The sequence below is a fragment of the Caretta caretta genome, chromosome 11 (assembly GCF_965140235.1).
Source record: "Caretta caretta isolate rCarCar2 chromosome 11, rCarCar1.hap1, whole genome shotgun sequence".
Taxonomy (NCBI): domain Eukaryota; kingdom Metazoa; phylum Chordata; order Testudines; family Cheloniidae; genus Caretta; species Caretta caretta.
The window spans coordinates 51704292-51816274 of record NC_134216.1 but is presented as its reverse complement, the minus strand read 5'-3'; the positions used below and the strand labels follow the sequence as shown (position 1 = coordinate 51816274).

Below are 111983 nucleotides of genomic sequence, written 5' to 3'. Positions count from 1 at the left end.
GATGGGCAGGTCTGTAAGGAGGGCCATGTTCTGGGGGATGGGGGTGGGGGCTGGAAGAGGTCGCGGCGGTCAGTGCAATGGCAAGGTGAGTCCAGGACTGCATTCTGGGGCCCTGCTGCATGGCTGGGGGATGGAGGAGGCAGCAGGGACCAGGGATGATGGGGGACCAGGGGGAATGAGCTCAGGGGCTGAAATCCACCACTGCATGGCCAGAGCCTGCTGCCCACCACTCCAGGGCTGAAGCGCAAAGCCTAAGCCCCACCACCCCATGAAGGTGGAGAACTGACTCTCACTGGCGCCTGCTCCTACAATGTTTGTGGCACTAGAAAGGGTCAGGGACCAACCCCTGCTGGCAGCCCCATGGGAGGAGGGGCTACTTGCTGCCCTGCTCTCCCCTCCACCCATCATCACCCAGGAGGCTGTGGCTGTAAGAAAAGCTCCTGGTGGCCTGCCACTACACTGTATGAGGCTTCCCCCATGCACAGGGTCCATACATCTTCAGTTCCAAAAACACAGGTTCTGCCCTGGCAAGGAACCAGTCCCCTAGTTTATATTTTGATTCACTGTGACTGTACTACTTAATTCTTCTAGCTGGCCGGACCTGGTTCTATCTTCTTAGCACCATACTAGGAGTGAATATAGGCGCAGCAAGCAGACTGTAGTGATGACAAAGGCCAAGGGCATACTGACACCATTCTTGCCAGCCAGGTTCACAAGATTCCAGCTCTGAGATTAAGGCTCCAAAAACATATTCCTTCCCTATAGGCTAAGGCTACTAGGTTTGCACACTAGTGTTTTTGTGCTACTCCAATAGTATAATAAATGTAACGAAATGTTTCACAAATGACAAAAATCAGTCCAGCTTTCCTGAGATGACCTATATTTGCTATTAATCACAGGTACTACTATTTTTGCTTTTAGTGTTTTCCTTCTGTTCTGATGTGCCAATTATTGTTTGCTATATAGGGTGACAGGTACTGCTAGAAACTGAAATGATTTGAGTAGAGAACAATATATGCAGGGGTTACTCATTCAAAAAAGGTTACACTTTTAAAAACTATGAATTACACACCTTCAAAGCTATCCTATTTGGTTGTCTAATTGTTTTAATTCAAAATCGTCTTCCTTTTTGAATGGAATTGGTCACTTGTAGTTTCATAGGGACAAATGAGTATGCCAAATACATTTCTTATGTTAACCAACCATTTTTAACAGTAATAGTCCAAGTACGGCCATCAGTTATGCCAGTGCAACCCACTGAAGGAATTTCACAGAGCAGAAGTTGGTTCCCTTATAAGTGGTTTAATAGTTGCAGAAAATGTTAAAAGTACCCTATAAAGCAGGATTTTCAAAAGCACCCCGCATTGCCTCAGTTCTGTGGCCATTGAAATTAATGGCGCTATGTTAGGCTAATGCTCATCACTTTAGAAAATCCCACCCTTTAGGCGCAGCCCTGAGCAAAGGGAAGTGCACCAGGCACTACTGTGATGCAGAGACCTACTTATATGTCCCATTTCCTCCTTTGCGTTCTCTTTTACTAGTGATGGCTAGTAACTTACTGCTGACCTATACCAGAAGCCATATTACTATCCATCCTGTTCGGATGCACCCACTCAGTTGGTCTGCCTTGGGGAAGGTGGATCCCCCGCCATCACCTGCTCCAGGGAAGCAATAAAGCTGGTGAGTAGCCGCACTTATTCCCACACACACATGTAGAGGTATGGAAGGTGTTCTTATTCCCTTGCACAGGCACCTAATCCAAGTCACAGTCTACCAGACCATTTATTTTTGATGTTAAAAGGAATGGTAACTATCATATTAATAGGTTTCAGAGTAACAGCCGTGTTAGTCTGTATTTGCAAAAAGAAAAGGAGTACTTGTGTTAGTCTCTAAGGTGCCACAAGTACTCCTTTTCTTTTGTCATATTAATATGAATAGTTAAGAGTAGACAAAAGGAATATAATGTGCGACATCAATGTTGTTTCGTCCAGATTTCTAGACAGAAGTTCTCTTCAATAGCACAAAATATATAGATGTGTCAGATTATGACAGTCATTTTGCTGGCTTGTGTGCTATTCAAATGAGCATCATTGTTATCTGTACTATGCTGTGTGATAGTCAAAATTTTACTGTCACTCATGTACATTACCACCTCTACAGTTGCTTTCTGCACTCATTTCCTAACCCTTCCATTTCTACCTGGGTAAAATTCAGTATTGACCACTATAAAGCCTGTCCCCTGCTTATATTCCATGTATCTGCAGTAAAGGCATTATGCTGGCCCTCAGCATGAATTTCAACTGCACAGAATTTACAAGTTTCAGTGCAGCTTCCAAAGGATTTGTGACATGAACATTTTCCAAAGTACCAGACATTTCTGTCGGTCATGTGTGACAGGTTTTCAGTCCTGGAATGATAGTCCAAAAAGCTGATCACAGGTAGTTTTAACTTTAAGTTTCTAAGTAAAAAAATACTTTAGTGCAGCAGGTAGCATTTCTTAGTACTAAATTGTAAACTCTCTGGGTGAAATCCTGCCATTTTGCTTGAGGAAAGATCACTCAGTCCTTTTTCTGGACTCTGTTATAACTTTGCTTCCCTGTTAGTAAAGTTGGGAGGAAAGGATAAGAGTAGGGAAGTGGAAAAATGAGGAGTTTTATTAAGATATTTATTGTGTGTCTCTGTAAGGTAAAGACCAACAACAATATAAAAGCTTACAAAGATGGTTAACCTTCAACACTACAAATGTGTTAATGTGATGAAAGAAGCTCACAATTCTGCATCTTTGACTTTTACAGAGTGAGAAGGGAATGACCTCAGAAATAGTAGGCCAATCCTAATCTCTGACAGGAGACATTTACAATTGTTTTTAATCCTTTAATGGAAGTCAATAAACCTGTCTTGCAGATTTAGAAGTGAAAAATACATTAGCACCATCACATTAGTCTTTTACACTTCCCTAATTTTAGTGGTCTTGACCAGCAATGACAGGAAAGTATAGAAGCACCCTTGAAAACAGAATACCATAATTTTATTGTTGGATTGTAACATTAGGGTGTTCAAACTAATCAGTAAAGAAAAATACAATTGTATACCTAATAATTCCTTTGAATTAACCAATGGTTCCAATGTATTTTGATTTGGCTGTTTGGTTTTTTTTGCTGTAACTCATCAAACTCATCCCAGTTTCTGTCCATGTTGAGGTAGTTGAAACGGGGAAGTCTTTCTAGCTTTATGGACTGCGTCTTAGGGTAAACTTTGATGCTGGGAGCAATCAGTGCTGTGTAAATTGGCTTTCATTCAACTAATAGAAGACAGTATTGTTTTGTTGAGTGTTGAAGTTTTATTATAGCACCACGGAGACATGTTTTGAAGATGGAATTTGGTTAAAAAAAGCAAAAAGCATTTTTATTGTATTTTGTGTAATTAAAAACAATTCACCCTTTGTCAAATTACCTTTGTTTCCTCCAGAAAATTTGTAAATAAATAACTGGGATACAGTTGAGCACCTGTACCAGTTGACAAGGTTAAAACAAAAGGAGAGTGTGGATTTGCTTGCTGGGGTTTTAGAAAAAGCGATATCCTTGATTTTATAAGAAACAGACTGGGCCAATGTCCACACCAAATTCCTGATCAGGACCACCAATATCCATGGGAGCAATATCCACCACAGGCAACCTCATTGTCTTCCGTGTTCTGTATTCAAAGACTGTTTTACCCCATTCTCCAGTGTGCTTCTGCAAAAATTGAAGAGAAAATCAGTTTAGAGAAATCCAGTATAGTTCTACAGGGGGGTTATTTTACTTAATTTCACACCTCTTGTTCCTCACACCGATGTTCCATCCCCTGCCCCATTCAAAGTACTGCATTTCCCTAATCATTATCTTCTTGGAAAGGCATATGTTTAGAAGAGCTCTTAATTAGCGTTCGAAGGCTGGGCTAGGTAGGGGGCAAGCATCAGATGGTTACAGCTCCCTGAACAAATCTCTGGCACACGCTCTAGGCTACACAGACACCATGCGTTTTTTTGCATGCATGCTCCAGCCTTGCACTGAGAAATGCTTCCCCCTCCTTGTGCAGTGAGCATAGGAAAGGGAAACAGGAAAAAATAAGCTGCACTTCGCATTTGTCTCGTGCATGCAAAAAAACAGCAGCAAGAGGTTGCAGTGTAAACCAGGCTCATACTACTTTAAGTTGCACTTTCTGTGATGTGCATGTGTATCTTTTGTGCCATTGAGACCTCAGATCACTGCAGCAGCGACCAGCAATTATGGAAGCTGTTGTGCATTAGTTTCTGCTGTCTAGACAGACTGCTGTTATTCACATCAACTGGCATTCTTGATCATAACTGCCATTCATCACTTGCTGTTACAACAGGCTTAGACTAGCTGCCTGCATGTTGCTATCAGATGGTTCCCTGCCTGTTTCTGGTACCTGCCAGCGTTGAGCATACTGCCAAAGAGTAGGGGGAGTCCCCTCAGTTGTGGCTTTATCCTGGATGATGTCAGTCCTGCCTCAAGTGAACCCATCAATGAGTAGACTTCATGGCATCAGTACCCTCCAGCTATATATGGTCATGGAACAGTGCTACCTGGAAACATAGGCCAAAGCACCTACCTCAAAGGGAGATGAAATTGTCTATAGGCTACCTCTGTCTTAGTGCATAGCTTTTTCTCCCATGTGAATTTTTGCATGGTTGGGACAATCTAGCCCTTCATATTCAATTCCTGGTTCAACAAAAACTCCATTTTGGATTGAATAGAATTAGGTTTGGGGTGGAATCAGAATTTCAGCACCATGACTTGGATGAAAGGAGAAAGAAAAGGGGGCATCTAAAAGAAGACCTTTGTAAAGCACAGTTTCAAATAGCATCTTACTCCACAAACAGAGCTGTTGATTTCAAAGCTGTTTTTAGCATGTAGCCTGTAGCAAGGGCCAGTGCAGAGGGCACGGTCCCGGGAAGTGGCATAATGCCTGCCAGTGCCTGCTCCTTGGTTTGCTGGCAAAGCGTATGATATACCCGCAGTTGGCTCCACTTAAACCGGTGCACCAGCACTGATTCCACCTATTCCCTGTCCGACCTCACTCAAGCTTCTGGAGTGTATTGTCTGAGCATCACAGCTGCAACTGTGTCTAGCCCTTGCAACGGGTGAGTGAGTCTTTGCTCTTTCCAGTGTCCCTGCACGGCTAGGATCCCATCTAGCCCTATATGTGGTGCTATCTTACAAAAATTCTGTGTACTTACAGTACAGCCGTCTTCCAGAACGGCATATGTGAATTTGCTGTTTCCTTCAGCCTTGAACTCGCTCTCAGTGGAACTCATCAGTTTCAGGGCTTTCTTAACATTTCCACTGGCCTGATCCATATAAGCAATGCTGTTCTTGCAGTGATAAGTGATATTCTGAGAGGCGCGGCTAGAGAGCAATCTAAGGAATGCCATCTGCACATCTGAAACATCTTCTGGAAGCTCTGGATCTCCATAGCTGAACTGTGGTACAACACACAAAACAATCTTTTTTTTTTAACTGCTGATATATTTACTAGATTAAATTAATTCCATGGTATTACTTATCAGTGATGTGAATGAAATATAAGAATTGCTGCCTAGGTTATTAATTGAGAAGATCTAATATTTCTTACCTGGAAGCCACCATTCATAGACTCTCCAAACCAGATGTGTTTCTTTTCAGCTCCTGAACTGGTCCACCAGTTTTTACGTGGCACACTGCTGGGATTAGCATTGATGCATGTCTCACCAGTTTCCATATTACAGTATGCTTTTATTGCATCCATCTTGCAACCTTGGTTAGGATCAATCCAGTACTCTCCTAGAGGGACATAAAATAGCAGAAAATCAGGAGAGGAATTTGATTATTTTACCCATATGTTCTAAAGCGTATGTCTGTCTCAAATGCTTGCATTGAGTAAGAGGTATGAAAGTTTTGACTGAAGACAAGCCAGGAGAAGAATTAAGATGGCACAAAGAGACCATGTATGATCTCATTCAAATGCTCTAAGATGACTTGTCAGAGAAATTCTAGCTTTCTTTAAATTGTATTACATATGGTCCGCAGCCAGCAAAGGACTTAAGCAGATATTTAACTTTAAACATCTGAGAAGTCTTATTGAAGCCAATGGACCTACTTAAAAATCACACTTATACAAGTAGCAGCTATGTTAGTCTGTATCCGCAAAAAGAACAGGAGTACTTGTGGCACCTTAGAGACTAACAAATTTATTAGAGCATAAGCTTTCGTGGGCTACAGCTCACTTCATCGGATGCATAGAATGGAACATATAGTAAGAAGATATATATATATATATACATACAGAGAAGGTGTACTTATGCTCTAATAAATTTGTTAGTCTCTAAGGTGCCACAAGTCCTCCTGTTCTTTTAATTATACTAAGTACTTTGTTCTATCAGGGCCCAAATCATTTGGGGGCAAACTTGTTATTGGCCTAAGACTCCACCGACGACAGTGGGGTTGCTCTCTTTATATGCTGATGATGAATTTGATTTTAAAGTCAGCATTCAAATGTCAGTAGTTTCATTTCTCCATGAGTTTGTATTTAAGTTATTATAACAGAAGATACATTTACCATACTTTGTGCTCTTGGAATGGTATGCTGTAAGTTGATGACGACAATTATTTTTCAGCAGATTTCTGCATTTTGAAGAATGCTTATTTTTGTGTGTTTGGATTTCATGGAAAACAGATCATGATAAAAATTACAGCACCTCTAAAACTTTTGATTAAGTGTAATCTTTTTGTAATTAGATTTTATGTTACTGCTTTTACACCATTTGTTACTTATTTGGTTCTTTAATGGACAATAAATTAAAAAATAAAGTTTTGATTCAATTTGATAAACCTATTACAAAACAACTTTTCAGATATAAAGAGAAGCATTGCATGCAGGGGTCATATTTTGGTGTAAAACACCATGTTATTTTATCAGGAAAGTATTAATAATAAATCTATTTCAATGAGGCTTTCCCATTTTCCCCGCTCCCACCCCCAAAATTCAATTAAACTGCAAGTTCTACTAAAATAAAAAAAAGAAAATTCTGACACCTGTAGAGGAGCAACAAAGCGTCATGGGTGAAACCAAGGGTATATTCTAAAGAAAATATGGTTGCACAGTTCTCACTCAGGGCCTGCTTTGCCCTGCTGTGACTTTGGGTCTGAGCAAATTCCACTGAAACCAACAGGAATCTTTCCAGTGATATCACTGTGCTCTGGATCAGGCCCTCGGTTACTAATGATGATGTACAAAAAAGAGAACCAAAATGGACTTTCAGATTTCAGCTTTACTTTGTGGTGCTTGCCGTTAGAAAACAGTCTTTTATTGACATATGAGAAGCCCAGCCATGACCATGCAAATGGTTCATATTCGTTTTTCAGAGTACAGTCACACTGCAAACAGAACAATTCAAGATCCAGGTGGTATTACCAATATTGAAAAAAAAAAAAATCTAACATACCGCTGTTGAGTTCAGGATGGCAGAATTTCAGGTCTCTGCAGTTACGAGCTGGGTTCTTCCGGGAGCCATCAGGGCTAACGATGTTTTCAATTTGGCTGTTAATTGATTTCATTGAAGATAAGATGTCGTTCATATTGACCTTGTTTTCAGATGGCTGGTCTCCGTAGTAGTATGATGGTCCTTTTTCACCAGTTAAACCACCAATGCCATCACCTCCCCCACAGCATGGACCAGGAGCCCCAGGAGGTCCAGGGGGACCCGCGGGACCTGGGTGGCCAGGTGAACCCTAGGAAATAAAGAACATAATGTTGATTAAGGATTGCAGGCTCAGACCCAAGTCCATACAAGTACTATATGGACCATAAATATAAAGCTAAGGACAGTGCTAGTTACAGAAAAACCTTTATTGCTTTGTTTTCACTCAGCTCTACTGTTAGCCACTCTGGGACCAGTTTAGCCCATCCTCTTCCTAATTCAGTGTCAAATTGTGGGCCACCTTGTTCAAGTTGAGTTGTAGAGATGAAGAAGATGCTGGGAGCCCTTGTACTCATGCATGCAGAGCAGCCACAATATGGCTAAGGAACAAAGGCAATGAACTAAACTGAGAGTGCTAGCCTCCCCAGATGGGGAAAGTAGGCTGTAGTCCTGCCTCTACTTCACACTAGCCCGCAGAGTTGTCAAGGCTTTAAAGAGAAGAGGAGATTTTGCTCTCCCATATTAAATGGGAAATGTTGGTGCTTATCTGGGGCCTGAGCCAAAGCCTAATGAATTAAATGTCTTCATTGAATTCAGTGGACTTGGATCAAGCCCCTGGTGCTCAGTGGGTAGATACATTCTACATTAGCTGTCGTTCCAGCATGCACAGTGTTAGAAAGGTTCATCTTTTTAATGATAGATCGATCAATAAAAAGGAGTTGTTCATTTAATGAAAGTTGTGCTTGCTGTCCACTTACCGCAGACCCACTTTCACCTCGATTACCACGAGGGCCTGGAGGACCTATGGGACCTGGGTAACCACTCGTACCATCCTTTCCGGGAGGACCAGCTGGGCCAGGGGGACCCTAGAACAATGACAAACACGGTTAAATATAAAAGATCGCATATGTTATTTATGCATTATTTCAAATATTAAAAAGTATTTTAAAGCACTTCATTCTTATGAATTATCATGTGCTTCCTGGTTCTTTAGCTCTTGCCATTTGACAGTTGCCATATTTTTAGTTCAAAACATTTGTTCTAACACAGTTGGATTTGCTTAATCAGGAAATGTTACTTACTCTCGCTCCCATAGCTCCTGGACTTCCATTTGCACCTTGTGGACCCAGAGGACCCTGTTAAAAGAAGATGGGTCATAAATATTCTCTAACCTACTGGATGCAGCAGGAATCTTTGTGATGTTTCTTGTGTAATCATTTTAATAGATAACTTTAAAGATTTTTTATGTAAAGCAAATAATTGAAAAAAGATTTTTCAAGCTCAGATATGACAAATAAAACCTGGTCATTCTCTAAACAGAAAAGTATAAGGTCTCATCCAGTGCCCAATGGGAGTTTTCCCATTGACTTCTGTGGGCTCTGGCTAAAGCCCTAATTCTATTGGAATACACAAAACTATCACTGCAGCGCTGACTATGGTATTTGCAGGATTTCTTTTAAGGATTCTGCAAACATCAATTATTTTAAATAAATTAAGATTAAATGACCATTTACTTATTGATGAATTGCCAAGGAATAAATAGGGCTAATAGCTTCCTACTGAAAAATGTAAGTTAATGGAATTCTGTCAAGATTTTACTCTGTCCATGAGAGTAGTGAGCCGCAGATCAGATGCCACAGTATGGTAAATTTTGGTTAATGGCTTTTTAATCATGGCCTCTACTCATTTAGATTTTACATGCAATGCCATTACAGTTGTGGCATTGCTATGACATTACATAACCCATTCGTTTTTAGAGAATTGCATGGGATTTGGTCTGTAGATTCTCTTTAGAGTCAGTGGAAGCTTTACAGTTAAAATTCCTTTAAATACAAATCTTCTTCATGCAGAATTATATGACTGTGAAGACAATTATGTATACCTAGGGTTGGATTATTTGTTGCTCTGTGCCTTGTGTAGTCATTAATAGCTAAACAAAATGAGTGCACAGTGCATGTAAAACACTAGAGTTCTGATCTGATAGCATTTCACACTCACTTTGCCTGGTGTAAATGACTACACAAGTTGCAGGGCAACAAAAAATCCAGTCTTCAGACTCTAAGGGTAGTATATTTCAAAGCCAAATTAAGGATTTGGATATTCAGTTGCCATTAATTTCTAGCCAAAACTGGGCAGCCAAATCCCACAGGCACCTTTGAAAATCTCAAGAGAAAAACACTAGGATTCTGACAAAGTCACAGACCATAAACATGAATATTATTTACCCTAAACAAAACCAGAAGCCTCATTCAAAGTGGTTTTCTCAAACCCAGTTTTGTGTCTTAGGAACCTAATGAATCCATTGAGATCTTTATTCATCCTTGTCCCCCCTTGGTGTAACATCGGGATCAAGACTACTGATTGCCTTTAATGTTTAAAATACACAGATGCTTTAGTAAATTACATAACGCTGAATTCTTTTTCTCTGTTACCTGGCATTGAATCACTGTAATTGAAAGAAGAATTATAGTCTTAGTATAAAATTTCAACATAATACTTACAGGGGGACCAGGGGAACCTGGGTTACCAGGAAATCCTCTATGACCCTTAATGCCATTGCTGCCACGCTCACCAGTTTCACCTTTGTCACCACGAGGACCTTGGGCACCCTTTAAAAATAGATTAGTAATAAAAATGGATATAAAAATAAGTAGGAGAAATTGTCAAAAACAGAAAATGGCAGAACTGATAGTCCAAGTGCTTTAAAGGGGGACTTACTGGAGCACCACGAGCACCAGAAGGACCAGCAGGGCCAACGGGACCAGAAGAACCCTAGGGACAAAAAAGGAATGAGAGATATTCATGATCAAATGCAATTGCCATACTCTTTTCTCTAGAGAGACAGTACGTGCAGATACTAGAGCTGGTCAGAAACTAGGGAGAAAGTCCACAAACTTAGTAATTGAGCTTAGCTTTCTGTTGATAAGTTTCTTATATTATTTGGTAACAAAGACTACAAAATCTACTTGATAGCCAGCTCCACTTAAACAATCCCTTTGATACATTAGACCAGGCCTCATGTGCAAGTGAATTTGGCTCCTGTCGGGAGGCACTTGGTGTCCTATAGGATTAGACCCAACATTTGGTGAGAGGTTGGGCTTTTCCAAAGTGCACAACTCCCTCAGCTATTATAATATTACTAGTGCTGTACAGGCAAAGCATAGTTTGTAAAGGGAGACAGTCTGGTTGGCTTATTGACTATGTGGCATCAAAAAGTACTCTATGGGTTTGAGCTTAAACTGTGCATAGCTATTTATGATTTAGGAAGGTTCACACTTATGGCAGCATGTAGAATACACGGCATGCCCAGGTATAAACAGAAGTGTAGACAGTGAGGCACTGCTTAAGTGAATAGAGTGCCCTAGACCCCTGATGCCTGGGGTATATTCCCTATATGGCTCTCCATTTGTCCAAGCAGTGCCTCTCTGTGTCTACACTGATATTTTTAGCAATGTAGTATCTGCTGCTGGAACCTTTCCCCACCACAGTGACAGACTTTCCCTGCTGCCTCTCCCCAGCCAGAGCCTTTCACTGCTGCAGACAGACAGACAGACACACACAGTTTGACTCTTCCATACTCCTGTGCTCTCTGTTAGTGTATAAAACAGATTGCATCTGGTAAAACAATACAAAATGGACAGTAGGTGCTTTCTGTCGTGTTTGCACTCACCGGATGTCCTCTTTCACCTGTTTTTCCAGCTGGACCAACGTTCCCTGGGGGCCCAGGATGACCAGAGGCACCAGGTAAACCCGGGCCACCATTTTCACCACGATCGCCCTGCAGAGACATTCACAACAGCCAGCATCAGAAACACATCTATTTATTACAACATAGTGCATATGTAACCAACACCTCACTGATGCCGTAGAGACAGCAGGTGCAGTACAGATCAGTACCTAGATACCTCAGGGATTGGCAATCTATACATGCCATAGATACTTAATGCCTCCTACCTTGGGTCCTGGGGATCCATCACGACCTGGCAAGCCATCTGATCCAGGGTTACCCTGAAAAACACGGAGAGGTAAAAGTTTAAATATTCGCAGCATTACGGCATAGCCAACATGTTTTAGATTTAATCAGGATAATGCTCCTCAAAAGAAGAAGGGAGACAGAAATGATTTAAATACAGCCCTCACAGAAAGGACCAGGTTGTAGGCAGCCCTTCTGCAGATTTTCAGGAAGACAGCATGCCAGGAGATTCATATTACCCCCTTGTGTAGCCCTTATAAGGATCTGTCACAGCTGCAGCCCCTGCACTTGTAACAGTGAAGGGAGTGTTCCTTTGGTCGACACCAGTTAGGATAGGACCATGGCCTACAGAGAGGGTAGGCTGGACTAGGGGGAACTGGCTGCATCCTTTTAAATGAGAATGGTATTGGGCCAGTTCCCCTATGCACCAGGCTTTTCAGGGTGGGATTCTAAATCCACTGTAGTTCTCCCTTAGACGGGCCTGTGAATAATTCACAGTCTAGCATGAAAATCTGAAATATCTGCTTACATCTCTGCCAGATTCTCCAGATGAGCCACTTAGACCAGGAGGACCTTGTAGACCTGGAGCTCCACGTTCTCCTGGATTACCATTGCTGCCTGGTTTACCATCTTCACCCTGCATAGAAAAATGAAATGGGTTCATTACATATTGATTTTTTGTAATGTCATCAAATTATTCAGTTCTTGGTCTCTCCCTCTCTCTCTCCCTCTCCTCCCCTCCCCAATCAAGTGCAGCATCCTGTGCAAAAACACTGACCAGGAAGGAGTGGGTTAACTTCAGTAGAGCTACAAAGGTGAAAATCCAGTGCCACTCCACTGATTACTATGGAATAAATAAGAACAGAATCTGGCCCAACAGATGTGGGATGAACGTGATGTTCTGTTTGTCTTATATTTTTTGAGCAAGGTACATAATGAAAATTTAGCAAATGAATAGCTGGTAATGAGTGGCATTAACACTGAAGAACTACTCATGAATTGCATGGGCCTTTCCACTGAATAATGAGTTAAAGAGAACAGAGAAGTGTGGTACAACTGGAGACATGATGTGTCAGAATTTTGATACGTTTTATGAAGATTTACTAGTGAATTATTCTGTTTTTCAGTTGTGTGAGGATGTTCATATACTTTTAGATAATCCTCAGAACAATCCAAGAATATTAGTAGTAGAGACCAAAGACAACTCCAGATTCAAGTACCACTCAATACAGGGAAAGTTTAGTCTGGATAGTAACTTTATAGTTCGTGCCATTCTCTAACTACTGGAGCAAACCCAGAAGTCCCTACTTAATTTTCACTTAGCTTTGCCATCAGTCAGAATTTGCCTAAGTACAAACCAAGTAAGGACTTCAGGATTTGGCCTATTATCAAGAAATTTTGTCACATTCATTACATGTGGAATTCAGGATTGTCATTAAACTGTGTCTAATTCTGGGGGCCCACTCATTAGGAGAGATGTGGACAAATTGGTGAGAGTCCAGAAAAGAGTCACAAAAATAATAAAAGGTTTAGAAAACTTGACCTATGAAGAAAGGTTTAAAAAACCTGGAATCTTTAGTTTTGAGAAAAGAAGACTGAAGGGTGACCTCACAGCAGTCTTCAAATATGTTAAGGGCTGTTATAAAGAAGACTGTGATCAATGTTCTCTATGTCCAGCGGAGGTAGGACAAAAAGTAATTGGCTTAATCTGTAGCAAGGGAGATGTAGGTTAGATATTAGGAAAAACTTTCTAACTATAAGGGTAGTTAAGCTCTGAAATAGGCTTCCAAGGATTATTGTGGAATCTGCATCACTGGAGGTTTTTTAAGAACAAATTAGATAAACACTTGTCAGGGATGGTCTAGTTTCACTTGGTCCTGCCTCAGAACAGGGGGTTGGAGTTGAAAACATCTCAAGGTCTTCCAGCTCTACATTTCTGTAATTCTGTGAAAGGCTGAAACTCTATTAGATATCTACTGCATAATGTCAGCTGCATTATCTTTGAGGGTAAATTATGTCAATAAACCTCCATTTACCTTTGGGCCAGGCATGCCAGGAGCACCTGGTCTGCCAGCAAGGCCTGGAGGTCCCACAATACCACGTTGACCAACTATACCTGAGGGGCCTGGACTACCTGGTGGACCCTGTCAAAAATATTTCAAATAAATAAGTGTTAGGTACTCAGTTGAAACATGACTTTGAATCATTATCTTCTTTTGATGACATACTTATTAAATTTCTATTCACAGGTTTAATGAACGCTGGGAAATAATTTACTTACCATTTCTCCTCTTGAACCTGGTGAACCTTTTTCACCTGGTTGGCCAGGCTCACCTTTAGGACCAGCACCTCCAGGGCTACCAGCCGGACCAGTGCTACCTGCCGGACCAGGACCACCATCTTTTCCAGGAGCTCCAACATTACCAGGTGGCCCTGGATTGCCCTATACATGAATTTTAAAGAGAGAAGACTCAGATACAATATTGGATATACTAGATGAGACAACACTATATACTACTTCATCATGATCAATTTAACACAGACCATTTCCATTAAAGTAAGTGGGAGCTGTGAGAGTTCAGAACCTATGCAAAATACATCACTTGTTTTGGTGTCTAAATGCAGACTTGGATGCCTAACTTTAGGCACCTACATTTGGAAAGGCTGGCCTGATTTTATATAAAAGCCTATCCCCTCACCTAAATCTAGATTTTTTTTTCCTCTTGATATTTTAAGTCTTGGGTGGAAGCGGAACTGCATATTTTTATACCAGGGCTCTGCCAGAGGGATTCCTACATATTGATGGTACTGATTGATTTCTGGAATCTCCCACCCGGAACAGACTCTCGCTGTCACTGTATCATAGCCCTGGTATGGGGTGCCTGGTATCAAAGAGATGGAACATATATGCAATGAGATCTTTTCAATAAAAGGTCAGATCCAAAACCCACTGAAGCCAATGGAAATACTTCTGTGGACTTCACAGGACTTTAGATGAGGCCAAAAAATGTGAACTTTATTATCCAGTATTTACTGGGGGTAGATTATATATACATATTCTTCTCATGGTCATGATTTTCTAACTGTGAAGCAGAACTTTGATTTGGGTCTGTCTGTGACTATGGAATATTGAAAAGACATAAGAATCTGTTAAGAAAAATCTCACGGTGTGACAGGAAGCAGGAACTTTTCTTATGTCATTTCTCACTTAAGACTGTATGGTAACTGTGGGTAAATGCTAATTTTTAATGGAATTTAGTTGATTTATCCAACTTTTGCCATGTCCATTTTTCAGTTCGTTTTAAAAAAAAGAGTCCAAAGTCATAGTCCAGTATTTATGGTGTAAGAAGGCGCATATGGTGTGAACAAGTGTAATATAGAATAGCTTTTCTTGGGACAGGGATGGTCTACAAAAATTTGGGAAAGTGTAATATGCAGGAAATAGTGATTATAATGGGATAGTGTAGATTTTCAGTTATCTGATCTTCATATTGTGGGTCACCTCCACAAGGGAATGATGCTCCTATGGACCATCTTCTTTCCAAATACCCCTCCCTCTAACTGCTTGGTTCTAAAATTGTTTCATTCTGCAGGCAGCCAAAAAGGGCCTAAACGATCAACTGTGATCTATGGAACACAATTTAAAATCACTGATAGAAAGAAAGGAGGCTTTGGGTGAGAAGAAAACACTACAAGTCAAGATCCTAAACTGTACATTTCTTGCATCATAAAGAGCAAGAGAGAGAATAGGACATTTATGATCACCATAAACAGATAGATAAATAAATAACCCAAATTCTACTGGAGGTAATGGAGAGACCTCACTGAGTTCAGTAGGTTTTGGAGGAGCAAGCACAATGACTATCAGGACAATAAATGAAAGAGTTGCCATCCAAAGCAAAGTGAGATGGGGATAAGCCCATTTTTGTGAAGTTAAGACAAAGAAGAAACTTTACTTTCAGTATACTTGTGTATTATTTATGCCAATGTACTGTAATAGTGATATGAGTTAGATATAACAGCAAGGTAAGTATACACTTACATTATTACCAGGAGGACCAGGCATGCCTCTGGCACCTGGGAAACCAGATGAACCCTGAAATGCATAAGTAAGGGTAGTAGTCAATTTTAAAACATTGGCAACAAAACAGGAAAGAAAAAGGATGAGGGAATATCAGAAGTTTGATTGGTACCTGAGTTTCCTAACACAATACATCTCTGCTGTGGTTTCAAAATCATGGCAAAGGCTTAAGGCAAAGAACAGAGCAAGGCTGGGTGATATTTAGCCATTTTGTACAAGGGCTGAATAAATTTCCATGATAACTAAACATACAGTCCCAATGTTAACTTTTGACGCTGGAAGATCTCAGCTATATCTCAGGGTCTAAGAAAAATTGCCAAGGTGGTCTTTCAGATCAAAATCGCAGGTGACCTGGAGTAGGCCATAGATGGTTTGGCTTAGTTACTCCAGCCTACTCCTGTGCAGGAGAAGTTTGTTATGCCAAAGCCAATCCAAGACCACCAATGCACTGTGCTTGCTGCAGATCGTGCTGGAGTTGTTGCCCCAGTAATAATCAGCAGTGTTGTCTACCAGTGATAGACTGACAGAAAAGGTTAACACTCACAGGGCTGCCTGGAGCACCACGCTCTCCTTTTGCTCCTTGGGAACCAGCTGGACCCTACAGTGAATGAAAAGAACGTTGTAATCTGATATGAAAAACCGTCAACAACAGATAAGATTCTAAGATGTGTCAATGCATTATGCATTTCAAACAGCTCAAACTAATATCATAACTGAAAGAAATTTGAAGTTGAATTTGGGTAACAATGAATACTTAATACTTACTGGTGCACCAGGGCCTCCTTGAGGACCTGCAGCTCCTGCGGGACCAGGCTCACCTCTTTCACCACCAGGGCCTCTCTCTCCTTTTCCACCAGGTTCCCCATTTTGTCCCTGTATTCAAATAAATTCTTATAAATTCTGTTTTGTTAAAAGGGCTATGAGACAGAAGGTAGTTGAGTTTCCTTGGATGTATCCACTTGTTAACTAAGAATACATGGCTATAAGTTATAAATCCATTGAAGGCAATGGATAATATAAATCCAATGTGAGATCAGAACCAAGACCCAGATACTCTTGTCTAAGGAGCTGACACACAATTTAGAAACTCAGCTCTGGTTGCAGACTGTATTGATAGGTGTCTCTTGCTCTAAATCTCACTAAAGAGAATTTGGTAGGGAAGGGGATGGGAATCTTGAAGTATGGCTGAGTAAGTAAACAAAGGGAAATAATTAAAATACATATTAAATATAGAAGTGGAATATAGAGTTATAGTTTGCCATGCTGTGCTTGGTAAATCATTCTAAGATGGACACGAATATGGTCAGTTATTACTAACATGAATTAAAAATAAAAATTGAGTATCAAGTTTGTTTGGTATTTATACTCACGGGGGCTCCAGGGAAGCCAGCAGGCCCAGGGGGGCCCTGTTCACCTCGATCACCCTGCAGAAAAGAAACATATGCTAGATGTAAGAATGAGAAAAATATTCTTCACATCTCATGTGTGAGAACTCTTTGGTGAACATGGTTCATGTTACTCTATCATGCCCCTACTTGAAATAAAATTTAAATGTGGTTACTGAACTTTATACTTTCAAACTGTTTAATTATGTCACTCTTGATAATTATTAGCCTTGTGCCAAATCCTGTTCTCAGTTACATCCGTGTAAGTCCTCAGTGGAGTTATTCCAGTTACACCCTGGTGTAACTGAGATCAAAATCTGGCCCATTTTATCAATATGAAAATGAACACCATGAAATAAGTGAATTTTGAAAAGTTTACTTAATTATTAAAATAGAAAACATACAAAATTAGACCATTAAACTAACTAATAGTTCAAAACTTTTAGGATTTAATTTTATTTATTTATTTAGTGATATTTTCAACCAGAGATGAAAATACCAAGAAACTGTGCATCTCAGATTTTCTCCCACTTCTCTGGTATCTTTCATAGCTTTAACAATAAGTGGTCTGATTTTCAGAAGTTCTGAGCCAGAACAAATCTCACTGAAGTCAATAGGAGATGCAGGTGCTCAGCACCTTTTGAAATCAGGCCCCATCTGTTCTTGAAGACATCACTTAACTGTAGAGCTGAATCTCACCCAGGTAATAGAATCTACAGTAGAGTTATGACTGAACAAAAAGGACGATCACTTACAGGACCACCACGGGCACCTGTAGGACCAGGGGGTCCAGCTGAACCAGGTTCTCCCTGAAAGAATGGAAAGATGTTTGTTTAAGAATTATTCCTCCATCTAAGGAGGAAATCTCAGACATATATACACAACCCTCATTTCAACACAAGGTTATAAACTACCTTATCTCCATGTGGGCCAGCTGGACCTGGGGGCCCAATGGGACCTGCAGATCCCTACAAAATTAGAAAATAATGTATTTAGTATAGGAGTATTATTTTCATGTATTGTGATCAATAAAACTTGCATCTCACGCTCAGTATATATATGGCTTTTTAGTTATTTTAATAGCAGACAATCTACTTCTTTGTTACATTGACACTTCGATGGATTGCGTAGACATCTTGACTTTGTTTTCCCAATGTTCATTGAAGTCAATGGGAGTAATTCCATTGGTATTTACTGGAATTTATCCATTCAGCTAGCTTTACCTCCAGACAATTTACCAAATTTCTCATGATTCCATAGTACCTGATCCATTTTTATCCTCTATTATTGGCAGAGGGCTAGGTCCTACACCACTGAAGTCAGTGGGAGGTTAGAAACTTAGTTCAGTGGGCATATGATGAGGCACAGAGTAAGGAAGAAACTATCAAATGACTACATCAAGACAATGAAAATCTAACATACCTTGGCAATCATAACTTTCCCATAAACTAGTTTTTTATATTTATTGTGACTCATCATGTTGATGCACCATGCCTGGTTTATTTCATGTGTTGTATGAAGTTGCATATTTCATCTAGTTACTATATATAAAATGCTGTAGAAGTATTCTTCATGGAAGTCTTTATATACTCCTCTCCCCCACACCTCAGTCTTGTCCTCTTCAGCCAGTTAACTTTGGAGAAACCAGCAGCTACTTTCATCTGGATGTTTTTCCTAAGTAACTGAACCTTATTTATCTGTAAGCTTCAAGTAATCAAGATTCTATTTTATACTATATCAGCGTCCTGCATGATCAAAAATGTAAGTTATGAGAAACAAGGATTAAATCTAATTTTTTTACAAATATAAACCTGCACTAACAAAATCAGTTCCCCTGGACATGATGAGGTTTGCTGTACCTGTCACAATGATGGTCATTCATTAGAACTTTACTTACATTGTAAATGACTCTTCAACAGCTGTTGAAGCTGAGTCACATGTAATAAGAATGTTCACACAGTATGAGAGGTTATACTCACCCTTGGTCCATCTTTACCAGGGAAGCCATCACCACCTCTGCCACCGGGCTCTCCCTGTCAAACATGAATCAAAAGGGATTTAGAAAATTACTGAGGAAAATGTCACAAGGGTATCGCGATAACTGGATTTTCTAACTGTGGTAATGCAAATCTGGCATTCAGTATAACATTCTGCCTAAGAATACACAGTCAGACATGGAAATCAGTTGTAATACTCAAAATGGATTCAACCACACAGGAGTAGAAAAAATGGGCCAGATCCTCCTTTGGTGCGAATTGGTATCACTTCATTGGCTTCAGTGGAGCTATGCCGATTTACACCATCCGAGAATCTCTCAGCATTTTCACATAGTGTAGTGTCTTGAAAATATATGTCCCGATTTGCATAGATGCTGTGTACCTTTAGCTCTCACTGAAGTCAGTAGGAACTGCAGGTACTCAGCACCTTTGAAATTAGGCCAAAAGTGAATATATGACAAATCTGCTGCTTTGTCTGAAGCTGAAATGGTATTTTCACAAAATTAATAGGAAAAAAGGAGTAGTTACCTTCTCTCCTTTGGGTCCAGGACTTCCGTTACCTCCTCTCTCTCCCGGCATTCCTTGCAAACCAGGTGGCCCTGTACCACCGGGGGGGCCAGGCGCACCAGCAGGACCCTACAAGTGTATTGGGGAAATATAGATGAAATTTGAATGTGCACCTGAATGATTCATGTAACACAGTGAAGGGTTGAGCATAAAGTATGTACCTTGCCACCTTCTGGGCCAGGAGGACCTGTTCCACCTCTTGCTCCAGGGGAACCTTGAGCACCTTGTGGACCACGTTCACCTGGGAGACCATTTTCACCCTGCCATAAAGAAAAATGCGTTAGTTCTTTGTTCCCAAGGCCTGTACGATGGTTCTGCGTTTATTTACCTTCTCTCCTTCACATATTTAATCATAAAAATATTGTTGCAATGCTTACCTTAGTACCTGGGAGTCCAGGGGCTCCATTTTCACCTCTTTGTCCCTGTTTACAATGCAAGAAATATTATTAACCCATATACTTTACATTTTACACAGTAAACCTATCTCAAAAAATGGTGTTTGGCATCCTTCAAATTTTACCCCTAATAGTGATCATACAAACTACCCCAGTTTGGCTCCTGTTATGATCTAATTCTTGGAAATACCATTTTCAAGAGGATGGTAATTCCAGAGATGGATGTCAAAATATAGTGGCCTTCTCAGGTTTAAGAGTGCTGTCATAGGGTGTGTTTTCAGGTGGTATATCTGGGGCAGAAAAGGGAGATGAGGCAATCGGATCAGCACTGTTAGCCCACATGTGCCCACACAGTATGACAGATTTCATCATGATTTCAGTAGCCACAGTGTCTGCTCCACCGCCTTTGTACTCTGATAGGGGGTTGGCCAATAGGTACGCTATAATGGATACACTGACCAAATCCCCATCCTTCTGGCTTCACCCGTCCAACCCACCCACCCTCGATAATGCCTTCAGTGCTGTGGCACAAAGACCCTGTGATGGATCACGGCTTCCCAGGACACAAAAATACAGATTCCTCTATTTTTAAGGTGTTTTGCATCTGAAAAGGGGACCTGAAAGGAATTGCTGTTCTTATATTTGTATTTTGATTTCTTGATTTCCAAAAGAAGAAAGGACAACTTACTGGTTCTCCAGGCTTTCCACTCTCTCCAGGTGGGCCTGCAGTACCGGGTAATCCCTGTTTAAATTAAAGACACCACTTCATAAATAAATATTTTATATATACCTAGATAGAAATATCTGTATATGATTGATATTGCATGGTGATTTAGAGAAAAGCAGAATACGAACAACTGTCCTGAGAGCTATCTATTGTAATTTAAGTTTTCCAACCTAAATTGTGCATTCTCCAAAGTCAGAGAAAATGTGACACAGAAATAATTCAGTGAAAATAATTGTGTAATTGTATCTAATATTTTGCAAATGAGGAAGGTGTAACTGGAAAGCCAGATATTCAGATATAGATAACCCACTGATCCATCACCATTCTTCACGGAGTCAGTCAGGCTTGCCAGATATTGATCAGCTAACTTACATGAAGATCTTGGTTGACCTTTCTCACTTCAAAACATGAGAAAACAAGCCCTAATTGATATATTTAAGGTCTTCTTTATTTGTTAGCCTGTTTTAAAAAATTGCATTGGAAGCAATAAAAGAAATGAACAGCACCTGGAAGCCAGATGGACCTGGAGATCCCGCCTCTCCTTTTTCACCAGGAGGACCCTGGAAGGACACAAAAAGGCAACACAAAATTCATCAACATCATTCTTACACATAAAAGAATTCTTAACATATTCATATTGTAGTTAAAATGCCACATACATTCTAAGTCACAAAATTAGACAAAAATGAAAGCATAAAAGTGAACCATTAGCACCATTGAGCTTTTGTCATGTGACTATCAGACCCTTCTGATCTTGCTGACTATACTCTCATAAAACTATTAAAGTCAAAGGTTTTGTTTTGGTATTTTTTTTTACAATAATAAGGTCTGCAACATTAAGCCTACTGTGAAAGTTTTATAAAAAAATCAAAAATATTAAAACTTCCCAAGACATTCACAAGTTGCTTTATGGATGTTTTTCCAATACACAAGGGACTCAACTGTATGAGTAAGTCATTGTGGAATGGAAGAAGAGATCACATAATGGCACTCCTTATGCTCCCCTAAATGAAATTTCTGCTCTAGGCTAGCTCTGCTAGCTTCCACAGAAGGAGCAGGTAGACAAGGAAGCACGGCAGTGTCCCACTTCTAAAGGGGGACGCCATCTTGTCATACTCATCCATGCTCATCTTGCTGCATTCAAAGAGGTATTGTGAATTCTTGAGGCCAGTACCTCTGGGAGCTCATGCGAAGATTCTTTCCATCTTTCCTCTCTTACCATCAGCTAAAATTCCAGCAGAAAGACTACCTTCGTAGACATGCCTAATACAGCACCCAGGTTACCTAACTTTAACACTGGTAAACTGCCAAAGGAAATTGTAAATTTCTCCAGTAATCCTTAAATTGGTTTAAACTGGCACAGCTCCATTCACTTCAGTTTATATGAACAGAACTTCTGTCTTAGTTATCTTTAACAAACTGAGTACTTATTAACGAACAAACAAAGACAAGTTAGTCCACCAGGTGTTTCTGTCTTTATAACTAATGGGAAATTTCTCTCTCCATCAGAGAAGAAAATGTTCTCTCTCAAGGTTCACACTCCCTTTGCAGACCACTAACACTAAGCAGTTGAAAAGTATTTGGGAAATATTAACATGTGTTTTTTACAGAAAATATATCAGCTGTTCCAAGACTTTTCTTTTATGAGATGCTGGACATTGCACTTACAGCGACTCCTGGAGGACCTTGGATGCCAATATCACCACTCTTTCCAGGAAGACCCTATCAAATCACAAAATGAGACTGATTATGGATCAGTGCAATTTTTAAAAGGATTAAAATCACAGAGGACATTGTGAATTATTACTAAAGAGAAGCTGATAAATGAAACTGACCTGTGTGCCAGGGGGTCCAGGGGCACCTCTTTCTCCATTCTTACCTGGCGCACCCTTTAAAAAGGGAAAGACCAGACACATTTAAAATACATGTTTCTAATTCAAACTCTAGTTAAAATGAGAGTTTCATAGATATAGGGCCAGATCATCTGCAGAATTAGATCAATGTAGCACCATCAAAATCAATGGAACTAAACTGATCTACAACTGCAGAGGACCTGGCCCATTAAGTATATGTTTTTTAAGTCAAGGAATTACACTAACCTCATTACCCTTAGGACCTGGGAAACCCATCACACCTGGTTGACCTCGTGGACCTGATTGGCCTGGAGGACCAGGTCGGCCAGATTCTCCCTGATTACCCTGATGCAGGAGAGAGATAGCGACAATTAGAAGAAACAAATGATTATGTGAACAATAGAGAAATGTTTTAAAAAATCAAATGGAAGAGCTAAAAGGTGAGCAAAGACTATGTTATTTTTGGCTAACTTTTCATTTGAAATACACTTTTATGATTTTTTTTAAATTACATGTAAACTCCTGTGGAAGAGGAGTCAGTGTTTATAGTGATGTTAAATAACAAAGTTTGGACAGTGCCGTTACAATGAAAAACATATGGAATAGTCGGTCACTGTAAAATTAACACAGAATACAACTAATGAACTTGTTTCTGATCTCGCCTACATTTTACACCAGGACTCCAATGGAGTGATAATGGTGTTAAGTGAGATCAAAGGCAAGCCCAGTGACAGTACTATCATATAATATTTGTGCAATGTACGTACTGGAGGGCCGGGTTTGCCATCATGTCCTGGGCTTCCTGGACTTCCTGTCAAACCCTTCATTTGAAGAAAAAATATGTTAATTTTTAGTGAAAAAGCTAATGTTGTTAGATTACATTCTATACAGACACCATTATTTACAGTTAGTTTTACAAAACCATTTCAGGCTCACTAAAGAAATCCATTGGATTTACAAGGGACAAGCTGCTCAATAATTAATTTAATAGGGATTCAGCCCATTCGGAGATATTCGATAGAGGGAATGAAGTTGCTTTAGGCACCAAAAAGCAATCATTATTCTCTAAAATTAAAGTATGCAATGAAAGCATTTTCATTAAGTCCCTATTGTTTACATACAACTACATTTAATAGCACGTTCTTAGTAATTTTGGTTTTGCTCTTCAATTTACCAAATATATGATGTATATCACATTGTATGTCTGAAAATCACATTGATTTCCAATAAAAACTATTTTATTGTAAAATGTAATAACTCATAAGCCTGTATGGAAAAATCAGTGGTTGCTGACCTTTGAACTTACAAATATTAGTCACCAGTACCCACTAATTCTCAGTAGAGCACATTTTACTTTTCTGCTTTTTATGCCTAATGCCTTATAACTTCTCTCTGATTGAGTCTATGGGCATCAAATATGCTATGCCAAAGACCAAACAGCACATTTACTAAATGCTTCATAACAGAAAAAAATAATGTTCAAATTTTATATTTTATATAAAATTAGATTAAATATAAAATTATCCAATGGAACTTTATATAGGGTCAAAAACTATAAGAGCCAAGCTGTAACTTGAACAGTTTGGTACCTCCTGCATCCTACGGAGTGCAGCTTCATATAGTCTTCCTGCTCCCAACGGTAGAGAAATGTTGTGGGAGTGGGGCAGGTCAGTGCTGGTTGATTTGGTATTATATGGTCCACTGACCAAATACACTTCTGTGGAAGGGCACGAGGGCAGCTTTGGAGGTTACTACAACTCAACTTCAGACACTCCCTAATGCACTCAGGAAAGGATTTAACTCATTGCTTTGAAAATCACCAAAATGTACTGAAAGGATTTTGAGCTAATTGAAATTCAGATATGGTGGCAAACAGTCAAAGGTTCAGGGGTTTAGCTAAGTACCCAGAAGTCTGAATACTTATCCAAAATTTATTCAGATTGTTTAATTCTCTTGAGCTTGAACACCTGGGTTGGAAATCCCATAAGAAGGAGTGTCCTTAAAGTATTTTTTGCACTTCTAGTTCCATTTTTGACCACAACCACAAAGTGCACAGGGTGTAAATATAATTAATTAAATACATAAAATAGATATCGACACGGATTGAAAATCTCAAAAAGGTTTGATATCCCATTGGAAATTTGGCTCTGGCTGCTGAATCAAACCAGCTCAGTCACCTGTAATAAAGATCATCATCAAATTATCTTAATAGCACATTAAAAGAACATTCTCTCTTACTCTCATTCCTGGAAGACCAGGGCCACCATCGCGTCCAGGTTCTCCCGGAGCTCCTCTTGGACCTGCAATGCCTGGACCACCACGTTCACCAGCAGGACCCTTAATATTTTTAAAAAGGACATTGGACATTCACAATAAGTAAATAAAGCTATTTAAATGATCATTATTATAATGGATTTCATGAAATTGGGGAAGCATGTACCTTTTCTCCAGGAAGTCCATTACTACCAGGTATGCCACGGGAACCTGGGGTACCCTGCAAGCAAGAGAGCAGACATTTTATTCCTGTGGATCAAATATCATGCAAAGTCTACCTATGTAGCAGAGACAATCAAAAACATCTGCTGGTTTCTTGAAAGATCATGTGCAAAGTTCTGTTCACACAAATAGATCCAAATATTTTTAAATGTTGTAATAACAAACTTTGATGTTTCTCAACCAACCACATTTACTCACATTTTAGTGATATTCAGTGAAGGAGATACATGGAGATGACATTCCATCCTGGCTGTACAGATTCAAGATCCTTTTTCTGTATGCACAGTGCACTTTGGGTCTAATCCAACGTCCACTGAAGTCAAAGGGAGTCCTATAAGTGACTTCAATGGGCATTGGTATAGGCCCTATTCTTTAGGATTTCCTTAAATTCATGTTAAAAAATTAACATATTTCAGCCTTGAAAAGTGATTTTCCTTCTCTATCATTCTTTAAGAAGGCCTTTTGGTTGCAATGTTTTGATGACATTAGTTAATATTATCTGCATTGTTTTAAGACAACTTTCCATTTGCAGTTCACTCATGCATTCAACCTCCTCCTATTTTGTTCACTGTGCATCTCTGATTTCCTCACAACTTTCCAAAATACTTTCCAAAGTTAGTGAATATAAAATTGAATCAATCTCAATTCTAATTTGTTTTAGGTGGGAACAGGAAATTAAAATGAGCAGCAGGCTGTCATTGTTGATGATGCTGGAACAATTTATTTCAATAATTATTCCATGATAAAACTCTATACAAACCAGTAGCATCTAATTGTTAAAAGACTGTTGGCAGAAGAATCAGCTAATTATCCTGAATATGGATGAATCAATCTTAATTTCACTTTCAAGAGTTGAAACTTTGTCATGTTCATTTGATCTGCAGGAATTCAATTTCATTGTCATTCTACAAATTGTAGCGGGATTGTATTTGGCATCTTTAATACATATTACACTATACTTTTCTGTTCTTATTCGGTTCAAAATTTTGGGTAGAAACACCAGTTTTTTCAAGATTAATAACCCTCTAACTATGAAAAGAAGAATAACTTTAATGTATTTTAAAGTAAAGAAAGACCCAAGCCATGCAGAGCAGATCTAGATTAGGATTTGGATCTGAAGTTTTCCAGTATGTGGGATGTTCACATCTGGAAGTTTGGTTCAATATCTATTTGGATTCAAAGTTTGAATCCCAAGTTTTGGTACATGGTATGTGACATATGATTTAACTACCCAGTGTGGTAACTTGGAGTGACTTACCCTTTCTCCTGGTGTTCCAGGTAAACCATTTGTGCCTGGCTCACCATTAGCACCCTTTTTGCCTTCTTCGCCAGGAGGACCAGCAGCACCTGGAATACCATTTTCACCCTAGTGACAAAGCAGGAACAAGTGAAAACATATTGTGCAGAGGCAAAACTCTCACTGAGTTCAATGGAAGTTTTGCCTGGGGTAAGGACTGTTATTAATAAGCTTGTAAAACATGATGATGCATTAAAGAAATTAGAATATTTAGAAAATCACTTACACGCTCTCCTCGTAAGCCTGGCTCTCCTTTTGCACCGTTCTTACCAGGTTCACCCTAAACAGAACACACTTCCATTAATGCTTCTACATAACAGAATATTTCGGTAGGTTTGTTAGATAACAATAATAATAAGAAATATATCTCTCAGCATTTAAATTGTCAGCTCATTTTTATGGTTTATCTGCTTACAGGAGTCAAACAGAAGTGGAAGACTCCTACTGGAGCTGGTTACACATCCTCTCTGTAAAAGAGATGATCCTGTAACCCTTACTCAGGTGAGTGCTTCCATTGGGTCAAACCCTAGGTTTCATTCTGGTTTTGAATCACTGGAAGTTTGATGTCAGTTTTGCTGGATGCCAATGGGAATTTGCATTAATAAGGTTTGAGGAATTATGGAGTAATTCTGTCAGGACACAGCACGTTAATTTCAATGTTAATACAATAATAAGCATTTTACACACTATGAGTAGATTTCATAGGGGCAGGCCCAAGGAAATTTAGAAATAAAAAAGATGAAAATTTTTATATGTAACAATTAGAAATGGATGAATGGTGTGAGTTTAAATCTGAGTGGCCATCCAGATACATCCTCCTACCACCCAAAGATATAATTACTGTATGTCAATTGAGATATGTTGAGATGTCAATAAGGTTCAACACTTGGAATAGTTATGATGGACAAAAATCTGTAATTTTACTATGGCTTTGCAATATTATACTGTTACCAAAGTTTTTGCTTTGCTGTGCTTTTCTGTTTTGTTGGTTGGATAATTATAATAGACAATTGCAAAGGGATGGTAGTGTTAAGGAAAAGTTAGCACATGTGACTTCATTTTGGTTTGGGGCCCACCATTGTTTAAATGCCGGCACATCATACACCAGGAGGAGTGATCCTTAGATACTGAATCCCTGTGAAAATCCTCCTCCTTGTCTCCAGCCTGCCTTGACTCCCAGTATCTGGTTTTTGTCAGTCTCTAACTCCCTGTCTCTTGGCCTTGATGTGAGGCCTCCCATTCTGATAATAAAAGTTACCGATGCATGGCTTTAGGACCATGCTGTGTAATTAACATACTGGTATAGCACGAGGAATGCACCAAGCAGGGATAGGTGGTAGATAAGACAAGGGTTTGTTTATTGGCTAAGGTTTCCGATGAACGAGGGCAACATGCTTTGCTAAAAAGTATATAACCTTTGTATAATCTATATTCGTGGTCCCCCCCTGGCTAGCAGGGGGGCACCACGCTCGAGCGTAATAAACTTAGTGTTTTTTGGGAACTCTGCAGTTGTGGACTTTGTTTCTGTGCCTCAGCCTAGATTCGAACTGTGCGTGTCCTATCAGGTGTAATTCGTAGCATTGGTGTGCGTGTCCTATCAGGTATAATTCGCAGCATTTGTGTGCCTGTCCTACCAGGTGTAATTCGTAGCATTTGTGTGCGTGTCCTACAAGGTATAATTCGCAGCAGTTGTATGCGTGTCCTACCAGGTGTAATTCGTAACAGTAGAATTGACTAGGCAAGTTCAAATATATGGGAAATGGCTGAAGGCTCCTAACAGAACTCCAGAAGCCATATTCTTCTGTCACGTACAGGGAGTCCTCAGACTTATGATGCCTGAGTTACGTTGGATGCCACTTATGACGCTTTTCTATTGACTGCCCATTTCACCCCTACGATGCTTGTTTTGACCTTAGGACACTCAATTTGCATAAAGTTTGCTTGAAATCACTTCCTGTTTGCATTATACTGGTAGGAGCTGGAAGGGGTCACTTCTGATTGGCTTAGAGGCATCAGGATAGGTTGTTGCTGGGTAGGGTTGCCACTTGTTTTTGATTGGCTCCTGGCTCGAGGCTCAGCCAATCAGAAAGCTTGAACCGTGATTGGCTGAGTCTCAGCATGTGTGCCATTCTCCTTGGCTTTCTGAGCTTGTGTTGCCAGCATCCTGAGCAGCATGTGTGAGTGTATATGTTTATTTGAATGATGTTTACAAAATACAGTGTACAGTAAATACATTGATGTTGCAACATTAGTCATCTATAATTCATTTAGTACAAAAAACTGGGTTATTGTGGTGAAAATAGTATATCAAGCCTTGGTTCAGGAACCAATCCCCCCTTAATCCTCAATCCTACCATTGATTCCGATGGCAAAAGTGTTTTTGACTTACAACATTTCGACTTACAACACAATTTTGTGGAATGAATTGTGTCGTAAGTCCGAGGACTTCCTGTACACCTGTGCAACCCTACTGGGGGTTGCAGGTGATGGGGAATTTATCCCCTTGTTTTATCTTAGTAATGAAAAGAATGTTGGTAACTCACTGACGGGCCTCTTTGTCCGGGAATTCCATTGGTACCTGCGGGACCAGGAGGGCCACGGGCTCCACTCAACCCAGGAGCACCAGGAATACCAGCAGGGCCCTGTGTGGGATTGAAGGACACTAATATGAATAAAGCATGGCATTACTGAATGCTGTGTAATCAAAACTGTAACCCCGACCAATAACGTTGTAAAAAATGACAATTTGGTGGGATACTTACCGTTTCACCTTTACCACCTGGGTTTCCATCTCTTCCAGGATTGCCCTGGAAAGAAGAAATGATTAATCAATGCTAACACAGTGTCCTTAAATCCAAAAATTCCATAGCACTTTGCAATCATCAATTTGTATGGCAGTAATCATAACAATATGTTTGTATAACCAGCACAATATTTCCGAGGACTTATGTGATGTTTGTTACTTACAGGAGAACCAGCTGCACCAGCATGACCTTGTGGACCAGGTTCTCCTCTTTGTCCAGGGGTACCATCAGAGCCTGGGGAACCAGGAGCACCAGCTTCACCCTATGAAGAAGATGGTATGAGAGCAAATTGAACTCCCTCTAGTATTGCTCCCAATGCATAATATTAACATTTTAGCCTCATTACCTCTTCCTCAGCCAGTGCACCTTTGCCTGACCCAGGCAGAATGCTGACACTAGCCTATCCTGAGCAAAGTGGGCAGGTAACTGATCTAAGGGAACACAGCCAGCTAGAACTTGGCAATATGTGCTGGGCAGCACTTGCTGACGTACTGCATATTGTCTCATGCAGTTCGAAAGAGTGATAGAAAGCACATTGCCCCTCATGCACTATAAGGCATTGTGTCTGCCTCGTTCCTGTGCAGGTAGAATGCATCAGAGTACCTTTACCTAGTTGCCAAAGCCCCATCCTGCACCTTACAGTATTCCTTAGAGGAACAAGACTGCAATTTAGTCCTTTTAACATAAGAAAAGAATAAAAAAGAGCACATCATTTGTATATTTAACATGGAGGAGCAGAGAGAGTCTCCAGAGAAGAAGGGCTAAAAAAGGAGAAGGATAAAGAAATCAACAGTTGCAAGGACAGTGATGTGCACAGGTGTGGGCTTCACATTAGAATGGCTGACACACAAAATTAGTAGTACTACTGGATGATTGTATTACTTGTATTGTAAATGTGTCTAGAGGTCAGCATGAAAGTATCTTGGAGAAACTTCCAAAACATATGCAGAAGTGAGAGATGTTACAGGCCTTGGGCCAAATCCTCACTGCATTCACATGCATTGGTTGCAATGGGAGTGCCTGTGAGAGTGAAGTGAACATGATTTGCCTAATTCTGTGTATGAAAATACATCAGCTATAGACCTCCAAGAAATGTGACAGCAGCCAGAAAGTGAGGAACCATCTAGTGAAAAACACACACCAGTATCTCTGAGGTATATATGTAGACATATGTCATATGGTAAAATAGATCTTCAAATAGGTACCTTAGAACCTGGAGAGCCTGGAAATCCTGCAGTTCCTGGAGGGCCAGGGGGACCCTTAAATAAAGAAGGCAAAGTTATTATTACAAGAGGTGACGGTCATATGGAATGAATCTTAATTTGAAAATAAACCTGAGAGAGTTTTTTTCTGTCGTGAAAAAAAACATCTGGCAAAATATCAAGAAATATGAGTCATACTCTAGAAGATGAAATTTGGGTGGTTTTAAAATACCACACCTATACTTTAGTTACCCTTATTCAATGTACATTTTCAATCAGATGTGGATGTTTTTGTACCTGAATAATTTCAATTTGAAAAGTATGATTATCGAGATGATATTACACAAACTATTTTAACAGATCACTTGAATGAAAGCATGTGAGAGGGAAAAGAGGAGAATATGGTTGCTACTATTACAATTTCTAAGTAGTTGGAAAAATAAAAAAGTTGGGCTACCCCATGGTTTATATGGCCTATTGAGACCAAATGAGCCAGTGTGAAGCATCAAAGGACAAAGACTTTGTTGATTGCTCTCCCCCACATTCATGAAGAAGGGGCTTGCGTGTGAACTCATCCCATCAGCTTGAACTCTGGGGGAAGAGAATAAAAATGCCTGACAAGAAGGAACTATATCAGGATGCTGCTTGGAATTTGGAGAGGGCAATGTTTCTAAGCATAAGCAAGGGATCCCCAACTGCTTGGCTTGTGCTAGCGCTAAAGGACATATAGAGCTTGCATATTATAGTAGCTACGATTACCTTTTGAAATCTAAGACTGTATCTCATTTGTGTGTGTCTGTTTACCTGCTTTAACCTTGTAAATAACCATCTCATTTATTTTTCTGAGTTAATAACTCTTTAGTTAGTATTATAGGACTGGCTACAAGCATTGTTTTTGGTTTGAGATCTGAGGTACAACTGACCTGGAGTAAATGACTGGTCCTTTGGGACTGGGAGTAACCTGAATATTGTTGTGATTTTTGGGGTAAGGGTCAATCTACCACAAAGGCAAGATAGACCGGAGTTCACACTTGTTACTTGGTTGATGAAATCTAATTATAGAACATACATCAGTTTGGGGTTTATGCCCTGTTCCTTGACAGTCTGCCCTGAGGTTGGCACTCTTGCTCGTGAGCTAGTCTAGACAGCTTGACATCATGGTCTAGCGCTAGGGCTGGGTGACTTATATGATGAAATCATTCCAAATCTGGCCCATATAAAGAGTTTCCATTATCTTTGTCAGTAAATAATTAGAGAAAAGCTTGGATATACATACACATCCTTTTTATTTACAGGATCATGATTTCTCTTATTTTCTTTTTATTCTTCATCAAAAATAAAGGTTTTATCTTTCAATCATAATAAGCATAAAGTTCTTGAAAAGTATAATTGCATAAGACACCAGTTCATAAGGCAAACCATGTCCAATTAGTGGGTGGCGTTGTAGCACATCAAGCACATGGGCAAGAGAAAAATAGTTAAGCAATACAATAGTTAAGGGAAAACAATAATTAAGTTTCTTACAGGTTGTCCAGATGTTCCTGGAGTACCATCATTACCACGGGCACCCTACCAAAAGAATACAACATAATCACATACCAAACATTCTCTTTGGGGCTAAAAAGCCAAGCACTTTGATATTGGACAATGATCTTGACTTTCAACTTTCATGTTTCTGTGTGTCCATGCATTCCTATATATTTTATTAAGGTACACACAATTCCTCAGGTATGGTGGCATACTATATTAAATAACAATAGTAGTAGCAGTAGTAATAATAATAATATCCAAAAGGGGCCTATCGATTGTACATGCACTTTGCTGTAATGATACGATAGTGGTAGACAAGGAAATATGTTATTAGACACCAGAAATTCTTTAATGCATAGCAATCATGCTTAATAAAGCAAAACATAATGCGTGTGACCTGTAAATAAGACAGCAATAGATGTCATGCATTCTTGAATGACTATAGCTTACAACCACAGAGAAAGGATAAAATGTGGCACAAGAGAACTAACAATGATTTAAGGCCTGTTACCTCTGCTGTAGATGTATCAGACATCTTCATTGCTCAGTACATTGAGTACTAGCATAAACAGTCCCTGTTCTGTTATATTTTAGGTTGAGACTTGTTTGCATTAGCTAGTGTTAATTACGACCTCCCCTTGTAAGCCAAGCTGGGACACCACAGTCTCACTCTTCTCTACAGCAGTCACTTTGTTAAGTTAGTCTTGTAATGCTGACCTCTACTCCATCCTGCCCACCCTGTTGGCTGAACTTATACCCTCAAAGTATAATATATTAGCATACAATATAAAGAAGGACTCATTAAGGACACATGGCATGTAACAAATCTGTATGCCCTTTACTACAACCATTGATCTTTGGCTGGTAAATTTTCATGATGATTTTGCGGAAACTATATATTCTGCCATATCCTCCTATACACTATTTGATGTACTACATCTCACTTAGATTGTAAGCTCTGTGAGTCAGGGAGCTTTTATTTTGTGTGTCTAAAAAGCATGCTGTACACCTGTTGGGTTGTGCAACAGAAATAATAGCAATCCTGTAGTTTTGTTCCAATTACTTACAGCAGAACCAGGAGATCCTGGTCTCCCCCTTTCACCAGCTGGACCTCTTGGACCCTAAAGAACATACGATTATTAATTTGGGAAATGGATTTCCAAAGACACCATGTAACAAACAACAAGAAGAAAAACAATTTTGCTTCGAAATGTTTCAGTGGGGCTGTCTGCATGGGTAAGCAGTACTCAGTGTGTGTGAAGGGTGGCAGAATCAAGCTCTTAAGAAATAAAGTCAGAAGAGAGCGGAACATAGTAAGAAATACTAAGCAGAAAAAGTATCAGTTACTGTAACTTCCAATTAAATGATAATGAAAAAAAATTACCATTGGCCCAGGTGATCCATTTTCTCCAGGAAGACCATTTTCACCCTGTTATATAAAGAGAATATCATGTTTTGACAGCATTAATCTTTATTACCATATTTCATTAGTGATCTCTTGTAGGGATGACACACAGTAACAATCAAGGTCCCAATCCTCTGAGATGCTAAACACCTTCTATGAGGTATTCAGCTTCTTCAACTTCTACTGAAGTCAATGGGGATTGAGACGTCTCGACAACCTCAGGCACAAAATATTAAAACAGAAAGGGTTGGGGCCTGATCCATCATTGTGTTACTTCAGTTCTACATGGCTGTAATTCCATTAAAATCAATTGAGTTACTCTGGCATTAAGCTGGAGTAACACAGAGGTGAACTGGGTCTGAAGTGTATCAGTAAAGCATCTTTTTAAAGTAATGAAGTTGAACATACTATTCAGACATGGGAATCTCCATCTTTTCTCCGTTACTGTTATAAAATCATATGAGATGTGCTGCAATTGCAGACAACAAACTCCCCTAGAATAATTGATTATTTATATGGACATGATCAGCCAGGACTTAAAAAGCGTAAGTGGTTTTACAGAAGCAAATACACAAAATACAGTTTTGTTATTGATTCAGAGTAAAATTACATACTTTCTAGAGGCTGCAACAAAATCGCTTTACCTTCAGACCAGGAGCACCACTATCGCCTTTGGCACCATCTCTTCCATCAAAGCCCTAAGGGAACCAAAAATAACGTACATTTCATTTCTACTCTTGAAAACATGATAATCCTTGATCACTATTGAACTTCAAGTGCATCCTTTTTTTTTTTTAACCTGAAAAGCTGACACATCTTACATTGTAGGAAGATGGCTTATATTGGTTCAAACAGTAATACAACAGAAAATCAAAATAGTTTTAACAAATCCTGTTGTAAAATGTTTCAGAAACATAAAAATGCAAAAGATGATCAGTGCATGCTTAGAAATAGACTATGAACTCCTTGTTAGACAGATGAGTATTTAGTGCCACAAGTAGTCCCATTTATTTCCATAGGACTGCTCATTTGGGTAACTTCTCAACAATGTAAATACAGGGATCAAAATTTGGCTCATAGTTAAGAATACATCCAGGTAATTTATTTTTGTCAGTATTATTGGTAAATCAAAATAAGCAGAGAAAAGCAGAGATGGGACAAAGGGACACATTTTGAATCCAGATCAGAACTTTCCCAAAGTATAGGGTGTTCATGGCCAGGGTTTTAGATTTTCAAAAGGCCCATTACTGAGAGAAGAATTGATTCAGTTAGCGTATCAATTGATATCATTGATTCAGTTGTGGAGTTCAGATCTGAACTTTCCAAAAGTTCTGCAAACGGGAGTGCTTGCGCCTGTTACATAATGATTCAGTTAGAGTAATTCACTCAAAAATAACCTTACAATAATACTTACTCTGTGACCTTTCATTCCATTGAATCCAGGCATACCAGGGGGTCCTTTGTGGCCCTAAACATATAAACATAGAAGAATATGTAAATTACAAATACGATGGAGTAATGAAGCACAGAAACTAAGACATATTAAGTAGCATAGTCAGTCTGGTGGTATAGTTAACAAAATGCAAAATCAACAAGCTGGTTTTTCATTCAGAAGAGCTCTCTTGGGGGCTCTTTCTTACCGCAGGTCCAGGTAATCCACGCTCTCCAGTTCTGCCTGGTCTTCCAGGTTCTCCCTATGGACAGAATAAATGGTTTTGCTCTGTTGTTACTTCAGTTTTTGGCAAAGAACTAGTAATACAGGACTAAACACACCTTGGAATAAACTGATGCAACTCTCATTTACATGAATGGGTGGAGGGGGTCACATCAGTTTATACCAGGGTGAAATCTGTCTCATAGCACAATTTTGTCTTTACATTAGAAGCCCATCGTCACAGCTCATGATCCATTCTTATCATGGAGTAAGTTCCAGAGTTAGCCATGCTATTCTTGGTAGAAATGATGGCATCACAGAAGCCTTGTGATGCCTCTGATATTTACCACACATGGAGAAACAGTCAAGAGGGACAAAGAGTTTTATTGACTGATTGTGTCTCTCTGTATGATAGCCATGCAAAATAGTCTATTTTGTTTTGTGAGCCAAAACTTGGTCGTTCATGACCATAGAACCCATTTCCCAAAGATTCAAAGTTAATGTGGCTCAGAACAAGATTTCAGGCACATATCAAAAGTAGGCTCTATCCTATCTTTATCACTGCCTGATTTGTGGCCTGATCCAAACCCCATTAAACTTAATGGGAGTCATCCATTGACTGCACTGGGCTTTCGATCAGGCCCTTAATGAGTTCAGTGCTAGGTGTCAAGTTTGTAAGATCTTTGCATAAAATACAGGTGACAAATATGAAGGACTGTATATTGGGATTCTAGAAAAAAAAATCAATTCATCTCCGTAGCACACTCAGGGGAAATGATCAACCCACCCAAACAAACATAAAAGCTTGGAACTACAATAGAAGCACAGACACCCTAAGCCAGGGATTGGCAACCTTTGGCCCCTGGCCTACCAGAGTAAGCCCCCTGGTGGGCTGGGCTGGTTTGTCTACCTGCCGAGTCCACAGATTCAGCCGATTGTGGTTTCCACTGGCCGCGGTTTGCTGCTCCAGGCCAATGGGGGCTGTGGGAAGTGGCGCGGGCCGAGGGATGTGCTGGCCACTGCTTCCCACAGCCCCATTGGCCTGGAGCGGCGAACTGCGGCCAGTGGGAGCCACGATCGGCTGAACCTAAGGACGTGGCAGGTAAACAAACCGCTCGGCGGGCCACGTGCCGAAGGTTGCCGGTCCCTGCTCTAAGTTGTTAACACACAAATGGTAAACTAAACTATGGTTTACTACTAAAACTGGCCAATGCAAAGAAATTCAGAGCAACTGCCAAGTCAGCCACTTAGTCCTGACCTCATAGATTCATAGATTCATAGATTCATAGATATTTAGGCCAGAAGGGACCATTATGATCATCTAGTCTGACCTCCTGCACAATGCAGGCCACAGAATTTCACCCACCACTCCTAAAAAAGACCTCACACCTATATCTGTGCTATTGAAGTCCTCAAATTGTAGTTTGAAGACCTCAAGGAGCAGAGAATCCTCCAGCAAGTGACCCGTGCCCCATGCTACAGAGGAAGGCGAAAAACCTCCAGGGCCTTCCAATCTGCCCTGGAGGAAAATTCCTTCCCGACCCCAAATATGGCGATCAGCTAAACCCTGAGCATATGGGCAAGATTCATCAGCCAGATACTACAGAAAATTCTTTCCCGGGTAACTTGGATCTTACCCCATCTAAAAACCCATCACAGGCCATTGGGCCTATTTACCATGAACATTTAATTACCAAAACCATGTTATCCCATCATACCATCTCCTCCATAAACTTATCGAGTTTAATCTTAAAGCAAGATAGATCTTTTGCCCCCACTACTTCCCTCGGAAGGCTATTCCAAAACTTCACTCCTCTGATGGTTAGAAACCTTCGTCTAATTTCTAATCTAAATTTCCTAGTGGCCAGTTTATATCCATTTGTTCTTGTGTCCACATTGGTACTGAGTTTAAATAATTCCTCTCCCTCACTAATTGTGTCTACATATTATTTGTGATATGTTTCTTAAGGGGCTGGAGATTGTCACAACTCCTCTGGAACGGAGACATTTCATACCAAGTTTTAACAGAGAGCAAATTTTTACAGACATATTATGAAATCCACAAATCAAGGGATTACATGTGCTAGCCTGAAAGATACTTAAACAGAGTAGTACCAAGGGACACTGCTTTAATAACACCACACAGTAATTTTGATCCTCCTCCATTATATACAGTAATATTGAACTTACATCTTTTCCTGAGGAACCAGCTGGGCCTACTAATCCTGGGGGTCCTGGAGGTCCCTGAAAACAAAATAAAGATGAATTTCCTTCCATCATGCACAAATAACAGTTGTATTAAAATGTCACAAAATATTTGCACAGCTGCAATACAGAGCTTTAGTAAATACAGTGGGCAGTCATTCAGGGTTAAATCCACCCAGTGGGGAGGTCTGGCCCAAGGCACGCTGCATCTCATGACAATGGTGGGCAAGGGGGCATTTGACTAACTGCACTCCACAGAGTGGACCTCTATATGTCTCCAAATCATAGCTGCAGAAGGGTTTGAAAGCAGGGCAGGGGGTTCCAAAGAGGATGGCTCTAGACTGTTCTCAATGGTATCAGATGACAGAACGAGGAGTAATGGTCTCAAGCTGCAGTGGGGGAGGTTTAGGTTGGATATTAGGAAAAACTTTTTCACTAAGAGGGTGGTGAAACACTGGAATGCGTTACCTAGGGAGGTGGTAGAATCTCCTTCCTTAGAGGTTTTTAAGGTCAGGCTTGACAAAGCCCTGGCTGGGATGATTTAACTGGGAATTGGTCCTGCTTCGAGCAGGGGGTTGGACTAGATGACCTTCTGGGGTCCCTTCCAACCCTTATATTCTATGATTCTATGATTCTATGGACTAGAAAGGCCATAATTTGTGACTATGTAGATCCAGGAATCAGAAACCTGATGCCCATGAGTTGGAACAGTGGCCAAGGAGGGAATGCATTGCAGGTACACAGGCAACCCATAGATAGCAGGGTTAATTCCATCCCTAAACCCTCACGTAGTTTACTGCTTAATGCCCACTCTCAGTGGAACAGGGAGACTTTCAGTTTTGGGGATTAAAAGTATTATTGGGCCAGATCCTTAGGTGTATATTGGCATAGTTCCATTGACATCAACAGGATTTACCAGCATCACCATTTATGCAATCACTATTTTTATACCTCTGTTCAATTCTGCCTAGGTTTTTGTCCTATCTAGTATTCAGCTGACGTGGGTTTAAATTATTCCATAAATGTTAAATGCATCACAGATATGTTCTTCCTGTTACTATTTGTGGTAGGCTTATGAAAAGCAGTAACCAGCTAAATGTCATAGATTGTTTAATAAAGTTCCAGTCACTTTGGTGAGCCCACAGGAGTGAAATGAGAGATTCGTATCTGAATGTGTGAACCAATGGATAAATCTCAGCCAAATAGGAGAGGAATTTGATCAGCAATGAAAAGGAGAATTTGCAATGGGTTTAATTGTTATAAGGGTTTCCAAAATTATCTCTATTTTCGTGAGCAGTATTTGCATCAAATACTGCTCATCCCTAATGGTTAGTGCACCATGGAACTGAATTTGGTCCATAGTGAATATGTACAGAAAAAATTGCTTCTCTGTGGGTCTTCCTTTCATAAGGCCTGATCCAAAGCCCATTGAAGTCAATGGAAGGATTACACTTGACTTCAATGGGGTTTGGATCAGACCCAAAGTGAAGTAATTTTTTCTCACATGTATTCATATGGATTATTACCATTCTATTGAAAAGTCTGGTGTGACTTGTTTCTTTTTTTAAAAGGTTGCATAGACTATATTCCTTCTATGAATTCATTTCTTAAGGGATCAATCCTAACATCCTTACTCAGGCAAGGTGGGCATATGCCTATGGAAAGCCTGCAAGAGCATGATTTTTAAGCGAATAGTAATGTAGAGTGATACTTACAGAAGGGCCAGGTTGTCCAGGCTCACCAGGGGAACCTTGGTATCCATGAGTACCCTAATATGTAGAAGAACACAGCTGAGAAATCACTATTTTTTTCTCCAGGAAGTTGCTACATATTGCAGTACTCTCATAATGATAATAAATAATTCACCCAGAACAATTACTGAACAACCAAAGGGAAACAAACTGACAGGATCAAATAATCAATTGAAATAAGCCCCTGTGCAATATGGATTGAAACTACTCCACTAAATGGAGATTCATATTAAAAAATCCAAAGCCCATAGCATATGGCTGGACATGCACTGGAATTTCCAGATTCACTTTAGATGACTAGGGCTGTTAAATGTATGTATGAATTAAGAGGCTGGAGCATTATCAGTGGACCATAAGTAAAATTGGAATGTAGGCATCTTTAAGGGTCATAGTCTATGTCGATTTACATGCCCTATAATTCCACTGATTTCAGTGGGAATGCATGGGGTCTAAGAAGGGCAGAATCTGGTACTGAATCATTTGTTCCTGAGATATTACAGACCAATAAAAGAACACAACATATTCATAAAATTCTCAGCATCTAGATTTGTTGGTTGAAAACATACCCAAATTCAAGGAGAGAGAATAGGGGCTGTATATTTCAGGGGGCAAGAGGTACATAGCAAGGCTGAATTTTACTTACGGGTGGGCCTGGTTGACCAGCTGGGCCAGGCAGGCCAGGTGGGCCGGGGGCTCCTATACCACCCTAAAATGTATATATAAAAATAGTCATTACATCAAAATCTATTTATAATCCTTATTAGGATCATAACCATAGACAGGAATGACAATAAAAGACAGTTCAGTATGGATGCCTATTGCTGTAGAGCAGAAGTCTGCAATGAAATAGAGTAAAGATGGTGGAAAATTTCCTATCAGCAATGAGAGGACTGTAACAAATTTTAACCTTAGTATCTTAGAGAAATCCAGCAGAAAGAGAATGTACTTTTACTGTATGGCTATGCAGTGTGTTTTGATTGTGGCTCATAATCTCCAGCATTTACAATCTCTCCAGGAAAGACTTAAATCAAATTTGTTTGGTGTTTTGCAGTGGCATACTGCAGTCATACAATACAGGCTCTGACTAAACTGACCCAGAAGGGGGTCCTTCTGATTCCACCCTTTTACTCCAGGTTAATATTTCTTTCCTCTAGACATTTAAACCGCCAAAGGATGTTGTCATATTGCCTTTTGTCCAGCTAAAATGAAGGATAAACCACTTGCTGTAAGGCAAATACCAAGGACATTTCATAAATCTGCTGCAAGGAATATTCCTAGGGTAAAAGAGTATCAGCTCCCTTAATGGACCCAAGCACCTCATCTCCTCAACGCAAATGAGTTCTATTACTCTGGACACAGTTATGTCCAAGATGGCGCCTTAACCCAGGCCCCAGTATGGTGGAGCCAAATGGTGCCAGTAAACCCACAGGTTATTCTACCTGTGCCACTTTTGGATTTCTATAACTAATTTGAGAGTAAAATCAGCATTTGTTAGATGCTAATTTCTTCTCTCTGTATGCTTGGTATTACATGCACATGTACAATCCATTAGGGCAGGCTGTGCTTCGGCAACATAACCTTCATGCTGTGAAAAGGTTTCTCCCCTGTACACCTCTTCGGACTTCTAACTGTTTTAGTTTATATTTCTGATACTTGGTAGGGATTCATGAATGTTAGCCAATGCACTGATTTTCTTAAGTGGTACAATACTACACCATAAAAATTAAATGACATCCAGGGTAGTCAAAGGACATAGTGGACTACATTCTGCTCTTCGTACGAAATAACTCTTGTGAACTCAGTGGAGTTATTTCAGATTTAAATGGGTGCAAGTAACAGCAAAATTTGTCCCAGAAAATTTTAAGATTTACAAGTATGTTAATATTGCATGTTAAATACTGATAAGTTAAGTAGCAACAAACGAGGAAGCATGCAGCAATGGAACAACATGAGGAAAAAACTGCAAGCTTTGCTTATGTTTTGCTAGACCTGCATTCAATTATTCAAATAAAAAAAATGTCTTCAGTTAAGCTTTAGTTGATGTGGTATAGTCAATACAGTGGGTGTATCTGAGTTACAACAGAAGTATTATATTCCACAGCATAGGAAATATATTCCATGCTTTACAGCATGGATTCTATATTATATAGCAGAGGAAAAATATTCCATGACATACAGAATAGATAATACATTCCACAGCAGAGGAAATATGTTCCATGACTTACAGCATAGATAATATATTTCCCAGAACAGGTAATATTCCATGATTTACAACACAGAGAATATATTTCATATCAATTTCATTTTCACCACAGTAGATTAATCCAACCACTATAAATACTATTTGACATATTTGTCCAGATTTGATAAAGAAAATCACAGTAGAAGTTGTGTCTCAATCAGAAAGTATACCTAATGGCTTAGAACTGTGTCAGTCTACTTGCTTGTATCATCATATGTGTGATTATTAGAACCAATTTAACATGAAAGGAAATTGGATTGGTGCTGCATCCATGCATGGCTACAAACTGAACAAAACATGTTATTTTTCAAAGTACACACTGAGGAAATAAATCCATAGTTAAGAATGGCATTTGCTTGTTAGCAGTGTCTCCAAACTGTGAATAAATGGGAATTGTTTAGCTGTAAATTATGGTTGGTTCAGAGAAACAGTAAGTGAACAGTTATTATGTAAGAGAAATGAAAGCCAATGAGGAGAAATTGACATGTAAAGTTAAAAGACCAACAGTGTCTTTACATGCAGTGAAAAGACATTGTAATAACAATGGTGGAGAGATGTGTGGATAATGAAATACCAGTCATGGTTAACCCCCTATAAGGAAAATATATTTGCACTAAAGATAAGTCCATTAGCCATTCCAACTATTTGGATTAAGTATTTACCTGAATTAACAGCAAGAATTTAGTAAAACAAAAATCAAATGTTGTTGAGATTTATAATACATCACAGAATAGCACATTTAGATGTGTCTATTATTCACATCACATCAGTTTATTCTATGATGCAGTGTAAAACAATTTGACAGGACACAGTATGGCAAAAACAGACAGCAAAGGATGTAGGCGATTCAATCATGTTAAAAACATGCCCCGTGTCCATTGAACCATATATAAGAAATCTAAGTATCTTTAATATAAATGCCAAAATACAGTGTAGCAACCATGTTTGTTGAACTGAAATGTATCTCTGTTATCTGTGTTCTCATGTTAGGAAGCCAAGCAGCAGAATGTAGATGATACAATATGACAAGCTGTGAGTAAAATCTGTAAGGAACTGAAAATGAATGAATGAACGAATGAGTGAGGTAGAAACAAATGAGAGAAAACAAAACTGAGAAAATAATGAACTGCAGTTCAGTAAAAAGAAGTCTACCATTCATTCAATACGATGATCTGATGGAACACAGAGAAATAACATGTTTGTTTGGTGCTGCTTTCGTATGGTACAGCATGTGACATACAATCCTTGTTATGTAGACTAGGAAATAATGATTGTAGCCAATGAAGCAGCAACCAATTTCAGATAATAGTTCACAATGTCCATTAGAGATTGCACAGTATTCCATGACACTGTCAGAAGGCACTTGTATCTATCAATGGAATATCACTCTTGTAAGAATGCTCCATGTTAGCTGTGATGAATGACCTTACAAACCTAGTACATACAGAGAAAATTAAGCAGATATGTTTTCTAGATGAACTTTATGGAGGAAATAACTCATGAATAGGATTGTTTCATCCAATGTGTCTTTGATCTAATTAAAAAAAATTGAAAAGTTTGTGCCAGGTCTAATGGGCAGATTCAGCATCCTGAGTGCATAGGCTGAAGTGCTGTGGGTAGCAAAGATCACAGTCGGATGCTCTGGCTGCATCTGGGATGAAAGGAAGAAAATGAAAGGAATATATTGGTTTGCCATAGAGCAATATTTGAACTGTGGAAATATAAACTGGGATAGAGGATTACATTGAGCATGAATGGTCTTGAATGCTGTCGGAAAGAAGAAGGGGAAGGGACAGATAAAAGCATTCAGGGTGGAGGAAAGAAAAGCAGTTAGTGGAAACATAATGAGAGGTAGAAAATGGAAGAGGCAGGGAACAAAGGCGAGGAGAATATAGAAAGGAGAAGAGATGAAAATAAGGAAAGAGGTATGTGTGAGAGAGAATCAGCTGGGCGGAAGGGCAGAGAGTGAAGATCCAGAAATGGGATGGAGAGATGAAGAGAAAAACTGGTAAAGGATCAAGTGATGCAGTTTCATATAATCTATCCATTTGGAGTCACCCTAGAATGATACTTCCAGGACAAACTCTTCCTTAAACTTTACTCCATTTGCAGTCAGCAATTCAATAAATAACCTTATTTGTTCAATGGGAAAGGCATAAATATCAAAAATACAATCTACAAAAGGAAAAGGTGCTCTTAAAAAAGGGAAAGAGAAAAGGTTACTATCTTACAATAGCATGTGGATATATGGGTCCACCACCACCAGCCTTGGTATCATAGGAGTCATACTGAGGAGAAAAATTCTGCAACAGAGAGATCAAAACAAGAGAGTCCATTATAAATCAAATCAGGCAACATACAAACTTCATATGGCACACTGTATGGGAAATAACTCATGTATATAAGCTGTTTCACAATGTTCTAACACTTACAATTCTCCATGTTTCAAAAGTCATCCCAAATGGAAGCCCATATAGCATCTTCTTTTGCGCCTAGCCTGGTGGTCAGAATTACTTTAGCTGCCTATACAGCTGACCCTGTACTGTACTATAGATCTGCCTGATGTGAGGAACCAACTGCCCTTTTCCATCCTCTCTTCTCTTATCCCCAGACAAGTTATCAGGTAACATCTTAACAGAGCTTGGGTCACTCCTTTTGAGCTTGCTCCCAAGTTTCCTCTTGAAACCACACCTCTATTGACCTAGTCCAACCGCCACTGAAGTCAATAGGAGACTTTTCCATAGAGGTCAAAGGAAGGAGGATTTTGTTTATAATCCAGACTCAAGAGAAATCATGGCTCACTTCTTAACTATTGCTAATGCCAGCACTAATTAGGTATATCCCCTGATCCCCTTGGGAATAATAGTTAATAATACCATAATGACACCCATAGATATCCCTAAGTGGGCACTCAGAGAGCAAGAGGTATATCACTCTGTCAATCTATATGCATGCGTCTGGGAGGAGGAACATGGATACATATGTTCCACAGAGGTCTATCAAGGACCCCATATCTGCCTTAATAGCAATCAGGGCAAGTGTCATTATAATCTGGGACCCCGCTGAGGCAGCCAGTCTCAGGTTGTTGTGATCAACATTAATTGTTTGTGCTAAGAAGTTTTTGTAGGAAGTTCCTTGTGAACTTCTTTTACCCTGTTGAAAATTATCCAAATGTGAATCTCTATCTATGTTTTGCACTTGTTGTACAAGGACGCGATGTTATGCTTACATCTGAGAAGTTAAATGTGCAAACCATCACTATCAGCTGTATAGACACGTTGATCCTACGAACATAGGGATCAACATCGATGTACTACAGCAATTAATACAGCATCCAGAATTAGAAGCCTTAGTAAAAGACCTGGAAAAGGAGGGCAAGAGTTTACTGATATCAGTTCATCACTCCACTGCACAGATTAAAAAGAGAGGTAAAAAGTTCAAGTTTTGCCCATTGGCGGGAAACTCTGTTTGCCACTTCCACAGAGTTGTCCCAGGCCTGGCACATTATGCTGCATCCTTTTGCGGTTATTTTGATTATTTTATTCAAGGTCTTACCCTTATCCTTGTTTTCATGGTGATAGGATGGGTAAAGTTAAAGCTTTGAAAGATGGCTAACAAGTCTAGATTCTCCAGAGTACCTGTCGCTTGAGTGATACAGGTGTGAAGACAGTTATTTGTAAATCAGTAACATCTTCAAGGAGGGGAAATGTTAGGTAAAATCTGTTTCTGACCTGTTTTATGTAATGTCCATCTTGGATTTGTAAAAGGACAGCTAAGTCTCCACCTTGGATACCCTTCTCCTCAGAGGATTTAGTGCCCTTTCAGCCTTTTTCAAATTAAGGCAGGAAAAGGTCAGGGCAGTTAGAGTGGCAGCCATAATCTGCCTAGCAACAGCAGGTTATTTAGTGAGTGGCACGCCTGTCACTCAGGGCTGTCCATCTGAGTGGCAGCCAGTGTCCCACACAGTTCAGCTAGCTGCCAGGGGTCCCAGAGGGACCAGAACTCACAGGACTTTGGATTCTTGGTCTCTATTAACATACTTGCACTCAACTGCTACCCACCATTAGTGAGCACATACTTGCACTGGACTACGAGGTCAAGCAGAGACCGTGCGGGCAAGCACTGAAGACCTATCTGAGGGAGAAGATCTTCCCAAGAGGGAGAAGACCTGCCCGGAGGACCTGTCCAGAGGGAGAAGAATACCCAGTTGTTGAGTTCCTGTTTGGTGTACAGTGCCCCTGATTTTAACCACTCTCCCTGTCAGTATCCTGAGTTTTTGTCATTGTGTCCCTGTCTTCAGGATATGGTATTATAATACCCATTGTGGTTTTCCTCTGTTTTACATCCATAGGTTAAGGGGGTTTAAGGACTCTAAGCTTCACGCTCTGGTAACTGTTAACAACCAAGTGTGTCTTGCTTATGTTGTTTATTGTCTGAAAGGGGTCCTTGTCTAGTTTACTGACTAGTGGCATAATAAATATCTGTGTGTTACATCTTATTCTGCCTCCATCTTAATAAATCACTCGATGATAGATGTGGGAGGGGGTGGGATCTTCTGATCTGTGTAGACCATAGTTAATCTGTTTTGGGCTAACAGTGCCCGCTCATCTATGCTGGCTGGTGTTTTGAGGGTAGGAAGAAGAATCAAGATTTTTCCACTCCCTACCCATCTGTAGAGCCCATCCATGTCAGAACAGAAGTATCAGCACTACTCAGGCTAGCCTTCCTGCTGCACAGAGACCCATGACACAGGTAGGGTGCACAGTGGAATAAATATATTTCACCCCACATGTAGGGTGGGTGACAGTTTCATCTTAGAGCTTATAAGCAACATCTTCAGAGCTAAATGTAATAATTATGACTTACTCCTCCATTTATAGAGGGACATGACTGACAGACTCCAGGCTGGCCAGGAGAGCCGGGACTGCCTGGTTGTCCAGGGGAGCCAGGTGTTCCAGGTCTGCCAGGAGTTCCAGGAGAACCCTAGAAAGTTTAAAATACACAAGAGTTCATATTTGTATTTGTCTTTCAATATGTTGCTATCCGGTGCACTACGGACCAAATCCTGCCCATGCTGAAGTTAACAGATGTAAGATCTGCTCCCATATGGATGGGTACATGAATAGATGATAGTGTCCATGGTAAAAGAGATTTTTTTTCTATTAAATATAAATACAGTTTACAGTTCAAATAAGTAGAAAGAGAAGAGGAAGTACAAAAATACATACAAGGAAAAACGTTTTTGCCTGTTGAGCCTGATTGTAGTGACTGGCTTGTACATGCTACAAATATTCAAAAATAGATCGACAGCTCAGTATAAAAAGGAACACTGTTAATGAAACACAGAAGAATTCTTTCTACTGTGCAGAAACTCTCTTAAAAAGATTACAAATTTATATGCACCTTGGGCCAAATTTTCCTTTCTCCTCTCTGTTTTACTGGTATAAATCCAGAGTAACTCCACTGAAGCTAATGGCATTATCCTAAATTTACATTATGAGCAGATTTTGGCCAACAGAGTCCAATAATCTTAGGGCCCAATCCTCCATGACAAAGACATCAATGTGAGTTGAGGTTTCTCACCAGCTTGCATAAGACACACAGCACTTTGCAGGATTTGGCCCTTTGTGATTTTAAATTTATTTGAAGAATCTGATATCACTTACCGGGTCTCCCTTGGGGCCTCGGACAACACCATTGGGAGGACTAGTAGGCTAGAAAAACAAAACAATAAAACATACAAAGGAATCAAACCAAGAAGTATAGATAAAGTGCAGCATATTTAACAGGTAGGAAAAACCATTTAAACAACAATGGAAACATAGCTGTTCTAAACTAAATTGGTCATTTCCACATCAACATTTAAAACTATGTTTCTCCTGCCAAATTAAATTGCATCATCACAGAGCATCAATAGTGTGACATGCAGTGGCTATTCTTGACACAGGTGCTGTGGGTGAAAGCCTGACCTATTGACGTCAATGGGAGCTTTGCCATTGACTGCAGTGGGGCCAGGATTTCACCCTATGTGCTTTCACGATGGAGATGCATTGGGAATATATTTCGTGTTTCCCTTCCAATCCATTACATTCACATATCAGTAATTGAGACAAATCTTTTCAGCTTCATTTCCCAGAAAAAAAGTATTTATTTGATTTTCAACACATAATTATCAGTGACCCTTAACATCCTCAGATGCTGACTATAGGACTCTTTGTTAGTGCTATTTCTAACTGTAGCAGTGGATATTGATCTGAATCTTAGACTTTACAGAGTGAAGTTTCATTATGCCCAATCCTGACCCACAGTAGCCTTATGACTCATGTATAGTACAGAAGGGGGGTTGATGGGAGCCTCCTACATCTCCCTTATGGTCTGAAGCCACAGAGCTAATCAAGTAGGGCCCAAACCTAGGAGCTTCAGCACAAAAACCACAAGCTTCCACCAGTGGAGCCAAAGACGAACTCATGGTGAGAAATAGAAAGCTGTGTAATTGCTGGAGCCAGCCATTCTTTAGTCATTTTAAGACAGTCCAAACTTGGAATCAGAGGAAATCTCATGATAAAGTTCAATGAAATGTCTGCATAAGACACTTTCTGCCCTCATTCACACCCTTGTGAAAACCCACTTGCTTTCATGGAGTTATAAGGTTGTAAGCCAGGTCATAATATATCCCTATATATTAAAATAATCTTTGTCTTCTTTCTTTCTCCGCTTGCCTTGGGACGCTAATCTAAAATGAACATCCAAATGTTATGTATGCACAACCCTCCATAATTAATTAATTTTACTAATTTAAGGGCCTATTCCTTTAATTGCTACCCAGAAAATATTGCATTCAGCAGGAGTTTTTCTTGAGCCAGAAATTTAGGATGAGTTCCTATACAATTATTTCTTATTGTAATAAAAACCTGCAAAACTATTAAATTTATCAACCCAAGCCGATTCAATTGTTGTTGTTTCTGCTTTTAAATAATGTTGTCTTCTAAATATTGGTTAATGATAAGTTAAATAGGTAGGGCCTGACTGACCTCTCATTTACACTAGTAAATCAGTAACAGCAGCACTAAAGAAAATGGAGTTACTGTACAATGATGTAAAATTGGTGTGAGTAGCAAATTAGGCCTGCATTATTTACGTGTTTCAGAGTAGCAGCCATGTTAGTCTGTATACGCAAAAAGAAAAGGAGTACTTGTGGCACCTTAGAGACTAACAAATTTATTTGAGCATAAGCTTTCGTGAGCTTCAGCTCACTTCATCAGATGCATTCAGTGGAAAATACAGTGGGGAGATTTATATACAAAGAGAACATGAAACAATGGGTGTTACCATACACACTGTAACCAGAGTGATCACTTCAGGTGAGTTATTACCAGCAGGAGAGCAGGGGTGGGGGGGGGGGAACTTTTGTAGTGATAATCAAGGAGGGCCATTTCCAGCAGTTGACAAGAACGTCTGAGGAACGGTGGGGGTGGGGGATAAACATGGGGAAATAGTTTTACTTTGTGTAATGACCCATCCACTCCCAGTCTCTATTCAAGCCTAAGTTAATTGTATCCAGTTTGCAAATTAATTCCAATTCAGCAGTCTCTCGTTGGAGTCTGTTTTTGAAGTTTTTTTGTTGAAGTATTGCCACTTTGAGGTCTGTAATCGAGTGACCAGAGAGATTGAAGTGCTCTCCAACTGGTTTTTGAATGTTATAATTCTTCACATCTGATTTGTGTCCATTTATTCTTTTACGTAGAGACTGTCCAGTTTGATCAATGTACATGGGAGAGGGGCATTGCTGGCACATGGTGCTATAAACAGTGCTTAGTTTAGTTAGTTTGAACACTTAGGCTGTGTTTGATTTCATGCATGTAAACTGAGCATTACGTCAAAAGTAGGTTGTTTGCAGAACTTCTGTGCATCACATTATTGGTGGTTAACTCAAAAGATTCTGAAGTTTTGTTTGATTTGAGTGATAGAGAAATGGGCCTGGATCAAAGCCCTGCATCTGAACATCACCACACGCTGTGAAGATTTCAGTCTGAATCTAGGATCTGGATCTGAGCTTTGTATCTGGCAAGCGTTGTTAGAATGTGTTGAGCCTGAACTCTGGATCCTAACAACATTGAACTTTGGGAAAGTTACAACCCAAATTTTGTGGTTCTGCTTTATTACTAATAAGCACCTACCATTTCATTCCTTCTCTGAAGTTGATCAGAACTAGAGGGAATTCGTGGGAGTGGGAGCAGGCAGGGTCGGCCCCTCCTCCCCAGATTTGCTGTTTGGCTTGTACTGAGCATGCTCACATAGACTAAGCATACTTGTAACACTGCTGAAGCTGGCTGCCCTCACTCCGCCACGCCCCCGCCCCCCCCAATATTGGCAGGCATGGGTCGCCTCTGATCAGAACCTTCTGAATTTGTAAAATTAAGCAAGAATTCTTGTGAAAAAAAACTTTCTTATGAGGTTACTGGGACTTCTTGCTTTCAGTGGATGGAATATATGGCAACAACAACATTTCCACTGTACTTTATCATCATTTCTGGTTCCAATCCTCTGCTAGGATCAGGAAATACAGAGATCCAAGAAAATGAAAAGTAATGGGGGAAAGGGATTTTTGAACGTTATTAAAGGGTTGGTTAAGTTTTAGTGAAGGTTTCGGTTAGTTCTGATTTCATCCAAAGTGGTTTGCCCATCCTTAACAGTTATCAGATATTAAAGGCTTTAGGCTGAATAAAGAGTACTTAAAGTACATAATTGTACGGATGGACAAATGATTTGGGTAAATTGGAATAAGGACAATTCATGTCTCAAATAAACGGTTTACACTTACTCTTCCAGGAGGTGGCGTTAGCTGTGGACAAACAGGGCAACACTCTCCAAATGGAATCTCTGGGTTGGGACAGTCTAATTCCTGATCATCACAGATGATGTCATCACAGAGAACAGCTCCTGAGTCACACACACAGATTTGGCATGGTTCTGGTTTCCAAACATCCCTGTCAGCATACACTTGCCCAAGATGTGTACATGCCCCTAAAACTGGAAAAGGAATGAAAGAAAATGTAAGATGTGTAGCAACCACCAGTGCTCAATAATACTTCAAATGGGATTTTGAAAATGAAAATGAAAACTGGAGGTTTTGTTTTAAACATGTCTTATTAATGACAAGGGGCCAAATTCTCCTCTCCTCCAACCACCCTAAAGCTCATCTTTGGGAAATGCAAAGTCTGCTCTGGATCTGCAGGTGATAATCCCACTGACATCAGTGGAAGCTCTGTGGGCCTAATCCAAAACCAACTGAAGCCATTCAGAGTCTATTGACTTCAGTAGCCTTTGGATCAGGTCCCCTGGGCAGAATGATTGTATAATCTGCAATAGAGAGCCACAGCACCAATAAATAGGAGAATGTGTCCAAAGTGTTAAACTATTCACTTTAGTGCATGTGCACACACATGCATACACAAAGATCTGCAGTAAAAAGAAAAAATCTCTACTCTCCACACACATTGAAAATGACATACAGTCCACACACTGGGACGCACTTGACAGGTTGGGTTCAGGAGAGTTTTTAAAATGAATATCCATCTTCACTGTAGCAAATAAGTGAAACTTTCTTTAGATCCAGGAACGTTTGTGTATGGAAAAAAACAAGGTACATTTTCGCTTTAAAAATGGAGTTTCTTGCTTTAAAAACTGTTCATGTCATTCACAGTCTTTCCAAGTTAAGCCATTTCACAAATACAAAAATAAGTTAATGATCTGTCTGTGCATTCATACAATCCCTGTAGTTGCAGTATCTGGAGAGATTATTCGTTACAAAATATACACATAGCTTTAGTCATAATATTCTGTCAACAACATAGAAAACCGAGCTGGAAATCCCTGTCAGTGACGTAAGGTATTTAATTTTATTTATTTGCTGTAATGGTTGCCCTCAAGTATTGTTACAGCAAAGGCCTGTCTGCTTTTGCCTTAGAACCACTGTTTTCAATAACAACTTTCCGTACTTACTTAGCACTACATTTATCATAAATCCAAACTAACCCCACATGGCCATTTTAAATTTTCATCAATACAAAAAGTGTGTGTTGTCTATATAACTTTACCAGTATTCATCACTCTCTTATGCTACTTTCTCAATAGATTTGATAAGGACTCCAGATATATTTTTAAACATATATTTCATAGGTGTGCCCTTGAAGTATCACTGATGTCACATGGACAACTTAGAATAGCATCAAATGTCGCAGTGGTCCTACTCATTGAGTGAAAGACTGAGCCAGAGTTTATGTCAACTTCTATTCCTACCCCATCTTCCCTCTCTCTTTCCCCCATACCTCTCCATCCTGGCTTGCATCCCAGTGTACTCTCTGTTCTCAATTACTGCCCACCCACCTTGATCTGTTTCTCCTCCCTCCAGTTCCCGCCTGGAGTTTCTCTTTCCCTCCAGTGCATTTTTGCCACTCCCATAACTCCCTTCATCTTCCTTGATGTCTGTCTTCCTCCCTCTTATTCTTATCTCCAGAGTTTCTTTCTACCCTACATTCCTTCTGCTTTCTCACTCTCGCCCCCATTCCCATGGCTTCTCCTCTCAGTCTCCTTGCCTTCTATTGACTGACACTCCTGGTCTCTTTTTCATCTGCATTCTCCTATGACTGGTCCCTCCCCATTTCACTCCCTCTTATCCCTCTAGTCTTCCTGCCTCCTTCTGTTCACCTCCCTTTCCCCCAATGTCCTCCACCAACTCTTCTTTCTTTCCCTAACCCCTTTCTCTCCCTAACCCCAGATGTCTTACTGCCTTCCCCTCCCTTACTACCATCCTGATCTCTCTCCTTTGTCAGCTATGAAGTTCCTCTCCTCTTGCTTCCCTCTTGTCTGCTTTAATACACAAAGCAGTGCACTGTTTTTTCAGGTACACAGTGTCACTTGCAGGCTGTGCTGCTAACTTCAGAAGATGGGGTTTGTAGGAAGGAACCAAAATCTTCTGGGCTGGTTGAATAAGGAGCTACCACCTGAACCCTGCCTTAGTTGCTCTTTGTGTTTTTCATAGGAGCCTAAATTTCACTGAAAGTCAATAGGCCTTAGGCTCTTAGTGCCCAAGTCACTTCCAAAAATTGGACTTTTAAAAAATTTACCTCGATCCTTTAGCTCAAGTGGTGCAGAAACTCATGCTCTTAGTGCTGAGGAGCTTGGTCTCAAATCCCATTGTTGCAAGCAAATAGCATCAAACAGAATTGCCTCTATATAGAATATATTTCAGAACTGTCCACAAGTCGTCAGATGTTGCAGGAAGCTACAAAGGCTGGAGTAGATGGTTTTGATTCAACAGTAACGTTACAGGTTTCCATCTGAATCTCCTTGGGCTCACAGTAAAGCAGGATTCAAGCACAGTTATATTATTTTTTTAAGTGACGGCATTGATACAATGCAAGTTCTTCCTGCAGTCATGATCTTTACTGATGACAGATAAAGACAGATGCAAACTGGAAGCATTTATCAAACATAAACATAAAGGCAAAGGTAAGGTCATGATTTTTTTTGTAGTGGCAATGGGGTTATTGAGGCAAAAACTCTTATTATTGCTATCATTAGGACTTTAAGCACTAATAATAGCATTGATCAAGGACCTGAGTATCTTATGTGCCTGGCAAATATTGCAAGTCAAGTGAGATCCTGATCAGAGCATCAGTAGTGTTCCTGTGCCCTGCAGAAGAGTGCTTCCTTGTGGTTGAGTAGGAGCTCCCAGTCTCTTCACACCAATCAACTGTTCTCATCTGGTGATAGATATTACTTCTTTTCTTGGCTAAGAACAGTCGAGATGCTGGATGAACCAAGGGAACAAGGTGGCTAAGGGAGGGAAACCCTCCCCCCACTTTGGACCATGATAAGCCCTAGTTGGAAGGATGTTCATGTGGGATGCTTCTCTGCTTAGGAAGGAGTGAAAATTTTCAGATTATTATTTGGGCTACCATGAACATGGTACCGGGGCTACTATCTGGACAGGGGCATTCTTGATCTGTTATTTCAGGGTGGAAGTTAAATTATATTGAGTCTTACATTGTTATTTACTGACAGCTACATCATTTCATGAGCTGGTTATTACCTCCACCTCTCCCAGCTCAATAGCTCCTTTTCTTCCCAGTTTTACTTTTCCTAGTGAAACCTATGCCTGAGCATCAGGGATGTTCAACCTCTGTTACTGTGCATTGCCCTGTCCATTGTCTGTTAGATGTGCCTACTTCATCAGATACCACCAGCTCCCCCACCCCCACCCCCTCCGGCCCTTCCCACGTAGGCATTTTGTTGACTGAATTTAAAGCGACCTGAGCCCTACCTCGCAAAATCCCTGAAATAAAACAAAAAAGTAAAGCAATTGCTTGAATTCTCTTGTCTCACAGAAGAAATCCAAGATGGCTCCTTTGCTTTAGTTTTAAACAGCTCCTTTGAGCATTATATGTAGCTAAAGAAGTTTTTTTGTTCCAAGCTTCTAAACTGGCTGCCTGGATTCCCACATCTAACATTGTAGGAGCCAATTCTGTCAGGACATTACAGTCAGCCACAAGGGGGGAAAAAACTGGTATTCTCTTAGATAATTGCTGAATGTTTCCATAAGAAATGTTTTGATAAATGAGCTGATTCATAATTGGTTGTTAATGAAAAAAACAAAACATTTGCCAGTGGGCAATGGTGAACTCATTGCTTTCTCAGAAGACGACTGGCTGACAACATTTCATCGCTAGGCAAGGGTTAATGTGTATTCTAAAATCAAGAAGAGTAGCATTCTGTAATGAAAGCCATTCTACAGTATTACTAATGACTCATGCAAAGGGGCTCAGGGTTGCCTCTGCTAAGTGCTCCTGAGGTCAAGCAGGTGGGTCACTGTCTGATGCGTGTGTATGCGCGCGCGTGCTATCTGGAGGAACAATGCCCAAATGAGGCATAATTTCCCCCTCCCCACCCCAGGCACCAGGGAGAGCAGAGTGAAGAGCAGATCTTGCTATACTCTTTAAAAGGGATGGCCAGATTTGCCCCACAGCATAGCCTGGTGGGCATAGAGAGCAGGGGCATACTCCCTTCCAGAGCTGTTCACCCCATCTTTGTACCTCCTGTCTCTGTAGCTATAGTATCTGCTTCCTATGCCACCTTGCTGTGGGAAGGGAATGGGCCCTTTCTCTTACTCTAGTTCACTGCCCAGGGCAAACCATAATTTACCCAGGACGGTTTAATAAAAATATCATTATCCATAGCTAAAGGACATTGTGCTGATGAGTGCATGTGCACCATTGTGAGTGTATAAATGTGTATATATTTGTGCATGAGCATATATACATGCATGCACACACATTTATATATACAAAATATAAAACTAAGCATTTTAAAATGTCTTTGTTGACTTCACCTTTTTAAGGTTGAGATTTTCAGCTCCAAATACCTCTATTTGTCTGCTTTTTACCAACTGCTGCTTGTCTTTAACTACACTTGCTCAAGAATATCACTTTCATATTCTCCAGGAAGTTAAGTGCAAGGATTCACATTTTCACAATTCCAGGTTTTCTCAAATCCTATTACATCAACATTATGTTGCTACTTTCGTCTCAGAAATTTATAAGGCCTGCTCCCGTTCCCATTGAACTTAATGGCACAGCTCCAGTGGAGAGCAGGATAGGGCCCATAGTTAACATAGCCTATCACTGTTGGTGGAAAAATTCTCATTTCCAAATCAGCTATGCTCAACAGCTTCCACAAAATAGGGCCTTGTCCCAAAACACAATTTTTCATAATTAGTAAAACATGGTTTTCATTTTTTCTCCATGAAATTAAATTGTATCAATGAAAATCAAAGGAATTTCAATTGTCTTATAAAATGACTGAAATAATTTAATGGTAATAAATAAACCTGATTTCACTAAAGAGTCTTGTAACATTGTCATTCTTTTATTTTACAGTAGATGGCATGATTTAACAGAAAGAAGAATAGAGCACACAGACATCTGGCTATGATGACTTTCGTACTTGCTTCTAACTTTCTGGATTTCATTAAATCAGTTAAGAAATAAGCTGAAAGAACCTCAGAACAAATCTTTGAGGCTTTTGGCAGAATGAAAGTATTAAATAGGTTTTCCAGAGGAAAATTACATCTGGGTTGATTTAGCCTGTTCAAAACACCCCAGGGATACTCAGATGTAGATCTGTGTGTCAGCATGCTATGACATAATGCATCATCCATTACACATAAAGACTAAAAGACAGCTCCAGAATAGTCTGGAAAGCTGATCTGTGCTAAAACATTCACAAGCGATACATAAAAATAATAAGGATATGAAAAAGGCTGACTCGTCTAGTTTTAAACTTGTGGCTGAAATAGTCAAATATTTGTCTTAACCAGATATTCTTACTGGTTTTTACTTGTATATATAAAGACTAAGATTTCATAAAGTATCAAGAACAAATAGCCAATATCAAATCTGATCCCAGTTCTCAAAGCACTAGTTGTAATGGCTTTAAACAATTTCAGTTCTTTGAGAATGACTATGATGGCTTGCCAGCAATTGTGTAAATAAATAATAAATCCTTGAACATCTGCAAGACATTTTACAAAATAGAAATAGTTTTCTGTTGTAAAATGTATGTATCTTCAGAGTTTTTGTGCAACATTTCCTAAGTGTTCAGATCTTAAAGATTTCTATGCTTGCAGTACCTAGGCTTTCCCCCAGCACTGAAATCACAACGTGTTATCCTGTCTCATACATTGATTCTGAGCTGGAGTCCAAAATTCCTATTTGCTAACCAGGCTAGCAGCAGGGTGGAGGCAGAACAGGCAGTGTTGACAGGAAATACTTCATGTTGCTCTGAAAGGATCCAATCTGGCTGATATATGGATGGGTTCAGATAACTACAGTAGGAAAGCATATCTGGACATCCTCTTGAGGAGAGAGGACAGCTGTGACACGGGATATAATCCTGATTGCTCTGAGGACTAGGGAATTTTGCTATTGAATTCAATGGCCTCAGGAACTGGCCTGTCATGTCGTCATTTTTTGCTTTACGTTTACTCAGACACTCTGATCCTCAGCTAACCACATATATATGAAAGGGGGGGAAAGATCTACATTTATTCTCCAAAACCACAGACTTTCTCCTCTTTGGATGAAGTGAAATCTCCAGTAGCTGCATTAGTAGCAGGATTTATAATTTGTTTTCAGACCAGCTAATAGAGGGTGAGAAAACCAAGAACATCTGAGCTGGTGTGATTCCATCCATCCCAATTCAACTCCAGGTTCCCCTGTAGGCTTTAGCACAAGCTGCTGACCTGAGTGAAAAGATGAGTTGCTATGTAATCACAGCTGATTTAACCGAGTTAGCTAAGGTAGGTCAGTAAACCCAAGTTAAGAACACACACTTTTTTTTTTTTTTTGCAGTGAAGATATACTTGTAGAGGGCAGTCATCCATGTACACAAAAGCCAGTACGTTACATAAGGGCTTTCAATCGTGGGTGGGGAAACTAAATTGAAAAAGTCTATTCTGTTAGGGTCTGATCCAAAGCTCATTGAAGTCAATAGGAACCTTTCCTACTATTTTAAGGGGAGTTAGACTGAGGCCATAAAGTGGATGAGGGAAGATTTTAATAGCACCTAAGGGATTTAGGAGTACAAGACCCTTTGACTTTCAATGGGACATTTGCTCCTAAATTCCTTAGGCCTGATCCAAACCCCACTGAAGCCAAGGAGAGTCTTTCCAATGACTTCAAAGGCCTTTGGGTCAGGGCCCTCAGATGCTTTTGAAATCTCCCCTTAAGTGTTTGTAATATATGTTTTCTTATTTCTCACCTATTTTGGGACACTAAACCTAAATCTAATCTACATGCTACTTAAAGTAGCTAATTCTAACATTGCTTTTATAATTCTTTTAAAATGCTCTATTTATTAGGTATTTCCTCAATGTCAAACAACATTGATTGAAAATGTGGATAAAGTAGAAAGGAAAGAAGTTGTTTAATATAGAGGGAAGATTTTGTAGTTCCTCTATGTTCTGGACTAGATTTATGGGAACATTAACAAGTTTTACCATCCCAGCTTTTGAAACAGCATTCCTTTCCACTTACTGAACAAAAAAGCAGAATGCCAAAATGCCTACCTTGTAGCAAATGGTATGGACTCTCGGACGGTTATGACGATGATGTTTATAAGAAAAGCAAACATGCTCATTCCATGCTAAGATCAGTAATGGAAACAAATGGGCACTCATAATGAACTCATTGGCTTGCTGGGCCAAAAATTTTTGAGCTGTTTTGAACTTTGTGCAATTAGATAAGTGCTAAGTACAGGAGAAGTCTGAAACACTTTCTGTTTCATAGGACTTATAACTAGAGATGGAGAAATAAGCAGAGAAATATTTTAACTCGATGGGATTTTTTTTTTAACAAAAGACCTACAGACATTATCTCAACTTTAATTGCCCTCAAATGGTCATCTTCTAGAACTAATTTAATCCATTTTGATAAGCCACATTCTCCCATGTATACAAGCGGACATGCTATAAACAGTAGGGATGTACTTCATAGAGGGGAATTGTTTAAAGCATAGGATTGGGAGTTAGGAGTCGTAGATTCTGCCACAAACTGTCTGTGCTACTTCGGGCAATCCACTTAGGCTGGGATTTTGGAAGGGGCTAAGAGGTTAGCATGTTTTTGAACTCTGTAGGATGTGTGGCATACAGATACACATTAACATTTGCAATAGTAAAGATAGGCCTTCTGACAGTTCATATATAGGAGTTCACTGAAATCAGTTTTTGTTGTGAGAAGAATAAAGAATTGAGGGCCTAATCCTATGCAAGTAAGTCTAAGCACACTGCATAAATTGGCTATGCACCCTGTTAAGCAGTCCTAAGGGGAGTCATCCCAGTAGGGAAGAGTAAGAAGGAGATCTGCAAACCATCTACAGACAGGAGACAACACATATCCCCGAACACGTCACTGTGAGTAGAAGTTATGTGGGAGTTACCCTGCAACACACTGTTCCAGCACAGAGAAACAGGTGAGACAGGGGGTTGGGATTGGAAAAGGGGGAAAATATGGATGGTTGCTTCCCAGCTTTTTCCCTCTTCCCCCCTCCCTGCTGGCCAAGGAAGATTTTTCCTACCAATGAGGTCCAGGATTAGGCCATTTTCAAGCATTTAGATAGTGAAGCGCTAGGAATTGCACACAGTTAATTAGAGGAGCAATTTCTGAGAGTGGAAAGAGATGGTGTTTTCAGAAAATTGATATAAGTTGATGTTATAAATAGTCATTTTTCCATTGGTTTTCGTATTGTACCGGTTACTCATTAATTTAGGATCAGACTTTTCCATTCTCACAACACTGAGCAGTATCTTAATTCTGTAAGTGGTCCCATTGGCTTCAATTGGAGTTTTCACAGAGTAAGGTACAACTTAATATGAGTAAGTGTGGCAGAAGCTAGTCCTAAATTAATGATTAGCTGGTATAATATGGGGGGAAAACCCAACCCTCTAATACATAAAGTTGCTATTTATAAGCAATTCTATCATCAATGAATTGTGATCCTACAAGCATGTAGCCTGAAAGAGGACTCCAGGACTGGGCCTACAACTGGTATTTCTCTTCCCTTTCTCTCAGCTAGTAAGGATAATTACATCAAGACGACATCTGCTTGATGACTAAAGAGTCCATCTGTGCCTGCCCATTATTCCACACCTAAAGGAATAATATTCTTTTTACAACACAGTTATGATTTCCAGAGCAATAAGTTCTGATGTCAGCTTACTAGTGAACATTATTAGCTGATTTAGGTCCAGGTCATCCTCATACAAAAGAACCCCACACACAGACTAGGAAAATCAATTAGGTTCATCTTGTGGTCTTTCCTTAGAGAATCCCATTGGAACAGGAGGGAGGCTGTTAGCCACTACATGGAGTGGGAAAGGGGCTAATTTCTCTAAGCATATAGTTGTCTTGAGATTGGGGGGGAAGGTGAGGGGGTAAGGGGAGGGGTATCTTAGGACACCCACACAAAGCCTGGACATTTGGATGGAGGGCCAGTGCCTTCCTGTTACTCTCTGGACTTCCAAAATGGTTCTATTTAGCCCTATGCTGATGGATCCCCTGCCAGCTGCTCTCCTAGCCCCTCACCCCACAACAGAGGTGCACAGTGAGGAGGGGGAGTAGTACAAAATAGTGCTAATAATGGTGCTATACCCTCATGAGTTTGAGATGGGATCTTATCCCAGTGAGAAGATGCACACAGCATCCCACTTCCATGACAATGCACAATAGAGACCAAAGGACATCTATTTGCTCAGTGGAAAGAATTGCATATCATGGAACTAACGTTCTCCCTTTTGAGATCCCCACCCCATCTGTCTCTTTTCCCTTTCAAGCCTTCAATCAGTGCAAATGTTTGCAGTTTAAGCTATCATTACTCTTTTGTTTGTTAGAAACTCAAGATGTGTGTTATAATCACCAGATTACAATTTGTTGCTCAGTAAAATTTAGAATGCCTTCATTCTTATGCTCAGGCCTTGTCTACACTATGGAGGGAGATCGATCTACTTACAGCGGGGTCCACACTATGCTATGTCGAGTGGAGACACTCTCCCATTGACTCCCCTTGCGCTTCTTGTTCAGGTGGAGTACAGGAGTCGATGGGAGAGTGATCTGTGGTCGATTTGGCGGGTCTTCACTAGACCCACTAAATCGACTGCTGATGCATCGATCACTGCGGGGCACTCCCCCAGTAAGTGTAGACAAATCCTCAGATTATTGGCACTTTCATTACCTTTTTCAGTTGTGTTTGGATTAAGAATAGTAAATCTTGTTCTTTGTATTAAGTAAACTAATGATCTCGTTTGTCTCAGTGGTAATGTTGTTTAAAATAATTGCGTCTACTTCACTGTATTTAATCTAGCCTTTTTATGTCATCCAGTCATTCTTTCATTTTAACATTCATAAGTGATGTTCTTAATAAAATGTCTGATGCTCGTTTAGCTATGTATGCAAGACTAGGTGTCATTCTGAAAGAAGGACTATATTCTGCCTGTGATTTTTACAGTCTGGTTTCACTGGTTTCAATTGGTGTTCAACACATGGAATGAACACATTGCAAAATATTCCACTCATTTCTGAACCTTTAATGGGGTAAGCACAAAGAAATGATCACACTGTGCCTTCATTCATAAAGTGAGTATTTCAAACAATAAAACTTATTTAATAAAAAGCTACTTATTTTGATATAGGCTAAATACAGCAAACCATTTTTTTACTAGGTTGCTCACAGAATTATGTTATCCATTCTTCTGAATTCCCTATGCCATTCTGATGAAAGGAATTAGTGATACACGTATTGGGTGGGTTTTATGCTAAGATTTCAAATTTGTATATCTGTATTATAAGAGGGACTCTAAAATGATCTTTAGGATAGGAGGGTGAAAAGAAGCTTGGTATATTTTGATGTTTTCTCCTTCTCCATCTCCCCCCTGTGTCCCCCTCCCCCTCACCATAAAAAACACCCTGTTTATTCATCAGCCTACAAGTTCATCATTATAATTAGCATATTTTTGTTTTTAACTAGTACCAGGGCTGATTACATGTTAGGTCAAAAGCTGATCCATAAAATCAGTTGCAGTCACATCAGGGCTTTGAGCTTGTATCAGTTTGAGAATCTGTTCCAATCCATGATTGTATGACTGGAAATCAAGTGATTTCAGCCTGCTTCTTAAAGTCACTGACACCAAAGGTCACACAGGGTCATGTGACAAAATCAGAGTAATGTGGGAACACAGAGAGTGGAAAAAACTCATAGACATTTACCCGTGTTAGGAAGAGAAACTGAAATATTATGCCTTATGTCTCCACATAAGAAATTCTTAACCTCAAATTCAAAACCACCTGTTCTTGGGCATTTCAAAAAGCTCTGGTAACTTTAAAAATGTATTTCATTACCTTGTATCTCTGTACCTAGGGACCGCAAATGGATAGGCCATAATACTGCAAGGAAGTCTGTTCTTGTGATATTTCTTACCTGTCTACAAGCAGGAATCACTGGAAAGATTTTAAAACAGGCCTTTTTTTCTTGGGGGTTGGGGAAAGGGGCCTCAGCTCCCACTGAGTTCAAGGTGCACTAAGAGGCTTGAAGGACAGGCTCCAATTATTACAATTTAAAAGCTTAAACCTGAACTTGTGAAACGGAACAAATATTATTTCCAATTATTTATTGATTAGCTTTGCTGGTCATAACTAAGCAATTTCTATCAAGTAATTAAAAGCCAAAATGAGGCATGGAAAATTATGTTTTCTAACCAAATGAGAGGGCTAAATATTTTATTTAGTGGCTGTTTCTAAGATCTGCCAGGAAGAACCTAGCTTAGTTCAATGCTTTTCTCAAGAGATGTCAGCAGATGGGAAATGTTTCAGTGCTGTGCAGTACATATGGTAACACAATTTATGTTTTCAGATACAATAGGCAAATTCAGTCCTAGTGTAACTCCGCTGACTTTGATGAAGTATATCAGAGATGAATAAAGCAGCAGGGGTCTGCACTAACATAATGCCCTGTGCAATTTCATTGACTTCAATGAATTGACATGGGTCGTAAATCAGTGGAGAATTTGGCTCTTGTACTTTATATTTAAATGATGTATTAAAAAGAGGTCCAGCACACTGTCCCTAGAAAGAAATCATATCCGTGACTGCAAATAAAGTACAAGTATCTGTAAGGCTTCAGAAATGGAACAGGTCAGTCAACGATGTGATTCTGTACGAACAGGACAGTGTCATTCTGTCCTCATTTGTAAAACAGTTTGTGTTCATTCACCTGCCTCCATACATATTTTGGACTCTTAGTGGATATGTATGGCAGTGTCTAGAGTTTTCCCTTGAATCTCTTCTAGTCAAGATTAAATAGCTAGCTGTAAAACTCTGTTTTGGTTACAACACTATTATGTCAAAATTATAAAGTTAACAAAGCAAACCATTGTAGCTGTTTTATTACAGTTGGCAAAGGCATTTCTAATTTTTGGACCATCTGTTAACTATAAATTTGCTACATGGCTTCTAAGTATTTCAGATCCTTTTTCTTAACTAATATCTGTCCTAATGCTAGTAAAAGAGTACAATGCAGAAAGCCTGGTATTGCTAGTGAGTTCTGGCGTCTAAAGGGTGCATAAGCATTGTTGCTGATCTCAATCCCCCTACAGTTAAGGATGTTAGAAAAATGTGAATTCAAGGGCTGGGTCTGAAAACTGGAAGAGTGGAGATTTTGAATAGAAACAAGCCTATAGCAACTTTGTTTTCTTCAGCTAATCTAACCTGAAAAGATGCAGCTGGATTTAAATTTCTCTGTATACATTATTTGATTCTTACTAAAAAGAGGGCTATTATACAGACGACCACCCTGGCAGCATCCAAAAGGACAGTAGGTTCAGAGTACTGTGTACAGATTTTACAAACATCTGAGCTGATTTTAAATTACTATGCTCAAATATCTGTAATTCCCACTACAATAGCCTTTTTGTTTCCTTTCAGGTGACCATTCTTCCATGAAATAACTGGCATGCAATCACAGTGAGTCTGTACAGAGCCAAGCATATCCTAACATAGACTGATAGACAAATAGTCAAAAAGAGCCTCTCACTAATATCAGAGTGATTTCCAAAGAGCACAATTGCTGTGTTCACATGTATATAGTTCAAGGAAAACATGGACAGTGTAGTTCATTGTTTCTTTGGGGTTCAATGTAATAGCTACACTGAACTGCAAAGTAACAATGAAGCATCCCTCCTATATTTTTCATTAACTGTGTGCAATTGAACAATTGTTTCTGTTATGTTTTTTGAAAGAAGAGCTGCAATTTTGTTCACACATCTCTACCAAAGAGAAAACATCAGGAAGAAAAAAATAGAGGATGAAAACCAAGAGATATTCACAAGAGAGGGCCCGATAATGCACCCACTGGTCAACGAGAGTTTGACTTCAGTGGGAGCAAGTTATGGCCCAGAGTGGAAGATAAAACCAGTGTTGGGAAGGAGCTCCAATAGTGCATTACCCTGGAATGTAGCTTCCAGCCACAACTCAGTCCTTAATATCTACTACTGAAAATAAGCATCCATACTCCCGTGACACCACGTTGCACTGGACTGCTGGAAGATACTGGACCTAAAGCTGGCATAGGTGGCCATGGAAATATCAGTCCAAGGAAGAGGGAATCCTCTGATAACACAGAAGCAAAGTAGTAGCATCTACCACATCCTCCAGCTGCTGATGTAGGGAACATTGATGGGGAAAGGCAGTCAGGCAGGGGCTGCCTCCAGACTGGTGATCTCCAGTTGCAAAATTGGTCTCTTGGGGCTGTTGGCAGTTTGATGCACACAGACAGCTCAGGCCTTAAAGCTACATTTGCATCCCACTTTGTGGGTTGTGTTGTGCCCCTTTGGCCATAACTAGTCATCTAAGCCACAGTGTACACTTGCCTTCAAAGTAGGAGGCTACATTCTACCTTAAAATAAACATCATTACTTTAAAGAAATATTCTTAGGTTGTTTAATGCCTTGTGTGTGATTCAGTCCGCTGGCAAACATCTTTTCACAGAACATTTGTGTGAAACAAAGTACGTAAAAAGTGCAGGTATTATTACAGTGCATGTCGTATTCAGTCTCATTCTTATATTTCATTTATAAAACTACAGCACTTGAGAAAAATTATGGAAAATGGAAGTGGTTTCTTAGCTAATCTGAAAAGAATCTCCTCTGATGTATTTTCACTAAACACAGCCAGACGTCCCAGTGTCTGAAGTTTACCCTAACTAAACTTAACAAACGATTGTTGTTTGACTGGTTATATCATGTTTTCCATTGTCATTCTGACATGAAACAGGCACAGTTTCCAGCTCTGGAAACTTAGAGCCAGCAGGATTAGTACTGAAATAAAAAAAGGAATGCATGGGGGAGGTTGGATTTTGTTTTAAGTGAGAAGAGTTATGAAGTGAAGATAGCTGTTCTTATGAAACACTGTTTGTTCTAAAAGAGAAATGAATATTTGGTCTCATGTACTGTAGCCTAAGGATTGCTCTAACTTGTGTTCTTGCTGCAGTCTCCCTCTATGCACCATCTAGCAGCCAAGAAAGGCGGACCAAGGCATCATCTCTGGGAACTATTTCCATTCCTTTTATGATGCCAATGACACTAAGGAGACGTACACAAAGGAAAATTAACCCCTAAACATTAAAAACGTGTCTAAAAACTGGAGTCTCCTTCTACCGAACCAGGCAACTTCTGAGCCTGGACCACATGAAGGGACAGCCAGAAAAATCTGTGAGGATCCCCTGACTGTGTTTCCAGGGAAACAGAGCCTCATGTGCTTTGCTTCCATCCCTTCTAGTAGCATGGTCCCTGAAGGAGAGGTGCGGTCTGTCACCTTGGGGCTGCTCTGTATCAGAATACAGAGAGGATACCATGGGTATTAGTGCTACCTTAAGTAGCGTTAATTCCAGTGAGAATTATGCATGAAAATCCTGCGTCAAGCATGGAATGGAGTTGTGAAGAGTAACTGTGGTCCCCTGTTCAACCTCCTCTAACAGTAACCTTGCCTACAAAACCCTTCAGAACTCTTGCACAAAGAGCCAACCTAAGTATTTCTGGGCACAGTATACCCTGGAAATAGCAGGAAATACAGAGAAATAGCATCTCACCCCACTCCCTAAGAAGGATTTCAAGTATGTTAAGTCCCTTCCATTTGTGTCAGTGGAAGGGAGTATGCTGACTACTGTATACAAACAAACAATAATTGTCCTTAACGTTAGCGGGTGGGGAAATGGGACAAATTCTGAAATCTTTAGAGAATGTTTCATTCTTTATTCCAGCAAAAGACCCACTGGACAATGAGAGTTTTGCTTGAGTAAAATTTGCATAGCTATTCAGTAGGACTTCAAGATTTATTCCATGCACTATAGAATTCAACTCCATATTGAATCATCAGGAATGTTTTGTATAGGACATATTATTTTTATGACAAATGCCTGGGACGAGAGATAGATTGATGTAGTATTCTTGCAACTATTTTAAGGTTAAAATATTGTTAAAATAAGGTTAAAAATCATGCATTTTTTAAAAAAAACTAAGCTAGGTTAACTTAATTATGGTAGCTGCCAAAGATCAAAACTAGAAAGTCCAGAAATTAGTCTTTAACTGCACTTTTAATGTGCTACATAAGAAATAATAGCTGTCAAAGATAACATTTTGCCACATAGTATTAAAGTGCTTTTGAATATTACAGAACTAAATATATTTTTCATTTAAATGTTGTATCCATGGAGATGCTTGTCTGATTATAGGTTTATAAACTTTCATAGAGGCTTTGGATAAGCAGGCAGTGGATGATGTTTAGTAATCCTTTCACCTGGGACCAGATTCTTGGTTGAAGCCTCAGCCACCTGAAGTATTATAATGTATAATTTACTAAGCCACCACTCGAAGGATACTGCATGGCAATGAGGTTAGGGCCATGGAGAAACCATGGGGCAAGTTTCAGGATGAATAACATTGATGTTATTCCAGCTTCTTTAAGGTGCACCTGCAGTTTCTAGGTATCACTGGTGACAAATTTTATGTTACTATGTCACTTTGCTTTTCCACAACGACCTCAGAATCTAATCTAGTTACCTCAAGTCCCTCAACAGGCATTTGCCATTGAACTTCTTGTCACCCATTTTCTTCTTTTCCTTTGTTTGCAGTCTGTAGCAGACCCTTTGTTTCATGATCAAACACAACAAAAAGAGAACTCTGGAAATGAGATGGCTAACGCACACAGCTTTTGATCTAGCTCCAGTGCCATAGGTTTTGAAGAGTCATTATCCCAAGCTGATTTTTTGGGAAGGGTATGCAATCATTTTAGTGGCTGCTGCAATTGTTGCTCTTCTCAGGGTCACTGGGTTACTGCTCAGTCATAAGACGACATCCAAGAACAACAGTGTTCATGCTGCCTGCCAGCCTGAGAAAACACACCACGCTATCAAATACCACTCGTGGCAGCCTGAGCCTCTGCATTCTCTCAATAGACAGCTGTTAAACCAAAATGCAGAGTTAGAGATAGAAAGAACTAAATGTCCACAAGCACATGTTAGTAGGTGAAACAGCAATGCTAGTTACAACTTCCATCACCCTCCAACCATGATGCATATCATCGTCTCCAGATTATCAAAACAGATGTGTCCCAAGTTATTTATTATATCTGTGATTAAATAGTGAGCCATAACAAGCTTTGAACCCATGTTAGCATTCCAGGCACCAGATTGAATAAGACATCCATGTCAGTATGGCACAGGGGAAAAAAAGGATGCTAATTCTTGCTCTTTTTTCTCCTCCATCAAGTGAACTGTTTACAACCAACAACTGTGTAAGGCTGGCAACAACTAACATTTGGCAAGAGGTGGTAACATTTGTCTAATTCAAGACCCAAAACTTCACAACAACTGGAAAAGAACAGAGGATCTGCTTGTGATTTGTAACTCTGTGAGGAAGGTGGGTATTATAGCTCTGACTCAAATACTGAGTCTGTTAACAATAATATCACTGCCGCTGGACAACACCCTGAACCTCTGCTTCCTCCCTTCTTTGTAATAAAGCAGTGGATGTTTCCAATTCCACTGCCCTTTCAAAAATCAGTCTGCTTAGCCTTGGTCTCAACTCAAAAACAAAATATGGAAAATTATGAAAGAAATCAAATGGTTTCACTCCCATAAGGCTAATGTCTGTGTGATCTAAATGGTGTTGAGAAATCACATTCTAACACAATCATGCACACTTGGTTGAAGGGCTGGATTCCCCCGACTTTAGTTTAGGCTCAGATTTTTCCAAATCAAAGTCACACATCACGCTTCCAAAACACAGTCTTGCCTGAGAGGTACACATTGCTGAACTTTAATTTCAAACCGTAAATTTCAACAATTCGTTAGTTTAAAATTTGGTAGCCAGAAAGCACAGGCTAAAACATCCAGGTTCCAGATGTGCACTGCCACATGTTCTCCTGGGCCCACTCTGCATTACATCAGGGTGCCAGTTTCTTTATCCACAATGTTTTGGGAGCTGGATCAATTTGAGAAAATTCTCAGTCAAGTTATGAGACATTTTTTTAGACAATGTATCCAAAAGAACACGAAGAGTAGGTAATGGCCTTTGCAGTATGCTCAGATTGATTGTGTCCCACATGGCAGCATGTTATTGCTGTCTAATAAAGACCACTGGAATAATTTTTCTTACAACCATACCATTGGCCTTTCCTTTCACTTGCTCAGTTAAAGAAACCTGCTTCTTACTGCCCTTCTTATCTTCCCTTTTTGTTATCTTTTGGTGTTCATCTGCTTCATGTTCGCTAAATGATGGATAAGATGTACGTGGCACAAACCCAAGTATATTTTCTTTGGGTACGAGACACCTGATCTCTTGTATTTGAACACCAAATAGATCAGTTTATCTCTACAGTATAGTTATCCGTGGCCCTGCACTGATGGTACCAGGCATGTCTCAGTCTAACCCTGCTTTTATCTTCACTGTGGCAAGCTTGAGGAGATGTCTGGGTTGGTGATAGAAAGACATTGCTGACTGTCTGAAGTGTTTCCGTTTCACCAGCTAATTCAATGGATTAATCTACAATGAATGCAGAGGTAGCATGCTGGCAAACACTAAAAATGTTGCTATTCTTCTAGAAACCATACAAATGTATTGCTGAACTCATGCCATTTCTTCATTACCGCTCTAACACTTTCCAGTTTAAAAAAAGCATAATCTTAAACTGGAGCTATTTTGTAGAAATAATTAGAGACAAACTATTTTTGCAGCTATTCAATCAAATGTAGATGTTCAGAATGAAGAGTTAGTGCAGAAGCAACAACATATTGATTACTGCAGCCTATTTACGGTGGCTACATTCCACTTTTTAAAAACTGCCACTTGGAATACTGTATTAATATGTAAGATCAAACATCATTCTCAAAGAATGGTTTAAGAGATGTCCACCTGCGCAAGAAAGAGGTGTGCTGCTGTTGAGGCAGCATTTATACTTTACAGTTGAGGCAGCATTTATACTTTAATATAAGCGTGAAGCATAGAATTGGCTGCAAAGTATGCAGAAGGTCTGATTCTGCTGACATGCTCCTTTTTCAGCAGTGGAGTTCTGATCATTCCAGTGGAGTTACTCACAATTTACAGGGTGTAAATAAGAGAACAATCAGGCCCTAGCTCTCCAAAATCTCCTTATACTCATTGTGGGTATGGATGATCTATTGCTAGCAAAGGCTGGTGGGAAATAGTGTTGGCTGGGTAACAGTTTGAAAGTCATTTTAAGGAACTACTCAAGGGAATGAAAGCAGGGTCTAATAACAGTGAAGCAGAATTGTACTCAGTTCTTGGCCCCGATTCTTATAGACACAGAAGCCCCTTTACACCACTCTGGCAGTGTAAAGGACCCTTCAGATAGGTGTAACCCAATATGTTTGCAGCAGTCTTTCTTAAAACAGGTTTCACTATAGGAACACAGAGAAAACTAGTCTCACTCCCTGCTACTTCTGTACTAGTAACAAAGTTTGTGTGTTACAGTGAACTTCAGTCACCTATGATATTGGTTAGGGTGACCATATGTCCCATTTTTAAAGGGACAGTCCTGTTTTTTGGGACTTTTTCTTATGTAGCTGCCTATTATCCCCCACCCCCTATCCCGTTTTTTCACAGTTGCTATCTGGTAACCCTATATTGGTGAATATTTGTGGCTTGAGGCAGGGCTTTTAGGATAGAATAACTTCTATTATGTTCCATATATTTTAAAATACCTTTAAATGGGTGTATATAAATTCTTTCAGAGATGTGTAATTTAAATATTATTTCTATAATTTGACTCTTTTCCAGGAACATGTACATACCTGACCAGAAGAATTGTATTCACAGGAGTAAGGTTTTAGTCTCAGATTTGTCAACACCAACAATTTGCTGCACAAATTATTTTCAAAGTTACAGTAACTTTGGGACAGAGTTGGCCAGAATGCAACACTTCTGTTTCATAATAATAAAATAAATAATAACAATAATTTATTATTATTATTATTATTTAAAGGCCAGTAAATGTTGCCCAATGTAAGGGTGGCAGAATTGGGCCTTGTATAATTAAATAGCTCCCAAACCACTGATTCAATAATGTAACACATGTGAGTATTAAGTATTCATTTCTTGACTCTGAATCTTCATTTGTTGCAGGTGAAGCAGAACTACCAGTCACTAGATGGCACTTCATTATGAAAGAGGTTTGTGAAGATATCTTAAACTGATGAAACTTTTAACACAGATCAGAAAATCTAAGTTTAGCCCATCTCAAGCGAAATATTTCTTTTTACAAGAACTCTAGCTAGATTATCAAGACATTTTATAGCCTGGATTAGTGTTAGTAAATGAACATTTCATATTCCATAATATACATAACTTGAGCTGAGCAGAGGTTCAATCTTAGACTATGTTTAAACTTCCCTTTCTGGTTATTACAGAAAAACTAAGAAACTCATAGCCCAGAGCTACATCTGACTATTATGAACACACTGTATACTCAGCAGCTTCCTTAATATCTTTGCCAAGGCTTGTCTACTGACAAGATTTTCCAAGGAAAATTTTATATTGACTTACTTTTGATACAAACCATATAAACATTCTTTTTGAGACAGCAATTCAGCATGTCTGGAAATTCTCTTTTCAGACATGGAAACATTAGCTCTCAAACCCATCAATGCACTGTACATGCATTAACAATATTAATGGTCAACTCTCTGAATTATCTTTGTATTATTCATTTTTTGAGTATGTCCATTGGGATGCAGGGTGGGAGAAGAAATAGGAGCAATTTCAGAAAAGTAAACAGATTTTTAACCTTGTGGAAAAGTACTTTCCAGAGTAAGGACAGTACTCTATATTCTGAGCAAACCAAAAAGAGATATTCAATTTCAGTTGCATTTACAAATTGATTGACTGATGTTTTACCAGCTTCATCAAACTAACCATCTCTCTCTAACCCATATGGAAACTAGCCCAGTAGGGAAATGTTGCCATACCATGCACTTTGAATGTGCCAAACATTTCTTAGACATAACTGTTTCTTTCTATGTGCAAAATTGACCATTACTAGAACAAATGTGTTTTGTAACACAGTAAAGTCTGGGGACAACCAAAGTGAGGGGAAGGGTCTTGTCAGGGGATGACATGCAGGAGGGTTTTCTTGAAAAGGGAGATGAAACTAAGGGTGATTTTCACTGTGGGTGGCTGGTGGCTAAGGATCCCATTATCTACAGTGAAAAAACATGTTAATTTATTTTGTTGCTGTAAGCATAGAAGAGTCCCCACTGCATAAATTTCCTCTGGCTTTGAAATATTCTTTGTATTGACATTTGGAACTCATTTGGGCACTTCTTTGTTACAGATTATAGTACCTGATTTGCTCACAAAAGAAACATTCATCCTAGGCTCCAATTGTTCCATTGCTCAAACATCCTGTTAGAAATATAGTAAACCCTGATGCACAGGTTGCTTTCTAGCTCTGCTTTCACAGACAAGTTGGCCATCAATTTGTTAAAGTAATCATTTCTAATAGTTTCCTTTTTTTGACCAGGGCTGGGTGTGTGTATAAAAAATTTGGCTGCATTTGCCTGCTCTGCATTTTATATTAATTTGCTGTCATTTATCAAATTATCTATTTTATTAGCTTCTTTCATGCATGAACATCTCTTTCACATTTAGAAGACAAAAGTATTATTTCACACCTTAAGAGTAAAAAGATATGAAACATAATGATGACAATGTCTAGGGAATAGTACAGATCCCCAAAGCATCAAGTGTTCTCATGGAAACTCATCTGTTAACTATCATAGTTATCATCACTTTAAGTTGAAATTGAGTGTAGAGTAATTTTTCGCTATATTCCAGATTCATTTTGTGTCAGTGATCTGTTGCATTGCACACCTCCCTGAGAAGATCAGTTAGCTGTTAATTGATCTTCTAAGAGTTTGAAATAGCCTGCAGATGAGTGATAGAAAAGCTTTTAGCAGAGTGAATGCATTCACCCACTTGCTGTGTGTGAAAAATAAAAACTCAACAAGCTGACAGATATTTCCTTGTGCAGTTTTACAAAAATGGTTTCAGCAACCTTGGTTACAATTTCTAAGGTTTTTTTCTATAGGCTAAAATCTTTAAAGCATATTCCTACAGTGCCAAAGGAGCACTTACTGTATGGTATAGAAGAGCAATCTAGCAAACAGCTGGAAACACAGGCTTATTATGTGAGACAAATAACTTCCAGACTACATAGAGCTAGCATTCAAAACAAAATCATTACACCCCCCCCCCCCCAAAAAAAAAAAAAAAACTTTCTGGAGCCTATAATATGAACACCAGAAAGAACAAGAACAACTGCAGCTTAAATAGAGAAAAATGTACACAGGAAAACCAAAACGTTTCTTACATTTAGGAACCTTCTGGTTAGTAATCTACATATTCTAGTATTCAGCTAAAAAACTTTATCTATCTATCTCATAATGTTGAATGGGTGAAGGAAAAGTATCCTGGGGAGACTTGGGAATACTGTTTTCTTATGTGCTATTAAGATGAATTGATGAAAATAAAAAAATAAACTCATAAGAAATTTGAATTACTCACCATCTTGTTGTGCCAAAGTAATTGAGGGTTGAAACACTGCAAGAATGAGCCAAGTTACTTTTTGCACAAAGCTCATCATGTCTAAATATTAGACATGAGACTCTATGTGCAAAAATAAAAATGGGGGGAAAGAAAAATCAATTCAAAATAGCACCATCAATTGTTCCCTGCCCTTTCAGCACCGGGCCCTGCACAGAACTGAGCCACAGGCATTCCTTTGCTTTGGCCTTAAATAGGAAAAAGTTTGGCTTCCTTTACTTTCCAGCCCCTTTCTGAAATATGAGAGGAAGACCAATCCCCTTAACAGTAAAAGAAATTATTAATTTTTTTCTTGGCCTTATAGAAGAAACAGCCAACTAAACTAGATAAATAGCACATCTGGAGCTTTTGTATGTGTATGCTGCACCCACCCACACAAATGTGTACTAGACTATATGATGTCTGCACAATGAGTGTGTATGTGTTTGCACTGCATGTATGTGATGTGGGAAAGAAGTTACAGTGGCTTTCTATGTGGTCATGCATTTTTCCCCTGTCAATTAGGACTCAGCCAAGATGTAGAATACTTGATGCTTCAGTAAAGTTCAACCCTGCAACTTCATAATGAAAAGAAATAGTAGCTCTCTTTCATGATGGGAGACCACAGAAAATGAAGGCGTCCCGGAAGTTAAAGAAAGTGCACTTTTCACCCTCAGGAGTACAAGTCACACGGAATGACATGGGGCCCTGAATGCTGGCCGCTGAATTTCAGTGCTGTTATAGTGCCATCCTGCCATATTCTCATCACGGTTGGAGTTTTGTACTGATCTAGGGAGTAATGAAACATGGAACATTTTGTGAGAAAAACAATGTATTCCAAAAATGGATACTGCTGACCTAAGATTCAAACTTTTTCAATGAATTCACCCTCATTTCAGTACCTGAAAGGAATGCAGAACAGTCCCCGTTTCCTCAGTACACCTGCCCCTCAATGATGTAGCTTCATCTCAGAAAAAATCCTGAGTCTGTTGCATTTGTTTCCTTTTAACTCAAATTCCTTCTTATTCCCCGTAACATAAGGCTTTATGGAGAATCAAAGGTTGGAGCATGTATGTTCCATTCAAAATCAGACATCCTGAGAGACATTTGCTTCACAAAGAAAATGTATTATATAAGTGAACTTCATTTTAGGATTTGGGAGACTCCAAAATTAATGCAGATATTAGTGTGGAAAGCTGGTAAGGCTTGAGGAAATCCCTCTATCATTGTTAAATCAATGGTCTGAACAGAATTAATTTCATTCTTTGACAGAGTTAGTGGCTTGGTGGATAGGGGAGAAGTAGTAGGCATAACATATCTTGATTTTAGTAAAGCTTTTGACACAGTCCCACGTGACAGTCTCATCAGCAAACTAGGGAAATATGGTCTAGATGAAATTACTATACAGTGGGTGAACAGCTGGTTGAAAGTCCATATTCAAAGAATAGTCAGCAATGATTTGCTCCTCAAAAGAGGGGAGCATTTAGTAGGGTTCCTCAGGGGGTCAGTCCTGAGTCCGATACTATTTAATATTTTCATTAATGACTTGGATCATGGAGTGGAGAGTATGCTTATAACATTTGTGGCTGACACTAAGCAGATGGGGAGGGACGTGCAAGGACAGGACTTTGGAGGAGAGGATTTGAATTCAAGATGACTTTGACAAACTGCAGAATTGGTCTGAAATCAGCAAAATGAAATTTAATAAAGACAAGTGCAAAGTATTACACCTAGGAAAGAAAAATCAAATGCACAACTCGAAAATGGCTAAGCAGTAGTGCTGCTGAAAAGGATTTGGGCGTTATAGTGTACCACAAATTGAAGATGAGTCAACGTGATGCAGTTGTGCAAAAGGCTAAAATCGCTGTGGGGTGTAAGACATGAGAGGTAACTGGTATGCTGTACACCGGTGAACCCTCACTTGTAGTACTGTGTCTAATTCTGGGTGCTGCGCTTTAGGAAAGACATGAACAAGTTAGAAAGAGTCCAGAGGAAAGCAACAAAAATGATCAAAGCTTTAGAAAACCAGACCTATGAAGAAAGGTTAAAAAACTGGGCATGTTTAGGCTTGAGAAAAGATGAATCGGGGGGACCTGATAACAGTCTTCAACTATAAGAGCTGTTATAAAGAAGATGGTGATCAATTGCTCTCCATGTCCATGAAGGAAGGACAAGGAATAATGGGCTTAATCTGCAGCAAAGGAGATTTAGGTTAGAGATCACAAAAATCTTTCTAAATATAAGGGTAGTTAAACTCTGGAATAGGCTTCAAAGGGAGGTTGTGCAATCTCTATCACTAAAAGTTTTGAAGAACAGCTTAAACAGGAGTGGTCAGGAATGGTCTAGGTTTACTTGGTTCTGCCACAGCAGAGGGGCTGGACTTGATGATTTCTTGAAGACCCTTCCAGTCCTACATTTGTATGGTTCTTTGATTTTATGAAATTCATTTCTGCTGGAACTCAATTAATTTAAACAGATGAAGTTAGCCCCATTTTGTGTATGTGGACAGGATGGAATATATGGACTCATTCACAAACACAATTTGTTCTTAAGTACTGTTGACATTACAACAACGCAGCATGATCATCACTCATATCCATATGGTATTTGTGTCAGGGTACAGACAGTTAACCTGGGAAAGTGACAAAGAGCTTTTGTGTTTGTTTATAAAAACATAATCAAATGGGCCTGCTGTTATCTCTTAAGCTCATGCACAGTGTTGGGTCATGATTTCCTGAGCAAGCTCACATGAGCTTCTGAAATGCATTTTCGTTTAAAGCAGAAGCTCCTCCTCTGACGACATCAAATAGGGTTATGTAGGTGGAAGCAAGCAATGAAAGTACCTGGAATTTTTTGATGTAGCTGAGTGGAATCACTTCAGCATATTCTGAGGGACAATATGTGATGTTGCACTGAGGAAATTGTTGGACATTAAATGCGTATGTAGTGGAGGTAGGAAGATACATTTCAAAGGAATAACTGATTTTTTGCATGAATCATGTACTCTTAAGTTTTCCTAGTTGTCCATGCTGAATTAAAATGACACTGAATGTACTGTGTTATCATACTGCTTGAGGATTACATTACCAGTTTGTAAATTGCATCATAATCATGACCCAAGTGAAGTTTTGTTTGTTCATTTAAACTAGCTACAATAGAACATGCACATCTACCTGTTCCATTGAATTTTCTAAGCATGTAATAGCAAATGGCTCAGATATTTGTATTATCCATATGCACAAGAGATCCTTTTTTCCCTTTCTAAATTGTATACAGGCTCTTCATCGGAACAACAGTACATCTAGTCGCTGTACTGATTTGTCTGGCTCTTCTTGGGAAAAATATATAAATGTTCCAGATTATGGAAGTGTCTGATATCCAATAAGGATTCAGATCTCTTCAAGGAGTTGGAAACAGGACTTGTTATAGCTATAAGAACAACACAGCTGGGATAAACTTAGGTGAGTGAATGTCAGCCCTCTGCAAATACAGTGACATACAGTCAGCTATTATTTTTGTCTGCTGGAAAACATGGTGTAACAGAACAAATATAAACTAATTACTATAGTTTTGTATATTTCTTATCCTTTTTAGATATGGCTCTAGATCAGTCTACTAGATTGAACTATGGGTAAACTTGGATCCAAATTCAAAATTCTTGGTTCTGTAAGACTGATGTGAACCAGGATATTGGATCCAGACCATCCTTACCTTTGTGTGGTTCAGTTCCACATCTGAATTGATGACTCAGATCTATGTCTAATGTTACAAATCCTTTTACTCACTAGGGACTTAATTTTCTATGTCAATTTAATAACTACACACAGTAGTAATTTAACGACTAAGTCACAGAAAAACATACATAAAAAGGGTTCAAAAAGAGCTACAAGAATGCTTACAGATCTGGTAAATATGCCTTAAAATAGAGATTTACGAAGCTCATTCTATTTGGCTGATCAAAGAGAAATATAAGAGGCAACTAGATCATGGTCTATAGGGACCTAAATAGAGAGAAGATATCTAATATTAGAGAGATTTTCTTCAGATAAAGGTTTACAAATCCAATGGCAGGAAGCTGAAGCTAGAAAAACAAACTAGAATAAGGCATAAATTTTTAACAGTGAAGATTTTTCAAAATTTTATGCTTATTTTACAGCTAAAAAAATCAAAATCCAAAATGTTTTGACTAACTGTAAAATACAATTTACAATACATTACATCCTGTCAACACTGATAGATCAAAATGGCATGGTTCTCCTGAAAGAATGAGGCTTAGGTGTGAAATTCACCCTGGTACAGAGGGGTACACATGGATCTATGCACAGCTCAAGCCCTATTGAAGACCTATGTTGAAGGTTTCAGTGCATGTTAAATAGCGCATGGAGTCATGTTCAAGCACTCTGCACTGGGGTGAATTTCATATTGACCAAAAAGCAGTACGGGCAAACTGGGTACAAGCCAAACAATATGAACCAATACTAATCAAGGCCCAGAGTATGACACCCCACCAAACACACATTGGTGAGCAGTTATTCACATGAGTAGCCTCACTGAAATCATCCAGTCTTAAGTCCCATCTCAACTAGTCCTCTTGAGTTGGGCGTCAGGTTTTCTTGGCATGAGATCCACTGTTTTTTATATAGATGTACCAATACCAGCATTTGGATTTTTTTAAATTATTTTTTTTCGGTTTTTAAGTAGAAAAATATCCACTACCACTATCTACCTATGGATATTTCCCATTTACTAAAATAAGACACAGTTTCTGGCTAACACTAAGTTCTGCAGAGTACTGAAATAGTGAGTTGACACTCAGCAAATAATAATAATAGTCAGCTGTGCTGTAATGTCCCAGAAGTCTCCAAATAATGGTTGTTCCAAGAACATTTTCATAATTCCAGTGGGAGACCAGCAAAGCAAAGGCATTTGATTTTACACTTGTCTTCTTGAGACTGTAGCACCTTAAAGCATTTTGAGAGCCATTTCATCACTTCTGCAAGTAAGAAGTACATCAGATAAAAAATTCCTCCCTCTCCTTCTCATCTTGCCTTTGCGAAACCCCTCACTCATGTTAGGTTGTATCCATGACATCTCTATGTGCCATGAGCCTGATCAAATGACCACAAAAGGGAATATGGGTCTTTCTTTTGACTTCAGTGGCAGTTTCATGAGGCCCTACACAAGAGGAAAAAACTTATTCCAATATATTGCTATCATTTAGGATAAACAGATAAATTCTAGTCATGCAGTCAAAATAGTTTTGAGGATGAAAGGAAAACATTCTGGTCTTCTTTTGACCTGTGCTTCAAGAATGGAGATTCTCTATTTAAATCCACCAGATTAAAGTTCTGTAGTCACCAAAAAGCCATAAAAAAAAAAGAATTATTCCAATTTTTATTTAACATTCCATCATATACCCCAATATTAATCTTCTTCAGTTTCCCTGACATTCCAATTATTATTATACAATTTATTACAATATAGAGTTCAATGACACACCAACGTTTATGTGAAAAGTCTAATTGACTTCAGTGAATAAGGACTATGCGTTGTAAATAAAGGTCACAGGATTGTGCCAATAGCTGCAAATTCTTCAACATGTTTAGAAAAACACCAGAGCAATGATTGGTTCTATGAAAAAACACATTTTGTCTACATGCAATTATTTCTTGAATTTATTTTAATCAATTTGAATAATTACCTAGTGTTTCTAAAGTGCTTAAAATAGAAAACACTACATAAGTATTATTTTGGTGCATGTATTACAATATTAGCAATTATGATTCATGCACAGGGTATATTACAAGCTTGTTACTATGCAAGCAGTAGTGATGTACTTAAAGAACAGTTTTAGAGAATTAATGTGCTGACCAAAGTTAATCAAATTGTTCAACTCCTCTCTCAATTTTCTGTTCAATTTATAACTATTCATTGGGGAAATTCATTTTTGATACGTGTCGTCTTGCTCATAAGAACTCTGTGTAAGGTCCAAATAACTTCAGTGGTTCCCATAACTGAAACTTCATCTTCTGCATAAAATCTAGTGTAGATAAGATTCAATGCAATGTTTCATGAGAGTCATGTTGGGAACTTGCTGTGGTGTCCAACACAGCTGCAACAGCTCTTAAAACAGAGCCAACAGAATGCCTGTACATGGGTGAAGCAAAGAGCACCCACAGAATATTCTCTGCATAACATTGCAGACACAGACCAAACGACTTCAGTGAACTTTGGGTGTACCTGATGCTGGGGAATTGGAGATCTGTAGGTTGGGTGGGGGGTTTTGGAACATACATGCACTGACAGTGCTAGCCAATGATGAGTTGGGTAATTTGGAACACCAGTCCGAACGGTTTCTGAAGATATTTACAAGGGGATGATTTTCTCTTTAATTGAGGAGTTGGCTTTGCTTTACAAGATATGCTTTCTATTATTTGATCTCTCTCTTACAAACCAGATGTGTTTGCATATAGTTCCATGGATCTGTTATGACTTTCATTCCATTCATAGGGAAGAAAGCTTTTCCAAAAGAATCAAATTTTTACACTATAAAAGGATCTCACAAATCTGTATGAAGTGTAATTTACTTTCCCCAGTATTAAAAAAAAAAGCTTATTAAAGGGATATGGGAATGTTTGTGGAATGGTTGCTTCTTGTAAAGACTTTAGCTCTCTCAATCTTGTGATGGCTATGTGGGTGTCATTTGACAGAGGGTAAAAGGAGACAGGGGAAAATATATGATTCCTAAAAAAGAAAGTTCAGTAATTAATTGGTTGCCTCAGCCCAATTAGTAATGGCCACATGACAGTAAAATAATTCCGTGAAAGCAAACAAAAAAGAACCCCCAAAACACCATTAGGACTGGCTTTCTTGTACTGCCTCAGTAGAGCAGCTAGAAATTAAATGGGCACAGGGACTAAAGGATTCTTTTATCTGTTGAGTTTGTATACTTGCTACCAGTGCTGTAACTCATCTAAGGATATCAGACCTGATCCTAAGAGGCCTAACTAGGAGACTTTAGCCTTCAGAGCTACCAAGCCAACACCTTTCATGAGCCCTAAATGTACTTAATATAGTTTTATAACTAAAAAGTCATAGGCTAAAAGCAGGCTTTTAAGAGAGTATTGTTTAATGTTTTTCTGTTCTCTGAGAATTTAAAATCTTTTAAAGTGGTTCTCAGTGGACTCCACAAGAATGCTTATAGGAACTTAACATTACTTCTACTAATAAGGCACTAGATACTCCTGTTTGATTTCACCAATAGACTACAGATTGAACCAATTGTGATATGACTCATAGTTGAAAGAGAGAGAAGAAAGAATATACAATTGTTATTCTGTGTTTTGTTCAGAGTAAGGTTAATTCAAAGGATAGAAGTAAATATGAGAAAATGACTGAATTTATTGAAATGAGAGATTAATTAAAATGAGTTCAACTGAAATTGCCCAACTAGGTGAAAGACCATTCCAGCTCTGTCCTCTTCTACAGAAAATCCAGCTCCATCCAGACTCTCCAACAGGCTATCAAGCTACTGACTTTGGGCTTGCCTGCACTTGAAATGTCTTCAGTGAAGACACTCCCTATGCGGACGGGAGAGGTTCTCCTGTTGGCACAGATAATCCACCTCGCCAAGAAGCAATAGCTAGGTTGACAGGAAAATTCTTCCATTGTCCTAGCACTGTCTACACAGGACATTAGGCTGGTTTAACTGCATTGCCCCAGAGTGTGGATTTTTCACAGCCCTGAGCAATGTAATTATACCAAGGTAACTTCCTGGTGTAGACCAGGCCATTGTATCATCAGAACTAACTCTTACTGGCCACCAATACTTGGAAGGTATGATATTTTCTCCAGCAATGTAAACTCTTTCTTGGTGTCAGATTTACACATTGCATTTGTAATCATAGAGGGGATACAGGGCACACATATTGTCCCAGAACAAATAGCAGCATCAACCCAGCAACCCTTGCTGCCATTGGTACGGTTGAAAGACTCAGTAAAGAGACCCTCTGGGCTTCATCACACTGGGGCATTTCTGCTGGTGCACAACCTCTTCACTCTGAATTGTCCTTACTCCTCACCCTAACATGTCTCCATAGGCCACATGATCCAGGAAAAGAATGAAGTGGTACACCTCCTCCGGATTGGTTCTGCACTGGTAGTACCCCATAAGCCTCACTTTCACAGGAGTTCCACATACACCACAAAAAGGGTGCATTTGCCAACTGACACCATACAATTACCAGATTCCAAACTGTTACTTTTACGTGGAAACTCTTGGCAAATGCTGATCTTGTTAATTGCAGTCATGGTTGGAGTGTTAGCTTCAGTGACCTGGGAAAACTCCAATCTGGGTGCCTGTAAATGCAGCATAGTATGAATGTCCCCCAGACTTTTATCGAGCATTATCATCCTGGTGCATTCAACAGTGTTTAGGTCTTATTCTTGATTTCTGAGCTCCATTTTACTCTTTTAGATGCTCTCTGTGGTCTCATCCTTTCCTCACTGATTTTATTGGGAATTGAGGGCACTCTGCTCCATTCAGTAGCAAACACCTATTACAAAAACACCCCAAATGCATGACTTTCATATGTGTGAATGATAAATCAATTTCATCAAAAATGTTCAAAATATCAACGTCTACTGAAGTATATTGAATTTTAGAAATTCACTTACATTGTGTGAACATACGTCCTGAAACTATTTCCAACCCAGTATTTCAATTTTGATTGAAACTGTCACAAAGCAGAGCCTGGAGCAACACTGCTCTCTACTTCTGATACACTTAAGCTATAATCCTCCTTTCAGATCACTTATTATAAACTCTTTCTTTGTACCTTCCATAGAGCTATACCAGACAAGACCCTTGCCAAGAGACTATAATATATTTCTGAAATTTTAATAGATTTACAACATATAAATTTCCAGTCTGTCACATTGTTTTATTTTCCAGCAACAGCAATACAGACTGATTTCTATTGCCCTGAGAAAATCTCAGGGTGCTGCCATGCATTCTGGTGGCACTGGCTGCACAAACATATTTTGTTCCAGCAAAAACAACTACACAAAATGTAAACTTCATCCACCATATAACCAATGCACGGTGAAGGCATAGGAAATAGGATTAGAAATTCTCATAGAATGTCCTAGTACTGTACTGTATTTCAAGGCTAATGGTTTCTTTTCATTTTAGTGTGCATCCCCATAGCAAAACAAGAAGCAGGGCATGTGTGTATTGTGCAAGCCTCCATACACCACTCCTGCAGTGGACCTGATTCTTAATCTGCAGTGCTGCTACTCTAAAACCCACAAAACTCAATTCAACCACATGAGGCAAGATTTGATTCCAGATGGGGTAGTATCTTCCATTTGGTATTCGCTCTGCACCCAGAGCTAGCTCATATTTCTTTCCTTACAGTTTTACTTTTGTTAGTGGCTTTGATCTACACTATCTTGTGAACAAGAGAGTTCTTTGTTAGAACAAGAACTTTGGCTACCTAATTTGAGATCGGTTTATCCTTGCAATTGCATTCTGAAGATACAAGATAACTTCTAGCTGTGTGCCTAACAATTATAACTGGCATGAAAATGAGGAAATATTTAATGAAAAATGTTCCCTGTTTTTTATGGAAAAATGTTTTGACAATTTTTCTTAACAGTTGATATCTCATGTCATAATAATTAATATCTCTACTTATTCGTCTCAATACAGAATTCCCGATACAAATGCAAAATTCAGAAAAATATCTACTTTCATTACTGGATATCCATATTTGAAAATAAAGCCCCTTACAAAATGGTACCACAGTGAATATGCTGCTAGGTGTACGATACCAAAGAATATTGAAAATACAGGGCTAAATGCTGTTCTTGGATGTGCTTTGGTAACTTCTGTTGTAGTCACTAAAGAGCATGGTAGCCATGTGCTTTGATACAAAGAATGAATTTAGCATATTTTGGGCTTGGAAACAGGCAGAATCCCAGCCTCCCAGCCAGGGAGACTGAATTGACCAGTAGGATTATTCCACAAGACAACTCCACAATGTTGAGATCAGTCAGACTCCAGTGCCTGCAAGGAGGAGAAGGACATGCCACCCCCACCAATATACAATAATGAGCAGAGGATGATGTCTCTCAGTGCTTTCACCTCTAACGCCATACAATATTTATATTTGTTTTAAGATTAGAGACCTGATCTTGGTCTCTTTCTCCCCCTAGTGGAGAAATTATGTTGTTTACTGCAGCTTTAGGTCTAAAGTTACCTCGATGGTCCTAATGGCGAAGGCAGAAGTACCTGGATTGCAAAGGGATTCCAAGAGGCTGGGAAATTCTCTGATTTGCAGAACCTCATTTCTCCACAATTTGAGCAGCTCCACACGTTGTCATGGAATAGGTGCAGATCTGCATTCATTTCCTATTGCATTCTCATCTTGCTCTGGCTCATCCTTTCCCCCAAGATCTATCAGGGCAGTGTGCAGCTGTCTGGAATTTATGCAACTCACAGTAACACACAGACAGGGCTGAAGATTTGACCACTGTTATGAGATATCTTGGGCTTTCTTGCACAACAGATTCCCATGTTCCCATTCCCAGAGCTTTCAGTGCTGTTTTAGATTTAGAAATTGCACTTCCTAATGATGAAAGTCAGAAGGGCAGTATTGTTATTGCAGTGGACTGTATTTTTCCCACAAGCTGATAAGATTTTGTGCCTTTTGTCACAGTGAATAAACCTACTTCGTGGTGTTATTTTCCCAGCCCTCTCCACTTCATCCCTCACTGTGAGAATTCAAAGAGACAGAGCATTACACATCATCTCTAGATCTCAAAATGCTTTACAAAGGGGGCAAGTATCGTCATTTACATTTTATAGACAGGGAAACTGAAACAGAGAAGTGAAGATATTTGCCAAGAACACAGAAAGCTGTAAATAGAATCCAGGTCTTCTGATTACTAGTCCAGTGCCATCGCCACTGGATCACACTGCCTACTGGTAAATAACTGGGGAAGGCACAGGTACAGCCAATCTGGTCTTCACCACTCAACTGACTGTGTGATAATGCTTAATCAGCTAGATTTATGTTTAGGATCAGAAAAGTAACTAACCCTAACATGATCCTATTTGATTCCAAATATCTTTGGAACTGCACATTCATGCCGACAAGAAGTGAAATAATATACACTTTTGAGATGCTAAACTGCTGATCCATTAGTATTCTGCCATCCTCCAAACAATGCGGGTCACCAGTTACACATATCTTCTGCATTTGTGACTGAACTTCGAAAAGCAAGAGTAGAATGTATCTGAAAATCTAAGGATTCAGCACAAATTATTTGTATTCTATCATCAAAAACAGAATAACCCAGAGCAAAATTTTTGAGCATAAATTTATTCCACACCCTTGTTGGAATAGCTAACACTCCTGAGTATTTGCATATGCATAGTCCATAAAGAGTTGTCTGAGTCAGCTTTTGTTAACAGTTGTTCAAATAAATCAGATACTGAAGTGCAAAATCTAGCACAGCTCAGAGAATGGATTTCACTGGATTGATAGAAAGTTTTTTATACATGTCAGATACAATCTCTCCCTAAACTTCTGCATATTATTTAAAGAATACACGCTCCCTCTAAATATTTGCATTTTGTATTTTCAGATTGCTGGGCAGAGCCAAATAGATGCAATTTTCATTGACCTGATTTAGAGAATGTGTTTAAAAGAGCACAAGTGAATGAGAGAATAGTTTATAGCAGAGTGGTATTTATATGTGGATGACATTCAGCAGTAACATATTTAGGAAATATTTGGTTTTTAGAAGGAGAGGTTACTTACCTTACAATAACTTGAGCTCTTTGAAATATTTTGTCTCTCTTGGTGCTCCACTATAGAATGCATGCATGCCCATGTGCTCTCAACTGGAGAATGCAAAGCAGTGTCTGTGGGACCATTTCTGTGCAGAACAGCACCTCATACCTCCAAACAGGGACATATAAGGAAGTACAGATCCACCACCACCAAAGCTCCTTCTCAACCATAAAGTAGATCCTGTACAATGCAGGGGAAGGAGGCAGGAAGTGGAGCATACACAAGGACAAAATATCTCAAAGAACTCATATTGCTGTAAGGTAAGTAACTGCTCTTTCTTTTCTGAGTATATATCCCTTGGGATGCTCCACTGTAGGAAAATCACAAGCAGTAACTCAACAAGGAGGTGGATGCTGGGGAGTCAAGTCCAACACAATTTAGAGGACTGCATGACCCAAGGTAGTATCATGCCTGGAAGCAGTTAAGATGTTGTAATGCTTGGCAAGGGTATGAATAGAAGATTAAGTTGCAGCCCTACAGATTTCTGTCAAAGTAATGTCCTTCAGTAGAGCTATAGATGTGGACTGAGCTCTAGTGAAATGTGCTGTCACTCTGTGAGGGGAGCTATATTGCAGCAGATTCATAACAGGTTAAGATGCAACTCGAAGACCATTTTGACAGTCTTTGAGTGGAAACAGGTTGACCCTTCATCTTCCCAGCAAATGATACGAATAACCTACGAGAGGCCCGGAAGGTGTTAGTTCTGTCAAGGTAGAAGGTGAGGGCTCTTCTGATACCTAGTGTATGTAGGCTAATCTCCTTTTAGAGGCATGAGGTTTTGGGTCAAATACTGGCAGGCAAATCTCTTGATTATTGTGGTTTTCCCAAGAGAACTTTGGAGGAAGCAGGGATGGGGGCACAGTCTAACCTTGTTTTTATAAAAGGTAGTATGTGGCAGGTCAGCCTTGAGAGTACTGAGCTCTCCCATTTGTCTAGCTGAGCTGACAGTCATGAGGAACAAACTCTTAAGGGAGGGTGGATTAGAGGACAGGTAGGCATTGGTTCAAATGGAAATATCCTCAGGGCCTTAGGAATCAAACTGAGGTCCCACTGGGGGTGCCAGGTTCAGTATGAGGGAAAATAAATTGTATAAACTCTTGAAGAATCTAGCTTTATTACAATGGTCAAAGACCGAGAATCCTTTGATGAGGGAGTTGAAGGCAGCTATAGTGACCAAATGTACTCTGACCCAACTCTTGGATAAATCTTGCATGTCTACTTTGGAAGTAAGTTTTGCGAGTACAAGGTTTCCTGCTAGATATGAGAATTTACTGGACCTCCTCTGAACAGGACAGTTCCATGCTTGAAAACCATGTAGGAACTGTGATCTCAGGTTCAGCGAAGAGGGACTGGGGTGGATCAGGGACTCAGAGATCTGTGCCTGAGGGGAACTTGGAGAGGTATTGCCACAGAGAGGTGAAATAGTTTCGATTACTATACTTGTCTTGTCCAGAATTGTGCTATGAGGATAACACTTGCTCTTTTCTGATGCTGTTTCTGTAAGGTCTTGAGGATTAGATGTAAAGGCAGATAAGCATACAGCAGGGTACAGGGCTATGGTATTATGATGACATCATATCCTCCCTTGGAGCAAAAAAGACAGCATTTCACATTTTTTGGGGGAGGCAAAGAGATTTGCTCCTGCAGAGCCATAAGTCTGGCAGATGCTGTGGAAGAAAGAATCCCTGAGCTCCTATTCATGGTCCTGAAGGAAGTGTCTGCTCAGGGAGTCTGAAGTTGTATTCTGGAGGCCTGGAAGATAGACAGCGAAGATTTCTATCTGATGGGAACCCCATCAGTTCCACAGCCTTAGTGGCTCTGGGCATAAGGACTGGGATCTTGCTCTGACCTGTCAGTTGATATAATACATTGCTGTTCTGTTGTCCAGCATTTCCCTGATAGAGTTGCTGTGTTTGTGAAGGAAGTGTTGGCAAACATAACAAACTGCTCTTAGCTCCAGAATTTTAATGTAGAATGTGATCTCTTGCACAGACCACTTGTCCTGGGCTGTGTCCCTTTGGAAGAGAGGCCCCATCCCAGAAGTTCAGTTTCTGTTGTGAGGATCTTTGAGGGGGAGACTAGGGAAAGAGTGCCCATGAATAGTCATATCTCATGGATCTAAGGGCATCTGGTGGGGTCCAAAAGAGCTTCTTCAGAATATTGGCTCAGCAGGATGTGGTGGTAAGGTGCCAAAAGAGAGCCCTGTACTGAGACCTCAGAGTCTGAAGAAGAATCATCCCCTGGGCTGAAGGGGGGTAGCTGGTACTGAAGGCTGGAGTTCAATCTGACTGGAGTTCAATCCATTTGAGCGGTACTGGGAAGGGGCCTGGAAGAGGACCATAGTTTAAATTTCAGTATAAACAAGTCCTCTGAGGAAAGAAATGCTGGGGAGGTCTGGTATCCAGAAAACTCAGTTGGTACTAGGGCCTGGTGTTGCTGAGATGGTGAGCGTGGTACCAGTGAGGCTTGTAGAAGATCTTCTCTAACCTTGTAGCCTTGGTGTAAGGAAGTACCATAACACACATAGAAAGCCTGAGCACATCTCAGTGCCGAGAAGTGTCAGTTGGTATCAAGGTAGGCTCCTCCCTGTGTTGTCAGCTTAAAGACGTGTCCACCTGCTACTTCTTGTGTGGTACTGGTGGCCCAGTACTGTGCTCCAATGGAGCCTCAGCTGTATCCCTTGAGGGACATGTGGTCTCCTTAGAGTGAGATTTAGGGGTGACCTACTCCTCTTGTTAGGCTCTCTAGAAGGGGTGAGACACTTCTTCTTTTCAGAAGTGAAGCCTGTGAAGATGCTGCTGCCACCCAGGGGCATGGGATATAGAGGACGATGTACCGGAGGGCCCCGTTGGGGCTAGTGAATGATCCATTAGAAAAAGCTTCAGTCTAGCTCTCTATATTTCTGAGACCTGCCTTTAAATCCCATACAGACCTTACACATTGACAGGAAGTGGGTTTCTTCGAGGCAGTGGAGACAGCTCAAATGACCATCAGCAAGTTTTTGCTACCAATCTATTCATCTCCTCCCTCCAAGCTGCTAAATACCAAAAGTCCTAATAAGTGCTGGGCAGTCCATTAAAAAGCTCTCCTTCACGCTTATTTTTCTTAGGTTCTACTGAATGAAATTAAAGGCCATGGTTAGAAAATCTTACGGAATCTTTACAAATGTGTTCTCCAGCATTCACACAAAATGTTCAAGTCCTATCAGAGTAACACAAAAATTCTACAAAAATATTGTGGGCACACAACAAATCAAAAAGTTTGTATTCCCACTTCCCAGCAATTTCCATAAACTTTTCTTCTTGTAGCAAGTGAAGAATGTCTTTTGTCTCCTCCCCCATTGCATTTTGTTCCACATTTCATTGCTGTATCTAAAAACCTTCTGAATCTCCTGAATTTTGAACACACATGATACTCTTCAAAGTTCCATTTCACCCAGCAAAATTTCAAACTTAACTGAATCAAACAATGTAAAATTGACAAAGTCCAAAGGAAATTGATATGTATGGATGTGTTTCTGTGAATTAGGTCCAGAAGATTTGTGTAGAAAGAAATTTGAATCTTTAGAGTTATGGTTAGCTGATATTAGGGTTTGGATGTTTGGTTTGTATCAGTCTGGGTTCATAACAGGTTTGTGGACATTGGATTAGATAGCAGAATGATTTGTAAAAGCCTGGGAAAAAAATAAGAAACTGACTGCTTACTATTGCAAATCCCTTAAATTTGTAATTATATTCTATATTTAAATGACCAATAACTATATATTACAAATGCATGCAGGAGATAAAGATTTCCAAATGTATATACTAAAAGCTTGTTCTTTCATAAATCATATATTGATAGGACAGCTTATTTGTGGGGGAGACAGACAGACAGGGAAGTTCAGTGGCAGTTGAAGCCATTCAGTAAGATGAGCAGAAAACAGAAATTCTGTTTTGCAAACTATGTTGAGGTTATGGCATTAGTTTCATTTGGCATTGGGCATGAACCAAGAGCTTTAGAATATTTTCATAGAAAAAGAGAGGGAAAGAAACTCATCCCAGAACACCCAATATAGCCAGCTGGTCAGGTGGGAGATTCAGTTTCCAGTGCCTGATCCAAAACAGGCACAGTAGGGACCTGAACGTGGGTCTCCTACCTCCAAGGTGAGTGCTCTGAACTATTTGCGATTCTGGCATGCGTGCCTCTCTCCCTCTCAGACCAGCAGTTCCACCCTGGACCTCAGTAACTTTCCTTACCAAAGTTTCATCTAAATGAAAAAATTTCCGCAAAAAGTTTGCTTTGCTGACTCAGCATTTTCTGACAAAAAATGTTCTGTCAGAAAATTCCTGACCAGCTATACCACTCACCAGAATCAAGCCCAGAGAGAGTTAAATAAGCTATGTTAAAACAAAAATATTTTAAACAGCAAATTCCAAAGATATTTGCATGATCTTCTATGTTATCAGCTGTAATAGAAATGAAGAACTTTATCTTATTACCACTCTGAAAACTTGAGACTGAACCCTTTATCGACAGTATTTTTATACACTGTGGAAATAATGTCATACTATTCTTCTACAGTTAGCCATGTTTATCTTTTCCTGACATCAGAGTAATACTGAGTCAGGGCCATAGAACTCCTCATGCCAAAATGTTGACGTCTTCCTACTCACCCTGCTACCTCACTATATAAGGCTCTGTCTTCAAGAAAGGAATGATTCTTTATGACACTGAATGATGTACAGCCACATGGGGAAGTTCCTCTTTCCTTCAGAAGAAGTTTCTCTGTCAGTATCCCACTCCGAAGGTGCATGCCTCATTCAGACTCCCTGAAAAAGTAAAAGGAACACCTGGCTTTTAATATTCAATCCTGACATTGTTTCCATTTGATCAAGCACACAAACTTTGGACACAGCTCAATGTGAGGGCCTTCTCACTCTTCAACCTCCATGGAACAATCTGTGATAGCCACCTATATTGGCTGTTCTCGGTCTCTACCCAGCAATCCATAGGGAATCAATAGGCAACAGGCCAAATAGGAAATATCTGAAACCTCCCATATCCCTAAGGTCTCAAATAGGAAGCAAATTGCCAGAACAATGTACTCACTAGGTGGAGGAGGCATCCTCTCCATTGGAAGGGAAGCCAGTGAGCAAGGTCTTTAGCTTTCTGTTGACTATCTTCTGTAACATAGTGGTGAAACACCTTGAATAAAAACTGTAGGGGGTAGCGAGGACTCCCAATTTGAACTGACTGTGTGCATCCAACCTAGAAAGTGCAGCCATGTCCTACTGTTCAGGAAGATTGTTCCTCAGAGAAGGGAGAATAGGAAACTGCATGAAATCATGGTGACATACATTCAGGCCCCTTCCGAGGAGGCTTAATTGCCTAATATTTGATCAGACTGGTAAAGGGTATACTCTAAATCAAGTCCAATTCAGGGGTAGAATTTCATTAATTTGGGGATCTTTTGTAAGTGATAAACATCAACCTTGGTGTAAATATTTCTGAATCAGGGGAGATGTTGTCACTCAGTGTTACCCTCATCCCCCATCCTCTATTACCCCCTGAATACACTAACAGTTATGTTAAGAGGGGCAGGGATTGTCGGATAGGAAAAGGGAGGGGTCTATACATTTCTTAGACCCTCTACATTTGTCTGAAAGGGTTACTCTATTACCAGCCCTAAGACCAAGCCACGCAAGGTCCAGTTTATGTGGGCCACTTGAATCAGATCTTGCAGGGTTTAAATAGTCCAAGTAGCAGCCTTTTTGAGTCATGATTTATCCCAAAGATATTGGATGTGTTTTGAATTTCAAAAGAACCCTTCCAAATCCTTTTCCCTTTTCACAAACCAGCCAAAGTCAAGAGAAGGCACATGTAAAATGGACTGGTTCACAGGAATTGCTAAAGTGATACAAATAGCATCTCTTGGGATATTGAAAGCTAGATTGGCCATAATACTAAAACACATACTGTAGAGAACAATCAGACACTGGCAGAGGGTGAACTGGATGACATAACAGATCCTTTTCAACCCCAGTTTCCATGAGTATGTGATTATACTCCAGAGAGTAGCAATTTCAAGTGAAAGCCATGTGAAGTGTTTGTTTGGACAACGACCCATTTTCTTCAGTCCAACTTATAAATTGTTGATTTAGGAGTTATTGGAGCCATGAGAATAGGTATTTTCTAAGGGTAGGGTGACCCAAAGAAGTTTGTGGACCATAACATTTGGCAATCTTGATAGAGAATCCTTCCCTATTTGCAGGGATAAGAACATGAGGTTCTGGAAGAAAAGACACCTTTGGGTCAGTGGCACATGATATTGATTTTTTTCATTAACCAAACTTTTTCCATCTTCCTAAAAAGTTTGGTTCACCTTTTTAGTGAAGAGTCCATTCTTATTTGACCTAAAATGGTTCCCCCAACTTACATGGTTCCATTTGGAATAATTAGCTTTGGAGTACACTATAATTGCCACAGGTGGAGAACAATTGGTATGAGAATGGGGTCTAGTCTATTAAAGCATCTATTTTTATTTTCTTTCTATGTAGCAAACTGACAAGCTTTTAAAAACACAGCCTTAAGAAAATGCAGAAGATTCATGCTGCAAAAACACTCCCTTAAGATGATTTATAAATGACTTTCAAGATTGGGTTTGAATGGTCTAAAGTTAGATGAAATTAAGTTTATCTTTCATTGATAATCTTAACCAATCACGTACAATTCTAAGTCGATGCTTGGTTCATAAAAGTTAGTGTTATGCTAGTTCTCTGGTTTACAATGCATCAATATAGCATTTAAATCAGTACAATATGGAAGTAAAGTTACTGTTTCTTGCTTAGCATATATGTTCTGCCTCAAAAAGGAAATGTGTCTGAGGGGTTTTTTTTTGTTTGTTTGGGTTTTTTTGGTTTTCTGAGAACTGGAATCTTGGCTTATATTTAGTTTGGATAATTTTCCTGGAAACGTTGTAAGTGCCATGGAAAACTTCTTTTTATTTAAGAAAAAGGGATTTTGAAGTTGTTCTGAGGGGGAAATATCTTCAACCTTTGCTTGTCTTCTGATTCACAAAGTCTACCACTACAGTTCAAGATATGACCTGGCCAAATCTACAGATGTGCTCTGTCTGGCACCTATCTCAATGTGAATTGGAGTGTTTACACATAAGCTGGAAGTCAAAGGTTTGCAGGCCACAAAGAGCTGAACAAGCAAAGTGGCAAGTTTTACAATACTATGAGAAGGGTTACTAAGTCATCAACAGTCTGTAATTAAACATGCCATAATTCAGTTTGCCACAAGCTTTGGATGTTCTGCATCTTTAAAAGATTTTGTTGTAGAAAGCAAGACTCAAAGGTTCACAGTAACTGTTTTCTGAAATAGCTGCAGTATGTTACAACCGACAAGAGAAGTAGTTAACTTAAGGTTGCCCTTCATTAATTTAAAGGATTATGAAATATTCTGAAAAGACTGTGGCTCTTAGCCCACATTCACTCTTTGTACATCTGAGATGCTGCATAAGGGAAAATGTATTTCCTGATAGTGTGGGTAGCACTAGATTTTTTGGTTGAAGCTTTCGTACAGTTTTATTCCAGAGAAGCTAATTACATACACATTTTGTATAACTCTTAGTGAACTTCACTGGATAGTATTGGACCTACCCTAGCTGCTGCTTTTTGTTAGTTACTATTTCTTTATAAAGTATGTAAAATGTTTAAGCACCAAGGTTTTGGTAAATGCATCTTTTATGGCAGATCCCATCTCATTATTTATTGTTAATGTAGAATGTTAAAACTGCAGTTGCATACACCCATTAAGGTCCAGTGTGTTACATTAAGGTCCAGCAGTTAGTAATTAAATGAGCAAACAGCACCATAGGTATTCAAAGGAGAGCTACTCCATCATGTAGTCTAAAGTGTATTACTTAGTGGATAGGCAGTACTGCAAAAGCTGCACACCATGAGTCAGGGCACAGGGTGTGGAAGGTGATGGCAGGAGAACCTTGCATCCCTTCTGAATCCTGGCCCAGACAATACTCAGGTAAATGCTGATTGTCTCTGAGGGGAGGTACAGTCAAGCCTCAGAGTGAGGGTTGCAATGACAAAAGAGCTTGAGGATGGCAGAAGGGAAACTATACAGTGGAAAGCAGCTAATTATGCAAGAACCTCTCCCCCTAAAAAAAGTAACTATGATCTCAATCCAGTATTCCCAGTCTCAGTTATTTAGGCCACTTATTTTAATCATGAATGATTTAAACAATTTTAACCACACAGCCAGATAGAGAGAACCAAAGCAGAAGGAGCTAGTGTCTCCTGTGCAATGCTTGTCAGACACTGAAAGGAAGAATGACTCTTGTTCAAAGTTTAAAGGGAAAATATACAGCTCAACTGGCAGCTGCCCACAGGAAAAGTGTGTTCATGAATTAACTACGTCAGGGCATTTTTAAGGAGACAGAAGCCGTGGGTGGAACCTCACGGCTACATTAGTTTAAGGGCATCCTGGCATTGCAGTGTACTACTGTGGAAAAGTCAAGCTGTTGAATTCTAACTCTGAACACTCCTGCATTCTCAGATGCAGACCATTTCACCAGGACATCGGAAGGGAAAGCAAATGCAACAAACGCTCATTAGCTCTTTCCATTTAGACAGAATGAAGAAGATTATGAACTATCCTTCTGGGCCCAATCGGCCTTCAGACCCAGCTGAAACAACAAACTGATCTTCTTCCATTCATACCCTCTTGGATGAATCAGAATCTATTGTACATATTTGCCTGGGCTACTTTCACTGCCGCTTGTTCCACTGGCATGCACTGTGTTGCTGGGTGTTGTTGTTTAGCTCACTTTACAACCATTGTAAAACTCATTTGTGATCAGTTTCTGTGCAGACAAATTGCTTATTTGCTTCTTATGCTGATGATGCAAAGAATATGAAACAGCATTTACCTATTGGCTCTGCTCCGTCTTTTCCCCACTAGGTTCATATTTTCTACTTATATTCTAATCTCTCAGAAACATATAGATGTGGAAAACATTAGTGCCATACCATGCAATTTCACACCTTAGCAACAAAGCACAGCGTTAACAATCTTCAGCCAAAGAGGACTATATTTTTGTCATTATGCTCTACACTGTAGCCATTCAGAGTCTAAGAGGGGCTATGCCTGAGATCCTCCCCAAAACACACACTGCTATACCATTTGAACTAAAGAATAATGGGTGAAATTCTGGCCCCTTTGGAGTAAATGGCAAAACTCACATAGACTTATATAGGACTCAGATTTCACTCCATTTCCATGAGCAGCAATATGGGGATAGGGCTTATGATGTAGCTGGATAGGTCTGATTCCATCCAGCACACGAGTGGTACAACCGAAAAGTAATTATTTAATTACAAAAGGATTATTTAGCAGACTAAGTAAATGTATGCTTTGAGACCATTAAGGGCTACACAGAAATGCTCCGAAGTAGTGTAGCAGTTTTCAGCAGGACTCCATGAACCACTTCAGATAAAATAATGACACCATTTGGAGGATCAATCCTGTGCCACACTTTTCTGAGATTCTGAAATGTTTGAATCCTATGAGTCATTTTACCTTTCAGTTTCCAGCTAACAGAAATGAAAGGACTCCAAAATCTTCTGAAACAGCTTGTTCTCATAAGAGTTCAATACCAATTTTGAGAACTCAAGAGGTAGGGATGGTTTCACTAAGCTTCTGATATGCATGCAAACCTTTGAATGCTCTTGCAAACTCCAGGTTTTTTCAGGGTAACCCATCCCTAATTTTAACTTCCTGTGTCTGTGTGTGTGTGTGTGGGGAATCTATATTCTCAAATGCTTTGCCAAACTCATTCAAAGGGTGAAATTTTGCCATTATATGAATGTTCAATGGCTTTTCCCAGCGAAGTGGTATAATTTGATCCCTAAAGTCAGCAGAATTTTTAACAGGGAAGAATGACAGTGTTGTGAAAGAAATGGTGAAATTTTATGCACATCCTTCCCCTTGTGTGTGTGTGTGTCTCTCTCGCTCACACACACACACACTTTTCTTTTTGTTTTCTTTAAAAGCTTTATTTAATTAATTAATTTAATTAAATTTAAACTTTATTTAAAAGTTTAAATTAAAACTTATGTCTTATTTAACAAGACTAGCTAGTGTGCAATATTGTGACATGTCTCTATAGATTGTCAGAATGTGGTGTGTGGGATATAAGTAGTTTTAAGTTAGTTGATTGCATTAAAATTGTACTTCGTTGGTGGCTCTCCTAAGTTTAATTCTATCATCTAGTGATTTGTGATACATGGTCTGGGAAGTTGCTACATTTTAATACTGGACCTTTCACAATGGAATACTATTTCTCCCATGACATGGCATAGGTCACCCTTACCTGATACGTCACACCACTGGCACTTCTAGGCAGTATGTCACGTAGCAGTATTATCCCGCCGATGGGAGAGAGAGGAGTGTAACCTTCCTGCTGTGGTCTGGCAGCAGAGACCCCAGTAGCAGCAGAGCAACTCCCCTTCCTCTTCTCCCAACACAATTGAGACTGTCATTCTTTATGGTCTCTATTCTGCCAACAGAGACTGTGCATAGGACTAAAATCAATCAAACTCATATCATGGCTGGAATGACAATCACTCTGACTTTCATAAAAAGACCTTCTAACTCATTTGAACGAACAAGAAGATCAACTCAACACAATTAGCCTTGCAAGAGAAAGAACAAGCCTGTATTTTTCATGCAGATTAACTGTACAAAAGTTTAAGAACTTTAATAAAGAGGGTGAGCATGACCTGTAATTATAGACAATTACCACTAGAATACTGGTAAAAGAAGAATATTTTTTCATGCAAGAGTCAGCTCTTTTGGTTACAGTGGTCAAAAATAATTGGTCTGAAAAGGGATCACCTGACAGAGTCGGAAGACATCAAGGCATCAAACAATAATTCTAGAAAACAAAATATAGTATCATCCCACAACTTGTGGTTTGTTCTTGCTGATAAAGTATGAGGACAACTGACAGTTATAAGATACATTATTTCAAAAGAAAAAAACCTAAAAGGAATATAAAAATATATTGTAATGCTCCAAACTTTCCAGATTTTGAATTACAACATGTGGAAGGCAATTGAATGATAGCTTTAAAAAGCATATCCAGTTTTAGCTAAGATAAATAGATATGGCTTCTTTACTTGGGGCTTGACCCAAAGCTTTAATAGGCATTGGTTCAAGTTCTATCTGTACAATTCCTTTTTTACTACTTCTATTCCTACTAAGGTCCTTATTGGAAATATCTTGGATACTACAGATACTGCGGTTGTATAATTGCAAATACTGAAATTACTAGGGTACCTGGAATAAATTTAAGGGCAACCACTCTTCTAATTTGTGTTTCTTATCTTGCTGGATTTGTTTTGAGAAAGGAGAGGCAGAGGAGCTCAGACAGCTACAGAGCTGCACCACTGAGCGTTAATATACTTACCACCTTTCATGTTTTTTTAAATGGTTTTTTCAAGAGGATCTATGAGTGTCAAACGATCAAGGACAAGTATGTTAGCACCCGTTCATTTTCTATTATTCCCATCAGTGGATTAAAACTGCCCTTTCCTTGTTTTGTTCATGGAGGCTTTCAGTAAAGTGAGGGGTTGAAGAGGGTTATGGGACTAAAAAGGAAGGCCAGTTTTAGAAGCTAATAGAGGCTTAGTGGGCTTGTAACTGGAGTTGCCTGCTACATATTCCAGTTTCCTGACTTTTCTTTGCAGTTCCTTCCTGTCATTCCCTCTGTACCTCAGAATTTATACTTGGGACCTAATTCTGGGCCAGATCCTCAGCTAATGTAAATGAGCATAGCTCAACTGACATCATAGAATCATAGAATCATAGAATATAAGGGTTGGAAGGGACCCCAGAAGGTCATCTAGTCCAACCCCCTGCTCAAAGCAGGACCAATTCCCAGTTAAATCATCCCAGCCAGGGCTTTGTCAAGCCTGACCTTAAAAACCTCTAAGGAAGGAGATTCTACCACCTCCCTAGGTAACGCATTCCAGTGTTTCACCACCCTCTTAGTGAAAAAGTTTTTCCTAATATCCAATCTAAACCTCCCCCACTGCAGCTTGAGACCATTACTCCTCGTTCTGTCATCTGCTACCATTGAGAACAGTCTAGAGCCATCCTCTTTGGAACCCCCTTTCAGGTAGTTGAAAGCAGCTATCAAATCCCCCCTCATTCTTCTCTTCTGCAGGCTAAACAATCCCAGCTCCCTCAGCCTCTCCTCATAAGTCATGTGTTCTTGACCCCTAATCATTTTTGTTGCCCTTCGCTGGACTCTCTCCAATTTATCCACATCCTTCTTGTAGTGTGGGGCCCAAAACTGGACACAGTACTCCAGATGAGGCCTCACCAATGTCGAATAGAGGGGAACGATCACGTCCCTCGATCTGCTCGCTATGCCCTTACTTATACAAAGTATAAGACATCAGCCCACTGAAAAGTGGAAAGACCCCGATGACTTAATGGGTTTTGGATTAGGTCCTGTGTCTATGTTCTAAGTAGTCAAGTCAAATAGGTATGCACCTCCACTTTGAGGTACTGAGTTCACGATCGGATAAAGGCATTTCAAATCCCAGTCTCCTATATTCCATCCTACTTCCGCATTCCAGACTCCACTGTATGCCACAGCATTCCACTTGCAGAGGAGTGTTATAGCAATTGTCATAACTATAAAGGGAAGGGTAAACCCCTTTAAAATCCCTCCTGGCCAGAGGAAAAATCCTCTCACCTGTAAAGGGTTAAGAAGCTAAAGGTAACCTCGCTGGCACCTGACCAAAATGACCAATGAGGAGACAAGATACTTTCAAAAGCTGGGAGGAGGGAGAAAAACAAAGGGTCTGTGTCTGTCTGTATGATGCTTTTGCCGGGGACAGAACAGGAATGGAGTCTTAGAACTTAGTAAGTAATCTAGCTAGGTATGTGTTAGATTATGATTTCTTTAAATGGCTGAGAAAATAGCTGTGCTGAATAGAATGAATATTCCTGTCTGTGTGTCTTTTTTGTAGCTTAAGGTTTTGCCTAGAGGGATTCTCTATGTTCTGAATCTAATTACCCTGTAAGGTATTCACCATCCTGATTTTACAGAGGTGATTCTTTTCTTTTTACTTCTATTAAAAGTCTTCTTGTAAGGAAACTGAATGCTTTTTCATTGTTCTCAGATCCAAGGGTTTGTGTCTGTGGTCACCTATGCAAATTGGTGAGGATTTTTACCAAACCTTCCCCAGGAAGTGGGGTGCAAGGGTTAGGAGGATTTTTGGGGAAAGACGTGTCCAAACTCTGTTTTTTCAGGAACCCAGATAAAGTTTGGTGGTGGCAGTGGAAATCCAAGGGCAAAGGGTAAAATTAATTTGTACCTTGGGGAAGTTTTAACCTAAGCTGGTAAAAGTAAGCTTAGGAGGTTTTCATGCAGATCCCCCCATCTGTACCCTAGAGTTCAGAGTGGGGAAGGAACCTTGACAGCAATGCATAGTGCTGATGCAACAGAGTCTAAAGTGCAGGTTTTACGGAAGGGTGGGATCACCACAGGCTGCAAAAACACACCCAAAGGTCACTAGGCAGTCATCTTTGCCATAGATAACAACATCATTCTACATCTGGCAGATGGAAATGGAAAACAAGTTCACTAAGTGTAAGTGCTTCCAAATATGTGAGTGGATAGCAGGCTCAGGTGTCTGCTTATCCATAGGATTTTAAACCTACATATAAAATGTCTAAGAATGATGAGTATCAGCATTGTGATTGTTTGTTCTCCCAAGAATGACAAAGCTACACAGTTGTTTACATGAGCCAGTGCGCTAGCCTCTGAAACCGAGATTACTCATGATAAATTAAGAAAACCAGCCTCATTGTTATAGAAACTGAAGAATAAGATAGACAGTTATATACGTCTCAGATAAAAAGATGATGCTGTGGGAGTCTGATGCATTGCAGAACTCTGAACCTTGCCATCTGAGATTGTAAATAAAAGATGTATAGGTCCTGGAAAAGTAATTTAGTGGAGGAAACATACTAGCTAAACTGGAAAGAGAAGGACAGCATATTGCCAGACTTCCACTTTTAAGTCTTCAATGGAACTAATTCATAGGAGTGAAAAGTTGTTCAAATTTACTCTCCAATACAGAAATAGTAAGGGCCTGGTGGTTATGATGCATGAGTGCCCTCAGTTCTCATTTGTTTTAGAGTTGCTGGCTCCATGAGTGTGATGGTGTTTAGCACCTTACAGTCCTGGGCCCTAATTGTGAAGCAGAGTCAAAAGCATGCTTCAGCATAGAAGAAATTACACTGTCAATGTTTAATCAATCAAGACATTCAAAAATATACGTAATATAGTTATGCCCTTCAGGAGCCCACAATACCAGAACTTCTCAGATGAATTTAAACCTGCCCTTCACTTTTGAATGGGAGATCAGTGTTCTGTTAATATATAAGTGATTGGGAAAATTCTGCTGATCTAAATAAAACTCTAAAGTTCTTTTTATTCCTCCCACATTTACCTACATCTTATACTCCACCACCCCTTTTCTATTTTTCTTATTCCTATCCTTTTACAAATATTTACATATAGTTGAGTAAATTTTGTTTGAGGTTAGTTTCTGTAAGAATATTATTTTCATATCTAGTTTCAAAGTTCATGCATATTTATTTAAAATATAGTTAAGTGTATTTACATAATTTCTTGATTTAGTTTTGTTACATAGTGTCTTTAAGTCTATAAAAGCAAGAAGAAAGGTATTTTTTTTCCCATTCAAGCCAGAAAAGCATTAAGCACATGCTTAACTTTAAACATGAGTTATCCCATTGGAGTTGATGGGACAACCCACATGCTTAAGTGCTTTTTTAGATCATGGTCTCGATAGCCTACTTTTTGGATTTCCACCTAGCCTGCTGATGACACTATACTGCTGAATCCTTGTTTGTTGATATCGATGTGAGACTCTACCATCATTGTGCCACTCTAGTTAGATTTTCTTGAGTGTAGTTAGCTAGTTTTCATTAAAATATGTACAGTTTGTGTAAGAAACCAAATTGTATTTGTAACAATGAATCAAACCACTGGCATGATGAAATGTCTATGATTAAACATTTTGAGAAAAAAATGCCTGTGACATAATGTGTCTGATGAAAATACCTTGGCCCATGGGAACGGATTGCTTGCTTATGCATGCAATTCCTTGCCAGGCAATATGTTGGTGTATAAAATGGCTTATCAAGAAAGGAATCTAGCTGAGCCCATGCAACAGTTGTTCCTACAGACAATAAGCAATAAGATGTAAGGACATAATCTAAGCAGTAAAAAGTATCCTTTGACATTACCATTATTTATTTTCTATTATGGCACTCAAAATGTTTGTTAAGCGCCTCCTAAAACAGACGAAAGAACATGACCCTGGCCTCAAAGAGCTTACAAGCCTGTATTAGACAAACTATATTGAGAGGATAATAATAGAGTAAGGAGGACATTGCGGGAAGAAGTAAAGGGGCAACTACCAGTACAATAATATGGTAACTCAGTGAAGGATAGCGCATAAAGTGGTGTATGGTTTTTTAAGGTTTTTTTTTGTTAATGGAATAAAATAATGTGTCTCAGTTGGTTAAGTACTTGTAAGCTTTGCAAAAAAGTTGCGGCAAAGGATAAACATTAAGATTAATTTACATCTGGTTTGCTCTGACCAAGGATTAGTGATGAGGGTGTAGGAGTAAAAAATTAGAATGCAGTAGGCAAGTCATCTTTCTTGTGCTCATACTCCAAGGTTTATTGGAAATGTGTTTTGTAAACATCAGATTGCTGTTAGCAGAGGCCAGCAAGGAGTCCACTTAAAGATCAGTCATCTATAAGAGTGATGTTCTCTTCTGAGTGCCATCCCCTCTCTGTACATATTACTGCTCTGTTTCCTGTGACCACACTCTATTAAATCAACTCAGTTTAATCTGTATGGGTACCTTCCATACATTCTGGCTCTGCAGTCATTGGGATAGGGTTATCAAAGTTGTGAGCTGCAGTTCTGTGGGAGCTGTATCCAGGAAGTTGTGTGTCCTATATTATCATTCAGCTTTGCAGTAGCTGAGCCAGGGAAAAAGCTGTGGCCAAAACCAGAGAAGTCTGTATTTTTTCACTGAATAAAACCATGATATGTATGATGGAAAAGCTATGAGCCCATTATGGGCTTGTTGAAACAGAACTGTAAGTCTTTTTATTAGAGATGGGACGTTCTAGTAATCAAGATGGTAGTTGTCCAACAAGATATTGGCCTGTAACCTTTTTTCCCCCATTGTAACTCCCTTCATACAACTTCCATCCGTTGAAAAGTCAGGAAACAAATAAAAATACATCAACAGCAAACCATTTTATTCAATAATGTAATTAAAAAATCTGTGTAATATCTTCAGTCCTTTATGCTGTAAAAAACAAGACTAATTTTGAGAGCTCAGACCTCTCATAACGGTCATACTTTGCCTTTCTATGGTGTCTTCTACTTTAGGATCTCAAAGTGCTTCACAAAGGGAAATTTAAGTATCTGGCCTAAGGCAACACAGCCAATCAGTGGCAGAACCCAGAATTGATCCTTTCTCCCAGTCTTCTGCTTACTAGGAACATATTGAAAAGGCAAAGAGCTAGTGGTGCTTAAAGGCATGCTGTAGGGACCAGCATTTTCCAAATGAAAGCAGGTGCAAGGTTCACTGGAGTCTTTTGTGGGTTTTGTTTGGCTTTGAAGTTATACAGCAGCTCCAAGTTATTTCTTAAAGACTTTAAGAAAGAATTTAGAGCAGGTATTCCTGAAGCTCCCTTAAGAGTTTGTTCCATGTACTGACATAAGGCCAATTTGTGCCCATCCACATTGTGCTCTCATTGGGTCTCATTGTTCTTGCAGGCCATGTGCGGGGGGAGCACAAAGATTCCACTGGCTTAAGTGAATACAGTAAAAGGAAATCCCACCTTCACCATGCTACAGTATGTATACGAGTAAACCAGCCCCATCATAATGAAACTCATTGCAATGGGAAGGAAATGCAGCAGGTTAAGACCTGAGCTTAGATTAACTTCCTAAGGTGTGGGTGAAATATTCAAACCTGGCAAAATCGTCTTCATCTTCCTCAACCTTCTTTCCCTTTATAAATCACGTTCCCTTCACAGGCCCTGTAATCACCCCTCTCCCGTACTCTGATCTGGTTCTGTCTTCTTGCAGGGGTAGGGCAGGAAGACCAATGAATGATGCAAATGGTGATAGAGGAAGATGACTAATCTTGGAGGATGTTAGGCTTGCTTCACTAGTGAAGTGCCTAGTGAGCACTTGGGTCTTTGACCAATATGGAGGGACCCCATTCCAGTATGGCCTTAAAGGGGAAGCCGATCTCCTAACTGCACTGCAGTAGTGAGAAGTGCTGGTGGAGCATGAATCAGCTGCCAGGGATGTGAGATGGAGATATTCTGTAGAAACCCATGATAGTGTCTGTGAGGGAAACACCAATGCTCAAATCCCTGGAATTTTTATTTATTTATTTTGCCAGAGCAGTTCACAAACATCACACAGAGAACAGAGACACTCTCTGAGGAAATGACTCCCGAGCACATTGGATCAACCAATTAGGGGACCGGAATAAATGTCTCATGGCTTCCAAGACCTCAAAGATCCCAGCTCAAAACTAAAAATTGGAAATATACGTGAAATGCTACCTTGCAATTTTCACAGAAATCCAGACTTGGCAATCATATCAGCCCAACACTGACGATATTTTGCACTGTTTCAAAAACCTTCACACAAGACACTACATGTTTGCAAGAATTCTGTGAACTCAAGCATAGGCATATTTACTGTCATCAACCAACCAGAGCATACGATAATTCTTAGGAAACTATGCAGGTCAACAGAAAATAGTGCCCCAAATTTTTGGAACAAACTCCAAAGGGTGAATTTACTTAAGAGAGAATCTGAAACCAAAAGGATGATGAGTGGAAAATCCATATAATGCAGTGAGGAAATTATAGAAAAGACAATAAAAAATAGGCAAAAATATGCAGGCTAATTACCTTAAAGCAGCCACCATACATTTTTGGAAAAAATACTAAAAATTCCCAGCCCCTCAGTTAAACGCAGGTTTTGCAGATTTTCACTTCTACCCACTTATAATCAATCCAGAGGCCTATTCCTTGAAGAAGCCTTACATTTCCACGCTACAAAAACTTTGTCCTCACTCGCTTTGCAGACATAAGATATAGCTATAGATTCGGTAACACCTATAAAATGATTTAAAGATATTTACAATCAAATAATCTGTATGCCTGTCTATTTCATAGTATTCAAGATGCTTTGAGAATGCCAATGTGAGTAAATAAAACCAATGCAGTTCAGAAAATTAAGCACCTCCCTCTTTCTTTGAGCATTCAGTGTTAAGAACTGACTAGTTCTCTCAGCTTGGGCTGTAAAAAAACCTGTTCCCAGGCTTAGTTTAAGCAGCTGAACTATCTGTGCTGAAGGAAAGAATATTTGGTCTGATCTCAAGAGCTACTTTGTATTTGTTAAAATGAGGGCGCTTAGCCTCTCTCAGGGTCAGGCCCACTAACAGTAAAATGAAAGGGAGAAGCCTGTCATTTTGTAAGGATGCAGTGTGGCTGTAGCTGTGTCAGCCCCAAGATATTAGAGAGACAAGGTGAGTGAGGAATGTCTTTTGTTGGACCAGCGTCTGTTGGTGAGAGAGACAAGCTTTTGAGCTGTACAACACTTTCAAAAGATGAGCCTGGGAGCTTTAATTAATAACTCTGATAGACACTAAAAATCAGACTGAATTGAGACACTGGATTTATGGCTTATTTTAACCATCTATAACCCACTAACAACCACCCCATGCGGCCTTTCTCCCCACTTTCATTTCCTCCCTATTACTGGAGGGGTGTTAACGGGTCACTTTACCTTGAATGGTCCCTTGAAATATTCGTTAACTACTTTAGCTAAACAAGCTGTTCCATTTTGTATTAGGCTGTGATACTCTCAATATGTTTCCCACACCTGAAGAAGAGCTCTGTGTAAGCTCAAAAGTTTGTCTCTCTCACCAATAGGAGTCGGTCCAATAAAAGATATCACCTCACCCTCCTTGTTTCCTCTCATTTTAGAAGAATGACTGTCTGAAGTCTGCCTTCCCCTGCTGACCCTTTTATCCAGGATAAAGAATCCATGCTGTAACTTAGTGCAGGCAAAGTCTGATATTTATTCTTTTATTTTGGAAGTATTAGCCTCAGAACAGATCTTCTCCATATTTAGAGAGAGAAAGAGAGATTTTAAAGGAGGGGAAAACCTGAAGAGAAAAGCAGTAATGATGACAGACAGAGCCAAAGAAGAAGGGGTAAGAGAAATGTAAACTCTTCATGGGCTCCTTTCCTCTTCAAACATTTATGTGTGTAAGTGTAGGATCAGGCATGAAGAGAGCAATACAGAAGAGAGTAATAAGAAAACAGGAGGCAAAAATATTTACAAAGATATAAGTTATCTACTTTAGGAATAATGACATTGTGGAATAACTAGCACATATTACTTCTCATATAGTAAATACTGGACTAAATAAAGATCCAGTCTGGGTAGGAAGTACCTTTTTTATAAAGTGTACAATATATGAGTGAATTGAGCGCTCATGAAAATGAGAACCCAATAGCATTGGTTCATGCCAGATACACTATAGAAAGATTAAGTGATGTGCAACTTTCCCCATGTAGCTCTGCCAGCGCAGCTCTGTCTCAGCCTGGCTAAGCCACACACTGTTACTGGAGTGCTAGACCTCTTGTAAGAGGAAACTAGGAATCATGCAGCGCTGCACTAAACTGTGTGAGGACTACAAACAGATGGAAACCAATAAACTCATTTTCACCCATGACCTGATATCTGATTTGAGGCCAGGTCTCTAGCACTGAGAAATGAGTGAACTAGCCAGCCCACTGCCATGTGCTGGGATTGTGAACTGTCTGCAGCTGAATGATTAAACAGTCTAATGTAAAGTTACAGGATGCCAACAGCCATCTTAAATCTGTCTCTCTAGAAAAATGATGGAATCCGTAATTCTGCATCGCTCCCATGGCTTCTATGGAGCCTTATGCTCACCCTTAGATCTTTGCTTGTGCATGGAGTCCCCTTGACACCAATAGAAGTGTGCATATAAGAGTCCATGCAAATACATCCCTCTTCAGGTTCTGTGATGAATAAAAGGAGTTTGTGTCTAACCAACATCTGGTTTGACTTATTCATCTGAGAGTCTATTAAAGTTTGGAACATAAAACTTTGACACTCAGCCCTCAGAAAGTTTTTTTCCAGTGACTCATACATTTCCCTTGATATATTATGATATGAGACTGATGGCGTTGCCCTATGCTTGTACATACTACTAAAATATTAAAATCACTGCACACACACTGAAATAAACTCAGATTCAGAATCAAAAGATTTTGGAAGGAGAAAATGAACTTCAACTAATTAAGGATATTTCTGTATCTAGTCTTCATCTATGTAATCTGAATCCAGGAACAAATTCTAGTCTTACTGCTCCTTCCTGTATTATCAACAAAGCAGTAAATCCACTTGGAAAGTTTACTTACAAGTCTACAATATTTGATGATATTAGCAGAGATCCGGGTAATATGTCAATCTAGGGTTTGTCTACATTTAGTTTGCAGCAAGTTGAGGGGCGAATCTACCCCTCCATGCACTAACTATCCGCATAGACCCTGCTGACAATTTGAAACAGGAGTAAGTTAAAGCATACTAATGAACTGTTAGTGTGCATCAGCAGGGTCCACATGGACAGCTAGTGTGCGGCAGGTGAGTGTTAGTGTTTACACCCCAGTTTGCCATGAACTAAATGTTCACACAGACATGCCTTTGTGCTGTATTTAAGTAAATGCTCAGCTATGAGGAAGACAAACATACAAGATTTCAGTATGATTAATGGCCCAATAAAGATTTTTATAGAAAGTTTTAAACAATAAATCAATTTTTCTTCTGCAATGTTCATACAAACCACTAAGTTCACTGTCCATTGGCATAAAACAACACATCATAATGTAGAGTCACTAGAATAATTTAGTACTCGCTATAATGAAACCCAGGTCATTTAAAAAAAAATGTATAACAAGACTGCTAATGCTTCTAAAAAAATAACATAAGGCCAGATCCTCAGCTATGCCCACGTATACGAAGTGAGGAATAGGGCCAAAGTCATACTTTCCCTAATAAGAAAAAGAAGCCACGGTAATTTGTAAACCTATCCTACTTTACCCATACACATTTCAGAGGATGAGTTGTTTGCAAACTGTTCACTGTCAGTATTTCCTATTTGTTGTGTGTCATCTAGGTGACGGTATTGTTTCTGCTTCCTCATTAAATGACTTATTTTCCTGTTGAAAAAGTTTCAAAGTGACAGAGGCATAACACATTTCTGGTATGCATGTTTGGATGAATCATTTATTCACAGGTTTTAAGGCCAGAAGGGACCATTGTGATAATCTAGTCTGACCTTGTGCATAGCGTGGGACTTCCTTGAATTAATTCCTGGTTCAAGCTCAATATTTGCCAGAGCTCATGAAGCTTTTGGGATTCAGACATTTTCACAGATTCTTGGTAGTCTTCCATATAATAACATGCAATGTGTACTATGTCCTCACAAACAGCAAAGGTGTTATTGCACCCACTCTGAACCAGCACGAGCTACTTTGTGTCTGAGTTGAGATTCACCTCTTGGGTACAGTATTCAGAGTTTACATGTCCTCCTTGTTCATGAGTATTTCCTTGGGAGGTTGGCTTTAAATCACAAATCAGGCTCCCAACCAATGTGCACCACCATAGCAATGATCCCTTCCTGGAGCAGTACAGGTTGTCTGCTAACCTCCTGGAATGTTTATGCTACTGTCTCACTCTCCTTTGTCCTACTGGTTGTAGAGACTCAGGTTGCCAAAGCACAACTCTCTGTTTTATAAAAATATGTTTTTTACATTAGGCTCCTGAGCCAAGTAGACCTGTCATCCTCCAGCCACGATAACCGTTAAGAGTTGAAAAAAGCAGAGCACAGTTTTGATGGTTATGTTTGGCTGCTCCAACCACTCCCCCATACCTCCTCAACATTCACTCTATGTTGCTAAAAGGCAATAAAAGATGCAGCAAATGAGAAGTAAAAGTAGTCATGGGTCTGAGTAACAAAATTCAGGCCTGGATCTGAATGTTAGACTCTCCCTCTGCAAAACTCAGGAGTGTTTGGTTCTCGATTCAATCCATTATAGAGCTAAGGGTGAGCCATGAAATTTGCATCTGAACCTGGCGGATGTGCAAGACTCTAAACGAAGTAGAACAACCACAGCTCTATAGCACTGTGTGTGTGTGTGTGTGTGTGGAGAGACTGAGAGGCCTCCCAGGGCACTCTGCTTTCCCTCATGCTCTGGACCTGTGTTCCACGGCAGTATGAAGTGAGGGGTGAGGCAGGCCAAAAGAAAGACAAGGGTGTGGTTAGTTGGTTCTGCAAACTATGTAGATCCACTTGTCAAAACCAGCATCCAGCCTGCTATTCTTTTCTTATTTCCAGCTCTGGAAGAACCAGGAAGTCCTAGAAATTTCATTCTACTTAACAGGCAGGGAAAGGGTAGAGTGACAAACTACTACAGTATAGAAGCAGAGGAAAAGAAGTGTGAGATATTTTTGTGGGGAAACCCCAGCGAAAAGGCATTTTTTATATCAATGGGGCTTTCTAACCTTCCCTTTTCCTTCCCGTTTGTCTATTTTAATGTAAACCCTTTAAATCATTGCTTCCGGGCTACTGTGTTTTCTCCTTGTTACACAGGCACTGGGGGATGTCTACTGTCAACATCAAGTGGCACGCAGAAGAGGAGTGTTTCAGCATGGCCTTAGAAAACACTTAGCAAGAATACACTGTTGTTAAAAACATACAGGCTCAGATTCTCAGATGGTGTAGTTTCTTAGCTGGACTTTTCAATCCAGCTGAATGACTTAGTATTCCATGTAACTTAGGCCTTTGGAAATTTTATCTGAAGCGTTTATGTACTAAACATGCAAAAATAGAGATAGGGCCAAGTTCACTACAGGAAGTGTAGGTAGTGAGCCATTGGTACCCTCTTCCATTGCTAGGATAATTATTGACTTTTGCTGGGGGCAAAGTGGGAGAGGAGACAAGATTCCTTCCTCCACATTCTGCATCTTCAATATACAGTGCACTCACAACTTCAGTAGCTGCGTTCTCCCAAGAGCAGAGATCACACCCTTTAAGTGCTCCTGGTGGTTCAAACCACCCAAAAGGAGGCAGGGAGGAGGCATATACCTGAGATAAGGTAAGGAAAGGTAAAATATGCAGGGGAGGTCTGGGTAGCACAAACTGTCTAGTACATTATTGGAATGCATTGGGGATAACTGTCTGTTTCAGAAGGTGAAGGAAGTAATTGGGGGGAGGGGAGCAGCCATTTTAGATTTGATTCTGACTAACAGGGAGGAATTGGTTGTGAAGCTGAAGGTTGAAGGCAATTTGGGTGAAAGTGATGAAATGATAGATTTTCATGATTCAAAGAAGGAGTGAGAGCAGCAGAATAAGGAAAATGGACTTCAAAAACAGACAGACTCAGAGAATTGGTAGTTAAAGCCCCACGGGAAGAAAATCTAAGGGAAAAAGGAGTTCAGGGGATCTGGCAGTTTCTCAAGAGATAATATTAAAGACAGAACAGCAACTATCTTGATGCAAAGGTAACACTGGAAGAATAGTAAGATGCTGATATGGCTCCATCTGGAGCTCTTTAATGACCAGAAAATCCAAAAGAAATGATACAAAAAATATGAAAATATGGACAAATGGCTAAGGAGAAGTACAAACAAAAATAGCAGAAGCATTTAGGGACAAAAATCAGAAAGGCCTAGTAAGAGACATAAAAGACATTAAGAAGTGGTTCTTTAAATGCACTAGGAGCAAGAGAAAGATGAAGGAAAGTGTAGGTTCTCTACTTTGCAGGGAAGGAGAACCAATAACAGTAAGAGGGCAGAGATGTTTAATGCCTCATTTGCTTTAGTCTTCATAAAAAGGTAAAATGTGATCAGATACTCAACAATATTAACAACAAGCTGGAAGGAACACAGGCAAAAAAAAGATGTTAAAAATATTTAGATAAGTTAGAAATCATCAGGGCCGGATAAAATTTATCCTAGGGTACTTAAGGAAGTAGAGGAAGCAGTCTCAGAACTGTTAGCAATTATCTTGGAGAATTTATGGAGGACAAGTCATGACTCAGAGGAGTGGAGAAGGGTAAACAGTACCTATCTTTAAAAAAGAGAATGAAGAGGACCTGGGGGATTATAGACCAGTCAGCCTAATGTTGATATCAGGAAAGATTCTGGAATAAATGATTAAAAATCAATTTGTAAGCACCTAGAGAATAATAGGGTTATAAGGAATAGCCAAAATGGATTTGTCAAGAACAAATCATGCCAAACCAACCTAATTTCCTTCTTTGACAGGGTTACTGCCTCATGGATAAGATTAAAGCTGTAGACGTGACATATCTTGATTTTAGTAAGGCTTTTTACACAATCCCACAGTGTATTCTCATAAGTAAACTAGGGAAACAGAATTTAGATGAAATTACCATAAAGTGGGTGCACCATTGGTTGAAAGACCATACTCTAAGAGTAGTTATTAATGTTTGACTATCACCATGGGGAGCACATATGTAGGGGGGCTCCAATAAGTGTTAGTCAAGGGTCTGGTACTATTCAATATTTTCATTAATGATTTGGATAACAGAGTGGTGAGTATGCCTATACAATTTGTGGATGACACCAAACTGGGAAGAGTTGCTCCCACTTTGGACGACAGGTTTAGAATTCAAAACAACCTTAACAAATTAGAGAATTGGTCTGAAATCGATAAGATGAAATTCAATAAAGACAAGTGCAAAGTAGTACACTTAGGAAGGAAAAAATCAAATGCACAAATACAAAATAGAGAATAACTGACTATAAAGATTACTGCTGAGAAGGATCTGGGAGTTATACTGGATTAAAAATGGAATGAGTCAAAATAAGATACAGTTGCAAGAAAGGCTAATATAATTCTGTGGGGGTATTAACAGGAGGGTCATATATAAGACATGGGAGTTAATTGTCCCGCTCTACTCAGCTCAGGTTAGGCCTTAGCTGGAGTACTGTGTCCAGTTGTGGGCATCACACTTTAGCAAATTGGAGAGTCCAGAGGAGAGCAAGAAAAATGATAAAAGGTTTAGAAAATCTGTTTTATGAGGAAAAGGTAAAATAACTGGTCATGCTTAATCTTGAGAAAAGAACACTGAGGGGAGACCTGATATCAGTCGCCAAATAAGTTAAGTGCTATTATAAAGAGGACTGTGATTAATTGTTCTCCATGTCCACTGGTGGTAGGACTAGAAGTAACCAATTTAATCTGTAGTAAGGGAGATTTAGATTAGATACAAGGAAAATCCTTTTAATATTAAGGGTAGTTGAACTCTGGAATAGTCTTCCAAGACAGGTTGTGGAATCCCTATGTTTGAAGGTTTTTAAGAACAGGTTAGACAACCACCTGTGAGGGATGGTGTAAGCTTACTTGCTTCTGCCTCAGCACAGGGGAGCCAGACTAAATTACCTTCTAGCCCTACATTTCTATGGAGGATGGAGTGAAACCACACAGATTTAAAAAGCTAACGGACTAGTGTTAGTCACCTATTCTACATCTGAACCTGGAATCTTTTCTATAATATTGAAGTATGAATGCCTGGAATAACCTGCATATAATGCAAAGATAAAGGCTTATGGAGCTAAATAAGGGTCATATCTAGCAAAGAATACTTGAATATCTGAATCATAAATGCTATGATTTAAATAGGAATCCAATCAATAGACATGATGTTTTCAAGAATGTGTAAATGAATTAAAAAACCACCATGGATTTATAAAATCAAGATCAGAAAAATGTTTATTTGTTATTGAGCAGAATCTTAGAATGAATCATGGTCTCCTACATGGTTTGGGCTGGTAGTCACTAAGGGCTCACCTCCACGGCATGTTAGTCTGCACTAGAGAGGTTTAAATTCTAATGTGCACTAGTATATTGCACAATAACTGGCCCTTGTGGACCCTGCTGGCACACACTAAAAATTCTCTTGTGCATGGTTAACGTCGTACTGTTTGAAACAGAATGACATTAACACGCACTAGGGAACTTTTAGTGCACATCAGCAGGGTCCCTGCAGGTTGTGGAAAGACTTAATTCCATAGGTCAGTCCTATAACATTGTAAGACACAGAGTCAAGATACCCTGCAGGGAGATATTTGGGTATGAGCAACTATCAGTCAAGTCAAAGGTATCCTGAAGTGGGAGAATAAACTTGATATTTAAAAAGCTCTTTAAAGCATGTAAATCCAGATGCAGCTTTCAGTTCCACCTGTGTTCAGGAACTGGGGCATAAGTGATCAGGTCTAGTGGTTGGAGTAGTGGCAGGCAGGAACCAGGAGTCAAAGCCAAGAATCAGAGCTGGAGTCAGGAACCAGACAAGGGAGCAGGACAGGGCAAAGAGAGTTGGGAGTGGAGCAAAGTGTGAGAAAGACCTGGGACAAGGGAGGCACAGGAGCAAACATGGTTGTGGCTGTAGGCATTGAGCAGCCACTGGCCTAGTGATGCGTCTGGGTTTAAGAGCAGTCCTGGTAACACCTCACAGCCACTCAGGAAGTTCAGCTACAGGTCAACTAGCTGGTCCCAGGCTCAGCTGCAGGCCCTGATTCCTGACATCTGTAAGGTTTCACTTGGACTCAGTAGACGCCACTGAGGATAACATTGGACCCAAGGAGATAAAATAGCTTCTAAAAATCCATCCAATTTCTAGAGTCCTATAGCAACTTGCGTATCATATGTAGGATGCCAGTGTTATTTTTAAAATATTTACCCTTCCATCTCCACACATTTAATCAATGTTCCTTTAAAAAAACCAAAACAACAAAAACCAAAACCACAAAACCTTAAATGTACTGAAAACCCCTGTGCCTCTCCCATACTGATCTTTGGCTATTGATGGAATTTAATTTTGGACATGCCTGTCTGACACATGGAACAGGCGACATTTTTGAGTGTTTATTTTAAACAATGGCTTTAGTTATTTAAAACGTCATTATAACCTAACGCCACATCACTTTACAGTGCAGTTCATATTTTTTTTTGCACACATTATGTGTAACATTAAAAACAACTAAAATATTTATCAGTTCAACAACTATTTTTAAGGTTACTTTTAGACGTAAAGGGACGTTAATTACTCAAAAGCCTGCTCCTGCTTCCAGTGATGTCAAATTTCTGGTGACTTCAATGGGATCAGGCTTGCACCCAGACTCTGTGGTTTATGAAGAAGGTCATTTCCCAGAATGATCACGGAACAGTTATGTCTGAATGCTGTAAAAGAGTGAACCAGTCTTAAGGTAGGTTACATTGTCATCAAAGCTAGGCACCAAAATCAGTGACATGAATGGGATCTCCAGGCAGTGGGAGCTGCAGTGGCTTAGCATCTTTGAAAATCAGGACATTTTAATTTTAGTGTCCCTTCTGAGTATGAATTTTAGATGTCTAATTTTTGGATATATGGCCCAGATGCTTTGCTTTACAAGAGGCTGGTGGGTTGAAGGGTAGTCCAAAAATGGCTTTGTGTCCCCCTGATCTGGTGATTGTTGGGCCCACACTTGGTCATTGGCATGAAATATAGAGAAGCTGGGGATTGGGCCTCTAACCATGCCCTGTTTTACCATACCTCTGTGTCAGGTGGGAGGTGGATACCAGGAGAGTAGCAGCATAGATGCCTCCATGATAGTCTTATGGTTCCGAAGGATTTCCCTGGGCACCAGCAGTGGAAGCCTTCCACTTGGACAGTTAAGCCTGGCTTACAGTGGTTTTATATCATCACAGCTGCACAAAGCAGCCTTGCAGATGAGAGAATTTGTTTCATGGTCTTTAAGTATTACCAACTGTCCATAATTTATAAGCAGATGTGTTTCACATAAAATGTTTTAATTCGAGCACTGGAAAATTAATTGCATCATACTCTGACATGGCTGAGCATGATCTTCAAGCATTTCTGCATTTCCATGTACCACTGTATCGCTTTTCTATTTCAACT

At 39.5% G+C, this 111983-nt stretch overlaps 1 protein-coding gene across 1 annotated transcript; it reads right to left on the bottom strand.

The window, feature by feature from the left end:
• Positions 1–2651: 2651 nt before the first annotated feature.
• COL3A1 (collagen type III alpha 1 chain) lies at positions 2652–72145 on the bottom strand. Its single transcript, XM_048869429.2, has 51 exons — positions 71928–72145; positions 50067–50275; positions 46912–46959; positions 46112–46228; positions 43477–43548; positions 39647–39709; positions 38968–39021; positions 37238–37291; positions 35034–35087; positions 34808–34861; positions 34038–34091; positions 33373–33417; positions 33056–33109; positions 31983–32027; positions 30462–30515; positions 29420–29518; positions 29215–29259; positions 28996–29094; positions 26679–26732; positions 26414–26521; positions 25100–25153; positions 24898–24996; positions 23427–23480; positions 22906–23004; positions 22642–22695; positions 22475–22528; positions 21313–21366; positions 20768–20821; positions 20062–20106; positions 19846–19944; positions 19646–19753; positions 19100–19153; positions 18035–18088; positions 17876–17929; positions 17106–17159; positions 16501–16608; positions 16280–16333; positions 15697–15750; positions 13936–14097; positions 13691–13798; positions 12184–12291; positions 11636–11689; positions 11352–11459; positions 10400–10453; positions 10183–10290; positions 8764–8817; positions 8440–8547; positions 7487–7772; positions 5638–5825; positions 5243–5485; positions 2652–3734 (listed from the first exon to the last, which is right to left on the bottom strand). The coding sequence occupies exons 1-51, from the start codon at positions 72004–72006 to the stop codon at positions 3588–3590; spliced, it is 4395 nt and encodes a 1464-aa protein (XP_048725386.1). The 5' UTR covers positions 72007–72145; the 3' UTR covers positions 2652–3587.
• Between the last annotated feature and the right edge of the window lie 39838 nt (positions 72146–111983).

Excerpts from the sequence above, each read along its gene's own strand:
- COL3A1 (XM_048869429.2), bottom strand. The coding sequence starts at position 72,006 with ATGATGAGCTTTGTGCAAAAAGTAACTTGGCTCATTCTTGCAGTGTTT. Across the intron at positions 16,609-17,105 it reads CTGGCTTCCCTGGAGCCCCC|GGACAAAATGGGGAACCTGG; the intron begins GTGAGTATAAAT and ends ATTTGAATACAG. Across the intron at positions 14,098-15,696 it reads CTGGTCCTCCTGGTAATAAT|GGCAATCCAGGGCCACCTGG; the intron begins GTAAGTGTATAC and ends ATTCATGTATAG.